The 144,179-nt window shown below is 40.5% G+C and overlaps 2 protein-coding genes across 6 annotated transcripts in view; one reads left to right on the top strand and one right to left on the bottom strand.

The window, feature by feature from the left end:
* NT5E (5'-nucleotidase ecto) overlaps nt 1-51,190 on the top strand; it is a 71,511-nt gene extending 20,321 nt beyond the window's left edge. Inside the window, exons 2-9 of the mRNA XM_005899087.3 lie at nt 16,524-16,746; nt 21,993-22,181; nt 40,490-40,687; nt 41,406-41,560; nt 44,213-44,318; nt 45,373-45,522; nt 47,105-47,305; nt 50,738-51,190. Coding sequence (XP_005899149.3) covers nt 16,524-16,746; nt 21,993-22,181; nt 40,490-40,687; nt 41,406-41,560; nt 44,213-44,318; nt 45,373-45,522; nt 47,105-47,305; nt 50,738-50,901 — 1,386 coding nt within the window. The 3' untranslated portion in view covers nt 50,902-51,190. The remainder of the gene's footprint in view (nt 1-16,523; nt 16,747-21,992; nt 22,182-40,489; nt 40,688-41,405; nt 41,561-44,212; nt 44,319-45,372; nt 45,523-47,104; nt 47,306-50,737) is intronic.
* An 8,013-nt stretch (nt 51,191-59,203) lies between these two features.
* On the bottom strand, nt 59,204-143,676 carry SNX14 (sorting nexin 14). Of its 5 annotated transcripts, none has more exons than XM_070376630.1 (29): nt 143,381-143,676; nt 125,186-125,306; nt 123,705-123,781; nt 123,547-123,625; nt 119,516-119,559; nt 116,788-116,875; nt 112,593-112,677; nt 108,390-108,546; nt 106,730-106,805; nt 105,951-105,995; nt 105,768-105,848; nt 105,557-105,671; nt 100,174-100,329; nt 99,684-99,808; nt 99,139-99,197; nt 96,433-96,459; nt 94,457-94,589; nt 92,197-92,398; nt 88,472-88,555; nt 86,830-86,930; nt 85,006-85,117; nt 69,880-69,920; nt 69,634-69,753; nt 66,627-66,750; nt 66,196-66,360; nt 65,374-65,469; nt 62,877-62,968; nt 60,563-60,619; nt 59,204-59,641 (listed from the first exon to the last, which is right to left on the bottom strand). In XM_070376630.1, exons 1-29 carry the CDS (start codon nt 143,518-143,520, stop codon nt 59,603-59,605), a joined length of 2,841 nt encoding a protein of 946 aa, XP_070232731.1. In that variant the 5' UTR covers nt 143,521-143,676; the 3' UTR covers nt 59,204-59,602. The 5 variants fall into 5 exon arrangements, with proteins under 5 accessions (XP_070232731.1, XP_070232732.1, XP_070232734.1 ...); XM_070376631.1 differs by having other exon boundaries at nt 108,390-108,543; XM_070376633.1 differs by lacking the exon at nt 88,472-88,555.
* Between the last annotated feature and the right edge of the window lie 503 nt (nt 143,677-144,179).

Below are 144,179 nucleotides of genomic sequence, written 5' to 3'. Positions count from 1 at the left end.
TTGAATGAGGAGTAGCTCCTCTTGGCCCTCCTGCGCCCATGCAACCACCACTCCTTGGACATGGGGTTGCTCCAAAATAAATGGAAATCTGTAAATGCAATGTCTGGTGGATGCGGTGGAGGAATCAGAACTTTGCAGCCAAGCTGTAACAGTTTTTGTCTGTCACCAAAGAAACATGCAGTCTTGCATTATCCTGATGGAAGATTATCCGTTTTCTGTTGACTAATTCTGGATGCTTTTCATTGAGTGCTACCTTCAGTTGGTCTAACTGGGAGCAGTACTAGTTGGAATTAATCATCTGATTTTCTGGAAGGTTTTCTCCTAATAGAAGACTCTTCCAATCCCACCATATACACAATATCACCTCCTTTAAAAGAAGATTGATTGACCTTTGGTGTGGTTGGTGGCAGTTCATTTCAATTGCCCCACAATCTCTTCCATTCCACGTTATTGTGCAGTAACCACTTTTCGTTGCACATCACAATTTGTTCTTAAAATGGAACATCTTGCTTTTCAGTAGAGAATGGCATGTGGAAATATGATCAAGGAAATTTTTTCACTTATGTGGAACGCAAACATCAAAGCAATTAACATAAGCAAGCTGGTACAAATGATTTTCAATGATTGATTTGGATATTTTTAATATGTCAGCTATCTCCCGCGTGGTATAATGGTGATTGTTCTCAGTGTCTCAATTTACTTGCTATCAGCTTCAACTGGTCTATCTGACTGTGGAACATCTTCCAGTGAGACATCTCCAGCTCAGAACTTCACAAATCACTTTTGACACGTTCAATCAGTCACAGTATCTTCTCCATACACTAAATACATCTTTTTTTTGCATTTCAATTGCACTTTCACCTTTTGTGAAATAACAAAGCATAATATGCCAAAGATGTTATCCTCAAAATTAAAATGGCTACACAAAAATTCACCAATTTAGATAAGTTTTTTTAAAAATGCACACTGATATGACAGCTGTCACAATACAAACAAAATTGTTTTGAATAAAGCTAAAAACATCTAAGCACTGCTTGAGCCATCTTGTGGGGGAATCGAATAAGCCTTTTGACCAGCCCAGTAGTGAATCCTTCCTGGAACCCAATTAGTTGAGCAGGTATTTCTAAAGGTAGTGTTGCTGTGGGTATTTTGCATGGGCAGAGAATTAATATAAAATGCTGTCTGTTCAGTACTTGTTTGTTCATTCATTCAACAGACACTGAGTTGTGAGTGAACTGGGTTGAGCTCAGGAATCTTTTCTGCCATTCAGTCAGATGCCACATTCATCTGCCAGGGACTAAGACTGGGGATGTGAAGCACAACCCAACACCAGAAGCAGCCACGACACCTACCTTGTAATCTTCTCTGCTTATGGTTGTTGCTGAGTCTCCCTGAGTGATTGGCAACTATGCCCTGTTGAGTGACAGACCAGAGTTTCCTCTAATCCTTAAACTATAGGGTGTCCTGCAGCCTTCTTCATGGGATGAGCTAGAGTCTAAGTGACTAACTGAATTCACGTGTTGCAAATTTCTGACATATGGCTCTTTGATGTTGTTACAATCGATTTCTGCGGATTAAAACTGAAATTCTTTTCTTCTGCATCATGCATCCTGTGCTGCTCTTAATTCGTCTTTCCGTTGTTTTTCTTCTACCTGGATTTAAGCCTCTTTTCTTATTTGGAACATTTCTGACTGCCTCAGCTTTCATGTCTCCATCCCCACATTTGTTACTACAGCTGATGTCATTGGCCTGTGAGCTTCCCTGACTAGTGCCTCGAAGGTGAAGCTCACGCTTGGAGCCCCGTCCATTTTTAACTGTCAGGGTGAGCCTGCATCTCTGTCAGGCTCTCTCAAACACATTTCTGCCTGTGGTTCCCACTTGCTTTATGAATGCATGGATGGATGTGTTTATTTCATGCTCTCTCCCTGACTGCCCAACCCTTCCTGAGGGCAAAGACCGGGCTGTGTTACTCAGCACTGTGGAAACCTAGAAGAAACCAGTGGGTTGTTTAATGATACTCATCCCTCTCCAGATGCTTGTTATTTATTTTTTTTAACATACTCTTTTCCAGTATGGTTTATCATAGGATCTTTTAAAAAAAAAAAAACTATTTGCAGAAGTCAGAGACCTTACTGTATTTTTTATGATTTTATTTATTTATTTTTGGCTATTCTGTGTCTTCGTTGCTGTTCAGACTTTTCTCTAGTTGCAGCAATTGCGGACTACTCTCTAGCTGTGGGGTGCAGGTTTCTCATTGTGGTAGCTTCTCTTGTTGCAGAGTATGGGCTTTAGGGTGCACGGACTTCAGTAGTTGTGGCTCCCTGGCTCTAGAACACAGGCTCAGTAGTTGTGGCCCACAGGCTTAGTCACTGCACGGCATGTGGGATCTTCCCAGAGCAGGAATGGAACCTGTGTCTCCTGCATTGGCAGGCAGATTCCTTACCACTGAGCCTCCAGGGAAGGCCCTGCCATAGGATCTTGAACATAGTTCTCTGTGCCATACAGGAGGACCTTGCTGTTTATCCATCCCAAATACAATAATTTGGTTTTTTATTAGTTTTATTGAAATATAGCTGATTTGGGGCTTTCCTGGTGACTCAGATGGTAAAAATCTGCCTGCAATGCAGGAGATCTGAATTCAATCCCTGGATTGGAAAGATCCCCTGTAGGAGGGCATGACAACCCATTCCAGTATTCTTGCCTGGAGAATCCCCATGGACAGAGGAGCCTGGCGGGCTATAGTCCATGGGGTTGCAAAGAGTCAAACACCACTGAGCAAATAAGCACACGGCTGATTTACAATGTTTTTAATTACTGCTGTACAGCAAAATGATTCAGTTATACATATATATATATATATACATGTGTATATATACACATTACTTTTTTTAATATCCTTTCCATTATGGTTTACAGGTGCTTGTATTAGCAGCAGTTTGGCAGGATAGTGAAAGTCCCAAATGCCAAAGCCTTGCTTTGTTCCAGTCCTAGCTATGCCTCTTGCTAGTTGTGGAAGCCCCATGCCTCAGGTTTCCCATCTCTGTAAAGGACAAGTAATTAGTACTTATCTCACAGCATTGTAAGAATTGAATAAGTTAATGTATGAACAGGGCTTAGCCATGTAGCATGAAAGTATTGACTATTAATATTTCTTATTGTCATGTATTTTTTTTTCTCTTTCTTGAAATTCCCTTGTGTCAAATTCACTGGTAATTTTCACAGTCCTTCATGGACCAAGCAGGGGCTGTGAAATGCCCCCTTGGTAATTCAGATACCGTATAGGTGGTTGGTCTCCTTGACAGATTCCCGATAGAAAGAGATTTTTAAAAATTCCTTTTTCTTATTAACTGCCTTCATGAAATCTATATAACGTTCATATGTACACACACAAGACACTGAACAGTTAAAAAAACTTAAAAAAAATCTATTCACAAGCAAGTGTCAGTGAGATATTAATAGAAACATAAATGAAGACACAGGAAATGAAAAAGAGAGCCAAACTGAGCTGTGAATTGTGTCAGCTAAGCTTCCAAGCTTATTGTCTGGTTCACCTTCTTCCAAGCAATTTGGTTTCTCTTGTTTTACAACTTCCCTGGTGGCTCACATGGTAAAGAATCTGCCTGCAATGCAGGAGACCCAGATTCAATTTCTGGGTCGGGAAGATCCTCTGGAGAAGGGAATGGCAACCCACTCTAGTATTCTTGCCTGGAGAATCCCGTAGACAGAGGAGCCTGGTGGGCTACAGTCTGTGGGGTCACAAAAAGTTAGTCATGACTGAGCGACTAACACTACTGCTGCTGCTTAACTACTCTTTATCATGTGTGTTTTTATATGCTGTTCTTGAACAGCTTCAGTGGCTCACCTACCAAATCAGAGATGAAAATGGAACCTATTTGAAAGGAGCAGGTGGGTGGGTGGTTTTATTATTCCTTCAGTAAACACCTGCTGAGCCGCTGGTGCCAGGCTCTCATCTGGCATTACCAAGGACCGTGGGACAATTGACACCGCTCCTGCCTCCGGGAGAAAGACATGAACAGACAGCGGCAGCAGGATGTGGTGGATGTGACAGGAGGGCCGTCTGTGGTGGCGGCGCCACTGAAGCTTTCTCACACACACTTGAGCTGCGTCTGAGGTAGTTCTTACACGCAGGTGGCTTTGTCTTCCTGGAACCGAAGGTGCCTGGTCAGGCAGAAAAAAAAAAAAATGAGGCAAACTCAGGGAGATCATAGAAGGGCTGGTTTAGCATCTGAGCAGGAAGGATTTCAGTGGGAAGCAGGGAGCCTTGTAGAGACACCCAGCAGGGCTGGAAGTGTTTGGGGACGTGCATTCTGGTGGCCCCCCAGCAGTGGGCAGGAGGTCTGAAGCCAGAGACTGGCTCAGAGGTTCTCGAAATGTCTAGGTGAGAAACGATGAGACAGAGTGGGGCAGTGGGAGTGCCTGGAGGAGGGGAGCCCTGGAGGGGATGGTGAAGGAGCAGAAACAAAGGGGTTTTCTGGCTGGGTCGCCAGGAGGGGAGGCCTGAGTGGGAGCGGAGACCTGTGGGGGAGGGGAGGCCTGAGGGAGAGGGGAGGTCTGCCCCGTGCTGCACTGGGGATTGCTCTTTCCTAGCACCCGGAACCACATGCATCCTCACAGTAACCTTCATGGGTTATTGAGGGCACGTGTTCTGCTGGCTGATTGGTGGGGACTGCCTGGCCAACAGACTATGCAGAGCAGGGATCCATGGGTAGGGTACAGAGCGGGCAGTGAGCACCAGGTTTCTCCCAGGCAATTCCATGCAACACCTCCTGCAACAGGAGCCCAACTCTCTGCCCCACCGCCGACCCAGTTTCAGTGTCTGTAATCCCCTCATCTGGGTTCAAGCTGGGCTGGCCTGAAATTGGGGTGGGGGATGTCATTTCAAACTTGGGAGAAAAATCTACGTTTTCTGGTACACTTGAAATAAAAATACTGCTGCGGGTTGACGCAAACCAACCAAGGATGTAGCATCAGACACTAGTCAGAGCTGGGCCACTGTGACTGCCGCCGCACAGCTTGCTTTATTCAGGGAGGCCTGGCATGTTCTTGGCCTGAGAGACTCTCTCTCTTTGGGTTTTGCTGCTCGCTTGCCTTTTGTGGCTCTGTGTTCTGTGAAAATTATCACTATGTGGCTGCTGTGTCCACTCATCAGAGGGTTTCAGAACAGAACTCTTTATCAGTCTGGTGCCAGAGCCCAGAGGCACTGTATCTGAACCTTTTTCCCACTGCAGCCCACACAGACAGGCCAACACCAGTACAGGTTACAGAGAAGAAGCTGCTGGGAACACCACCCAGGGACTGAGAACCAGTAACCCCAGCCTTGGGCATTCAGTCTCAGTCTCTTTTTTTCCTCTTCCTCACCAATCATTTATTAAGTTGTTTTTTCATCCAGTAGATATTTACCGAGCATTTCCCCTGTGGTAGCTACATTTATTTTTTATTTATTTATTTGGCTGTGCCAGGTGTATTTGTCAGATGGGATCGAGTTCCCTGACCAAGGATCAAACCTGGGCCCCCTGCATTGGGAGCATGGATTCTTAACCACTGGACTACTAGACAAGTCCATTTTAAATAGATTATGGGACTTGATTAATGCATATTCCTTTTTTTTTTCAAATTTACTTTATTGATTTACAATGTTGAATTAATTTCTACTGTACAGCAAAGTGATTCATTCAAAGTGTACATTCTTTTTCCTATTCTTTTCCATAATGGTTTGCCACAGGATATAGAATATAGGTCCCTGTGCTATACAGTAGGAACTTGTTGTTTATCCATTCTGTATATAATAATTTGCATCTGCTAACCCAAACTCCCAATCCATCCTTCCCCCACCCTCCTTCCACCTTGGTAAACACAACTCTCTTTGTCCATGAGTCTGTTTCATAGTTAAGTTCATCCGTGTCATATTTTAGAGTACACCTCTAAGTGATACCGTACAATATTTGCCTTTCTCTGTCTGACTTACTTCCCTTAGTATGATAATCCCTAGGTCCATCCACTTTGATGCAGATGCCATCATTTCATTCTCTTTATGGCTGAGTAATGTTCCATTGTATATATGTACTGCATCTCCTTTATCCACCAATTAATGCAGACTTCAATAACAGACAGAAACGGCTCTGATCAATCACTTGTAACTGGAGAATTCAGAAAATGGGAGATTTCTCCATAAAGACTAAATATTCTGGCATAATAAGCATTAGTCATTCAGTTTTGTCCATCTCTCTGTGACCCCATGGACCAGGCTCCTCTGTCCATGGGATTCTCCAAGCAAGAACACTGGAGTGGGTTGCCATTTCCTGCTCCAATTCTGGCATAATGGGAGACCTTTATAGAAGGCCAGCCAGTGGCCACTGACCTCTGTGTCCCCTCCTGGGGACCATGAAGAAGGAGCAGAAGGCTCAGGTTTTGGCCCTCTTCCCTGTGTCAGCCCCAGTGCCACCCACTCCAACGCCAAGGGCTTTGTTTCTCTCACTCTCACCCTGAGGATGTTCTTATTTGCCCTTGTTCATTCATTTACTCAGCACCACTGAGAGCATGTGTTTATGGATGAAGGGAGTAAATGAAGAAATAGCAGCTTCTCTTAGGAAAAGCTTTGAGAAAGAAAAAAACTGGACGTGGGCATGAGGCCTCACAGGACAAGGTGGTCAGGCGCGCCTTGTCAGGTGACAGCTGGATTCAGATGCAGGTTCCATCTGCACTCTTTGTGGAACAAACATGGTAAAAGAGAGAAACATCAGGAAGGGTGTGAAATCATTTGCTCTAGCACATGTTCTTCTCTGAAGTTTTATTTTACTGTTGTTGGAAGTCAATAGATTTCACGCTTATCATTATTATCTTCATGCAGGCATGGAGAACAATTTCATCTCAAGTATCAGTCTCTAGTTAATTGACAGTAACTCCCTGCAGGGCCAGGAAAAGAAGAGTTTTGAGATTCATTTCAAACTCGGTGGGGAAGACTGACTCCATCAGTTATTCAGCATCCGCCCCAGATAGAGGAAGGGATGGGGGACTGTGGCAATATGACATCATGTATTTGTTTTCATTGGGTGGATACTAGGTACTTTCCATTGACTTCAGTATCTACAAGATGGTAATTGACTGTTTCTTGACTTCCTACTTTTGCATTCCAATCCCCTATAATGAAAAGGACATCTTTTTTGGGTGTTAGTTCTAAAAATCTTGTAGGTTTTCATAGAACCATTCAACTTCAGCTTCTTCAGCATTACTGGTCGGGGCATAGACTTGGATTACCGTAATATTGAATGGTTTGCCTTGGAAATGAACAGAGATCATTCTGTTGTTTTTAAGAGTGCATCCAAGTACTGCAATTTGGACTCTTTTGTTGTTTATGATGGCTACTCCATTTCTTCTAAGGGATTCTTGCCCACAGTAGTAGATATAATGGTCATCTGAGTTAAATTCACCCATTCCAGTCTGTTTTAGTTTGCTGATTCCCAGAATGTTGACGTTCACTCTTGCCATCTGCTGTTTGACCACTTCCAATTTGCCTTGATTCATGGACCTTACATTCCAGGTTCCTATGCAATATTGCTCTTTACAGCATGAGACCTTGCTTCTATCACCAGTCACACCCACAACTGGGTGTTGTTTTTACTTTGGCTCCATCTCTTCATTCTTTCTGGAATTATTTCTCCACTGGTCTCCAGTAGCATACTGGTCACCTACCGACCTGGGGAGTTCATCTTTCAGTGTCCTATCTTTTTGCCTTTTCATACTGTTCACAGGGTTCTCAAGGAAAGAATACTGAAGTGGTTTTCCATTCCCTTCTCCAGTGGACCACATTCTGTCAGACCTCTCCACCATGACCCATCCGTCTTGGGTAGCCCTACATGGCATGGCTTAGTTTCATTGAGTTAGACAAGGCTATGGTCTGTTTGATCAGATTGGCCTGTTGTCTGTGATTGTGGTTTCAGTCTGTCTGCCCTCTGATGCCCTCTCTCAGTGCCTACCATCTTACTTGGGTTTCTCTTACCTTGGACGTGGGGTATCTCTTCATGGCCCCCAGAAGTCAAAAAACACCTGGAGTAACAGGCAAATTTGGTCCTGGACTACAGAATGAAGCAGGGCAAAGGTTAATAGAGTTTTACCAAGAGAACACACTGGTCATAGTAAACACCCTCTTCCAACAACACAAGAGAAAGCTCTACACATGGATGTCACCAAATAGCCAACATCAAAATCAGACTGTCTATATTCTTTGCAGCCAAATATGGAGAAGCTCTATACAGTCAGCAAAAACAAGACCAGGAGCTGACTGTGGCTCAGATCATGAACTCCTTATTGCCAAATTCAGACTTAAATTGAAGAACATAGGGAAAACCACTAGACCATTCACGTATGACTTAAATCAAATCCCTTATGATTATATGATGGAAGTGAGAAATAGATTTAAGGGACTAGATCTGATAGACAGAGTGCCTGAAGAACTATGGACGGAGGTTCGTGACATTGTACAGGAGACAGGGATCAAGACCATCCACAAGAAAAAGAAATGCAAAAAGGCAAAATGGCTGTCTGAGGAGGCCTTACAAATAGCTATGAAAAGATGAGATGCCAAAAGCAAAGGAGTAAAGGAAAGATATACCTATCTGAATGCAGAGTTCCAAAGAATAACAAGGAGAGATAAGAAAGCCTTCCTCAGTGATCAATGCAAAGAAATAGAGGAAAACAATAGAATAGAAAGACTAGAGATCTCTTCAAGAAAATTAGAGATACCAAGGGAACATCTCATACAAAGATGGGCTCAATAAAGGACAGAAATGGTATGGACCTAACAGAAGCAGAAGATATTAAGAAGAGGTGTCAAGAATACATAGAACTGTACAAAAAAGATCTTCACGACCAAGATAGTGACAATGGTGTGATCAGTCACCTAGAGCCAGACATCCTGGAATGTGAAGTCAAGTGGGCCTTAGAAAGCATCACTATGAACAAAGCTAGTAGAGGGGATGGAATTCCAGTTGAGTTATTTCAAATCCTAAAGGATGATGCTGTGAAAGTGCTGCACTCAATATGCCAGCAAATTTGGAAAACTCAGCAGTGGCCACAGGACTGGAAAACGTCAGTTTTCATTTCAATCCTAAAGAAAGGCAATGCCAAAGAATGCTCAAACTACCACACAATTGCACTCATCTCACATGCTAGTAAAGTAATGCTCAAAATGCTCCAAGCCAGGCTTCAGCAATACGTGAACTGTGAACTTCCAGATGTTCAAGCTGGATTTAGAAAATGCAGAGGAACCAAAGATCAAACAGCCAACATCTGCTGGATCATCAAAAAAGCAAGAGAGTTCCAGAAAAACATCTATTTCTGCTTTATTGACTCTGCCCAAGCCTTTGACTGTGTGGATCACAATAAACTGTGGAAAATTCTGAAAGAGATGGGAATACCAGACCACCTGACCTGCCTCTTGAGAAATCTGTATGCAGGTCAGGAAGCAACAGTTAGAACTGAACATGGAACAACAGATTGGTTCCAAATAGGAAAAGGAGTACGTCAAGGCTGTATATTGTCACCCTGCTTATTTAACTTCTATGCAGAGTACATCATAAGAAATGCTGGGCTGGAAGAAGCACAAGCTGGAATCAAGATTGCCGGGAGAAATATCAATAACCTCAGATATGCAGATGACACCACCCTCAGGGCAGAAAGTGAAGAACTAAAGAGCCTCTTGATGAGAAAGAGGAGAGTGAAAAAGTTGGCTTAAAGCTCCGGTCCCATCACTTCATGGCAAATAGATGAGGAGACAGTGGAAACAGTGGCTGACTTTATTTTCCTGGGCTCCAAAATCACTGCAGATGGTGACTGCAGCCATGAAATTAAAAGACACTTACTCCTTGGAAGGAAAGTTATGTACAAACTAAACAGCATATTGAAAAGCAGAGACGTTACTTTGCCAACAAAGGTCTATCTAGTCAAGGGTATGGTTTTTCCAGTAGTCATGTATGGATATGAGAGTTGGACTATAAAGAAAGCTGAGCGCCGAAGAATTGATGCTTTTGAACTGTAGTGTTGGAGAAGACTCTTGAGAGTCCCTTGGACTGCAAGGAGATCCAACCAGTCCATCCTTAAGGAGATCAGTCCTGAGTGTTCATTGGAAGGACTGATGTTGAAGCTGAAACTCCAATACTTTGGCCACCTGATGTGAAGAGCTGACTCATTTGAAAAGACCCTGATGCTGGGAAAGATTGAGGGCAGGAGGAGAAGGGGACGACAGAGGATGAGATGGTTGGATGGCATCACTGACTCAATGGACATGAGTTTGGGTAAACTCCGGGAGTTGGTGATGGACACGGAGGCCTGGCTTGCTGCGGTCCATGGGTCGCAAAGAATAGGACATGACTGAGCGACTGAACTGAACTGAATTGACTGTTAAATTCTCATTAGCATTCAGTTTAATGATAATAAATGAATAAATAGGCATGTGGTCACCGTATAAGCCCCTTAAAATGGGTATATGTCAGGAATTGCTTATCCCCAAAAGGAAGTTAGACTTTGTCCTGCATTCAGAATTAATGAGAGTTATAAACCAATGATGGTAACACAAGCTTTCCCTCACTCCTCACTTCAGAATGTTTTTAATCAAAACAAGAAACTCCAGATGAATTCATTCTTCTTTTGCTGATTCAACCAGATGAATTCATTCTTCCATTGCTGATTCATACGACCTGAAAAGCCTTTTGGGCCCTGTCTTTGCAGAGTTTCTGCAAAGCCTTTCACAAACTATACACAGCAAATATACATGCTAAGTCGCTTCAGTCATGTCTGACTCTGTGCTACCCTATGGACTGTATCCTGCCAGGCTCCTCTGTCCATGGGATTCTCCGTGGACAAGCAATACTGGAGTGGGTTCCCATGCCCTCCTCCAGGGAGTCTTCCTGACCCAGGGATTGAACCTGCATTTCTTATGTCTCCTGCTTTGGCAGGGAGGTTCTTTACCACTAGTACCACCTGGCATGCAAATGTAAATATTCACAAATGCCTGCAGTTGGGGTTAAAAACATCTGACTGTGTTCTGCAGAATTTATTTAACAACAACAGGATTTTGAGTCAGAGAAGAAGCATATCTCCTTTGTCCTTACATTTCAGTTTGCTTTTAGCTTTAAAAGGCAAGCAAGGGAAATCCCTGGCGGTTCAGGATTAGGACTCTGCACTTTCACCACCAGGGCCTGGGTTCAGCCACTAGTTAGGGAACTAAGATCCCACAAGTCTCACAGCACAGCCAAAAATTTTTTTAATTTTATAAATAAAAAAGAAGAAGAAGAATAAAAGGCTGGCAATATTCCAGGTATTTGGATGATTGAAAATACTGGGCTGAGCCAGGTAGAGAACATGAAAAGTCTCTTTCTTATATGATCATCAAGTTTTGTTTTGCTTTTAACAGTGAGAACCCCGGGGTTCTCCTACACCAAGGAAGTGATGAGGATAATAAGCTGGGGTTAGACCAGACGCTCTCATTGTGTTCCTATGATCCCAGTGTTGGAGATACTGAAAAAGGTCTTTTGTGAGGTTCGACTCTCTTAAATTACAGAAAAGTGCATTTGGTGAAATTTAGTGTTTGTATTAAAAGTATTCAAGGTGATGACAGTGCTAGAACTAGTGGCTGAATAGGGCTCTCAAATTAACAAATGAATGAAAATGAGTTTCGTTTCTAGTACTGGAAATGAAATGTTTGGAAAGCAGAAAAGTGAGAAAAAATGTGAGAATGTCCTTTAGGGCCAGGAAAATCACTTGCTTATGTGAGGATTAGAGTGATAAGTGGCACAGAAGAGGTTAGCTCATATCAGGGTATGGTACAACATAAGTTGGTACACGTTAGTTGGGCAAAGCAGCAAAAAATCAACAAGCATACATATGAGAAGGTGGACAGGGTCTTCAGAGAGGACCCGAGAAGACGTAATAATACTGCAATGTGAATTTCTAAATTCTTATACTGGGGCTTCCCTAATGGCTCAGTGGTAAAGAATCTGCCCGCCAACACAGGAGACATGTGTTCAATCTCTGGATTGGAAGATCCCCTGGAGAGGGAAATGGCAGCTCATTCCAGTATTCTTGCCTGGGAAATGCCATGGATAGAGGAGCCTGAAGGGCTACAGTCCATGGGGTTGCAAAAGAGTCAAACAGGACTTAGAGATTCAACAGCAACAACATGGTTGCCCTACAAAGTTTCTGTGAGATATAAAGGAACAAGGAAAGACTATAGGCTCTGTTACATTGTATCTTTATTGCTCTAAGTTCTACTCCTAGGCAGACTCTTCCTGAAGTATTTTCACATTATTAATAAAAGCAATAGGAACGAATGAAGAAGCAGTGTGTTTCACAAGTTTCCTGTGTGCCGGCAGGGTGTGGGAGCAGGTGTCCTCAGGTGAACTGCACGATCCTTCCCCTGCAGAGTGGACAAATGGTGGAGCTCTGATAGGTGCAGGAGAACAGGAGGGAGCAGGCAAAGTCAAGGTCAGAAGGTGGAAGCGCCGAGTTTCTAGAGATACGCATTTACAAAGGGATTGTTCTGCTTTGGTATTTGTAGGACGAATTAGCTGTGTGTAGGAGAAAGAAATTGATGGAGGATTTTTCTGTTCATTTATTTATTCATTTGATGCTGCATCCTTGCTCTCTTCCCAAAACTGTGCTGCATGGTAAGGGACTCAGTGGGCAGGTGCAGGGTCTGCCAGGGCTGCCATGAGGGGACCATCAAGCACAGGAAGGACTGCTAACTCAGGGAGGACCTTGAGTGTTTGGGGTCTTTCTTCCAGAAGGTCCATTGGCCTTCAGGAGCTAGAGTAATTAGTTGAATAAGGCAGTAAAGGCCTGGCATGGGAAAGGAATGTTTTATCTTCCTATCTATGTATATATCTTTTTATTATTATTTTTGGCTGTGGTGGGTCTTCATTGCTGTGCGTGGGCTTTCCCTGGTTGCAGTGAGCAGGGGCAACTCATCTTTGTGTGAGGGCTTCTCACTGCGGGCTTCTCCTGTTGAGCACCAGCTCTAGAGCACTGGCTCAGTAGTTGTGACTCATAGGCTTTGTTGCTGCATGGCATGGGGATCTTCCAGGACCAGGGATTGAACCAGTGTCCCTTGTGTCGCAAGGCAGATTCTTAACCACTGGACCACCAAAGGAACCCCTTCTATGTATATATCAATCAATCAGCAATTATGTATCATATGCACATGCATGCATGCTCAGTTGCTTCAGTTGGGTCAGACTCTTTGCAACCCCATGCACTCTAGCCTGTCAGGCTTCTCTGTCCATGGGTTTCTCCAAACAAGAATACTGGAGTGGGTTGCCATGCCCTCATCCAGGGGATCTTCCCAACCCAGGGTTGGAACCCATGTCTCCTGTGTCTCCTGCATTGCAGGTCGATTCCTTACCACTACGCCACCAGGGAAGTCCATGTATCATATACAGAGGGATAAAGATAAGTGAAAACACAGAAAACTGTGAGTAGTCAGGAATTTATTTTGAGTCCTTACTCTCTTATGCAAAGCCAATTATAGCCAAGCATAGAGGTTAAGAAAGTTGAAGTCAAACAGAAGTGGCTCTGGTCCCAGCTCCACTCCTTACTAATTTTGTGACCTTGAACCATTCATTTAATGTCTCTAGATCTCAGTTTTTCCCCTCTGTAACACAAGCATAGTAATAATACCAACGTCACAGGACAAAACCAGGTTTGCTACACAAAATCACCTTACCTGATGCTGGTGTGTGGCATGTACTTAGTAAATACTGACTCGCTGTCATTACAGCTTTTGTTTTATTCATTCATTCCTCTTCCGGAGGAAGCCTCAGTTTAGAAATGTGTTCAGGTCACTGCTCATGAATGATGGAGCCTCCAGGCCTGTCTGGAGGTGGGTGTCTGAAGGAAGCTGCAAGAGAAGGCAAGACCAGACCTCAAAGGGCTCAGGACATTGAACTTTATCACAGAGGAAGTTCAGATGGAGCCTCTCAGGACCTTTAAGGTCAGGACCAACAAGTTCAGATTTGCATTTTAGAAAGATGATTCTGGCAGCAAGGTGCAGGTTTAGAGACAGCAGTGGTGGCATCTGAAGGCCCGGCTGGGGGACAGGGTTGGAAGTGAGGGTACCAGGACCACATGCAGGTGGGAGCAATGGGGTAGGCTGAACTGGAGCTTTTAAATAAAGCGAGAGATGCTGGTGGGAGGTAAGGAGAGGGAGTGAGCGAGTGGGAGGGATTCGGGTGCTCCAGGGTTTCTGGCTGCAACTGACTGGGGAAAGGGCAGTACCTTGGACCAAGATGGGGATCCCAGAGGCAGGAGCTTGAGCGCAATAAGCTTGGGGTGCCTGTGAGACTCAGGGCAATGTCCACATGGCAGCCAGACATAGAGATGCAGAGTCAAGTTGGGGTTGTAGATGTTCAGTTGGGTGTTGAAAGTGTGGGTGGCAGCGACAGCGTTCAGGCAACTCTTGCACACCTCCAAGCACACTCTCTCCCTGCCAGGCAGAGAGGTGGAAAGGCAGCCAAGGTCACCACTTTCAGGGCTTTACACTCAAGTCCAAGGAGGAGACACCAAGCAAGACAAATAAAGGAAAACTGTAAGTCCAGCTGTTGCTGAGTACTAGCAGTATAATGGTAAAGTGCAAGGCAGCTGACGCATTGACAATCTTTCATGAACAGCTATGGAAACATTCATTAAAAAAAACCTGTACAGTTAAGCCAGATTATTATGAGTTATTGTAACCTCATAAGGCAGACTTATTTCACCATAGGAAGAAACCATGATGTTCTAAGAATACAAGAGAAAAAGACAATTACCCAAGACTGGGAGGACCTTTAAGTAGGTCAGCCTTTAAGAGGGAAGCACTTAGGTAAGAGGAAGAAGTCAAAATGAGCAGATATTCAGAGATGGGATAAAAGGCAAGTTCAGAAATTCTGAGTTTAATCAGGAAGACAGGTACATGGAAACATGAAGACACTGTGCTGCTTTCTTCGTGGAAACACGTGCAGATGAGGACGTGATGCACACGGCCCTTTGAGTGTGGGTCCTGGCGAGGGTCACCTGCCAGGCAGATGAGGAGCTCCAGCACTGAGCGGGGTGAAGGCTGGAGGTGAAGGTCCCAGTGACTCAGGGGCACTCCTTGTGGGGAGGACCCCACGGATGTGCAGAACAAGCTGCTACACGGTGGAATGGGTAGGAAGGAGGAGGATGGGGACAGTCAGAGAACAGGGGGATGGGGGTGTTCATGTAGATGGAGGGGTCACCAGTCAGCACTTCTAAGCCTGTTCCCAGATGACCCTCAAAGTGAAGCAAAATCAAGTGTGCTGTATAGAAAGTTTGAACTCACTGAGTTAAGTACTAAGATAGCAAATCAGCCTTGGCAGCCAGAGCCCGTGGGTGGGTGGCTGCAGTGGGTAAGTTTTTTCCAGGAGACGGATAGAGAAGGAGTGGAAGGCTTTGGGGGAGGTGGCCAGCCGGTCCTCTTTTGTTAGCATCACCCTGGGGAAAGATACCAGACGTCAGGGTGATAGCTCTGGCTCAGCACCTACTCCCCAAGCAGTGAGGAAAGGGAGCTAGGGAATAAGTTGGGAGTAGGGTGTCTTGTGTTAAAGCATGCCAGGTCCTCCCAGAGCCCTGGCTCGGAGCCCATCCAGAGCCCCAAAGGCCTGTGGTGGTTTCATCCTACTCATCCTTGGATGTGAAGCTGCTGAGAGTGAAACCTAGGGTGACCCAGAACTGACAGGAAGCAGAAACCAATGCTCTGCTATCAAAGTGCAATATCCTGCTTGCCTTTGGGAATCCTCCCCTTCCCAGAAGAACAGAGGACCACGGAGTACTAGGGAAGAAACAGCTATGGGAACGTAAGGGTGTCATGACCCAGGGGATGGGAGCTGTGTCAGGGAGGGGATGCCTCAAGTGTCTGTTCATCACACGACTCCAGCCCCTTTTGCTAAAGTCCTGTTGATTTTAACAGTTGTCCCCAGCATATGGGAATGGAATGATTGGTTTGGTGAATTGAGATATGGGCTTATGAGAGAAGGGGCTGGACAGAGCCTGGTAAATGCAGACTCTCAACCTGCCCCAGACCTGGAGGTGGAGGACACTGACCTGTCTGCGAGTGCCTTCCACACACATTGACGTCACCTCAGCAGGTGATACAGGGCCTGGGGTTTGGAAATCTGCCTGGTGATCTGACTGCCCCTGGGCCTGACCCCAGGGCTCCGGAGTAAAATCTCTGAGCCTGAGGAGGACATCAGTCATACAGTCAGCTTCCTAGAGCTTCTCCAGTTTTCAGAACTCTGTGCTAAGGTCTTTTTTGTTGTTGTTGTTTTTTCGGCTGTGCCATATGCTTTGTGGGATCTTAGTTCCCTGACCAGGAATTGAACCCATGTCATCCACAGTGAAAGCATGGAGTCCTAACCAGTGAACCAGTAGGGAATTCCCCAAGGTAATATTCTCTGAAGTATGTTTTTACTGGCAATTTCAGAGTACCTAATTCTTTTTCTCTTTTCCCTTTCCACCAGGCACTGGGAAATCATGAATTTGATAATGGTGTGGAAGGCCTGATTGATCCACTACTCAAAGAGGTCAATTTTCCAATTCTGAGCGCAAACATTAAAGCCAAGGGGCCTCTAGCGTCTAAAATTTCAGGACTTTATTCACCATATAAAATTCTTACTGTTGGTGATGAAGTTGTGGGGATTGTTGGATACACTTCAAAGGAAACCCCTTTCCTCTCAAATCCAGGTATTTTCTTCTTTTACAGCACTCATTGCTTGAAAATAGGTGGCACTAAATCAGTGTGGCATTATTTTTCTGGATGGTTGGTCAAAGTAGGAACAGTGTGTGGTGTTGGCCACTTGTGGATGTCATTGAAATATCAATTTAGTGGTTTCCAGTTGCCCTAAGTAACTTCTTAAAGACCCTTGCTCTCCTGCTCAGTGAAATGTTGACATCAACAGTAACATTGCTTAATTCAGCATATTCAGAATTTGGATGAGAGGGCCATTTATATCCTGTGCTGATGTCAGAAGGAGTCATTTATTGGGAAATGAGAGTCACGTAACTCACCCCTTTTTTCTGTGGAACCAGGGAGCCCAGAGCCAGGGTTTTACCTCAATTTCCTTTTTTCTAGTATGATTATTCTATGAATAGTTAGCTCCCTTTTTAATTATCTCTTGTTTTAATGGCTTTGTTGTATCTGGCTTTCTGGGAAATATATATATATATTTTTTTTTTTTTTGAATGGTCTTTTGTGTGTGTGTGTGTGTGTATCATACAACAGATAAATATGTATATCTGCTATAGCCATATATACACACACATATATCTGTATAACCCTAAGACCATTCAGAAAACCATTTTTGAGTCACTTTTACAGGAATGGTTTGGCAGTGAAAACAAAAAAACATTTTTCCTAAATTGCAAGTGAGTCACTCAGTCATGTCAGACTCTTTGCAGACCCATGGACTATATATAGTCCACCAGCCTCCTCTGTCTGTGGGATTCTCCAGGCAAGAATACTGGAGTGGGTTGTCATTTCCTTCTCCAGGGGATCTTCCCCACCCAGGGATCAAACCCACATCTCTTTGCGCCTCCTGCATTGGCAGGCAAATTCTTTACCAGTGTGTCACCTGGGAAGATTTTTCTAAATTATCCAAGGCAATTTTCTTTCCATATTTGAAGAAAAAAAGGAAACAAGGGTTTTTGGCAAGAACAAACTGATAAAGGAAATTTTAGAAAATGACAGAAATGTCATGTGTTTCCTGTTGCTGTTAAAGTAGTTGCAGGCCATCGGAAACAACACAAAAGTCAGTGCACTTGACCCTGAGTGGTGTGAGCTCAGAAGCAGGGCTGGGCTGCTCTCCACTGCTGGGGACCTGGGGTTCGTCAGGCACCCCAGGCGCCAGGTGACATCTCTCCCCCAAGCCTTTGCACGTGGTCCATGGCTGTGGCTGAAATCATTGTGAAAATGCCACAGCAGGCACCCGTGGACCTCATGAATTACTGGCTTTTGAAGAGCTATGTGAGTGGTCTTCTGACTAAAAAGGATGTGGCCCCACTGGAGGTACCCAGAGTACAGTCTCGGGCTTCTCTCCACCATCAGCATGGCTCTGGCCCTTCCGTCCCGCTGCTTACAGCAAGGTGATCAGCCCTTCCCAGGTTCAGGGCACCTTCTGTCTGGGCCCCCGGGGGCTTTCCTGCCCAGAGGCGAGGGTGGTGATTACAGAGTGAACCAATCACTGACGTGGGTTGGGCTGGGGTCCTGAGGCCCAGTTGCCGCAGGTCGCCCTCTGGTGAGACGCTCCTGCTGTGAGTCCCTAGCACCCCCCGAAAATGCCTCCCCTGATCACATTTGTCCTCACTCTGGGCTTCCTTGGGAGCAGCCCGAGGACAGAGCTAGCCTGCTCTCAGTGAACATCTGGAACCTAATAGAGGGGCCAGCTCAGGATCTCTGACTAAAGATGTGGACATGTTGAATAACAGAATAGTTATGTGTCTCCATGATGTCTGTTCCTTCCAGGGGGATTTGAGTTCATTAAAGGTAGAATCTAATTAATGTCATAAACAAAGTTGGGGAGGGAGGGAAGAGGGTCTGGTGAGTGAAGGGCAGGATGGCCAGCTCGGGGGTCAGGTAGACACGATGAAGACCCTCCTTGGCCCCCTCTAAGGTGTGTGAAGAATCCTGGGGCAAAGGGCATTCCAGAAGCGAGGTCAGAGTCATCTTCTGAGACCCATGCTGCCAAGGGCAGGGACCTGCCTGGTGCCAGCACGAGGGGCTTCCCAGTGAAAGCTGTGAAATGAACACACAAGAGCAGGCAGGTGTGGGGCCACAATCCCAAAGTAGTAGGTGTTTAGTTTCCTGGAACATGGATTCTAAGAGAAAGCTGGAAAGTGGGGTGAGGACTGGATTGTTGGGCTGAGGAGTTCAGCATGATTTGGAGAAAAACGTTAGTCCCTTCTTTCATAGTCAGCAATAAGGAGACTTCCCTAATGGTCCAGTGGTTCACTTTCCCATGCAGAAGGTATGGGTTTCATCCCTGGTTGAGGAACTAACATCACATGTGCCTCATGGCCAAAAAAACAAAATGTAAAACAGACACCCCTGGTGGTTCAGACAGTAAAGAACCACCTGCAACGTGGGAGACCTGGGTTCAGTTCCTGCGTTGGGAAGATCCCTTGAGAAGGAAATGGCAACCCAGTCCAGTATTCTTGCCTGGAGAATCCCATGGACATAGGAGCCTGGTGGGCTACAGTCCACGGGGTCACAAAGAGTTGGACACAACTGGGCGATTAAGCACATAGCACAAAACAGATGCAATATTGTAACAAATTCAATAAAGACTTTAAAAATCGTTCTTAAAAATAGTCACCAATAAAAAGATAGAAGAGGGGGATGGTGGAGAGACGGGGCGGGGACCAGCCTTGCTGGGACTCAGACGGCACCTTACCAGATTACGAAAGACGTGAGAGCTGAAAGGACCACACTCTTTCCAGCATCTCCCAGGAGAAAGGGGCTGCATCATGTAGGGACCAGTGCAGGAGCTGGGCAGGGGTGCAGCAGTGTCTCGGGGGACGCTTGCTTCTCCCAAGACCACAGGCTCAGCAGCCTGGCTCCTTCTGTCAATCTCTGGCCCCAAATATCCAGCCTCAATCCTTCAGTCCTGGTGGCCTGGGTGCCCACAGGCATAATTTGTATTTCTAGCACATTTCATTTATTTTATTTAGATAATGAAATTTCTCTCACTCCCTGGTGGCTCAGATGGTAAAGAATCCACCTACAATGCAGGAGATGCAGGTTGAGTCCCTGGGTTGGGAAGATCCCTGGAGGAGGGCTTGGCAACCCACTCTAGTATTCTTGCCTGGAGAATCCCATGGACAGAAGAGCCTGATGGGCTACAGTCCATGGGGTTGCAAAGAGTCGGACATGGCTGAGCAACTAACACTTGCACTTTTCCCTTCATATTATCCTGAAATAAATCCCATGCCTTCTGTATGTGGGATGACCAATCATGTGAGGTTTCTGATGTGTTAGGAGAATACATTCCTTTGTCCTCAGAGGCCTTTCTCTCAACTTTTTGTTCTTTCCTGCCCACCACACTGAAGCAGAGGATGAAGCATAAGTCTCAGCAAACATCCATTCAATTACTCATTCATTCATTCCCTCTGGGGGCCTACCTCTGAGATACTGACCCCAAAAAGCCCTGCCCACTGGATCTTCCCATTTAGTGGGAAAAGAAATAGATGAGGAAAATGTTTGGTACACCAGAAGGTGGTGAATGCCACAGAGAGAAATTAAGCAGAAGTGTGGAATGGGGAGGGTGCACTTCATTGTTTTAAGGGGAGATCAGTGAGAGGATCAGTGTTGACACAGCACTGAGGGTGACCTGGGAGCCTTGAGCTTCTTGGGGTGGCTGGCAAGAATAATCAGATGATTCTTAATGGCCTCATTGCAGACAGTGATGGCCAAGCTGTTATAACTCTTGATCTTTAAATGTTGCCCTGTGAGCTACTGGCAGCACTGCAGATCCCATCCACATCTGTGAACCACTTGTTTTCAGGCTGTCGGTCTGGGGTACCCCCAGCTTTACCATCAGCCTTGCTGCTTATTTTCCATGCTCTTTGGCACAAATCATCTTAACTGACTCGAGGGACTCCAGAGTTCCCTCCTGGAACACACCGAGACCCTCAAACACCACAGCATCAGAAGTGATATGTTTAACCATCTCATAGCTCCATAGATGAATACTTTTCAAACTGTACATAACAGACTCCTGGGTTTTGAAAAGTTGTTAGAAACTGATTCATCTTTTGGCATTTTTGTTTTAGGTTGGTTCCAGATCCTCTGGAAGGTCCGGAGTCACAGCTGGTTGGCTGTGACTTCAGGGCAGTGTATCTGTATTTGTAGTCCTGTCTGTGCCAGTCAGAGCTGTAAGCCCTCCAGCCATGCAGTGATTTGACTGCAGGACAGGGACAAAGGGAGAGCCTGGTGGGCTTACCACACCGGGTAGTGCGAGCCTGCAGCACACAGCGCCCAGCTGTGCGGTCACACTCACACTCGCCAGGCAAGCTTCAGCTCCCACTGTGTAGGGGGTGAGCCTCCTGGGAGGGATGCAAGGCTCCCAGGGCCAGCAGTCCTCGGCAGATTAGAACGCAATCTAATCAGTGCTCAGCGATGCTCTAACACTGACCTTATCCAGTGGACGAGACAGCGTTGTCAATGGCGTCAATTCAAGGACTAGTCACTGACAAGAGTTTTGAGTTTGAAGACTGATTGTGCTGAACCTGCAAACAAAGCCATACAGTAGCTAATCTTTTTTTTTAAGTTTTATTGAGATATGATTGACATCCAGCACTAAGGTATATAGCATAATGACTTGGCATGTATACAGTCCAACATGTTTATGTGCTCAGGCATGCTTTGTGTTGACCTAATGGAAGTCTGAATAAAAATACAAATAGATTAAAGAAATAGATCACAAATCTGAACCCTGCTTACAGTTTAAGATTGAACTCGAGCAACATAGTATCATCCGCAGCCTTAAGCCAACAGGCAACCTTGTGTGTGTGTGTGTCTTAGACTCTCAGTCCTGTCTGATTCTTCGTGACCCCATAGACTGTAGCCTGCCAGGCTCCTCTGTCCCTGGAATTTTCCAGGCAAGAATACTGGAGTGGGTTGCCATTTCCTTCTCCAAGGGATCTTCCCAACTCAGGGACTGAACCCAGATCTCTTGCATTGCAGGCAGATTCTTTATCATCTGAGTCACCAGGGAAGCCCCATTGCAACTTAAGGGAATGTAACTGAGAATATTGATGTGAATTTTTATTGGCTTTGTAGAGATATTACACTGAACTTATACATAAGTTTTGGTCTTAAAAATTTAAGAACTTTAGATAGTAAGGTGTTTTTACTTGATATGCTTATATAATAAGCAATATGATTTTAAAAAAAGCAATTGTTGAGTAAATGTCCATTTTCTTTTCTTCCTTAGGAACGAATTTAGTATTCGAAGATGAAATCACTGCATTGCAACCAGAAGTAGATAAGTTAAAAACTCTAAATGTGAACAAAATTATTGCACTGGGACACTCTGGTTTTGAAGTGGATAAACTCATTGCTCAGAAAGTGAAGGGTGTGGATGTGGTGGTGGGAGGACATTCCAACACGTTTCTCTACACAGGTAATGGTCCCGGGAGGGTTAGATAATATATGTTGATATAAAGTATAATATGTATTAATATGTGTAATAATGTATATAAGTGATACACACCGAGTGATAATGTGTAAATCTTACTCAAAGAGACTTTTAAAAAAATTTTGTATTGAAATACAGTTGATTTACCACATTGGGTGGGAATGACTGCAGGCAGGTTGCAGACAAAGTATGAGTGTGATGAAGACGGTGCGGATGCTGACAGAGATGCCAGCTTTCTTAGCACAGGTGACTTTGCCATCAAGCATCTGAGAGCCACTTAAGTAATTCAAGATGGGGGAGTTGGCTAGACTGAGGATGCCAACACCAAGAAACCCCACTGGAGCAGGTCATCGGGCAACACTGGGTGGAGGTTAAGACTCTGGTGTGGACGGTCTAGACTACTAACAAGGGCTGGGCGCCTGTCGGCCTGGCCTCCCTCATTGCTAGGATGAGGGTCAGTTATAAGCATTGCTGTGGCTTCATGTGCGTGTGAGTGGACGGTGGTGAATTGCCTCAGAACAGGGCCTGGAGCTCTAGGCTCTCACTTCGGCCATGTCCCAGCTCTGGAATAAGACACCCTCCTGGTCTTTCCTTAGCTTCCCTCTGAGGCAGCATCAGCGCCTGAGGACACACAGGAAGAACTCGGCGCATCCCACCCCTGCATCTGGTAGAGCAGTGGCTTCAAAGGCGTTTGACTGTGATCCATAGTAAGAAGGGTGTTGTTCACGAGGACCCAGTGCGTGCTCACACACACACACACACACACACACACACACTGAATGAAATATTTCCCAAGGCACTCGGGGTGCACCCTGATATTTTCTGTTCTGTTTCACTTTTTTGAATTCATTGGCTGTGCTGGGTCTTCACTGCTGCGAGAGGGTGTTCTCTAGCTGCGGCAGCGAGCAGGGGCTGCTGTCTACTTGCAGTGCTCAGGCTTCTCACTGTGGTGGCTTCTCTTGGGAAGCGCAGGCTCTAGAGTGTGTGGGTTCTTAGTTTCGACATGAGCATTTAGTTGCTCTGCGGCATGTGGGATCTTCCTGGACCAGGGGTTGAACGCCTGTCCCCTGCATTGGCAGGCAAGTTCTTAACCACTGGAACTCCAGGGAAAAAGTCTACTTTTTCACTTTTTAAGTGCCAATTACCACCCACTTAATTAATTTCTTCATATTATAGCTAGGCTATATTTTGAATGCTGAGTTTTCAATGAGCTATGGCCAAAATGGGCAAGAAGAATTAAAGGAATCCGATGCCGCCTCTCAGATGTTGAAGGCATTGCCACACTCCCTCTGACTTGCCTTAGACCCTCTGAAGGCCCAGCCACCATCCGCAGCCTTGGTACACGGCCATCAGTCAGTGAGCCCGGCTGGGCCTGAAAAGGCTGAATGGCTGTGCCCCGCCTCCCATTAAATTCTGCAGCCTCTTGTTCTGTTCCTGTCACTTTGGTTCCAGCCAATGAGATCCTGCAAAAGAGAATGTGTCTTCTGCTACGGAGATGATAAATGATGAATGACTGGTTGAAAGAAAGATTTGCGGATAAAAATTATACTATTTATCCACAAACTTTGAAGTAGATAATTACAGTCTCGAGAAAAAACTACCTGTAGAGTTAGTATTTTATCTCATATTTCATGATTGCTTACCAAGATTAAATTATTCTCATGAAAATGTTCGGTTTGGACACTCATCATTGTGAGGAATGAACTTAACAATTAAAGGGAATTCTAGGACACAATAGGAAATGAGATATGTTTGCTTCTTTAAATATATTTTCCCAACCTTAAAAAGCAAACAGAAAACAAAACAACAACAAAACACAGCCCTTCACTACATTGCCTTGAGAATTAACATAAAGTTGGGAATTCCCTAGCGACCCAGTGGTTAGAACTCTGCACTTTTACTACTAAGGGCCCAGGTTCAATTCTGGTCCAGGAACTCAGATCCAGCAAGCCAAGAAAAAGACAAAAGAATTAGCATAAAGTTAGATATGCTTGATTAATCAAATTAGGGTTAAAATAATGCATGATTTCCTGGAGAAGGAAATGACAACCCACTCCAGGATTCTTGCCTGGAGAATCCCATGGCCAGAGGAGCCTGGCGGGCTACAGTCCATGGGGTCACAAGGAGTCGGACACGACTGAGCAACTAAACAACAACAACAGCAGTGCATCGTTTGTGATCTTGTCTCCTGAGAACCATTTCAGCAACACAAGACCCAACACACACACTCACCTAAAACAGTTTCACAAAGCGTCTAGATTGTACCTGATATTTTATGTTCTGTTTAAATGCTGTAACCACTTACTAAAGAGGTTTGTCTTGTCCATATTTTTAAAGACTCAGTTTTAAATGAGGCAGGCCAAAATGGCCCAAACAGTGCATGAACAGTTTCCCTCAGAATACTGAACACGACTGCAGGTGCTTTGGACGACAGCCGCCACGCACGTGCAGGCCAGGCCACCCTGGTATTGCCTCACCATTCTTATGTCAGGATGAAGATGAGAGAACTTTCCTGACCAGCTTTGCAAAATGTCAGGGCTACAAGGACGAGGGCTAGAATGCAGACGTCTTCTCTAAAGGAATTAAACCCTAGAGTTATGAGCTGGTCTGTGCATTTGCCTTGGGAGAAGAAAAGAAGTAAAGTGCGTTCAGACTGAAAGATGTGGCAGGTGTGACAGAGGACTCCTCCGTGTGTGACCCTTGAAAGCAGACAGGCTCCTAAGATGCTGTCACTCTGTTTGCCTCCCACTATTTTAACTAGTTTGGATCATGCAAGTCTATCTGGTTAGCTGTGGCTGTGGTGAGTGTAGGCATGCGTTTCTCCCTCTGCGGAGTTAAAGTTTTAGGTCTACAATCCCTTCTGTTCAGAGTTTCTTGATCCTATCAACTTGGACTCTCACCGCTTTTTCAGCAACTTCACTTCTGGAGTCGCAGCCTGAGACTTAGTCATCATCCTGAATTGCTCATCCCCACAACCCCACTCCCTCCTCCCCGTAAGGCGCTCTCACCTTATTCTTCAGCAAGCTGCCTGCAGCCTCACTGAAACCTCAGTCTGGTGAACCCTCCACCCCTCCCAGCCCAGCAGGTGCCACTTCTCTTCCTTAGCCTTGGAACACCCATTGCAGCCTCACCACCAGGTCTCTAGTTGATTCAAGGAACACAGGTGCCAGGACTGTTGAGTGAATGCCAACAGATGTGGCTCCTTTAAAAGTAACATTTCTTCAGAATTCCCTTGCAATCCAGTGGTTAGGACTCTGCAGGGGACCCAGGTTCAATCCCTGGTTGGGGAAATAAGATTCTACATGCCACGTGGCACAGCCCCCACCCTGCCCCCCCCACACACACACAAAATTTTTTAAGCAAGATTTCTTTATTTGGAGTTTTTTTTTTTTTTCATTAAGTACCTAATTGTGTTGCTTCTGGATTTCATCACACATTTCTTAAATATGAAATCCGAGCCTTGTCATTGACTTAAGAGAACATAAGTGATTTTAAAGCACACAGTATTTTATTCTTAAAATAAATGAAGTTCACAGTTTTAAGTATAAACAGAACCATGAAGGCTAGTGTTTGTTCTTCCCACTGCAGCCAGCAGCCAGCTATGCACTGTGCAGGGGTGGACCCATCCCTGCTTCATTAGAATAAGTGAAAGAGGGCAAGAGATTTGGTTGTGCTTTGCAGTCATTGTTCATCTTACCATTGATTTTCACTCTTGTAGTTTAGATAATCTTGCCTTTTAGAACAAAAAAGGAGTCTTGACTCATTGGAAAAGACTCTGATGCTGGGAGGGATTGGGGGCAGGAGGAGAAGGGGACGACAGAGGATGAGATGGTTGGATGGCATCACTGACTCGATGGACATTGAGTCTGAGTGAACTCCGGGAGTTGGTGATGGACAGGGAGGCCTGGTGTGCTTCGATTCATGGGGTCACAGAGTGTCGGACACAACTGAGTGACTGAACTGAACTGAACACCTACAGGATAGGGAAACACTCTCCAACAAAGAACCACTTCCTCTGGGCATCCATAGGACTGAGGATGTGTGGGTTTGAGTGAACTGGGAGAACCAGCCACAGGGCAGAGGTGTGGCTGGTAGCTTCAGAGATGATGGCCACCAGGCACAGGGACTCACTCTTTCTGAGAGTCATTACTCAGGACCCCTCAGTCAACTTCCAATTTCAGCACCAACATCCTTCACGAAGCGAAACCAGAGCCTTCTGGCTAATGATTTCTGCAGCCACGTAACACTGATCGGTTTTAGAAGCATCTCATGGAAGTGCTTTCCAAGGAGAAGAGGGACGAGCCAAGCCCCAAAAGTGAAAAGAACAGCTATTAAATTAATATAGAAGAGGATCATGTCATTTGGCAGGCTGAGTTGTAGGAAAGCTGATGGCCAACTACATATTGTGAAATCGAAAGCCTACTCCTATCACAGAGTCAAATCTCATCAAATCTCTCCCTGGAGGAGAGAAGAATCTTTTACATTCCTGCTGTTCTGTTATTTCCCCTTGATGGTCTTGGAGACGGATTTCAATTCTCTGATTTCTCTGGCAAGCGTCATGGGATTGTGGAGAAGGCTTTTGCGCTCTGATGGATCCAGTCTCCCTCCTGGGGTTGGTCACTGCTGGCTGGCCAACTTTGCATGCATGCGTGTTTGACTCCTTGCGACCCTATGAACCATAGCCTGCTAGGCTCTTCTGTCCATGGGATTCTCAGGCAAGAATACTGGAGTGGGTTGCCATGCCCTCCTCCAGGGGATCTTCCCAACCCAGGGATCAAACCCACATCTCTTAAGTCTCCTGCATTGGCAGGCAGGTTCTTTACCACTGGCTCCTCCTGGAAAGTCCTGTCCAACCTTGGACATGTCTTAACCACTCTAGGCTTCAGTTTTTTATTTTTAAAAATGGTTGCAATGATTTGACTACCTCAGAGAATGTTGTAGGGATTAAATAAGATTATATAGTAACAGAACTGGACCCCAGAACATAGTGGGTCCAAGAAAAAAATGTCAATTCTCTAATATTCTGTAACACAGGAAAATGTATGCAATTTCATTTTAAATGAAAAAGAGGAAGATACAAGAAATTTTTTATAACTATACAGAATTTTCTTACCCAGACTGTAGTAATTTGACATTTGTGTACGTGTGCCAAGTTGCTTCAGTCCTGTCCAACTCTTTTGCGACCCCATGGACTGTATTCCTCTAGGCTTCTCTGTCCATGGGATCTTCCAGGCAATAATACTGGAGTGGGTTGCCATGCCCTCCTCCAGGGGATCTTCCTGGCCCAAGGATTGAACCGGCATCTCTTATGTCTCCTGCATTGGCAGGCAGGTTCTTTACCACTGGCACCACCTGGGAAGCCCCTTGACACTTGTAACTCCAAACAAATTTATAAGGTCACTCCTCCCTTTAGTAAATGGAAAGACTCTTTATCCTACAAAACTTAGGGAACACTGGAGCTCTTCTTACCCTCTTCCCCAAAATCTGACCATTCCTTGGGGAGCCTGTATTTTTCCTGATCCCCTTGGTCCTAATTCTTTCTTGTGTCTCCTCTGTTCTTACCTCTTTCAAACCATTCTTCTTATGTATGAAGCACAGACCCAAATATGGAAAAGTGACCTTTCTTCTTGATCCCTGCGAATTCCATCCACACAGGGCAGCTTCCTTTCAAGTCTGCCAGGCCCTGCAGGGGACCCACCACTGTGCAGCCTCACCTTCCAAGGCTCCAGCACCTCAGGGCATGCCTCACTGGCTGACTTTGTTCCCCAGCCCACCCTCCTCCCCATTCTCATCGACCTCCCATTCCACGTTCTCCTGTTGTTCCTCCTGTCCCCACACCCTTTATCCAAGGCTACTTCCTGAAACTCAAATGTCTCCCACTATTTTTATGCAAAAAAATAAGCTCTTTGCATACACCCCTGCCCTGCCGCATCCCCATCTTTGTCAGGGACCCTCCTTGCAGGCAGGTCTGCCTCACCTCCCCATGGGAAGAAGGAGAGGGACAGGGACCCAAGTCATCATTAGGGGAGCCTGTTGGACCCTCATTCTCTCACAGGCGTTCATTAGACAGAAAATGGTTTCTCCCTAGAATGGATTCTGCCACCCATTTCCCTCTCTTAGCAATCCATAGACGTATATTTTTTTAATTGAAGGATAGTGGATTTGCAATGTTGTATTAATTTCTGCTGTACAGCAAAGTGATTCAGTTATACATACATATACATTCTTTTTCATATTCTCTTCTGTTGTGATTGATCACAGGACGGTGACTGTAGCTCCCTGTGGGCTACAGTACCACCTTGTCGTTCATCCATCCTGTATGAGAGTTTGCATCTGCTAATCCCACACTCTCAATCCATCCCTCCCCACCCCCACCCCACTGGCAACCACAAGTGTATTCTCTCCATACATACATTTTTTTTAATTCACAGAAATTATATTGGTTATTGCCAAGGGGTGGCAGTGGGACTGCAAATAATGTTTTTTTTTTTTTCTCCATTTGCCAAATATTGTCATGCTAATTTCACATTGATCTAAAAAAATTTTTTTAACCTCTCTAAGCTTTTAGGGGAACCTGTTGGACCCTCATCCTCTCACGGGCATTCACTAGACGGAAAATGGTTTTTCCCTAGAATGGATTCTGCCACCCATTTCCCAAGTCAACAGACTTCCCTGGTGGCTCAGACAGTAAAGCGTCTGCCTACAATGCGGGAGACTGGGGTTCAATCCCTGGGCCAGGAAGATCTCCTGAAGAAGGAAATAGCACCGTACTCCAGTATTCTTGCCTGGAAAATCCCATGGATGGAGAAGCCTGGTAGACTACAGTCCATGGGGTCACAAAGAGTCGGACACAACTGGGTGACCTCACTTTCACTTTCTTTCAAGCTTTGTAAATGGAACCATTAATCCTAAGGTTTGTTAAAAGAAAATTTTCTACAATGTACTGATCAGTAGGCTTTTATTCAGCAATTCATGGATGGAGCAGCATCCCATCTGGCAGAGAGAAAAGTCACTTGGAAGGACTGTAGGAGGCCAGAGAGTCTTAAAGACCAAAGGAGGAGTAACAAGGAGGTTGTTGTTGTTGTTTTCGGTCACCTAGTCATGTCTGACCCTTTCGACCCCATGAACTGCAGCACACCATGCCTTCCTGTCCCTCACCATCTCCCCAAAGTGTGCCCAAGTTTATGTCCATTGTGTCAGTGATGCCATCCAGGCATCTCATCCTCTGATTCCCTCTTCTCCATCTGCCCTCAATTCTTCCCAGCATCAGGGACTTTTCCAATGGGTCAGCTGTTCACATCAGATGACCAAAATACTGAAGTTTCAGCTTCAGCATCAGTCCTTCCAATGAGTATTCAGGGTTGACTTCCCTTAAGACTGACTGGTTTGATCTCCTTGCTGTCCAAGGGACTATCAAGAGTCTTCTCCAACACCACAGCTCCAAGACATCGATTCTTCGGCACTCCGCCTTCTTTAAGGTCCAGGTCTCACAACTGTACGTGACCACTGGGAAGAACACAGCCTTGACTATACAGACCTTTGTTGGCAAAGTAATGTCTCTGCTTTTCAACACACTGTCTAGATTTGTCATAGCTTTCCTGCCAAGAAGCAAATGTCCTCTGATTTCATGGCTGCAGTCACCATTCTCAGTGATTTTGGCCCTGGGCCTTGCTGACATTAGCTTCCCTTCTGTGGAGCCTGTGTGTGGGGCCTGTGGGCACAGACTGGGGGGTCTGGGTCTGCCTGTTCTGGGAGAGTCTCGCAGAAGACAGGTGGTTCTGGTTTACTCACGGAAAGCTTAGCATGAGTGACTCCATCTTGGAACTGATCTGGTTATTTTACAACTTGAGCTCTTATAAATATAGCTGTTAAATTTTTTTTAAGGCGCTGTATAGACTCAATTTGAGAACCTGACCTAAATACACAAATGGCCAAATGTATCTTCTTACCTTGAAACAATAAGAAACTGGGAGTATGATGCTTTGTCCCAAGCATCTGGGCTATGACTCTCTCAGATTTCTTGTCCTCAGTCTATAAATTTCTCTCAGGCCTAGAAACTCTTAGGATTGTCGGTTTTGCCAGCTCATGTGTAAGGACATTTCCAAATGCTCTGTCATACCGTGAAAGCAGAACTTTGGCTTCCTCACTAGAAGTCCTCTGGGTTCTAAAATAAGCCCACTTTTTAAACTAATTTGTATTGGAGTATAATTGCTTTACAGTGTTGTATTAGTTTCTGCTGTACAGCAAAGTGAATCAGCCACACGAATACATCTATCCCCTCCCTTTTGGATTTCCTTCCCATCCGGGTCAACACAGGGCATTAACTAGAGTTTCCTCTGCTGTATAGTAGGTTCTCATTAGTTATCTATTTTACACATAGTATCAGTAGTGGAGTAAGTTCATATGAATTGTGCATCCCATGCTCCACTGCTCACCTGTGTGGCTGAAGCTCATGCTTTGTGGAAATCAACTGCTCAGACCCTCACTGAATAGAAATACTTAGCATTTCCCAGGGTACACAACCACTCTGGAACACCCTCTCCAACTAAATGCTAGTTTTCTCTAAAAAAAAAAAAAAGAGAGAGAGAGAGAGCCTGTTATAATGCAAATCATTCTCTCTTTGTCTGTCCCATTTCTTTGGACTCTGCATTTTTTGTCTTTTTTTTTTTATTTTTTTTAAGTGGTGGAAAATTGTTTTACAATCATATATTGGTTTCTGCCATACAACAACACAAATCAGTCATAATTTTATATATCCCTTCCCTCTTGAGCTTCCCACCCCTCTGCATCATCACAGAATGGCCAGGCTGGGCTCCGTGTGTTATTTAGCAACTTCCCACTAACTATTTTATACATGATATGTATATATGTCAATGCTACTTTCTCGATCCGTCCCACCCTTACCTTCCTCCATTGTGTCTACAAGTTTGTTCTCTACTAAGTTCATCAGTTGGAGAAGGCTATGGCACCCCACTCCAGTACTCTTGCCTGGAAAATCCCATGGGTGGAGGAGCCTGGTAGGCTGCAGTCCATGGGGTCACGAAGAGTCAGACACGACTGAGTGACTTCACTTTCACTTTTCACTTTCATGCGTTGGAGAAGGAAATGGCAACCCACTCCAGTATTCTTGCCTAGAAAATCCCAGGGATAGGGGAGCCTGATGGGCTACCGTCTATGGGGTCGCACAGAGTTGGACATGACTGAAGCGACTTAGCAGCAGCAGCAGCAGGTTCATCAGTATCATTTTTCTAGATTCCATCCCAGTTGCCAGTTCAGTCACTCAGTTGTGTCTGACTCTTTGTGACCCCATGGACTGCAGCACGCCAGGCTTCCCTGTCCATCACCAACTCCTGGACCCTCCTCAAACTCATGTCCATCAAGTCAGTGATGCCATCCAACCATCTCATCCTCTGTCGTCCCCTTCTCCTCCTGCCCCCAATCCCTCCCAGCATCAGGGTCTTTTCCAATGAGTCAGTTCTTCACATCAGATGGTCAGAGTATTGGAGTTTCAGCTTCAGCAACAAATGAATATTCAGGACTGATTTCCTTTAGGATGGACTGATTGGATCTCCTTGCAGCCCAAGTGACTCTCAAGAGCCTTCTCCAACACCACAGTTCAAAAGCATCAGTTCTTCGGTGTTCAGCTTTCATAATGGTCCAACTCTCACATCTATACATGACTCCTGGAAAAACCATAGCTTTGACTAGATGGACCTTTTTTGGCAAAGTAATGTCTCTGTTTTTTAATATTCTGTCTTGGTTGGTCATAGCTTTTCTTCCAAGGAGCAAGTGTCTTTTAATTTCATGGATGCAGTCACCATCTGCAGTGATTTTGGAGCCCCCAAAAATAAAGTCTGTCACTGTTTCCACTGTTTCTTCATCTATTTGCCATGAAGTGATGGGACTGAATGCCATGATCTTAGTTTTCTGAATGTTGAGTTTTAAGCCAACACTGGAGAATTTTGAACGTTGGAGAATTGAGCATTTTGAGCTTGGAGAATTTTGAGCGTTATTTTGCTAGCATGTGAGATGAGTGTAATTGTGTGGTACTAACAGTCTTTGGCATTGCCTTTCTTTGGGATTGGAATGAAAACTGACCTTTTCCAGTCTTGTGGCCACAGCTGTTTTCCAAATTTTCCATCATAGTGAGTGCAGCACTTTCACAGCATCATCTTTTAGGATTTGAAATAGCTCAACTGGAATTCCCTCACCTCCACTAGCTTTGTTCATAGTGATGCTTCCTAAGGCCCACTTGACTTCACATTCCAGGATGTCTGGCTCTAGGTGAGTGATCACACCATCATGGTTATCTGGGTCATAAGATCTTTTTTGTATAGTTCTTCTGTATACTTCTGTGGAAACTTCTGGATTCCATATATATGTGTTAATATATGGTGCTTGTTTTTTTGACTTACTTTACTCTGTATAAGAGACTCTAGGTTCATCCACCTCACTACAACTGACTCAAATTCATTCATTTTTATAGCTGAGTAATATTCCATTGTATGAATGTACCACAACTTCTCTATCCATTCATCTGTCGATGGACATCTTGGTTGCTTCCATGTCCTGGCTACTGTATATAGTGTTGCAATGAACATTGGGGTACATGTGTCGTTTAGAATTGTGGTTTTCTCAGGGCATATGCCCAGTGGTGGGATTGCTGGGTCTGAACTCTGTTTTAACAGGCCACAGTGATAGAACCAGAGGACAGCTGTGTTGTTAGGATTTTGTTTTTAATTTTTATATAAAACACTGTTCTATATTGTAAAAAAAAAAAAAAGAAGAAGAATTCTGATATCTGAAACCTATTTGCAAAGCAGAAATAGAAACATAGACATTAAGAACAAACACATGGACCCCAAGGAGGGAAAAGGGGGTTGGGATAAACTGGGAGATTGGGATTGACATACACACACTGTTATGTATAAAATAGATAACTAATGAGAACCTACTTGTCACAGAGAACGCTACTCAGTGCTCTGTGGTGACTTAAATGAAAAGGAAATCCAAAAAAAGAGGGGGTGTATGTATACATATGGCTGATTCCCTTTGCTGTACAGCAGAAATTAACACAACATTGCAAAGCAACTATGAAAGTGAAAGTCACTCAGTGGTCTCCGACTCTTTGCAACCCCGTGAACTGTACAGTCCATGGAGTTCTCCAGACCAGAATACTGGATGGAGTGGATAGCCTTTCCCTTCTCCAGGGGATCTTCCCAACCCAGGGATCAAACTGGGGTCTCCTGCATTGCAGGCGGATCCTTTACCAACTGAGCTATCAGGGAAGCAACTATACTCCAATAAAATTTTTTTAAAAAAAGAATGCTGGTATCTGGAAGGATACTCGGCCATGACTTAATCTGCTGTGAAGAGAAGAGGGTGGCGGACCGTAGGAGTGTCACTCCGTCCCCTGCTCTGTCACACTGGGTGGCCTTTGCCTCACAAGGTGAAGCAAAGCCCTCAGGCCTGGCCCCACAGGGCAGTGGAGTCCAGCATGCCAGGACTTGTTGGAGCTTGGAGATGTTTATTGAGTAAGTGAGTGAGTGTATGAGCCCGTTCCCACCCTGCCAAGTTCCTGTAATTGCCCTAGCCAGTTGCGACTGGGTAGAGGCACACAGCCTGGGTTGGATTCCAGGGGGTTTGTGCACACTCGGGTACCACTCAGAGATGCATCATCTCTTTAGACCTCAATGAATATCTAAGAGCAAGAATGTGGGCAGTAAATCGAAGCACGTACAACACAGAGGGACACGGTCCAGATATGGAGACTGTTGGCGGCCCCTTGAGTCCCGGAGGAGATGTGACAGCCAGTGTGTCAGGGTTGGGTACAGAGGTGGCCGAGGAGCTGGTGACTCACCTCTGTGGTTGCAGAATGCTTCTTGACAGCGGCTGGCCTGAGTGTCCGCTCACAGAGTGCTTCTTGGCCCACCTACTTCATGGCTTGCAATGCCAGGAGATCTCCAGCATGCAGAAGATACTCATAGCTTAAAAAAAATTAAACCCTCTTGGTTTCAACCACTGAGCAAATCTCTTATTTTACAAATACAGGAAATACATTTAGGTTCCAGGAACTAAGAGTCTCTCCCAAGGTCACCAGATTGAAAGGGAGCTACACCCAAACCCGTTCTCTCAACAGGCAGCTCATTCTGCTTTACAAGCCCCACCCAGCTTGTTGAAGAAATTAGATAGAGGGAAGTTGGGAACTGGGGCTTGACTCCCCTTGACATATGGATTCCTCCACAGGAAGGGCATACACATCTTGTCTGATCTGAAAAAGAGCTGGCTAAACTACTCAAGCATAATCATTCAACATTTATCAACCACCTGCTATGTGCTGGGCCAGCCCCTGGGCCCTTATGGAACTCACTATCTTAAAAGGGATACTGATGCTGATCAGATTTTTTTTTTTAAGTATGCAACAAAATCAATCATATATACTTACAAAGCATGCTGTGAAGAAAGAAGTCCACAATGCTGGGAGGGCAGGTGTAGGAGGCCCTGACCACGTCTGGGGAATTGTCAGAGAGTGTTCTGAGGAACTGACATTTAGACTAAGATCAGAAAAATGTCCAGGAAGTAACTTGGTAACAAATTATCACTAACCTTTATTGAACATTTACCTGAATCAGGCTTCATATGCTTCATTAACTTCTTAAATCCTCCCAGGAACCCTCCAAGTCAGGTATTGTTACGTTCTCCATTTTACGGATGAATAAACTCAAGCAAAAAAATGGAAATAATTCACCCATGGGCCTCTGGTTCTGAGTCTTACTCTATGTTTGTGACTGTGCAGGTGGGTGTGGTGTGAGAAATGAAGACACTAAGATTGCTGAAGTGCAGAGCAGAAGGTCCGCATGAAGCTGATCTATAGCGGCCTCAGCCTGCAGGAGTTTTGGTTTCTGGCCAGAGATCCAGTCAGGTTGCAGCTATGAGAGCACCAAATCCTAGCCACTAGACTAGTGGTCAGTGACAAGAACCTGGCCCTTCAGCTTTGCAGAAAATTCCCACAAAGAGGGAAAGTAGTGAAACAAAGAAAGCACTTATGAAAAGGAAAAAAGAGTACTGTACGTGTGGATAGATACATGGATAGACTCAGAGAGAGTCACTCCCTCGTGGTAGCTTGAATTACTTATACGGGGCATTTCTTCTGGGTTTCCGTTGATTTGCCTGCATATTTGGTGTATCTCAGGATCCTCCCATATGTGTACATGCATCTCTTAGCCAAGATGGATGCTACCAAAGAAGCCTATGGGTAGTTAGTATCACTTAGCATCACTCCCCTTTTGACCTCCAAGGAGTCTTCCTATACATATGTAGTCAGGGAGGTCTTCTGATTTCAAGAATGAGAAATAATGTGATCTTTTTTTCTTCTATTTGGGCAGGGCTTAGCCTCTTCTTTTGATTGTCCTGCTATTTTCATCCTGGAGTATCTGCCCTGGGGGTGATGGGGGTGGTGGGCATCTACCTCCTGCCTCAAAGCAGGGCCATATCATGTACGTCTGATAGGTTATGATGTTCATGACAAAAATTACAGTGTTGCTACAATTTGGGTAGCATTGTGGTCTGCTCGCCCCACTATGCAGAAAAGCCTATCTACTAACATCAGGTTGCAGTGAGAGAAAGTACAGCATTTATTTGCCAAGTGCCAAGCGAGGAGGATGGGTAACTTGTGCTCAAAAGACCCAAACTCTCCAATGGCTTTCAGGGGACAATTTTTAAAGGCAGTTTTGCAGGTAAGAGTTACAACTGGTGGACCTTCTTCTGATTGGTGGTAGTGAGGTAACAGTGTGATATTTCAGGAATCTTAATCATCAGTCTTCTGGTTCTAATTGGTCTGGGATCTGCATGCTTGTGGTCAGCATAGAGTCACCACTCTCCACCTGGATGAGGGTAGGGGAACAACTCAAAGCTATATGTCAGATTGTTACGTATATCCCTTGTGGAGAAACTAGGATTCCGTTTTTCTTCCCCTGCCACTAAATTATTATTTTTAAGCTATCGTTGGTTTTCTTGCTTGACTATTTTCCCTTTGTTTCTTCAGTTTCTAACTTCCCTAATTAGTAACTGCTTGAGTCTTTGGAACCCAGGGAAAGTCTAGGAGACTAAAGCCTTTTTCTACAAACAAGCAATAGGGAACATGGAGGGACTTTTTTTTTTTTTTTACCTGGGAAGGCTTTGCAGGGTCCTGATCAGTTTTGCTGTTCTCCCTAAGGCCAGTGATAGATGGCATCATCCACTCAATGGACATGAATCTGAGCAAACTCCAGGAGATAGTGAAGGACAGGGAAGCCTGGTGTGCTGCAGTCCATGGGATGGCAAAGAGTCGGACATGACTTAGCCACTGAACAACAACAACTAAGGGGATAGGAAATATTTTAAACCACGGAGTGCACAATCATATTTGTGTTTAGAAAGATCATTCAGGCTGTTGTGGGGAAACTGGATCAGAAAGAGGAAAAGAAGAGATAGATATATAGACATCAGTTAGGAGGCTGTGCAGTGGCCCAGGGACAAGATAATGGTGACCAAAGTGTGACTCTTCTGAGATGTTGAGGAGTAAACAGATGAAAAAGCAAGCACTTCCTAGTCATTTAAAAGAGAGACTCAAGTCCCTTAGAGGCATTGATGTGAAATATGCAAATTACCAAGTACTTTAATCCAGTCCTTTTGTAGGAATATTGGAAGTTCTTGGGGCTTCCCTGATAGCTCAGTTGAGTTGGTAAAGAATCCACCTGCAATGCAGGAGACCCCAGTTCAATTCTTGGATCGAGAAGATCCACTGGAGAAGGGATAGGTGGTATTCTTGGGCTTCCTGTGTGGCTCAGCTGGTAAAGGATCTGCCTGCAATGTGGGAGACCTGGGTTCAATCCCTGGGTTGGGAAGATTCCCTGGAGAAGGGAAAGATTATCCACTCTAGTATTTTGGCCTGGAGACTTCTATGGACTGTATAGTCCATGGGGCCACAAAGAGTCGAACATGACTGAGCGACTTTCACTTTCACTTTGGAAATTCTTAGACCAGTCCCATTATACATTAAAATCATCACATGGACCGCCTCAAACATTCTACAGTTCATTCAGCCAGGACTTCCCTGGAGGTCCAGTGATAAGACTTCACTTTCTAATATAGGGAGTGCAGGTTCGATCCCTGGTCAGGGAGCTAAGAGTCCACATGCCTAATGGCCAAAAAACCAAAACATAAAACAGAAGCAGTATCATAACAAATTCAATAAATATTTTAAAAATAAGCAATTCATTCAGCCAAGTGAAAACTATGTTGAAGGTCTGCTCCCTGGCATCTCTGTGACCACATGATCCATCCACTGGGCCACCAGACAGGCACTTGTCAAGGCCAGCACTGGGAACCCCCACGTCCTGAGGGGCTGCTCCCTCGCTGTGCTGGGCAATGCCCGGTGACCAGGAGAAAATGTCAGCCCACACCTCCTTCCTCCTCAGGCTTGCTCCCAAGATTATTTGTTTGCCAAATGGCTGAAATAGAGTTCTGGTAAATCATTTCTCCCCACCAAGAAAACAAGCTTGGATCTAAAGACGTGTGGTTCCATGTGTGGAGAGAATATTTGGCGCCTGAGCATCTTTGGCTGAATAGAGGGCTGTGGGAACTGTGAACGGTTTCCCTGGATTACATTTCTCTGCCAGCGGTTTTCTGGGGTTGATGAGTGGAGGGGAAGCAGAGTTGTGGAGAAGGCTGCCCTGAGCCAAACTAGACTGGTTGTTGCCTCAGCTGCATGGGAAGCGTCCTCCTTGTTCCTAATTAGGTCCATCTGAGATGAAGATGACACACCATTTGTTCTAACAAAAGGCACATCAAGGCCTTTCAAGAACTGGAAAAGGTCCCTGTCCTGCAGGAGCTGGGGGTTGGTGGCTCCTATTTCTAAAGAGCAAGCTGATCTGATAAGACATCTGACCGAATAGTTAGATTCCAAATTTTTACATTCTGTTTAAATTCAGATATATATATGGAAGGCAGAAAAATAGAGACCAAAACAGTCAGGCTTGCCCTTCTTGGGTTTCCAGGAATCTGCTAGATTCCTTTCTGAAACAGACTTAGGGCCTTTGCCTACTGGATGGGGTGTTCTGCGCCACCTCGTGGACATAATGGAAACTGCACCTTGCCAAGGTTCTCTGAGCTCAAAGGAGGAACCTTCTCCAGCTGAGGGGGTGGGGGAGGGCTGCTATACCCCCTTCCTCTGAAGTAAAAAGCAGGCTCCAAGCTTGTCCAAAAAAGGACCACCACAGAACCGATTGAGGATGGTGTGAGCATTAACCTTCCTTGCTATTCTGCAATGCCTCCAACCATCTACAACAGTCCTAGCCACCATCTGTCCTGATCCGTGCAAATGGAGATGGGACATGGCCTGCTCTGGATCTCTAGTCAGGTGCTTTTGTGAAAATAAAGTTCCAAGGCTTTTTTCTTTTTCCATGGGAAGCAAGAAAATGGGAAGTTAATACGGGCAACAGCTTGTTCCTGCTTTTGGAATGTTGGTATTTGCAGCATGTCTGCTCTGTGATTACTGAGGACAAGAGCAAAAGCAGGACTGGGTTTTTCATAAAACATTCACCCCAGCTTGTCTTCAGTGAAGAGGGAAGCCCAGACACAGCTTGGAGCACAAGGGCACAGCCCCAGGCTTGCACTTGCTTTGGACAGTGGCCTTTGGAAACTAACTCTTACAGGCTTCTGAAAACAGCACATCATCGGCCGTGTTGGGAGGTAGAGAGAACAGAAGCTCCAGTGCCTCACAATCCTGTTTGCAACCCCCTCCTTCACAGACCAGCTGCATAACCTTGGGCACAAGGCCTATGACGCCCGGTACACAGGGTGTACAGTCTGTACAGTGGGGGCAATAATAGGAGCTGCCTTGTGGGGTGCCTGGAGGGGTAAACTAGATCTGGTCCAGGACTGGCTCCTGGCTGACTCTCCTAACTGGTCCAGTGAGCAGCCAACACGAGCTGAAGTTGCCCAGGCCCTCTGTGAACATCTAATAGGAAGCGCTGGTGGTGGGTGTGTGGAGGGAGGTGATAGAAACAGTGGCAGGTCAAGGGTGTCTGTTTCGTTGTCTCTGACTCAGGACAGCCCAAATGAGGTCCTGGTCCCTGTGGAGGTGAGATAGGAAGTGCAGGGTGCCCACAGGAGGTTGCAGCTATAGAATTGGAACATGTCAGGTGAGGTGATCAGAGACCAGGGCTCAGGGTCCCACTGCCCCGGCTCCCACCCTCCCACAGGCCCGTGTCTAGAAGGCAATGCTGGGGTGGGTCTCAGCGTCTGGCTGATAAGCGGCACTCAGGTTCTCCCAGGGCTCCCCTTGGAGAAAATTCAGCAGAACTTAGCTGGTCTGTGGTCTGGCTGGGGCGGGTGGTGTGTGCACTGGTCAGCTCCTGGCATGAGTGTGGCCATTCCACAGGGCACCAAGGGGACACAGAACTCAGCAACAAAACCTAGGGATGGCCCTTTGTCATTTCTCTTTTTGTTTAATTAAAGTACATTTGATTTACCATGTTAATTTCTTGTCATCTCCATTAAAGAGTCTAAGTTCCCAATGTACATCTAGAGTTTCCAAGAGGTTGCCATCCTCTCATAAGGGAAAGAAATACACATGTAACGAGTTTCTACTGTGTCCTAGACATTACACAAGGGAGATTAGATGTTTCATCCTCACAACAGCCCCAGGAATTATTTTGCCCATTGTACAGGTGGGAAAGGGCTTCCCTGATGGGTCAGTGGATAGAGACTGCCTGCAATGTAGGAGACACAGGAGTTGTAGGTTTGATCTGGAGTGAGGCTACTCACTCCAGTATTCTTGCCTAGAGAATTCCATGGACAGAGGAGCCTGGTGGGCTACAGTCCATAGGGTTGCAAAGAGTCAGACAAGACTGAGCAACTGAACAACCGACAGGTGGGAAAACTGAAGCTCAGGGAAGTGAAGTGACTTGGCTACGCCACCTGGTTGGTGAGAGTGGAGCCGGGTCAGGATGGAGACAGGAGAGTTTAGCAGTGTCGTATCTTTGTGTGCCCCCAGCACCAGGCACGGTGCCCTGGACTTAGGAAGAGCTTAGCAAATGTCTGCTGGGTTGAGAATGGGAGGATTCATGTGCCAAAAGGGCATTTGGAAACCGGGGCAGATGCCCAAGCCGGGCTCTGAAAGACCAGCTGCGTAGAGCAGCAGCTGGGGAATCATTGGTTCAGAATTTGCAGTCACCTGGCCGGTGGCCTGCAGGCCCACAGCCAGCTGTGAACAAGGCCTGACTTGATCAGCTCTGGATCTTTCATTGCAGGCAATCCACCTTCCAAAGAGGTGCCAGCAGGGCAGTACCCATTCATAGTCACTTCTGATGATGGACGGAAGGTTCCTGTGGTCCAGGCCTATGCTTTTGGCAAATACCTAGGCTATTTGAAGGTTGAGTTTGATGAAAAAGGAAATGTTGTCACTTCACATGGAAATCCCATTCTTCTCAACAGCAGCATCCCAGAAGGTATGTGAAATTCAGGGCAGTGATCCACCAATTGCAAAATTAGATGGCTGGATTGTGTTTTATTTGCTTTGTTAACGTTTCAGGACAATGTTTCTGAAGAACTGAGTTTCTTCCTTGAGTTTACCCTACTGTCTTCTTGGATAAGGAGATTTAAAACACACCCAAATTTCAGAAGCCAGGGCTTCTCTAAGCCCTCTCAGCACCAGACACTGTGTCACTGCTTGCTGTGCTTTTACAGCTCTACCCTGGCACAGGAGAACCGCTCTCAGCTCACGTCCCAGAGGAGAGCTGGGGGAGACCTGGGTTCAGATAGGGAAAGACTGGTGATCAGGGGCCCTGGAGAGTCAGAGCTTCTGACAGCCAGAGGGAGGGGCCAGGACCCCATAGCAGGCCCTCTCATCCCTTTACCTGCCCAAGTATAAGCCTAATCATTGCCCACATCTGCACCACAGATGCTATCCCCAATGGGCCAGCAGGTAGTCAGATGTGATGAGTTGATTTTGGTTCACTTGGCATTTTAAGATCCAAGCAGGGCCTTATTTCCAGGAAATAGAACAGATGTGCCTAAGGAAATTTCCTGGTCAAAAACCAAAATGTACACAAATATGGTGAAGAACTGTAGACTCACGCCAGGTTAGCTGAATGATGTCTTTCTCTCACGTTTAAGCCAGTGTGAGATCTGCTTTAACTGCAGGCTGATTTGTTTGTTTTCTTCTAGATCCAAACATAAAAGCAGACATTAACAAATGGCGGGTAAAATTAGATAACTATTCAACCCAGGAATTGGGGAAAACAATTGTCTATCTGGATGGCACTGCTCAGTCCTGCCGCTTTCGAGAATGCAACATGGGCAATCTGATTTGTGATGCTATGGTGAGTGGTTCCCGGGAGAGCAGGGCCCACGCCTAGGGAGGGTGGAGGAGAGATGGAAGAAGGAAGGGAGGATGTGAGGACGGACCGCCTGATACAGAATGAAGACGTTTAAAGATTAATGCCCAAATAGGTAACCAATGAGGACCTGCTGCATAGCACAGGGAACTCTACTCAGTGCTCTGTGGTGACCTACATGGGAAGGAAATCCAAAAAGGGGAGGATATACATGTAACATACAGCTGATTCACTCTGCTATACAGCAGAAACTAACAAAACATTATAAGCAACTGTACTCCAATACAAATGTTTTTTAAAAATTAATGCCCAGATATAAGCTTGGTGTGGATTCGCACCGAGTACCCTGGGAAGGTGCCTGAACCATACCAGTGGACCACCCCTGTTTTGTAGAAAGTTTTCACTTTTATCTCAAGTTCAAGAGGTTTGTTAACAAAACAAGCCACTCGTTATATACAAATAAATAATACAAATATTTATCAGAGAATTATCTAGCTTACTTTCAATATACTAACACTAAAAGAAAAGAGAAATAGGAACAGCAGAGGATACATCACCAAATTGGGCTTTGACTAACAGACAGTGCTGGGAAGTCCCGTGACATAGCACAACAGTGCTGGGAAGTCCCACGACACAGCACATCTGGAGTTCCAACTGGGAAAAGGTTCAAGGCAGCATGTCTGCTCTGTGGATGAGACTTCAAAGGTTGCAGTCTGGGGTTCCCGCTCACAATTCCCAGGCCGCAAACCATCATCATCAGTCTGCAAGCAAAACTGCAGCTCTGGTATTGTGTTAATCTTTGTCATGTAGATTACGTAGGTCTTGGAAAAGACCCTGATTCTGGGAAAAGATTGAAGGCAGGAGGAGAAGGGAGCTGCAGATGATGAGATGGTTGGATGACATCATCGACTCAGTGGACATGAGTTTGAGCAAACTCCAAGAGATAGCAAAGGAAGGGGAAGCCAGGCATGCTGCAGTCCATGGGGTTGCAAAGAGTCAGACACGACTGAGCATCGGAACAACAACCTTTTTTACAATGCTGTTTGCTTTGTTCTGCAAATCTTGGAATGTTGTTGGTCCTGGTTGGCCAGATGGCTCAGCAAATTCAAAGATCCTCCCTCTATCTATCTATGGTGGCTCTCAGCCAACCCTCACAGCAGGCATGGCTGACACTCACAGCAGCAGTCAGGGCTATGTGCAGGCAGGTTAGAAGCAAGGTCAGAGGTCTGCTCTGCTTTGTCTCTGAAGCCTAAACAAGACTATTTAACCTCTTTATTGCTGGACAAGAATGAAGCCTTTATTTCGAGGTGCTCATCTTAAGTGTCTGAATTTTGGATATGGCTTTCCTTTTGTAAGATGACCTGACTCCACAAACTCTGCTTCTCTGAAGATGTGGACATAGTAAATAAAACACTTTTGCTTGGGCCTAACAAAGCCAGACTGCATTTCCCTGATCTGTCTCCTCTTGGCCCTGAGAACCTGGCCTTGTGGGAACAGCCTTCACAAGCAGAGAACGATGACATGTAGTTATCATGAGAATAGTAAGTCCCATGGTGAGTGAGATCTCACACCCAAAGCACCCCTCTGTTCACCTATCTGTGGGCAGCCCCCCAGGGGCCATGCCGAACTGAGGTCTCAGGGTCAAACTCACCACGCCCAGGGGAACCCAGGGGACCTTTGTGCTCAGCTCTGTGCCTGGTATCTAGGATGAAGCCACACTCAGTAGAAGTCTGCCAAGTACTGATCCATGTTATTGTATGGCAGAAACCAACACAATATTGTAAAGCAATTATCCTTCAATTAAAAATAATTTTAAAAAAAAGCCTGCCAAGTAAATGACAACACTCACACTTCCCAAGGCAGGACCAGCACTGGCTCCTAAGCACCATGCAATCCATGAGACAAGTAGCTGTAGAGAAGCCAGAGTGTGACTGTGTGGAGGCAGGTGTGCAAGGAAACACCCCAGGCTCTAGCAGTGCTCACCGCACAAGGAGTCCCTCCTCCCCCCATGTCAGGAACACTGCCTCGGTGCTGTCCTCCTGGCCGCAACCCCATGTCTCCCTCACCTCCTCCACCATCCTATTTTTTCAAATGAGAATGTATTCATTTTATTTCTTGTCACTAAACACATATTATGTAAAAGAAAAGACTGGAACTCCATCTTAGGGGCTGTCTCTCTCTGTGTCTCCAAAATTGCCAGCTTAGGAACTGTCTGGGGACCTAGACCAGACTGCCAGGATTCTTGGTGGCCCAAGGTCTAGAGCTGAAAGGGTTCTGGACTCTGCCCTCAGGAGCAAGTGTGAGCCTGTCCTGGGGGAGCAGCCCCACGAGCCACTCTGCACAGGGGCCCCCGGCCTTTGCTGGGGGTTGGGGGGGGTGGGCTTTGCTCAGGGCCCCTGCTCTGGGGATGCAGGGTCTTAGGAGAGGGTTTCAGAGCTGCTGGCTGCTCAGAGTCTGACCTGGGACTGGTCACAGTATCTTATTGTTGCTTCTCAGATCATAAAGCTAGTTTTGACAAGTTATACTTGAGAGAGCTCCGGGCACACAGGGGCAGAAGAAAAGCAGCTTCATTTCTGGGAACGAACCCTCAGAAAGAAGGCCCAGAATAATGAGTGTAAATTCCTGCTGCTGTTGCAGATTAACAACAACCTGAGACACCCGGATGAGATGTCCTGGAACCATGTGTCCATGTGCATTTTAAATGGAGGTGGCATCCGGTCGCCCATTGACGAGAGGAACAATGGTATGCTCCTGGGCCCTGGCCTCAGCTCTCTGTCTGACCAGCTCCCTAAACCTGGCCACGGGCAGCCTTAGCTCCTCTGTGCTGCCTGCCACAACCCACAGTGCCAGGCCCCTCAGCTTGGGTTAGCTGCCACTCAAGTCAGTGCCCCACCCAAAGGACACACACGTGCTTGTATTCTCAGATACACGTGCACACAGAGGGAGCAGTTAGCCTTAGTGGAACCAAGCTTTACCTAAACTTCTGACTTAGGACTTGCCTGGTGGTCCAGTGGTTAAGACTCCGCAACTCCAACGCAGGGGGCACGGGTTTGATCCCTGATCGGGGAACTATGATCCCACATGCTTCGCAGTGCAGCCAAAAATTAAAAAAAAAAAAAAAAATCGAACTTCTGACTCACATGAATCATTGACTGATTTATGCAAAATGGTGACAGCTTCCACCTGGATATCTGGAAAGAGGAGGACAAAACTGCCAATTTCAAGCCCTGGACAAAACAGCTGGACAACTTCCTTTAGTGCATTTACAGATATCCTGGATTATAGCACATGGTAAAACCAGCCAACCAGACAGATATTCGAGACACTCCTGTCATCTTCCCTGCGTATGTGCATGCTAAGTTGCTTCAGTCGAGTCCAACTCTGTGCAACCCTATGGACTTGTAGCCCACCAGGCTCCTCTGTCCATGGGATTCTCCAGGCAAGAATACTGGAGTGGGGTTGTCATGGCCTCATCCAGGGGATCTTCACGACCCAGTGATTAAATCCAGGCCTCTCATGTCTCCTGCATTGGCAGGCAGATTCTTTACCACTGACCCACCAGAGATGCCCTAATCATCTTCCTTGATATACTGTCAAAACAGTCTCAGTGGAGGAGGGCACGGCCAGGGGCCTCCTGATCTCTGTCTTCCCAAGCATCAGGAACACTCAGACGCAGCTGTGCTGTCCTCATAGTCTCCTCGTGGCCCCGTCTCCCTTACCTCCTCTGCGGGTCCTGAAGGACACTGGGCTTGTTCGCAAGCCATTTTCCCTCTGGCCTCATCTGTGACTACCCTCAGGCACGATTACCTGGGAGAACCTGGCTGCTGTGTTGCCCTTTGGAGGCACCTTTGACCTGGTCCAGTTAAAAGGCTCCACCCTGAAGAAGGCCTTCGAGCACAGCGTGTACCGCTATGGCCAGGCCACAGGCGAGTTTCTGCAGGTGGGAGGTAAGTCACCTTCCAAGGTGAGGGGAGGCTTCCTGCTGGTTGGCTTAGCTCCCCACCTCACCAGGACCTCCTGGCCAGGCTTGCTTGGGCTTCACACACCCAACACCAATGCACAGTCTTTCAGTGGCTGTAGACTCCCAGACCACTAAGAATAGGTCGGGGTCAAAGCCCCAAGGCCCTGAAAATGAGCAATATTTTCCAAGTCTGATTTGGACATCAGACGACCTTCTCTGCAGGAGCTAGCCCTCTGGGTCTAAGCAGGTCAGCTGCCTTGAGGTCTGCTGCTGCTGCTAAGTCACTTCAGTCATGTCCGACTCTGTGTGACCCCATAGACAGCAGCCCACCAGGCTCCCGCATCCCTGGGATTCTCCAGGCAAGAACACTGGAGTGGGTTGCCATTTCTTTCTCCAATGCATGAAAGTGAAAAGTGAAAGTGAAGTTGCTCAGTCGTGTCCGACCCTCAGCGACCCCATGGGCTGCAGCCTACCAGGCTCCTCCGTCCATGGGATTTTCCAGGCAGGAGTACTGGAGTGGGGTGCCATTGCCTTCTCCAGCCTTGAGGTCTAGTTTCTATTAAAACCTTAGTTGTTTAAACATTCAGTATTCTTTGTAAAACAACAACAACAAAAACAAACCAAACCTTTTTCTACTGCCTGGTAATTGCCTGGAAGCATGCAGAGGTTCAAGGGAATGCAATGTCCAATCACCATTAATAAAGATGATTTCTGCAAGGGGCAGCCAGGACAAGACATTGGAACCTGGTTCTAGTTCCACTGGGACCTGGGGCAAGTCTTCATTCAGCCTCTCAGAGAACAGTGAGAAAATGTGCCTGCTTATCTTATGGACTGCCATGAAAGTGGAAGGAAAATAAATGCTTCCCAAATTGTTAAGGACTTCTAAAGTACTTTTGTCAACAGTCCAATGAGTTAAACTTAAAATTAATATGAATAATCTTAATTGACTGTGACACCATAGTCTGACCTCACTGTTTGTACTTTAGATGGTAGACCCCATTTGAGGGGTCTGATTGCTTTTCAAGTCTTCCCCCTTCTGGAAAGTCCCAGAGCACCCCACTGCTGGGACTAAGGGGCTGCAGAGGGTGGTGGAGTCCCACCCACTGCCCGTAGGGTTGCCCAGACATTCTCCATTTTCCAGGAAAGAGCAGAGGGAACAGAGAGAGGCACTGTGCTGGGTAGTTGTATGTTTCGCAGAAGTCACCCAGGCCAAATTATTAACTATTTGTTGGTCAGCTCTCATCTGTTCCTCATTTTCCAAAGCTACTGAACCAAGTTGCTGGACCGATTAATTCATGATATGAATTTTAAAAAGGTGTGGTTTTCTCCCTGCAGAGTCCCCGATTACCCACCCAGGCATTCTCAGGCCTCCCAGAAAGACTCAAGGATAAACTTAACCAGATACAGTAGCTGCAACGTCACTTCAGCTCTCTTGCTGAAGTTTCGCTCAAACTAAATGAAAACTAAGCCGCAGCCCCATGACTCCAGATTTGGGCCAAAATCTTTCTTAGAAAACAAAAATTTTCCTTTGGATCCAGTGAAAACCTACAGCCTCCTTTCTTTTCTAGGAATTCACGTGGTGTATGATATTTCCCGAAACCCTGGGGACAGGGTGGTCAAGTTAGAGGTTCTTTGCACCCAGTGTCGTGTGCCCAGTTATGAGCCTCTTAGAATGGATAAGGTGTACAAGGTGATCCTCCCAAGCTTCCTTGTCAGTGGTGGAGACGGATTCCGGATGATAAAAGATGAAAAGATAAAACATGACTCTGGTAAGCTCAAGTGTCTCTTCCTCTCCCTAACCCAAAGGAACAGAACAGATCCCAGGAGGGGAGCAGCACACGATGACACCAGGAGGGCAAAGCCAGAAACCAGATCTGCCCCTACACTGTCAGCTCCCTCCCACTTTGTTAGGAAACAGCCTAGGGTAGTAGAGTCTTGCCCCTCCCCAGCACTCAACCCATCCATCCATGCCCAGGGAAAACGTTATTTTTACATAAAAAGTGTTTTAAAACTTTTAAAGTGCAGCTAAGCAGCTATTTAAATTGTGAAATATAAACGTTGCATTTTTAGGTTGGATGTGGGAAACCATGTTAAATCATCTCAACTTTTTTTTACATTTATTTGGGGGCATGCTGGGTCTTGGTTAGTTTGCTCGGGCTTTTTTTTGTTTGTTTTTAGTTGCAGCTAGCAGGGGGCTACTCTTGGTTGCGGTGCTCATGCTTCTCACTGTGGTGGCTTTTCTTGTTGCAGAGCACAGGCTCTGAAACAGGCTCAGTAGTTGTGGCACAAGGGCTTAGATGCTCCACTGTATGTGGAATCTTCCCAGATCAGGGATTGAACCCATGTCTCCTGCACTGGCAGGCACATTCTTATCCACTGCACCACCAGGGAAGTCCCCGAATCACTTCAACTTTCTTGAAGAAGCTTTTGGTGTGAAAAGGTCAGGTAGGCATGAATGGGATATGCCGCCTGCTCCATTCAGCACAATGTGTTGGTGGAGGACATCATAGGAACCCCCAAGATGACCCCAGGTGAGTGAGGGTCATTATACCCCAGCCTCATTTTCAAAAATTCAATTGAGAACCACTTCCTGTGCATGGAGTGCACTGCCAGTACATGACCCCTTCCTGTTCTCCAGGGCTAAACCTCATGTGTTTACAAGACACATGCACAGCTTCTCTGCGTCCGTCTCTACGGCCTTATCATGAGGGTTCTGCCACGGTAGCTGCATATCCCAAGGAGGGTGGAGGGCAGAGCCAGGGCCAAGGAGGCAGCCCTTCCTGGGAGGAAAGGCGCCAGCTACTCCCAACCATTCCATGATAGGAAATGGAAAGGCAGGCTTAGAAGGTGTCCTCTTGAGTCCTGCATGAAACAAAGTTAATGGCTGTGTATCACTCAAGCCCAGACTAGTGAGTGCTAGAGACAAAGATCTCGCATGGAAGGCTGGGAAAGCTTTGGCTGTAAGTGTTCTCAGCCCTCATCATACATTAGAATCACTTGGGGAGTATTTTAAATTAAATACCAACTTGGTCCCAACTTAAGAGAGTGTGATTTACTTGGTTGGGGCAAAAGGCTTTGCAGTGATTCTGATGTATACCCAGGGGTGAGAACCACTGCAGAGAAGGGTTCTTTTTAAGTACTATAGTAATACATTTTTTAATTGAGGTATAATTGAAATATAACATTAGTTTCAGGTATAAAACATGATTCCATATTTGTATGTATTGCAAAATGATCACCACGTTAAGTCCAATTAATGTCACCTTACATAATTACAAAATTTCTTGTAATGAGGACTTCTAAGATCTATTCTTGTATCAACATTCAAATATGCAATAGCATTAATAACTATATCCACTATGCTATACATTACAGCCTCAGGACTTATTTATTTTATAACTGGAAGTTTGTATTAACTTTTGACTCCCTTCACCCATTTGCATCCTCACCCAGTCCCAACTCCCTCCACCTCTAGGAACCATCAGTCTGTTCTCTGTAACTAAGCTTGCTTGCTTTGTTGTTGAATTTATGGTATTTGTCTTTGTCTGAATTATTTCACTTAGCATAATGTCCTCAAGGGCCATCCATGTAGTTGCAAATGGAAAAAGGTCATTTTTTTTTAATAGCTGAAGAGTATTCCATTGTATATATATACACACATCTTTGTTCATCCATCCGTTAATGGACATTTGTTTCCTTATGCTTCCCTGGTGGCTTAGATGGTAAAGAATCTGCCTGCAATGCTGGAGATTTGGGTCCCGTCCCGGGGTTGGGAAGATCCCCTGGAGGAGGAAAAGACAACCCACTCCACTATTCTTGCCTGGGGAATTCCATGGACAGAAGGGCCTGGCAGGCTACAGTCCATGGGGTCACAAAGAATTGGACACAACTGAGTGACTAACATACTTCCTTATCTTGGCTATTGTAAATAATGCTGTAATGAGCACAGAAGTGCACATATCTTTTCAAATTAGTATTTTCATTTTCTTAGGTAAATACTCAGGAGTGGAACTGTTGGATTATTTGGAAGTTCTATTTTCAATTTCTTGAGGAGCCTCCTACTATTTTTCATAGCAGCTGCACCAATTTACATTTTTGCACACAATGCACAAGAGTTCCTTTTCTCCACATCCTCATTGACATTTTTTGTCGTTTTGATCATAGTTGTTCTAACAGGTGTGAGGTGGTAACTCATTGTGGTTTTGATTTGTATTTCTCTGATAATTCATGATATTGAGCATCTTTTCATATGCTTTTTGGTCATCTGCATTTCTTCTTTGGTAAAATGTCTGTCAGATCCTCTGCCCATCTTTTAATCAGATTTTTTTTGGGGTAGGCTATTGAGTTGTGTGCATTCTTTATATATTTTGGATATTAACCTCTTATCAGATACATGATTTGAAGTGGTACTTTTAAAATAAAAGTCTGTCAGGTCACTGTGGGTTTGCTGTAGTTACAGGCAATTAGTATTTGTCAGTTGTCTTCTCTTTTGGAAATGAAGCCTCCATTATTTCACTATCAATTATGTGAAAATGATTCTTGAGCAGGCAAGCCAAAAAAATCCCCCCAAAACAAAAAAGCCACATTTATTTCTCAACTAATTATCTTAACCCACTTCCTTAGTGCCCCAACTCTGGAGTGGTTCAGAGGCAATAATGACAACAGCCTTTTCCTTTTCAAATGTTTACATATTTATTTGGCTGCTTCAGGTTTCAGTTGTGGCAGGCCAACTCTCTACCTGTAGCACACAGGCTCCAGAACCTGAAGGCTCAGTAGTGGTGGTGTGTGGGCTACTAGTTGCTTTGAAGCATGTGGGATATTAGTTCCCCGACCAGGGATCAAACCTATGTCTCCTGCAGTGGAAGGCAGATTCTTAACCACTTGAGTGTCAGGGAAGTCCTTAGGTAGGAAGTCCCTTCTTATCAAGTCATCTCAGAGTTGAGAGGACTCTATTCCCCTGAATTATCCAATAGTAGACAATGGGCACATTTCTCGTCTGAAACATGAAAAGCAATCAGATTCTTTGCACTTACGATCACCACTGTCCTTGTCCTTTGTGATACTTTAGCCTCGCTTATGAAAGGAGTACCTTCCTTCTTATAATCACAAAGGACTTTAAAGAAATACACTGGCTTTCCCCTTATTATTATTAATGAATCACTATTTTTTCTGTAGTTAAAATAATGCATGTATTTTTCTAGGTGACCAAGATATCAACGTGGTTTCTGGATACATCTCAAAAATGAAAGTGCTTTATCCAGCAGTTGAAGGTCGGATCCAGTTTTCTGCAGGAAGTCATTGCTGTGGAAGTTTTTCTTTAATATTTCTTTCAGTTTTGGCAGTGATCATTATTTTATACCAATAGCCAAAAATTCTCCTTGCCATTAAATGGAACTGTATTTTTTTTTCTCACGTGAGATTCAAGTCGGTTTTTTAGGAACTGGTTTTACGATGGCGCAGACCGTCTTTGCAGTCTCCTAGAAGCTGAGCTTAGAGGGTTGTTAAGTAAAGACACTGGCATCATCACTCAGGATCAGCAACTTAGTGAACACACAGGAAAAGAAATGAAAGTGGGACCTCTGACGAGAAGGCCAGCCATCTTTAGTTTACATATGCAAATTTTAATAAAACTTTATTAACACCTTTAAACCATACACATCATTTTTCTCCTTTATATCCATTCTAATCCACCAAACAACTTATGTTTACATAACTTTATCATTTACAAGAGAATTCTGAGCACATTTTCTTATTTGATGTCCATAACTTTTGTGCGTGGGAAGACAGGTGTTGTTTTCTTCCCGTATGAAAGATGAGGAAACTAAAGCTCAGAGCCAACTTAAGGCCATTTGGTAAAAGTGACGATCCCAGACCTGCATCTAGGCCCTCTAACCTCAGTCCCACACTCTTTCATCCAGTTACTGTTCAGGATGATATTTACTGGAGCCCCAAACTCATGGAGGACAAGTCTCTGCTTTACTTCTGGTCTCTCTGTTTTTCCTCTCTAGTGTGTGTGACAAGGAGTTAATGGACTAAACACACAGTGGTGCTCTCTTCCTCACCACCATGCACCTTTGAGGAGTTGGGACACAAAGGGCAGCGGATAATGGGAAAGGCCAGGAGCTGCAAAAGGCCACGTGGGGCTAGTGAGAAGGGGAAGCAAAGACTGGGATGCCCAGGAACAACTTCCATTAGAGAAGAGAAACAGCTAAAGCCCATTTACTCTAGCTACATAGAAATTTGCTAGGTAGTAGCAGCAGAGTGCCTAACACATGGCATTTTATGACATTCCATCAGTTCTCCATTTCTTTCCTCCTTCTTCCTAATGGGAAGGTGTCACAAGAAGAGAACCTTCTTAGAGAAGGTGTAATTCTAAACCTGCACCTGTGTCTCCCTAGCAAGATGTACTTATTCTAGGCACACACCCAAGACAACAACTTACAACCCAAGACACACTTCACCCCTTCCTCACTTATGGAAAATCCAGAGGAAAGACAAGGTTGATTTTTCAAGTGGTCTACCTAAGTTTAAAGTCAGCTCTGCCTCCATATATGAACAGTCACTCTCAGTCATTCTCAAACACGCACATAAGGACTCCTGCCTGAGAGTGGGAGCACCCTCTGAGTGGGTGCTCAGGAAATACCCAGACTAATGCCACACATGATTTATGTACAAATACTTGCTGAAAGGGGTAGTGGGGACCATGTGAGCCTGCTCATCATTGTATACATGATTCAACGAGAAATGGCAGGCCTCACCTTAAAAAAGAGTGAGCAGACAACAGCTAAAGGACTGAAGAGTGAGGATGTTCGCTTTTAATGTTTACAAATATTAGGTACTCTTGATACAAATGTACTTTTAAATGTCATAACCTCTTTATAAAGATTGACGCAATAAAGTAATGCCCCAGGTTCTATGCTTATAGAGATTGACAATAAATGAATGCCAATAAGATTTTAAGAGGAAAATGTCAACAGGACTGCATTTGGGCTACATTTTTTATGCCTGGCCAGTAAAACAGGGTAAACCCTATTGAAACACAAATTTTTAAAGAACATTTTTGTAAGTTTTCTAAATCTGTGTGCCTGTATTGTTCAGTGGTTTAAGAAATGACCTAAAAATACTTTTCAATTCTAGGTTCCAAACAATAAAACTGAAGATACACTCTTTGTCTTTGGTAGTTATTTCTTCTCTCAAGCAAATACTTACAACCCAAGACAATATGACTGAAGGAAAACTGTTTTGACAGCTCATCACTGGTATCACTGCCCATGATTATAAGGCCCCTGCCATCTGACAGCCCTCCCTATATCCCACCCCCCCTAAAAATAAGAAAAATACATTCAATTTTTAGGTACAGAAGAACAGTAGATAAAGGGTACTTAAGACTAATGCGACTTCCCTGGTGGGCCAGTGGTCAGGACTCCATGCTTTCACTGCGGTGGGTACAGGTTCCCCCTGGTCAGGGAACTAAGACCCTACATGCCACACGGCACGGCCAAAAATAAAAAAATAAACAAACTTAGGCTTTTGTGTACAGAATCTGTTTTGATGCCAATAACGGTTTCTTAGAAATAAAGATGTTCAAGTTACACAGTGTTGGGGATTTTAATTAATTTATCTGAACTGTCCATGAATCTAAGAATCTTCCTCATTTAATACTGATGATACAGCAGACCAGCTATTACACCTTGAGCAGACACGTTAAATCCATTTGGTGGCAGAGCTGCGCTGAGCAGTTTACAACAGAGTAAGTTCCCTCAGGGGGGCTTCCCTGGTGGCTCAGTGGTTAAGAGTTCACCTGCCAATTCAGGGAATATGGATTTGATCCCTGGGTCCAGGAAGATTCCACATGCCGCAGAGCAACTAAGCCTGTGCACCATAACTACTGAGCCTGAGTACTGAGATTACTGAAGCCCACGCACTCTGGAGTCCATGCTCCACGACGAGAGAAGCCACCGCAATGGGAAGCCTGTGTACTACGACTAGAGAGTGGCCCCGGCTTGCCGCAACTAGAGAAAGCCTGCACACAGCAACGAAGACCCGGCACAGCCAAAAACAATTAATTTGTAAAAATAACTTGGCAGGTCCCTTCCTATTTGTGAGAGTTGCCAGGACTTGCTTACCTATCCAGGTTGCTGCATTTGCTCTAGTGTAAGTGAGTGAAATCACTCAGCTGTGTCCAACCCTTTGTGACCCCACGGACTGTAGCCCGCCAGGCTCCTCTGTCCATGGAATTTTCCATGCCAGAATACTGGAGTGGGTAGCAGTAGCTGTTCCCTTCTCCAGGATGTCTTCCCAACCCAGGGATAGAATCCAGGTCTCCCACACTGCAGGCAGATTCTTTACCGTCTAAGCCACCAGAGAAGCCCAAGAATACCAGAGTGGGTAGCTTATCGATTCTCTAGGGGACCTTCCCGACCCAGGAATCAAACTGGGGTCTCTGGCACTGCAGGCGAATTCTTTACCAGCTGAACTACCAGGGAAGCCCTTCTAGGCTGCTCCACAATTTCTTCAGGTAACCTCAGCACCACCTCTCCTTGCTGCACCAGTTTTCTCCACCTTGAATTATCCCAAAATATGGATATAGTACTGCCTTCACTCCCAACAGCAGCTAGCATAATGCTGAAGTGTTAAAGCTTTAGTCATTAGGCATAAATGGAGGGAGTTACAATGCAAAAGGAAACTTACAACTCAATGTGAGACAGCAATGCTCCTAAAAAGCATCAACCAGGGCTTCCCTGGTGGCTCAGTGGTGAAGAATCCTCCCGTCAATGCAAGAGATACAGGTTTGATCCCTGCTCTGGGATGATCCTGAATACTGTGGAGCAACTAAGTCCATTGCTTGGAACCTGGGAGCCGCAACTACTGAGCCAGCACTGCTGCTGCTGCTGCTGCTGCTGCTAAGTCGCTTCAGTCGTGTCTGACTCTGTGCGACCCCATAGACGGCAGCCCACCAGGCTCCCCCATCCCTGGGATTCTCCAGGCAAGAACACTGGAGTGGATTGCCATTTCCTTCTCCAATGCATGAAAGTGAAAAGTGAAAGTGAAGTCGCTCAGTCGTGTCCGACCCTCAGTGACCCCATGGACTGCAGCCTACCAGGCTCCTCCATCCATGGGATTTTCCAGGCAAGAGTACTGGAGTGGGGTGCCATTGCCTTCTGCGAGCCAGCACAGTCATCAGTAAATAAATAAAAACTTAAACAAACAAACAAACACATCAACCAAACCCACCCTTGGGGTCCTTTCCAGCTCTCTTAGTATCAAGCACTGGAGAGCCCCAGGAGGACAGTCCTTGGACTGCTTCTCTTCTCTTTACACTTAATCTCTGTGCTCTCATTCAGTTTTACATCGTAATGCTGGTGACTCTCAAATTTATACCCCTGTCTAGATCTCTCCCACGGACTCCAGATTCACAAATACAATGGCCTACTTGGCATCTCTAGTTGAGATGATTAATAGGCAATCCAAACTTCACATGCCCAAAAGTGGATTCTTGATTCCCCCTGAAAACTGGTGCCAGGCACAATTCCCTTAAGCTCAATTTAGTGGACCCTTCATCATTCCTATTGCTCAAACTGAACCTTGGAATATCCTTGGCTGCTCTGTTTTTCTCTCAAACTCACAACCTGTCCAGCAATAAATTCTGTTTCCTAACTAAAAGAACTAAAAAGAGCCTTCAGCTTCTCAAAAACTTCACAAGTACTGCCCTGATTCAAATCACTGCCATGTCACCTGAATTACTTTACCAGCCTCCTAAATGAGCCATTTATCTCTGTTTTAAATTTATTTTTTATTTTTTTTTAATTTTTATTTATTCATTTATTGGCTACACAGGGTTCTTGTTGCTACGTGAGGGCTTTCTCTATTTGCAGGAGTGGGGGCTACTCTTTGCTGCGGTGTGTGGACTTCTCATCGTGGTGGCTTTTCTTGTTGAGGAGCACAGGCTCTAGATGGGCTCAGTGCTTGTGGCACACAGGCTTAGCTGCCCAGAGGCACGTGGAACCTTCCCGGACCAGGGATTGAACCTGTCTCCCCTGCAATGGCAGGCAGATTCTTAACCATTAGGGAAATCCTCTGTCTCTACTTTTACTCCACTTTAGTCTCTTCTCAACACTCTCAACACAGTAACCAAAGTGATTCTATCACAATATTAGAAAGATGACATTGCTCATGTGCTCAAAATCTTTCTATCACAGACCAATTATCATAATGGCTTCCAAGGACCACTGCGATCTTGTTTCCCATCACTTCTCTGACATTATCTACCTTCACGAACCATGATTGGGCCATTTCTTTCAAAAGGACACACTTCCACTCAAACCTTCGCACTTGCTATTTCTCTACTTGGAATATGGGCTCCCAATATCTGCATGGCTTAATCTCTCACCTTCAGGTCTCTTTCTTCAATGTCAGTGATCGCATTAAACTGCAACCCTCACCATTCTATTTTCTTTTTCAGTTTAATTTTTTTTCTGAGCACTTGTTACTTTCTAACATACTATACACTATTTTCTTATTTACATTCTTTATACTGTCTCTGTTACCTGGGCTACATATAAGCTTATAAATGCACAAATATATCCTTGGCATCTGAAACTGCCTGGCACATAGTGCTCAATACACACATGTATAATAAACTGAATAAACCATGAATAATTCCTTCTCTGCTACCTCTCTCTTACCCTCTGGACTCAGTCCAAAAGCCACACAGTCCTTCTTCTCCAGTATCAGCTCCTCCAGAAGATAATTTCTCTATCTAACCACCCTTTTCATCATGCAGAGCAGTTTGCCTCTTTCTTACTATAACCTCTCTGCAACCAAAAGGCCAACTAAGTCTTCCCTGAAAAGGATAGCTGCTTTTTTCTAAAAAGTAAATTTTCTAGCCTCCTTCCCTGCTCCCTGGATTTCCCAGGTAGCGCTAGTGGTCAAGAACCCACCTGCCAATGCAGGAGACGTAAGAGACACAGGTTCGACCCCATGGACGGGGGAGCCTGGCGGCATGGGGCGGCAAAGAGTTGGACGTGACTGAAGTGACTTAGCACACACACATGCACCCCCTGCTCCTTAATTTGAAGGTGATTACAATTTTTCTAATAGCATCCCTTTTCCCTCTCCACTTTTGCTCTTCTACATAAGGGATCAGCAAACTATAGCCTAAAGGCCAAATCCTGCTTGCCACTGCTTCACATAAATAAGGTTTTAATGGAATACAGCCACATCCAATACCTGGAATAATACTTCAGTGTAACTTGATAGAAAAAAATTAACATCAATTAATTAAAAAAATAGTGAAATAAAAAACCATTTGCAATGGACTTCAAAATCTTCCAGAGTCCTAGGCCTCAGGTTAAGGATCTCTCCTCATGTAACTAGCAACACTGAAGACACTAACGTATACATAAAAGAGAACAGTCTTTGAAATGGAAGTGGAGTGGACTAGCAAGGTCCATGTGTTTGCTCATTCAGTCGGTAATTTTTATTCTAATATTGACTATATCTGAAGTTACAACTTACGTATATATCATTACAAAGAACAATAGCAAATTAGACTTCTGTTTATATTTTTATTGTAAACTCTAACTGTTTTTAGTAAGTCAATAAATAATTTTAAAAACATTTATCTATTTGGCTGTGTTGGGTCTCAGTCGCAGCACGTGGGATCCTCGTTGCAGTACTTGACTAATTGTGGCCCATGGGCTCATTAGCTGTGGTGCAGGGCATGGGGGGAGTATTTAGTTTTCCCGGGGCATGTGGGAATTTAGTTCCCCCAGCATGGATCAAACTCGAGTCCCCTGCATTGGAAGGCAGATTCTTAAGCAGTGGACCACCAGGGAAGTCCCAATAAATGATAATTTAAGTGTTTCAACCATTTCTCAGAATCTTCTGATATCTATAGCTTAATGATTGTAACACAGACATAATGTCCTTTATAAATTTCAGTGTCTTCTCATCTATTTAATTTACCTACACAACCAGAGTTATTTCTCTAAACACATTTCAAAATGTAAAACTCATGCAGTATAAGACATACATAAAGATGGATAGAAAGGAAAGTGCAAAGTAAAATATCTGAAATGCACCAGGGGACCATTAAAGGAATCTCAAGTAATCACTTTTGGAAATAAAGGCTCCTTTCATGGGGCAACACTGTCAAGAGTACAAGACTAAAGACAGATCTGCTTGAATTCCAACTTCAACTTCAAATTCCAACTCTCTCTAGCTTCAATATAAATAACAAGAGAAGAATAATACCATCTCACAGTTACTGGATGGTGAAATGTGATATAAAATGCCTGGCCAATGGGGAATGCATCCAGTTCCTTTCTCTTTTATTATGCAGATGACTTTGTATTTATAGATTTTTGTACATTACATTTTCTTTAAATAGAGCTCACCCACTGCTATGGATTTAAATGTGTCCTTCTAAAATTCCCATGTTAAAACCCTAAACCCCAATATGATTATATGTGGAGATGATGCCTTTAGGAGGTAATTAAGGTTAAATGAGGTCATGGGCTTAACCTAAGAGCATTCGGGGACTTATAAGAAGAAAAGAAGAAGAGAGTGAAAGATCTCTTTCTTTCTTCCACACGGCCACACACAGAGGTCATGTGAGTACACAGGGAAAAAAGGCAGTCATCTACAGACCAAAGGAAGAGGTCCCAGAATGAAATGTACTTTTTGGGCACCTTGATCTTGGACTTATCAGCCTCCAGAACTGTGAGAAATAAAATTCTGTTAAGTCACCCCATTTATGGTATTTTATCAGAGTAAGCCTAGGTTGTTTGATACACTCGTAAGAATTTTTTCTCATCTAAATAAACAAAATATCACAATTTATAAGAAAGCAGGTAAGAATGGCATAAAAGGGCTGTAAATATTTTATTTTTCCAGCCAAAATGCTATGGATTTAAATGTGAAGAGTTAGCTTGATTAATTTCCCACCTGTCCCTGAGAAGTAAGTAAAATGTTGAAGGCTTGGTTAAAAGCACTTGATGCACAGAAACTCATACACAGTTTACAATTTTTAAGCAATTAAAAAGATAATAGAAATACTGGCAAAACCTTTTAAAAATTTTATAGTATCTATAGACCATTTTTCAAAACTGGGAAAAAAATAACTGAACAGTATCATTCAACTGGTTTCACTTTCCAAATTATATTTAGAGTCCCCACATTATCAGCACTTGATACATGGTTGAAACTCAATAAATATACTCTGAATGTACACTACAGCCAATAACCAAAGTGCCTGATCTCGAAAGACAAATATGATTCAGGGAGAAAATCACAGCATGAAGAGAAATTATAAGCAGAACTCTAAATGTTGAACCTTTAAAAATAACTATTTAACTTTCCCCAAAGAATACAGTTAATTCATACCTTTCCTTTGGAGAGACAACATAAACTAAAAATCCACTTGACTAAACTGTTTATATAAGCTTTTGGATTATAGTTACAGATGTTCAGTGAAATGCAGTTGCAACCACACAATCACAAATGTCTGTAAGTACTCAGTTTTCACACGCAAAAGGACTACATATAAGCTGTCAATCATCTAGGAAGAGTTAGAAGTCCCTTATTTGTTATGAAAAACTCATAAAGTATGTCTTCTTTACAGACACACAGTTAACTACACAGAAAAATGAAAAGGGGGAATGGAATAAATCTGCTAAAATTTATTAACTCCAAATAAGACAGCAAATCAGATCTCTACACTAAAAATAATCATTTTCAAAGTGATACAATACTTTCAAAGTTATCAGCCCAACTGATTTGCCCCAAGAAGATTATGAATCATCTCTTTAAAAAACAGCAATAACAAGTGACATAGATCTAAGAAAATTTGGAGAAGAAATGTAAAATGAAAGGCTATGAGACCCAATCAGTTTTCACCATTATTAAATTTGTTAGTCTTTATTAAAACAACAAAATCAAAACTTCAGACGCTGAATTACATGATATATACAAGAATATACAAAAGTAAAAGAAAAAACAGTACATATATACTACACTAGCCCAGCAAACATTTCAACTGGTTATTCTATCCCAAATCCAAATGTTTATATCCAGGACGTCACAGATGTAACTTCCTTTTGTACCTAAAGTAAAAATAAATCTATTTAATAGAAGAGAAAAAACAAACAAGAATTCATTTGTGAATTGCCTAACAGTTCCAATGTATTAAAATTCTAACCTAAAACATATATATATGTGTGTGTGTGTTAAAACCCACAAGAAATTAGCTGGCATATGACACAGATAATATTTACATTTTAGAAAGGAGAAAAAAGCACGTGATAGACCTCATAAAGTCTCAAACAGAGAGCTGGAATTTCCAGGTACTGATTCCTATGTAACTTGAACACAAAATGTCTGTTAATTGCCACCCTGTTTTAATACACACTGAATACTGCTATAACTTGAAAACTTGTATTCAATAGGTAAATAGTCCAAATCTAGTTCCCTCTATAAAACTAACATCTCACTGCTGTATCACAACCCTGAATTAGTTATTTCATCTGACCAAAGGGATTAGTCAAAAAAAAAATAAAAAAGGTAAAAAAGCAATGCTCAAAACTGAAAATCTATAGGATTCAAGGTAATAATAGTATCACCATCCTCCAACTCCCATTCATTTTGTGTTCTTGGCTTCACATAAGGGCCAACTGCTTTAAAAATGCTCACACAGCATTCAGTGTGCACATGACAGCCTGCAGAGCTTGGCCCATCCTAGAGACAGCATGTGCACTCACACCTGCCTCTGGTGAGGCTCTACAGGGTGTAACACCCCATCTGACTGGAATCAGGAAGAGGGGGAGCCAAGGCAGGGGCTATTCAGTTCGTGCATCCCCAAATCCATTCTATGTTTAAGCGTGTTGAATGAAGAAAATACAAAGAGCTATTTGTTAAGGTTGTTCATTTTCAAAATGATCACAAGGATTTCCTTAATTATTATGTTCCTAAAAAAATGTCAGTACACCATTAAAAACATAAATAAAGTGCTGCTGCTTTTCAGTTACCTTATTGAGCTCTGGAAACAGTTCTTGTATCACAATGTCCAATAAAACGTAAGTCAGCTAAAATGCAAAAAAAAAGATTTTAAGGAATTAGACCAAAAAAGAAAAAAAAACACAAAAGCAGTTTCAACAAGATCCATAATGTTCTATTTTTAGGATGAGTTTTAGATAGATATGTTTTCACATGTTTACATTTTATTACTATGCCTCGTAATTGATTTTATGTTAAATATTTTGTATATAACAACAATTTTAAAGAAACAAGCGTGATACAAAATTTTAACTGTGTTAAGCTCTCAACAGAATATGTGAGACTAAAGGCAAAGGAGAAAAGGAAAGATATACCCATTTGAATGCAGAGTTCCAAAGAACAGCAAGGAGAGATAAGAAAGCCTTCCTCGGTGATCAATGCAAAGAAATAGAGGAAAACAACAGAATGGGAAAGACTAGAGATCTCTTCAAAAAAATTAGAGATACCAAGGGAACATTTCATGCAAAGATGGGCTCAATAAAGGACAGAAATGGTAGGGATCTAACAGAAGCAGAAGATATTAAGAAGATGTGGCAAGAATACACAGAAGAACTACAAAAATGATCTTCATGATCCAGGTAATCACGATGGTGTAATCACTCACCTAGAGCCAGACATTCTGGAATGTGAAGTCAAGTGGGCCTTAGGAAGCATAACTACGAACAAAGCTAGTGGAGGGGATGGAAGCTAGTGGAGCTATTTCAAATCCTAAAAGATGATGCTGTGAAAGTGCTGCACTCAGTATGCCAGCAAATGTGGAAAACTCAGCAGTGGCCACAGGACTGGAAAAGGTCAGTTTTCATTCCAATCCCAAAGAAAGTCAATGCCAAAGAATGCTCAAATTACTGCACAATTGCACTCATCTCACACACTAGCAAAGTAATGCTCAAAATTCTCCAAGCCAGGCTTCAACAGTACGTGAACCATGAACTTCCAGATGTTCAAGCTGGATTTAGAAAAGGCAGAGGAACCAGAGATCAAATTGCCAACATCCGTTGGATCACTGAAAAAGCAAGAGAGTTCCAGAAAAACATCTATTTCTGCTTTATTGACTATGCTAAAGCCTATGACTGTGTGGATCACAACAAAGTGTGGAAAATTCTTAAAGAGATGGGAATACCTGACCACCTGACCCACCTCTTAAGAAACCTGTATGCAGGTAAAGAATCAACAGTTAGAACTGGACATGAAACAACAGACTGGTTCCAAATAGGGAAAGGATTATGTCAAGGCTATACAGTGTCACTCTGCTTATTTAACTTCTATGCAGAGTACATCATGTGAAATGCTGGGCTGGAATCAAGATTGCCGGGAGAAATATCAATAACCTCAGATATGCACATGACACCACCCTTATGGCAGAAAGTGAAGAGGAACTAAAGAGCCCCGTGATGAAAGTAAAAGAGGAGAGTGAAAAAGTTAGCTTAAAACTCAACATTCAGAAAACTAAGATCATGGCATCCAGTCCCATCACTTCATAGCAAATAGATGGGGAGACAGTGGAAACAGTGACAGACTTTACTTTTGGGGGCTCCAAAATCACTGCAGATGGTGACTGCAGCCATGAAATTAAAAGATGCTTGCTCCTTGGAAGGAAAGTTATGACCAACCTAAACAGCATATTAAAAAGCAGAGACATTACTTTGCCAACAAAGGTCCGTCTTGTCAAGGCTATGGTTTTTCCAATGGTCATGTATGGATGTGAGAGTTGGACTATAAAGAAAGCTAAGTGCCAAAGAATTGATGCTTTTGAACTGTGGTGTTGGAGAAGACTCTTGAGAGTCCCTTGGACTGCAAGGAGATCCAACTAGTCCACGCTAAAGGAAATTAGTCCTAAATATTCATTGGAAGGACTGATGCTGAAGCTGAAACTCCAATACTTTGGCCACCTGATGCGAAGAACTGACTCACTGGAAAAGACCCTGATGCTGGGAAAGATTGAAGGTGGGAGAAGGAGGGGATAGCGGAGGATGAGATGGTTGGATGGCATCACCGTCTAAATGGACATGAGTTTTAGTAGACTCCGGTAATTGGTGACGGACAGGGAGGCCTGGTGTGCTGCAGTCCATGGGGTCACAAGGAGTTGGACACAACTGAATGACTGAACTGAACTGATAAGCAGTAAAATATTAATTGCAGTTAAAGACACTTTTATTCCATCCGCATGTTTGAATTACATTGCCTTCATTTAGCAAAGTATCACTTCACAGTTAATATACCAGACACGCTACAGTGTCATTCACTAAACCAAGCTGACACGAGTCAGTCTGCTTTAATGAATTTTACCTGCTTGTTGAGAACTGGCTGCTGTAAACCATCAAAAAGAAGTCTGATGCTTTCATACTTGGCTTCTTCACCAATACACTTGACTATCAAATCTAAACAAGAAAGCCACATGTGAAACAATTTTATATTATAAAGTGACTCATCATTTACTGGATCATAAGGCAAAATCTCTACCCTTTCCCCCAGGTATTATGTAAAAACTTGTAAGTCAGCATTTCCTAAATCAGTGCTTCAGTCAGAAGCTCTTGGAAAAAAGGGCTCTGTGGTCAAGTTGAGAAATGCAGTATCATGAGTCCTGAATTTAAAGATTCACAACACACAAATGTTAGGAATGTTACCGTAAAGAAATCTGCTTATACTATTAGGAATGTTACCGTAAAGAAATCTGCTTATACTATTAAAGGATAAAAGACAGTTGGGAAACAATACATATTTTATTATCCCATTCAAGTAAAATAAAATAAAACACTAGGTACATATACTTGTGCATATATATACAGAGATACAAAGAAACTGTCTGTCAGGATTAACACCAGTTGGAGCATACTGCTACTTCTGCACAGGGGGGACAGGATCACTTCTACTTTTCACTCTTCATGTTTTCATGTTTGAATATGTTAATGTTTTTTAAAATTTAACTAATTTAATTTTATGGTGAACAGAGACTCTCTTCAGTGAATATGACCAATTTCTTTCTGTACTTTTTGCAAAATTACTAGTAACTATCTTACAGAACAATCTTTTGCGAAACTGTTTAAACACAAGTTTGCTCCCAAAAGTTCTAATTCATGTTTGACTACACAGCTGTCACATACCACTCCTGGTACCACAGTCAGTCCTTATTAAAATCTGTGCTGAATGGTTTCCTCCAAGCAGGAAAAGAAACTTATTCTTAAGTAAACAAGGTGCTCAAATATTTGTCCTTTCCCCTCCAATCATAATGAAACACTTAATGTTGTTCAAGGAAAATCTTCATTTTATGTTTGCTTTTACAGGGTAAATCTAACCCTGAGAGGCAAAATTCAATTTATAGGAAGTTCAGTAGATCCTTGATATTTTTCAAGAGAGATGGGCCATAATGCATCTTTGTGAATCCCCTAATTCACCAATACTACACAGAATTTCCCAATTAATATGCATGAAGCATCATGGACAAAAACAGACGATCCTTTCAGATTCTTCAAGAATCACTAAGGAGGAAATGAGTAGAGGAGAGCAGAAAGGCATGCTATGCTTCCTCACTAGCTAAATCACCCCTTTCCAAACGGAAGTCTTGAAGCAGATGTGACTCAAATTCATGGCTGGGCAAAATTACAATTATTATATTCACTGGCTTTCCATGTTTATAAATATTAAAACTAAGACAGTTAAGACCATGAATGCTATATTACAATATAGAAGGTCACTATATTACATTACAAAAGAAGGAAGAAATGACTTCATTATATACCTACAGAAGATTCATTCAAAAATAGCTGTGATTCACGTTTACATTCAGACTGGGGACAGAAATTGTCTTCAAAATTAAACAGGACCATTCCGAGACTCATTTTTCAATGATGAGAATTCTCTAAGACATCTTCAATTTTTACTCTATATTTCCTTGCTGGGCATTACCCACTCACACCTGACTCCCAGATCTCATCTTACGTCATCGCTTCTCCAATTCTAAAACCTGGATATTTAATTGATTACGAGACAATGCCTCCTGAATAATGTATAGTTAGGCTTGTCACATTCAAACCTAAATTAAGTATCATCTGCTTTGACCCCTTGATGTTTTTTCCTTATATTCGCATCTCAGTAAGAGGTTACTAACCATTCACTCAAGCCTACCTCCTTTATGAGAGGGATTCACCCTCCTCCTTTGAGATACTGCATAACCTAAATAAGCCTCTATTATCACAGGTACATCTTGTCTGTGTGTCTATCTTTCCTGCCAGATTGAGCTGCTGCTGCTGCTGCTACGCCGCTTCAGTCATATCCAACTCTGTGCGACCTCACAGACGGCAGCCCACCAGGCTCCGCCGTCCCTGGGATTCTCCAGGCAAGAACACTGGGGTGGGTTGCCACTGAGCTACCCAAGTACAATTTTTATATCTCCTGCACTGTGCTAAGTGCCTGGCACATGGAAGGTGTTCATTAAGCTCTGGATGAATAAATGAATTCTGACCTCTAACTCACACACACTAATGTAGCTCTCCTCGTGGTGAAGTGAACAGCAGGACTCCAGCTGTTCCACAGACATACCACTACCATGAGTTTGATTCTAAGTTACTGTAAGAATCCAACTATTGTGTGAGTAGAAACAGCCTTATCTAAAAGTTCTTAGTGCTAACATAAAAACCAAATTCCATTTAATGAATGAGTTAATTTTAACTGGTTCTTATAACTACTTCTAAAATAAAAACTCACAGTAAAAACTGCCTCAATAATTACTATACATTGTGACCACCAGAGTACTAATCTATATTAAACTACTTTTTAAATATTATACCTGGAATGTAGTTCATCATTCCTTCAAAAGTCTGCTTTGCTCGTTTTTGCTTATCTTGAAGAGAGCGAGGTTCAGTGTTTTCACAAAATACAGCATCTAAAAAGAGACAAAAAAATATTTGCTGGGTTCAAGAGAGAGGGGACATGTGTATACATATAGCTGATTCATGTTGATATATGGCAGAAACCAACACAACATTGTAAAGCAATTATCCTCCAATTAAAAATAAAAAATTAGGGCTTCCCTGGTAGCTCAGTAGTAAAGAAGCCACCTGCCAATGTAGGGGACAGTTCAGTCCCTGGTTTGGGAAGATCCCATATGCTAAGGGACAACTAAACCTGAGAGTCACAACTACTGAGCCTGTGCTCTAGAGCCTGTGCTCCGCAACGAGAGAAACCACTGCAATGAGAAGCTAGCTCACCACCGCTAGGAAGTAGCCCACACTCGCTGCAACTAGAGAGAGCCCGAGTGCAGCAACGAAGACCCAGAGCAGCCCTAAGTGCTCAGTTGTGTTCGACTCTTTGCGACCCCATGGATTGTGTAGTTGACCCCACTGGAGTGGGTAGCCGTTTCCACTTATTAAGCAGCCATAAATAAATGAATAAAATAAATCTTAAAAAAAGAATCTATAAAAAATTAAAAATTTTTTAAAAAAAGAAACATTTGCAGGAATTTTCACCTATTATATACAAAGTATTTCCTCATGGTAGCAATACTAATAAAAGCAAAGAAAGGCCAGGCTTCTCACTCTTTGAGATCTAATTAAACTTAAATAAAAATTGAGTATTCAAACATGAAACAAACACATGAGGAAATACAAACCTCTGAGAAGTGTTATAAGTGAAACCAGACGGTGCTCCTGAAAGAGCTGCTCTAGTTTACAATGAAGATAGTAATCAGTATACATTTCCAGGGTGTTTTTGAAGAGGATTCGAGTTCCCATTAAGAGATGATGAAGCCAGTCAGGAACTTGGAAAACCACCTGTCCTGAGAAGGATCACACAGAACATTTCATTAAGGTAAATAGATACCTGAACATTTTCCAATACAAAAAATATAAATGGTCAATACTTTATTTTTAAACACTAATAACTTTAATATGTTCAAGACTAATTATAGTCTATATATTGAATTCTTAATTTAAAAAGTGCCTTCAATTAAAAAAATATATAATGGAGCAATACACAAGAGCATTAATTCGCATCACAGAAGAAATATAACACGGGTTTTAACAGTAACCACAGATATCTTACCTACATACATCAGGTAATCATAGACTCCTTCTACAGTCATCATTTCCATAAAATAATTCTGATTTTGCCTTCTTTCTGTATTCTCAGCACGGTTTGCATTATTCTTATACAGATCATTAAAAAGCTAAAGTAAAAGTTGAAATAATAAAAAAAGTTTATTACACAGGCTAATAATAATTACTAAGGATAAAGTAATTACAGAGCAAGGCATTTAAACTTTGTCCAATCAAAGCAGAATATTAAAGGAAAGAAACCATAATACCGGAGTGGTTAGATTTGCCCCCTAAATGCCACATTTATACCCAAAATTCAATTAAAAAATACAATATTTTGGGGGGCCAAAATATTAAATAAAAATCTACCTTCATTTTAGATGCAACAGATAATTCATCATCCATACAAAGAATCCCTTCAATTTTTTATATCAAAAGAAGTAAATGAACATAAAAAGATGCATAAAACCATTAGCACCAGGACTTCCCTGGTGGTCCAGTGGTTAAGAATCTGCCTGTCAATCCCTGGGTTGGGTTGGATCCCTCATCTGGAAAGATTCCACATGCTACCAGGTAATTAAGCCCGTGCACCACAACTACTGAGTCCAGGCTCTAGAGCCCATGAGCTGCACTACTGAGCATGCGTGCCACAATGACGTGCAGTGCTCTAGACGCTGGGGCGCGCTAGAGCCCACGTTCTGCAACGAGAGAGAAGGCACAGCAACGAGAAGCCCAAGCACCACATCTAGAGAGAGCAGCCTCCACTCTCCACAGCTAGAGAAAGCCCACGCAGCAATGAAGGCCCAGTACAACCGAAAATAAATAAATAAAATAAAAAAAAAAACACAAAAAACCATTAGGAATAGCTGATTTTAATCCCAACGTGATTTAAAGGTTATAAATCACTGTTTAATTAAGGGATGCTTACAGATGAACGTTAAGATTTAAGCTAAGTTTATTTGGACAAAATAATCAAAGACCTAATGTATATGAAAAAAATATGAAGAATTACTCATAGCAAAATAATAAAATGCAACTAAATCTTAGCCCTACCTACTCTACCAAAAGTATGCCAAAAGATCTATCATTAATAATAATCAAAGAGCAGATACTAAGGAACTAAAAAAAACTGTCAGAAAAGGTAAACAAAATGATAAAATGGACAGTTTTTGGTATGATGGGTCAAAAAAGCAAAAAGGAAAGGGAAGGAAAAGAAGACAATGCCAGGAATAAAAGGGGACACAACCACAGATGTCAGAGGAAAATGAAAAGAGGATATTATTGACAACATAAGGCCAAAATTTTTCAAACATAGCTAAGATGGAGAATTTATTAACAAGTACAACCTATCAAAATCTGACTCATGAAATAATACATCTGAAGAATATTATAATCATTAAGGAAATTATATTGGTTAAAAAAAAAAAAACTTCCACAAACAAAACTTGAGGCCTTGGCACCCCACTCCAGTACTCTTGCCTGGAGAGTCCCATGGATGGGAAGGCTGCAGTCCATGGGGTCACATAGAGTCGGACATGACTGAGCGACTTCACTTTCACTTTTCACTTTTCATGCATTGGAGAAGGAAATGGCAACCCACTTCAGTGTTCTTGCCTGGAGAATTCCAGGGACGGCGGAGCCTGGTGGGCTGCCGTCTATGGGGTCACACAGAGTCGGAAACGACTGAAGCACCTCAGCAGCAGCAGCAGCAGCAGCAGATGACTATTAACAAGTTATCACTATTTAAATAACTAACACTCTACCAGCAAATAAAGAAAAATTAACATAACTTTAATACCAAAACCTGATGAGGATACAATAAGAAAGAAAAACTATAGGCTAAGTGTACCCACAAACATGGAGGTAACTTTCCTAAACTTCATAAAGGATATCTACGAAAAGAACTACACTGTATTATTTAATGGTGAAACACTGCAATCACTCCCTTCCTTTGTATAGCAGGTCCTAGTCATGAATGAACATAACTGCCATCATTTGAATACATAAATCTAAAAGAATTAACAGATATATCTCTAAAATTAACACAAGTCTAGCAAGACTTGTGAACTGAAAATCAATACACAACAATCAACTGTACTCCTGTTTATTAGCAATAAACATTTAAAGTGAAAAAAATTAAAGATACCCTTTACAGTAATAAACCAAAGAAGTTCTCTTGAGGAAGAGGGTGCTATTCTTTGAGCTCACAGAATCCCCCATACTGGGTACTACTCTGGCACTAAACTGAGCTTCTTGCAGACAGGAAATTTATCTGTTTTTCCTTTTTTCTTTGGCCATGCCACACAACTGTGGGATCCTAGTTCCCCCGCATTAAAACCATGGCTGTCTAATTAGACAGCAAGTGGAAATTTGCTGTCTGATGCAGGGAGCTCAAATCAGGTGCTTTGTGATAACCTAGAGAGGTGAGATGGGAAGGAAGGTGGAAGGGAGGTTCAGGATGAGGGGGAACATATGTATACCTATGGCTGATTCATGTTGATATTTGGTAGAAACCAACACAATCCTCCAATTAAAAACTGAAAAAACAAACCAAAAAAAAAACACGGTCTTAAGCACTGGACTGCCAGGGAAGTCCTCAGAATTTATTTTTATATTCCCAGTGCCTAGCACCCAATAGCAGGCACATAATAATGTGCATGTTTAATGAAAGGATGAAATATTTTATGTCATTAAAATTATATAATACCATAAATACATTACAGAAATTAATTCCCTAATTCCTGGAAGTTGGTGATTTACAACCTAAGAAAACCACTTTAAAATTTCCCCAAAAGAGAAACGGTAGGAGCTGACAAATACAGATTCTTAAGAAACATTTACCCATTAAAGCAAAGAACCAAGCAATTACCTACAATACCCTCCTTATCCTTTACAATTGATTTCCATACAAAGGCATACAGTCCCCTCCACTTCACTAACAAAGAATTCTCTATGGAAAAGTTGTAAGTAGGACAATTTCAAACTTAATGGCTCTCTGCGACTATGCATAGTACCTTCTTATTATTCTCTGAGGTAGGGCTGAGAATGGTCAGTTCTGGTTTACTCGGTTTAGGCTTTGGAGATTCACAAGAATTAATGAAATTCATGATGAAAGGTTCCAAATGTTGACCTTTCTGTGGAAACCATGGTATAAAAATAAAAAAATCAAGATTATGATTTTCAGTATCACATAGCCAATTAAAATTTACTAATATTTAAATATGCTTATAACTATCATTTTATAGAATGCCCATATTTACCTCTTTCATTAGTTTTCCAGGAACAGATTTTATAATTTTCCCTGCAATTAAAAATATTAATTTTAAGAAGGTAAAATATATCTCATAACTGCTTATATGAATACTTCACTAGGTAATTTTAAATACCAAAAGCCAAGTAAAAAACACTTCACAAAAATTTATAATAAACACAGTATTCTTAATTGTTTTCAGATACAGCACTTGGGATACTTCAAAATAATTCAGTGGGGTGGGAGGCAGGGGAAGGTGAGATGGTAACAGACAGCAAGGCCAGGGATCTCCAAACACAGGAAACAGGCTGCAAGTGTTTGACATTTTTTATCTCTCTAAAGCAGCAGGAGGAAACAAACAAATCTTAGATTTTTTTTCCCCCTTCTCTATACACATTTAAAAAGAGGTTTCTTTCAAAATTCTGTGCTGCCATGATGATACATGGTTCCACCTAAACTTAACTCTTCTCAAACTTTGAGCTAACCAATGTGGTTTTTCTTAAGGAAATGTTTGTCTTAAGCTATGTTAATGAACTATGTATTTACCCTAGACTCTGTCTTCAAGTGGGTTCCCCTAAGACTCAGAACCCACTTGACAAACCAGTATGCTTTACTCATGCAAATGTTCTCTTAAGCTATGTTAATGAGACCGTACTGGCTTGGAACCGGGCCTTTCTTCAAGACTCATGTCAATCATTTTACAGCTCAGGACAACTCACCTTGTGCCAGTGTTATCTCAAAATGCATGTTGTGGGTAAGGGGTCTGGTGCCATTCTCTGAGTTTTGAGACATTTCCTTTCTCTAATTAGCAAATTGCTAGTAGCTTATATCATCTGGCTAAAGACTAGCAGGGGGCACTCCTTCTGTCCCCCTCTGATGTCTATGTCAGAATCTTTATCTCTTTTATACTTAATTACACGAAAGCTCTCATCACTGGCCCCAAATTGAATTCCTCTCTTCCGGAGGCCAAGAATCCCAGTGTCTTTCATGGCTCAGTGATAACCTTTCATCTTGAGGGCTCGTCCAGGATTCTTCAAGACAAGGTAAGGACGCTTGGAGCTCTGGTTCTTTGTTCCCCTAGCAAACTCGTTTTCTGCTGAACTTTACTGACTCTATGGTGTGCTTGTGTGAATGAATGACATGCCCTGCATGAAGCAAATGAGGAGCCCTGTTTCGAGGTTCTGTTTCTGCTGTTTCGAGGTGCCTCGTAATGACTGAAGGCAGCCCCAAGAAGGGGAGCCTTGTCGGGGGTTTATACTGACCTGCCAATGCCAAGAGACATCCAACCTCCCTGCAAGGGGAGCAGCCAGAGATGGACGAAGGATGTGGACCGAACTCTCTTTTCTCAAACTTTCCAGTCTCTTTGACTATTTCATAACTTCTTGGGAATTAGAACTGCTCACTCACCTAGAGCCAGACATCCTGGAATGGGAAGTCAAGTGGGCCCAAGAAAGCATCACTACGAACAAAGCTAGTGGAGGTGATGAAATTCCAGTTGAGCTATTTCAAATCCTAAAAGATGATGCTGTGAAAGTGCTGCACTCAATATGCCAGCAAATTTGGAAAACTCAGCAATGGCCACAGGAGTAGAAAAGGTCAGTTTTCTTTCCAATCCCAAAGAAAGGCAATGCCAAAGAATGCTCAAACTACCGCGCAACTGCACTCCCACGCTAGTAAAGTAATGCTCAAAATTCTCCAAGCCAGGCTTCAGCAGTATGTGAACCGTGAACTTCCAGATGTTCAAGCTGGATTTAGAAAAGGCAGAGGAACCAGAGATCAAATTGCCAACATCCGGTGGATCATCGAAAAAGCAAAAGAGTTCCAGATAAAACATCTATTTCTGCTTTATTGACTATGCCAAAGCCTTTGACTGTGTGGATCACAATAAACTGTGGAAAATTCTGAAAGAGATGGGAATACCAGACCACCTGACCTGCCTCTTGAGAAACCTATATGCAGGTCAGGAAGCAACAGTTAGAAGTGGACATGGAACAACAGACTGGTTCCAAACAGGAAAAGGAGTACGTCAAGGCTGTATATTGTCACCCTGCTTATTTAACTTATATGCAGAGTACATCATGAGAAATGCTGGGCTGGAAGAAGCACAAGCTGGAATCAAGATTGCCGGGAGAAATATCAATAACCTCAGATATGCAGATGACACCACCCTTATGGCAGAAAGTGAAGAGGAACTAAAGAGCCTCTTGATGAGAAAGAGGAGAGTGAAAAAGTTGGCTTAAAGCTCAACGTTCAGAAAACTAAGATCATGGCATCTGGTCCGATCACTTCATGGGAAATAGATGGGGAAACAGTGGAAACAGTGTCAGACTTTATTTTTCGGGGCTCCACAATCACTGCAGATGGTGACTGCAGCCATGAAATTAAAAGACGCTTACTCCTTGGAGAAGGAAATGGCAACCGACTCCAGTATTCTTGCCCAGAGAAACCCATGGACGGAGGAGCCTGGTGGGCTATAGTCCATGGGGTCGCAAAGACTCGGACACGACTGAGTGACTTCACTTACTCCTTCGAAGGAAAGTTATGACCAACTTAGACAGCATATTGAAAAGCAGAGACATCACTTTGCCAACAAAGGTCCATCTAGTCAAGGCTATGGTTTTTCCTGTGGTCACGTATGGATGTGAGAGTTGGACTGTGAAGAAAGCTGAGTGCTGAAGAATTAATGCTTTCGAACTGTGGTGTTGGAGAAGACTCTTGAGAGTCCCTTGCACTGCAAGGCGATCCAACCAGTCCATTCTAAAGGAGATCAGTCCTGGGTGTTCTTTGGAAGGAATGATGCTAAAGCTGAAACTCCAGTACTTTGGCCACCTCATGCAAAGAGCTGACTCACTGAAAAAGACCCTGATGCTGGGAGGGATTGGGGGCAGGAGAAGGGGACGACAGAAGATAAGATGGCTGGATGGCATCACTGAGTCAATGGACTTGAGTTTGAGTGAACTCCGGGAGCTGGTGATGGACAGGGAGGCCTGGCGTGCTTCGATTCATGGAGTTGCAAAGAGTCGGACACGACTGAGTGACTAAACTGAACTGAACTGAACCTAATCTAACAGATCACAGACTTTCAAGGGACTTGTGATCTATGTGTACGGTTACTTAGGTCCCAAACTTAGATTGGTAGTCAGGGAGCACCTAGTGTCACTAGGAGTTGAAAGTTTGGAAGCTAGATGGAGCTCTCGTTTCAAGAGCATCTCTCAGGTTAAAGGTTACTGAGACAGGAACCACAGTGGGCTTCTTCCTTTGGTAACGCTAGCTCTTAGTGGACCAGAGAAGGCTCTCCAGTGGCTTTTGTCCCAACTCCTTAGATACTGTTTCTGTGGAATCTGTGGGAATGAACTGAAAGGACTGGCTCTAATAACTCGAGGACAAAAATCACTTTTTCCTCACTGGCCAGACCTTCACCATCTCTTTTGCTATCGCTTATACTTGGTGCAGTGACGGTAGGAAGGAACACCTAGGTTTTATGTTTGTACTGGTCTTACTGTGGTCAGGAATATACTCAGGATCGTGCACAGGCACTCAAGAGACAAATGTTTTCCTCAGTGGTCTTAACTTGGGAGGCTTTCAGAAGGTTACTCTGATTGCACCCCAGGTGGCATCAGAGGCAAGCAACGTTTTAATGGTGAGGAACTGGACACTAGTCTGGGATGCCATCAGGTCTACTCTGGTGCACCTCCACCCTGCCTCAGTGGGAGAACCGGGAAGGACAACTACGGCACCCGCGTTAGTAAGGGACAGACTAAATATGACCAGGGAAGGAAAGCTTCAGTGTAAAGTCTGTCTACACCCCCATCTAGAGCAGGGAGGGATGCCTCCAGTAGAAAGATGGCACCAGTCACTTTTTTCCTCTCTTACAGATGGGAGCTAACAATTCCAGCCTCACTTCTTTGAAGTGTGCCCTGAAAAACTGGGATAGATTTGATCCCGAGAGCTTAAAGAAGACATGCCTGATCTTCCAATGTGAAACTGCATGGCCACAGTATCTACTGGAGGATGGTGAATGGTGGTAGGTTGGAGGGTCTCTTAATTATGATACTGTTTTACAATTAGACTGGTTCTGAAGGAGGAAACAGACAGAACAGGCTCCACCTCAAAAGCAGGACTCCACCTTGGGCCGGACTGTGGATTTTGAGCTATATGCCCAGTATCTATGGAAACAACATACCAACTGGAAAACCAGACCCCGCCCCCGAGATGGAAGAGCCCCAGGGCTCATACCTAGACTCTCCACCGCCTAAAAGAATATCCTAATTATATGTGTAACCAAATAGAATCATAAATTCTATTATGCTTACTGGGGTATGACCACAGGCCTACTGATAATTGTCCACTGTTAACTACCTAGGCTTAAGGCATACGAATCATGGGTTTAAGGCATATGAATCACGGGTTAAATTTGACTGGATCTTTCTTTTCCTTTGTTCAGACTAGTTTCAGAGAATTTGGAGAGGTGGGTTTGAGCACATACACTTAGGATATATAAGGTTTTCATAAAAACTGGTTGGGGTCCTTGGCTAAGTGGAGACTCTGCCTTGGATAATAACACTCCACTTCACTATCTGCATTGTCCTTCTGAGTGAGTTTGTTTCCCGGAACGTGTGGCTACAACAGTTCTGTAGAAAACAAGGGAAATGGGTAGAAGTAGCACATGTGTTACCGTTTTTCTCTCTGCAAGACATGCCAGACTTATGTCCTAAGGGTATAAATTTGGATATGAAACCTTCACCTCCCTCCTGTCCTCCTACTTTGCCCCCGTTCCTGGGGCGCCAAACTGACCAAATTGAAAGTCAGGGAACCCCTGCCCAGAAGGGTTGCCTTGGTCTTGGCAGAAGCTGAAACTGAAATTCAAGTTGCCTCGGTCTCAGTAAAAACCCAAACTGAGATTCAAACTGCCCAAGTAGAGATCCAAACAACCCAAGTCTCAGTACAAACTTAGACTACTCTGGTTTCAACAGAAACTCAGACAATCGAAGTAAGAGAAGCGCAGACAGCAAAAACTAAGGGTGAAATACAGGATGAGATGGAGGACACGAAAAAAAGAGATTAAAAAAAAAAACAAACCAGGTTCCTCCAATCTATCCCTGGGATCATTTGCACAGAGAGGCCGAGGAACAGCCACATAAGCTGTTGCCTCTTCATGAAGCACCCACGAGGTGCTTCATGATAATAATCAGGCTATAAGAGTTAATAAGCCCTTATCAAGAAATACAAAGAATCACGGAGGATCTGGGAGATTATTTAGAGGACCCAGAAATTTATATTAGAGCTTTTAAGGCTGTTACTCTGCTTTATGACCTTACTTGGAAGGACGTGATGTATATTCTGGGACAAACACTAACTCCCAACTCAAAACTTTGAGTTTTGGGGAAAGCGGTTGTCTATGGAGATGAATGGCTTTATAATGAATCAGTAGGGAAGAGGGAGCATGAGATAACCGAGCTCCCCACTAGGAATCAGGCGGTCCTAACTATAGAACCAGGTTAGGACTATAACATGGCTAAAGGAAGATGGGATCAGAGTTATTTGTCAGATGTATTCTTGAAGGACTCAGGCAAGCATGTGCTAAGACTTTAAACTATCCCAAACTGGCAAACACAGAACAGGAAGAGAAGGAAGCTCCTGGTAAATTCCTAGATAGATTAAGGGAAGCCCTTCACAGATTCACTGAGATTGATCCCAAAAGTGAAGAAGGAAGAATCTATTTTAAAAGATAGATTTCTCACTCAGTTGGCTCCAGACACCCACTGTAAGCTATTAAATTAGGCGTATAGACCAAATCAGTCTTTAGATAATCTGTTGCAACTGCCTCAGACAGTCTATTATGGCAAGGAATATGAGGAAAACAAAGGCAGAGAAAGACAAAGGAACTGGTGGAAGCCCTTTTAATGGCTGTCCGAACCCTAACCTTATTCTTAAACAGCCTGAGAAAAATGCCCAGAGGGGCCCAGGTGAAAAGGGATAGGCTTGCTATTACTGTGGAAAGGAGGGGCAACTCAAGCAGGATTGCCCTCAGGCATCTAAGCTTCCCCTGGCTCCATGTCTGGTCTACAAGGGACCACAATGGAGAAGAGACTGCCCTTAGAAGCACAGGTTTCAGGGGTCGGACTCTCAAGACAATCAGGACTGAAGGTGCCCGGGGGTCCCCACACAAGCTCCTGCCCTAATTGTACCTGAGGAACTCTGGATATTAATAACTGTGGGGGGCGGGGGGGGGGGGCGGCAATCTGTCAATTTCCTTTTGGACACTGGGGCAACTTACTGAAGCCCTGGCCCACTTTCTCCCCAGTCTGCTTCCATAACAGGACTGTCTGGATGAGCCTAATGTTATTATCTCAGTCGGCCTCTAAGCTGCAACTGGAACTCTGTGCTATTTTCACATGAGTTTCTGGCTGTGCCACAGTCTCCCTCACCCCTTTCGGGGAGTGATATACTGAGCAAGGTCCATGCCTCTGTTTTCATGAATATGCAGCCCTCCCTTTCTCTCCCATTAATTAAACAAAATGTAAATCCTAGAGTATGGGCTGATGGAAAATCTGTGGGTTGAGCACAAATCGCTATTCCAGCAGTTGTCAAGCTCAAAGACCCGCATTTATTTCCACATAAAAAGCAGTATCCACTGAAACCTGAGGTTAAGGAAGGGTTAAAACCCATCAATGAGAATTTAAAGGAGCAGGGGCTATCAATTCCCTGTAACAGTCCATGAAACACTCCTACTTTGGGTATAAAGAAATTAAATGATAAATGAGACTAGTTCAAGATTTACAAATAATACGTGAGGCTGTAGTTCCTTTACACCCCATGGTGCCTAATCCTTATATTCTATTGTCTGAAATTCCTGAACAAGCCAAATATTTTTCAGTCACTGATTTGAAGTTTGCTTTCTGAGTTAAACCTATATTAAATCATCCTCTACCTATGTCCCAGATATTCACGACCCAGATAATCATGATGATGTAATCACTTACCTAGAGCCAGACATTCTGGAATGTGAAGGCAAGTGGGCCTTAGAAAGCATCACTGCGAACAAAGCTAGTGGAGGTGATGGAATTCCAGTTGAGCTATTTCAAATCCTAAAAGATGATGCAGTGAAAGTGCTGCACTCAATATGCCAGCAAATTTGGAAAACTCAGCAGTGGCCACAGGACTGGAAAAGGTCAGTTCTCATTCCAATCCCAAAGAAAGGCAATGCCAAAGAATGCTCAAACTACTGCACAACTGCACTCATCTCACACACTAGTAAAGTAATGCTCAAAATTCTCCAAGCCAGGCTTCAGCAATACATGAACCGTGAACTTCTAGATGTTCTAGCTGGTTTTAGAAAAGGCAGAGGAACCAGAGATCAAATTGCCAACATCCGCTGGATCATCGAAAAAGCAAGAGAATTCCAGAAAAACACCTACTTCTGCTTTATTGACTATGCCAAAGCCTGTGACTGTGTGGATCACCACAAGCTATGGAAAATTCTGAAAGAGATGGGAATACCAGACCACCTGATCTGCCTCTTGAGAAATCTGTATGCAGGTCAGGAAGCAACTGTTAGAAGTGGACATGGAACAACAGACTGGTTCCAAATAGGAAAAGGAGTACATCAAGGCTGTATATTGTCACCCTGCTTATTTAACTTCTAGGCAGAGTACATCATGAGAAACGCTTGGCTGGATGAAACACAAGCTGGAATCAAGACTGCTGAGAGAAGTATCAATAACCTCAGATATGCAGATGACACCACCCTTATGGCAGAAAGTGAAGAAGAACTAAAGAGTCTCTTGATGAAAGTGAAAGAAGAGAGGGAGAAAGTTGGCTTAAAGCTCAACATTCAGAAAAGTAAGATCATGGCATCTGGTCCCATCACTTCATGGCAAATAGATGGGGGGACAGTGGAAACAATGGCTGACTTTATTTTTCTGGGCTCCAAAATCACTGCAGATGGTGACTGCAGCCATGAAATTAAAAGACGCTTGCTCCTTGGAAGGAAAGTTATGACCAACCTAAACAGCATATTAAAAACCAGAGACGTTACTTTGCCAACAAATGTCCGTCTAGTCAAGGCTATGGTTTTTCCAGTATTCATGTATGGATGTGAGAGTTGGACTGTGAAGAAAGCTGAGCGTCGAAGAATTGATGCTTTTGAACTGTGGTGTTGGAGAAGACTCTTGAGAGTCCCTTGGACTGCAAGGAGATCCAATCAGTCCATTCTAAAGGAGATCAGTCCTGGGTGTTCACTGGAAGGACTGATGTTGAAGCTGAAACTCCAGTACTTTGGCCACCTGATGCAAAGAGCTGACTCACTGGAAAAGACCCTGATGCTAGGAAAGATTGAGGGCAGGAGGAGAAGGGGACAACAGAAGATGAGATGATTCGATGGCATCACCAACTCGATGGACATGGGTTTGGGTAGACTCTGAGAGTTGGTGATGGACAGGGAAGCCTGGCGTTCTGCAGTTCACGGGATCACAATGAGTCAGACATGGCTGAGCGACTGAACTGAACTGAACTACCTATGACTTTAAGACTACTGAGAGGATTTTTAGGAATGACAGGCTACTGCTGCATTTGGATTCTGTGTCATAGGGAATTTGCCCGGCCTTTATATAAACTTATAATTGAAACTCAGCAGGCTCAAACCGACAAACTGGTTTGGTCTCCAGATACTCAAAGGCTTTTACGGCTCTTCAGACTTCTCTCCTGCAAGCTCCTGCTTTGAGCTTGCCCACAGGGTTAGAATTTAATTTGTTTGTCCCTGAAAGAAAAAGTATGGCCTTGGGAGTTTTGATCCAACGCCAAAGGCCTCATCAGCAGCCTATAGGAGTGTATTCTTAAACTCTAAGGTTAATACTTGGATGACAGACAGTAGGCTTTCTTAAATATCAGTCGTTGTTAGAAGGACCAATAACTAAGCTTAAAGTTTGTGGAAATTTAAGTCTTTCCACTTTCCTTCCTAAAAAGGAAAATGAAACACCTGATCACGATTTTTCCCAATTTCTAACTTAAAACAATGTAGCTCTGGAAGATCTGATGGATACCTCATTAGACAATCCTGACATGGAAATATTTAGATGGCAGCTCTTTTATTTGGGATGGGAAGCGTAAAGCAGGTTACGCCATGGTGACGATTGAAGAGGTTTTAGAAGCGAAATCTCTCCCCCAGGGAATGAGTGCTCAGCTAGCGGAGCTTGTGGCTCTGACCCAAGTTCTAGAGTTAAGCAAAGGGCAGCGAGTAAATATCTACACTAATTCTGCTGCTGCCGCTGCTAAGTCACTTCAGTCGTGTCCGACTCTGTGCAACCCCAGAGACGGCAGCCCACCAGGCTCCCCCATCCCTGGGATTTTCCAGGTAAGAACACTGGAGTGGGTTGCCATTTCCTCCTCCAATGCATGAAAGTGAAAAGTGAAAGTGAAGTCGCTCAGTCGAGTCCAAGTCCCAGACACCCCTTGGACTGCAGCCCACCAGGCTCCTCCGTCCACGGGACTTTCCAGGCAAGAGTACTGGAGTGGGGTGCCACTGCCTTCTAAGTATGCTTATTTGACTTTACATGCTTATGCTGCAATATGGAAAGAAAGACAATTTAAAATGGCAACAGGAGGACCTATTAAGCATTTCAGGGAGATTGAGAGACTTTTTACTGCTATATACTGTCCAAAAGAAGTAGCCTTTATGCATGGCAAAGGGCACAGCAGGGAAGGGAGTAAAGCAGCCTAGGGTAATCAGCTGACTGTCAAGCCAAAAAGGCAGAGCTTAATGAAACTCTTCACTGCAGACGCCTTTGATCTGGACAGGTCCTGTGGGACAGGAAAAACCACAAGATACTGAGGAAGAGTTAGGAAAATGTGAGAAAAGCGGAGCTAAGATTACTGATAAAGGATGATTACAGTCTGAGGATGGACGATTAATAATTCCTGAAAATGCTCAATGGAAAAGTCTTCCTAAAGCCTTGGAATTAACTAATTATGTAACTCGGCTCTCAGCTTTTCAACAGACATTAATGGAACTCCGGAAAGTGACTCCTGACCCAGCCTCTGAGTCAAGTACGCCTCTATCTGAGCCAGGAACTGAAGTCCTGATAAAAGTCCTGACTGGCCCTGTGATCTGGGGGCCAATCCCTTAAGCCCCTCTGGGAAGGCCCTTACCAGGTTATTCTTTGTTCTCCCACAGCTGTCAAAGTGCCAGGAATTGATTCATGGGTATATTGCACTCAAGTTAAGAGGTGGCACCCTGACCAGAACTAAGTGATGTCATTTTATGTTTTTATTTTCTATGCTCTGACTTTGTACTTTTCAGATGGGCCAGATAATCTATGTGAGCTTGCTTCTGCTGACTCCAAAAATCCTGAGTCTGCCATCTGATCCTCAAGACAATGCCTTCCTGTCCTGAGCTCACTCCTATGCTTCATTCCACAATCAGTCTAACTGCTGGGTCTGTGGAGTGCTCCCCTCTTCATCAGTGGAAGGCTTCCCGTGGTGGCATCTCCACTTCAAGGAAAGGACTTTCTCCAAGTCTGCGCATACCTTCAACAACAACAATCATATGTGATGCCTCTTCTTAATCTGATGACATCTAACAATCCTAAAATGGACTGGTGCAACACTTTGTACTTTAACTATGGACATAATGTGACTTTTAATTTTGATTATATACTGTCTTGGTTTAATGACTATTTTGCTACACAAGAAGGTAAATGGGTCTAGATCCGTGGCTTTTTACCTGATGTTTATCAAATATGGGATGAGGTTATATGGCCAACTCTTGAAAAGGGACGTCTAATATCTAGCACTCCCATATGCTGGGAACCAACAGAGTAATCCCCAGAAGTTAGCCAACAATTTAATTATAATCATTGAAAACAATTGGGATTTTTGCCTCAGGAAATATGCAATGTAATCATTCCCATGTTTTCCAAGCCCAGTTCAGGTCCTCCCTTTGCCTGGCCAGGCACTGATTGGGACTGGATATCTCAGTCACGCTGCCTTGCTCCAAACGGGACCTACTGGATATATGGCCCTTACCTATGGGCGTGGCTTCCCCCTGGCTGGATAGGGAGATGCACCCTAGGTCTAGCTTTTACTCACAGCTTCCTATTTTCAGAGCTTCCAAAGAAACCTGCCAATTTGCCACACCTTAGAACTCGCTGGGCAAGGTCTGCTTTCCCTGTATGATTATTTGGCTGCAGTATTTGTTCCCTCTCTGGGAACTACAGATGTTATGCTATGAGTGGATGCCCTGACTAACTTTACTCAACAGGCTTTACAAGATTCTCAAAAAGCTATTTCAGCTCTTAATGCCGAACAAATACAAATTAGAAAGGTGGTTTAACAAAACAGATTGGCCTTAGATACTGTAACAGCTGCACAAGGAGGAGCTTGTGCCATTATTCATAGCCAGTGCTGTGCATATATACCTGATATAAGCATTAACGTTACTCGCTTTACTAAACACATGAACAAGACGATTCAGGCTATGGATACTCCTGAAACCTCAATTGCCTCACTTTGGGAGATTTTAACTAGTTCCCCATGGTGGAAAACTATCCTAATTGCAATAATTCTGATAGTTCTGTTTTTTTTCTGTTTGCTCCCTGCATCTATAACTGCGTAGCTGGATTTGTTTCTAGTCGCATGAAGGCTCTTAAGTTACAAATGGTTGCTCAAACTCCTGCCACTGCGGCAGCTTCCTCCAACATGGGGCCCCTGGATCAGAGACCCTCAATATGAGGGTTAGGAGAGTATGTTGCCTCACTAATTTAGGGATGACGCCCCTTATCAGGTAGGAAGCAGTTACAGAACAAGAACAACGCCCCTTTCCCTAGGCAACACAATTCTCCTAAAACAAAAGGGGGGAATGACAGGGTAACAGGCAGGAAGGCCAGGAGTCTCCAACCAGAGGTAATAGGCTGAAGGATCAGACATTTTTTATCTCTCTCTAAAGCAGCAGGAGAAAACAAACAAGTGTTAGATTTTTTTCCCCTTCTCTATACACATTTAAAAAGAGGTTTCTTTTAAAATTCTGTGCTGCCATGGAACAATACCTGGCTTCCACCTGAAACTTAACTCTTCTCAAACTTTGAGCTAACCAATGTGGTTTTTCTTAAGGAAATGTTTGTCTTAAGCTATGTTAATAAACTATGTATTTACCCTAGACTCTGTCTTCAAGTGGGTTCCCCTAAGACTCAGAACCCACTTGACAAACCAGTATGCTTTACTCATGCAAATGTTCTCTTAAGCTATGTTAATGAGACCGTACTGGCTTGGAACCGGGCCTTTCTTCAAGACTCATGTCAATCATTTTACAGCTCAGGACAACTCACCTTGTGCCAGTGTTATCTCAAAACGCATGTTGTGGGTAAGGGGTCTGGTGCCATTCTCTGAGTTTTGAGACATTTCCTTTCTCTAATTAGCAAATTGCTAGTAGCTTATATCATCTGGCTAAAGACTAGCAGGGGGCACTCCTTCTGTCCCCCTCTGATGTCTATGTCAGAATCTTTATCTCTTTTATACTTTAATAATACTTTATTTCACAAAAGCTCTGAGCGATCAAGCCTCATCACTGGCCCCAGACTGAATTCTTCTACTTTGGAGGCCAAGAATTGAGGCATCTTTCATGGCTCAGCGACAATCTTTCAAAGGACTGGAACAAGCCAAGTGTAGTAACTTCTAACAGGGTGAAGAGTTCATTATACAAATTTCTCTACTTTTGTGTATATATGTAATTGTCCACAAGAAATATTTTCAAAAGATATTAAGCAATGGTGAGTATATAAAGATATCTAATTTTTGCAAAGACATTAAGCAATGGTAAATATATAAATGTATCTAATTTTTGCATTTAGTCAAAAGGAAAAAAATTTATAAACACTGCTACGACATTTAAATTGGCTATTTGAATAGTCTGTGTTCTTGCTTTTAGATTAATATATATATTCTAATCCAGTTTGCCAGAATATTGTTTTGATCTTATCTCCAGGTTCCTTTTTTATAAAATATCAAACGTGATTTTTCTCAAGCATTTACAAATGACTGTCAAAATCCATCAAAACTGATTAATATAACTTAAATTTCTTTCAGTACAGTTTGGGAAAAAAGTAGACTCTAATGACAATAACAAAAGGCATACTAATGAAAACTAAAACAGAGACTGTTTTATAATATGAAAACCTCCAACCCCCTTGCCAGGGTATTTCTCCTTTGGTACCCCCAGAAATTACTCCCTCGCCTCAGAATTTCCAAAGTTCTTTAAATTATGGTGTTTCATACTGTGCTTCTCTCTTATACATGCTCTTCCTGAGCCAAAATTTTTACTCAATCTGATTTCAAACAACATCCAAATCTCTATTCATGCTTTCTGCTGCCTCTACTACTTTATAAAACTTCAACTGGATTCTATAAACTCAGTAAGTTTAGAACTGTCCTGTGCTGTGCTTAGTCGCTCAGTTGTGTCCGACTCTGCGACCCCATGGACTGTAGCCTGCCAGGCTACTCTGTCCATGGGGATTCTCCAAGCAAGAACACTAGAGTAGGTTGCTATGCCCTCCTCCAGGGGATCTTCCCAACCCAGGAATAGAACCCAGGTCTCCCCAACTGCTGATGGATTCCTTACTGTCCAAGCCACCAGGGAAGCCCAAGTTTAGAACTACTCTAAATTTATTCCATACCTCAGCAATAAACAGCATTTATTCAGTTATATAAACAGAAATCTGGCTCATATTTGATCATTTCTTCTCCTTCGTTCAAACTGAGTCAGTAAACAGGTCTACCCAATTATATCTCTTAAACATTATATATGGCTTCCCTGGTGGCTCACTGGTAAAGAATCCACCTACCACTGCAGGAGAGGCGGGTTCAATTTCTGGGTTGGGAAGGTCCCCTGAAGAAGGAAATGGCAACCCACTCCAGTATTCTTGCCTGGAGAATTTCATGGACAGAGAAGCCTAGTGGACTACAGTCCATGGGGCAGCAAAAGAGTCGGACACAACATAGGGATTAAACAACAACAACCATCATATATAACCAAATACAAAATATTCTTGCATCTTCCCTCAGTAAGACACACACTAAATATTCTGCCTGAATTATATGTACTAATTTGGAGAGATCTAGATGAAAGCCAATTTATTCATTAGGTTATATATTTATACGTGTGTGTATATATAGAAACACACGCACAAACTCTCTTAAAATGGGGCTTCCCCAATGGCTCAGTAGGTAAAGAATCTGCCTCCAATGCAGGAGACACAGGAAATGTGGATTTGATCCCTCCATCAGGAAGATCCCCTGGAGGAGAAAACGGCAATCCACTGTAGTATTCTTGCCTGAAAAATCCCATGACCAGAGGAGCCTAGCGGGCTATAGTCCAAAGAGCTGCAAGGAGAGTCGGACATGACTAAATGACAAAGCACAGCACATACTTAAAAATGACACTATACAGAATATATTTAGAAATAGTGCTTTTCTTCCATTATGATCTTTAACACTTTTATCCAAACTTTTCCAGCTTATTTTATTGCTTAGTCTGGATTAAACTTTATAAAGGAATCATGCTGTACACATTGTTTTGTGTCTTTGCTTTTACCCACACCATTCCAAGCAGCTACAATGTTATAGGTATTCATTGCTCTAAGTATCCATTTTGTGAAGCTACTATAATATATCTGTCTACTCTACTGCTGATAAACATTTGTATTATTTCCAGTTTTGGCCAACCCAATACCATAAACAATGCTGCTAAGAACATTCTTAAATATAAATACAAGATTCTCTCGAATATGTATCTCAGAGAGGAACTGCTATAAGATCATTTGATCTTATACCAAACTGGTTTTCCAAGTGGTTTTCCTTTTTCTTTTAACTGACTTTATGATATTTACAATTATTTTTCACTGATTTATAATATTATATTACTTTCAAATGTACAACACAATCATTTAGTGTTTTTATAGACTATACTCCATTTAAAAATGTTACAAGTGGTTTTCCAATTTATATTCCCATTAACAGTATATAAGAAGTCCTTCAGAGCTTGATACATGGCTGCACTATATAAATTACTTTTCTAAATTAACCTGAAAATGCTGCTTCTTATCTTTTCAGTTTATCTTGTTCTATATGATTCTCTAAATTGACTTACCAAGATTTACGTCTGGTAGTATCTTATCAAGAAACTGTGTTTCCCCACCATTGGGAGAAAGAAAATCTGCCAGAAGTTGACTGTTACTCAATTCTGGATGTTGCAGAAGTTTCTTGATGAACAAAAACAGAAAAAAAGGGGGGGTGGGGAGGGAAACAGTTTCAAAAATCTAGAAGAGTCACGAAAACTACATTAAAATGATTTTTTTAACTAAGAACAATTTTAAATCTTCAAAAGCTGTTTTATATTCAGAATAATAAGATACATTTATGGAAAGATTATCACATAGCAGGTAAGACCCTTACAGTCAAACATGAAAGGGTTTGAATTCTGCTCTTCCTTCTGCTCAGTAGGTGTCCCTGGAGAAGCTCCTATATTGCCCAAGAGTCAGTTTCCTCATGTGTAGAATGAAGATAACACTACCTACTTCTAGCACTGTTAGATAAAGCATTTTAGCTCAGTACCTGACACACAGGAAGGAAGATTAAACATTAGCTAATATTATTTCTCAGTTTCTCAACTATGACAAGTACTACAATATCATACATCTTTCTTGATAATTAAAGAAAGCTGGTATAAAGGGTTTTGCAAAGAACTAAATGTGGAAATATGACATAACTTGGACTCTGTTGTCTGATCTTCTTGCAACACTATTTTCTTACAAGATAAAATTGATGTTTTAAAGCCAAATTTAACCCAGTCTTACCTAATATTCAGTTCTGTAACTAAGAAACAGTTACAAAACTCTGAGCAGAAATCTATATAAATGAAATACCAGTACTACAACATTTAACTCCACATTACTGGAAAGTATTTCTTCTAGAAAGAGGTTCTCTTTTTCTTAGAAAGAATTAGTCGGTTCAAACAACAGGCTAATGATATCAACAAAGAAACAGGTTAACACTAGCACATGCTGTGTTCACATATCCTTACTGTAGTCAATGTACATTTCATATTTTAATTTTCCTACCACCAAAAAATTAAATAAAAAATACTTTCTGGATTGAAGTATTCATTGGTTCAAATACAGAAATTAAAATGTAAATACTCCTTTACAAAAAGTACTTATTATGGTTACTAAAAGGCATCCAAATTTAACTTAATTAACAATTAAAATTACAAAATTGCATGTCCAAATAAAGGACATTTTTTTTTAATAAAACAAAATCATCCATTCTTTGGTCTTAATTACTTGATTAAAGAAAAATGGTCTTTAATTTTAGCCAAGTCTCAAGTAAGTAACTTTAAAGCAGACGGTACCAATACTGGAATATCAATTACATTGTTTATACAACACAATGTACACACTGAAAAAAACGGAATTCAATTCCAAGTGGTGAATGGTAGAGAGTCAGAAGATTCCAAGTAACTAAAAAACACCTATGATTGCAACAACAAAAAAGTTGAGAAATAAAAATAGGAGGGGAAAATTCCAGAGTTCAGAAAGTGCTAAGGACAAAAATCAAACAAAAACTAAGAAAAAAATAACAAAAACAACCCCGTATTCTTAGAATGCATTTAATCTTTTACATCAAACTTTTCTTTCTTCCTCTCTCTCACTCTCTTTCTCTCTCTCACTCTTTGACTTCCCACACCTAAAGTTTTAAAATAAGCCCAATACAAGACTTATTTCCTCTAAGAAAATAACTGGTATTTCACTGGTTATCCATCTTTTTTAAAAAAGCACACTCTTAACAGTAATTCATTTCTACATGGGAAAAAATTTTTTTAATAAAAGAATTCTAGAAATCCACACTGACAGGTGTTTGTGAGGCAAAGCAAAAACTAAACTAGAGGATGTTTTAAATTAAGTTGGTGCCATACCTGCAGATATTCCTGAAATTCTTCTCTTTTAGACTTTAAGAACTCATAATTTTTAGGGCCAATGATCCTCTTAGAAGGAAGCTGGGCATCAGGAAATGTGCCTGAAATTAATACATATGAAAGTTATTACTATACCCTGCTATTATTTTAAAAACCCTATTTATAGTTTACCATGGCAAGTTCAGATTCACAGTCCCACCTTGTAGAGATGTGGCATTATCCCTTAAATAATTTTGAAAAAGTCAGAGACCTGATTTCAAAAGTCAGAAGACAAGACCAAAGAACTTGAGTTTATTAATATCCACAATATCACCACCTGTTGTTGACACAGATTTACTTAGCTATCTACACTAGCAAAAAAGCTTTCAAAAATTATCATGAGATTATTTTTAAATTGATGGGATTTTATTACACAAAATCCTACTAAAATAAATATCCACTATCTTATGGGGGGAAATGCAGCATTTTGCCAATGCTATATAAACTTAAAAAACAACATTTAAAAACCATGGACATGTTTTCTCAGATAGGGTCAACTTTGGAAATTTTAGTACCAAAAAGGAAAAACAATCAACTTTGGTTGATCTAGGATTTTAAATTATGGAGATAAACAATCTTTTCTCAACTCTAAATCTAAAGGAAAAGTCTCAGAGAAAGACCAAGACAAGGATGGCATTGTACCAGACTGACAAAGGCAAAGAGAAAACCATTTAAGGACAAGTACGAACTCAAAATCTAAGGAAAGGGTATGCAGCGGGACCCTTTATTTTTTATCTTTCTATAATCTCCTTATTGTGCGTTTTAGTCTTGTAGCAAGGTACAGTTTTCAGAACCAACCTGAATTTGGATCAGGGTACACTCCACAGAACTTTTTTAAAATAAAAAGATTCCAAAGACACAATTCAAACACACCAATTTACATATAAAACAACTGGAAACACTTCATGACTATAAACCTAATATTAACTCCAATAAATGGAGAGAGAAGAGAGACTGAGAGATTTCCCTGAGAGGCTAAGACTCCATGATCCTAATGCAAGAGGCCCAGTTTCAATCCCTGGTCAAGGAACTATATCCCACATGCCACGACTAAGACTAGGACCAGTCAAAGAAAATTGTAAATATTAAAAAACAACAACAACCACAACACAGAGACAAACTGAGAAGAGGAAGAACTCGAAAGAAAGAGTGTTCTACTTTTCTGATTGAGCTCTATGTTTTTAAAACATATAACTACAAGGTTTTGGTTTGGTTTTCTTCCCATATTTAAATCTAAGATTGAAACCAAAATACTTGCTATGCTGCATAGCAAACACATTTTCCACAGAGGAATACAGCAAAAGAACAGATGGCAGCTCTAAAATGCCTGCTGTAAATTCTCTACCACTGTCTTAAATTTTAGCATCATTCTTACTTGAAAAGCAATAAATTTTCATTGTAAAAACTTGAAAAAGATAAATAAGCAGAAATAGGATAAAAACAGTACACTCCTATTATCACTAGGAGCGTACCCAAGTGTCACTGTTACATTTCCTTATTACAGTTCAATTAAAATTAGAAAGTAACTTTAGAAAGCTGGTTCAATGGCTTTCAGGAAAGCTAATGCTGAAATGTAATGCTTTATACAAAAAGGACAACATACCATGAAATTCTGTTAGTTTTGATTCAAGTACATAGAATTCAAGATATCTTCTATAGACAGACCAATGTTCAGGCTCATGCCCAACTGTAAAATGAATGAATACACACTGAGAAATAAGTAATTTTACAAACTACTATTAAAAGAATGTACTATTTATAACAGTAAGTATACAAAGCTAGAAACTACCCCAGTCTTAATAATTTATTATTTCTTGGGAATTCCCTGGGGGTCCAGTGGTTAGGACTCCATGCTTCATCTGCAGAGAGCATGGGTTCAATCCCTGGTCCATGAACTAAGATCCTGCACGCCATGCCAGACCAAACAGATAATAATAATAATTTACTGTTTCTTGGCTTCACATTATTAATATATTTTACCCTATATTTTAATTTTAAGAAACTTAGAAGAGCTTGATAAATTTCAGCTATTTATGAGATTATCACAATAATATATACATTTTTTCCTACAATGGTATCAGAGAATTTATAAACTTCAAAAAAGCTTAATTTTTAAATGTCACAAAAATTATGCATTTAATAAAAATTTATAATCATTTTTGGAGCTCTCAAACACCGACTGTCAAGAACTAACACAGTACAGAACAGCACTATCCAATAGAACTTTCTGCATTTCTGAAAACATTCTATATTATCTGTACTAACATTATAGCTATTAGTCACACATTGCTATTGACCACTTGAAATGTGGCTAGTGTAAAAGAAACTGAATTTTTAATATTAATTTAATTCAACTGCCACATGTGACTCGTGACTCAAAAATTGGAAGCACAAAATAATGGTTTAAAGAATGAGTCAGGTCACACTGCCTATTTTTGTCCCAATTCCCCCACTTACTGACTATGTAAATTTGAACACTTAACCTCACTGTTCTTCCCTGGTGGCTCAGTTGGTAAAGAATCCAGCTACAGTGTAAGACACCAGGTTCGATCCCAGATCCAGGAAGATCCCTAGAGAAGGAAATGACAACCCCCTCCTGTATTCTTGCCTGGAAAATACCATGGACAGAGGAGCCTGGCGGGCTACAGTCCATGGGGTTGCAAAAGAGTCAGACACGACTTAGCGACTAAACAACACTGTGCTTTAGTTTGCTTATAATAAAAAGAATTGTACCTATTACATTAAAGAATCCACCTACAAAGCTTTTTGTAAGGTGCACAGCACAGAGCACCCCAAAAAATGTTAATGGCAATTATGAGCAACTCATGTCATTCAAGCATAAATCTGGAAATGCAATGTATTAACTAAACCCACAATAACTCAAAACTAACACCTATATTCAGAAAAACCAACCTGATACAGTTACAACCTATTAAGCAAATACTGTTCTTCTTCTTGAATATGCATCTTAGAAGATCTATATTGTATTCAGTTTTGGTTTTTAAAATCCTGAAATTGGTATTCTGCTATACATCCTGCTCACAGCATTCTCCTTGGGCTTCCCTGGTGGCTCAGACAGTAAAGAAACTGTCTGCAATGCAGGAGACCTGGGTTTGATCCCTAGGTAGGGAAGATCCCCTGGTGAAGGAAAAGGCTATCCACTCCAGTATTCTTGCCTGGAGAATTCCATGGACAGAGAAGCCTGGCAGGCTACAGTCCACGGGCTGCAAAGAGTTGCACACAAACGACCAACTGTCACTTTTACTTTTCACTTATACATATAAAATCAATGCAGCATTTAAACGATACACCTTTTTTATCCTTCATAGGGCATGGCTTCCCAAGAGCACATTACATTTTCAGTAACAGTCTGCAGCACAGCTGACAAAAATTATCTTAGAATACAAGTTTTAAGATAACTTCATTTCAATTTTATGTTGAATTAAGCCAAATTTTAAAAAATAAAGCAAAAAAAAAAAGGCAGTTGTGCAAAAGGCAAAAACAAAAGTAAATTCCCAAAATATTTTAAAGTATATCACATATAAAACTTTCAAAAGGAGAAAATACTACATGCTTACATAAATTTATTTATATTGGAGGGGAGGTCCAAGATGGCAGTACAGGAAGATGCTAGATTCAGTACCTCCAACAGATGACATACCAAGTCTACAGCTACATATGGATCATTTCCCTCTGAAAAAGATCTTAAAACTAGAAGAACTGCTTCTCCACCACAAAGGATAAAAGCGCTATACTGAGACAAGTAAGAAGGGCAGACACACAATCTTAGCAAAAAACCGTATCCTTAACTTTTTAAAAAATAAATAAGGGGAATTATTAGCACTGACCTATCTTCATACTATCTAAGTAACTGGAAATAGTAATCACTTCTCCACTCCTCTCTCAAACCCATTTCCTAACAGTACCATGAAATTTTTTCCTTCTTTCCTCACAGACTGTTCCCTCTTCCTGAGATCAACTTTATAGCTTTCTGCTCTCATTCCCAAAATGTGCTCACTTTTGATGTGTTTTTACTTATACAGACTGTCTCCTCTCTGGGATAAGCCCAGGGTGGTGACTATACAGCTATGGAGGCTGTTTATCCCTGTCTCTGCTGCAAACCACGGCTAAAATCAACAAAAGAAAAAAGACAGCAAAACATAAAGAACACTTATAAGCTGTGTTTGATCATATTTTTATCAATTACTATACGCCACAACAATGGAGGAGAAATGCTGTCTTAATCAAATTGGTTTAATGACTGTGTGGATCACAATAAACTGTGGAAAATTCTGAAAGAGATGGGAACACCAGACCACCTGATCTGCCTCTTGAGAAATTTGTATGCAGGTCAGGAAGCAACAGTTAGAACTGGACATAGGAGTACGTCAAGGCTGTATATTGTCACCCTGCTTACTTAACTTCTATGCAGAGTACATCATGAGAAACGCTGGACTGGAAGAAACACAAGCTGGAATCAAGATTGCTGGGAGAAATATCAATAACCTCAGATATGCAGATGACACCACCCTTATGGCAGAAAGTGAAGAGGAACTCAAAAGCCTCTTGATGAAAGTGAAAGTGGAGAGTGAAAAAGTTGGCTTAAAGCTCAACATTCAGAAAACGAAGATCATGGTACACGGTCCCATCACTTCATGGGAAATAGATGGGGAAACAGTGGAAACAGTGTCAGACTTTATTTTTCTGGGCTCCAAAATCAGTGCAGATGGTGACTGCAGCCATGAAAGTAAAAGACGCTTACTCCATGGAAGGAAAGTTATGACCAACCTAGATAACATATTCAAAAGCAGAGACATTACTTTGCCAACAAAGGTTTGTCTAGTCAAGGCTATGGTTTTTCCTGTGGTCATGTATGGATGTGGGAGTTGGACTGTGAAGAAGGCTGAGCACCGAAGAATTGATGCTTTTGAACTATGGTGTTGGAGAAGAATCTTGAGAGTCCCTTGGGCTGCAAGGAGATCCAACCAGTCCATTCTGAAGGAGATCAGCCCTGGGATTTCTTTGGAAGGAATGATGCTAAAGCTGAAACTCCAGTACTTTGGCCACCTCATGAGAAGAGCTGACTCATTGGAAAAGACCCTGATGCTGGGAGGGATTGGGGGCAGGAGGAGAAGGGGACGACAGAGGATGAGATGGCTGGATGGCATCACTGACTCAATGGACATGAGTCTGGGTGAACTCCGGGAGTTGGTGATGGACAGGGAGGCCTGGCGTGCTGCGATTCATGGGGTCGCAAAGAGTTGGACACGACTGAGCGATTGATCTGATCTGACCTGATAGTGCTTTATGCATTAATAATAATAATACCTGCTCTTCTATCATTTCTTTCAACATCAATACAAAACACTGGTATTCTCTCCTTTTTCTCCCTTCTTTCAGAGGAAGTATCTTCAAAAAAGTCTACATATGGAATGCTAATTTTCCATGCAGCAAGGTTTCGAGGAGTGTTAGGTGTGTTCACAGCTTCCACTGGAGAATCATCTTCCATTACAACGATACCTTCTTCAATCTGAAAGAAAAAGAATCAGAAAAAAATTTAGTATTTCCAGGACCTTTACACCTACAGCATATGAGATACACTATAAAGCAATGTGCCACTATAAAGCCTATAATTTGTAATACTTTTAAAATTAAGTGATATCAAATTTTCTACTGAAAATGTAAAGATAAGAAACTAAAACTAGCAAGTTACTAGAATCGATTTCATATTTTGATACATCAGCCGTATATGAAAATTCAATAGAAAACACATACATCAGCAATTATAGGAAAAGATATTAAAACTACACAAATATAGGTAAATATTTAATTTGGTAGTGAGTAGTAGAAAATTATTGTACGGATATCTTTCATTTAGAGATGCATAATTTTGTGATAATAGCCACTGACGGAAATTGCACAGACAAACTGGAAATATATTGTACCTGGATATACCAGGTACAAATCTTTTGTAAAGCATTTTGGCAATACGTATTTATAAAAAGCCATACAACAGTTTCGATCAAGTAATCCCATTTCTGGGAACTTAGAAAGTATTTATTTAGAAATATGGAAATATTTAAATATTAGAAAGTATGAAAGTATTTATTCTAAATAATTTTTTAAACTGTGAAAAAGGCACAAGTAAAAAATATATTCACTGCAGCATTAAATAATATAATATTGGAAAAAGGTCTGAAGGCAATCTATTTCTATAGAATTGTTTTCTGCATCTCCTGGCTTCAAAATTTTAATCATATAAATGTTTAAAATAAATTCTTTAAAATATTTTTGAAGAAATATTATTTTTAAAAGAAAGCAGTGTTACACATGTTCTAGAAATATACATGCAGAAAGAAATGGAAAAAATGTACTTCATTAAATTCGAAGAGAACCTCTGAATTGACACATAATAATATCTGGTCACCTAGACATCTGTGATTCATGTTAAAGGGGGCAAATTTTACAGACAAAACACAATCATCTTGAACACACTTTTTAAAGGAAATGAATCTTGTAGCACTTAAGAGAATACTGAATAGTCTAGTCAGAGTGAACCAGCAGTGAGAGGTATTTCTTTCCAGAATTCTAGCTCCCTACCTTCACCCTGGGTTGTATTCTCTTCCCACACCTCTCTTCTAAGTAAATTCTTTTCCTCCCCGACAAAGTCCCCTGGCAATGATCCCCTTTTCTGTTTTGTCCTAAAATGCTTTTCTATCGTCCCTAAGAAGACTGTTAGTGATCTTAGGAAGACTTCTTAATGCTCTGTTAAAATCAAAAGTGTTCTAGGCCTAAAAAATGGAACTACAAAAATAGTAAGTGTTGGTTTTTGCCTTTTTGGGACAAGGCTACAAGGCTACCTCCTTATAAACTATGGTGTCGGAAGAAAAAAAATCATGATTTCAAATCCAATGTGGTATATATTTTAACACATAATCTAATAGGAACAACAAAGGAGGGAGTGTTCAGTTCTGCTTGAGGACCCAGGTAAGGTTTATGGGAAGCAGCTGGATTCTGAAAGATGCATATGAATTTTCCAGGTAAATAAAGGGGAGGGGGGAGGCATCTCAAGCAAGGCATCACATGGTGGGTGTAATGTGCTTAAAAATCAGCTGGAATCTTGTTAAAATGTAAATTATGACTCAGTAGGTCTAGGATGAAGCCTGAGATTCTGTCTGCACTGATAATAAGCTCTTAGGTAATACTGATCATGTTGATCCACAGATCACAGTTTGAGTATCAAGGGGTTAAACAGGACATATTAACATAATTCCAAATGCCTGGCTAATATGGTTAGGAAGAGATAAGATCAGGATGTGAAGTAAAAGCGTAATCAAAATATGATAAATTGTTTGACTATTAGAAGCATTATCACCGAAACAGAAACCATTCTGGCCTTAGTAAGCAGTAACTTAATGCTGAGAAATTTTTAAATTAGATTAGTACCATGGATGGAAAACACAAATGAAGTCAGAAGTAAGAAGTAAGATTAAAAAAGAGGGAAAATAACAAGTAAGCACATCCAACTTTTTATGCTATTTTTAAGTCTGAAGTTACACATACATCAAATTGAAAAATTCTTACTTACAAAGTCGTCTTCACCTTCAGCTAAACCATAGTTTGGCAACATAGCTCCCTCCATTGTGGTGCTCTTGAAGACTCCTTTAATTTTGCTGCCTATTCGGCTGATTCCAAATGATTCTCCTCTCTTCTGTGTGCTCCTAAATATTAAAACAAAAATATATCAAGAATATAGCAAGTTATTACATTATCACAACAGTCTAGTTTACTGTAAACAATAATAAAAATAGTTGCAAAAATGGTAAACTGAAGGTATGGCTAAACATAACATTTTGGAGTTCTCAGTCATAGATTAAGTCTCAATATCTTCATAATCAAAAGTGACAGTATATTTAAAGTTTAAATTTGAGGGGATGAACAAATGAGACAATATTTATTAACAAACATTTGAAATTTACCTACTCTTTTACCTTAGAATAGTAACGGAACTACCAAGTATAAAAGATGAGAGCCCTCTAGTGGTACATATTTCTAACTGCCATTCAGCTTTTGAAATAACAGGTTAAAAAATACGGTAAGGCCAATGTTCAAAATAGACTATACCATTCAAACTGTACCCACCCAGGTGGTGCAGTGGTAAAATAATCCACCTGCTAATGTACTTCTGAAATAATTCAGCGTAACAGAAAAACAAAAAGACTAGGAAACTTCTCAGTACTTCGTTTTTAGATAGAACAAAAAAATTCTGAAAATGGCTGAAAATTTTTAAGCAAACTTCAACTTTATAATCACATAAATGATACTCAAAAGAAGAATGAAGTATAAAATGTACCTTACATTATTTCAAAGTAATAACAAGACAAGAAATAAAATGCCAAGGTAAAAGCTAGCAATGAACATAAAAGATAAAAGCAAATGTAGCCTAAGAAGCCTGCTCTGTCTTACATATTAAATAATGGTTTTGCAATTTTTTACAAAAGTGAATTTCTAAAAGCAGAAATAGCTGAAAAGCAACAACAAAAATATGCCAAAAATCAGCAAAAATTTCCTCCATTACAGCCTACCGCTCCTGTTTCAACAAATAAAAACATAACTTTTATCCAATTTAAAAGTCATGCTCACTATGTAATACTGCCCTTATAAGAGACCTCCAAATAAAAAATGACTATTTTAAAATTCAAGAAAGTTGGTTTGGAACGGCTTAACTTAATGAATAGCTACTATTCATATAAGAAAATGTACTTATAAAAATAATGCAACAATTACAGAAATACAAGTAAACTGATCAAGTTTCAAGGCACTAGGTATATGAGTGATATGTACATTTTATACACGTTCAAGGAGTGAAGAAGTGAATCAAACTTATTTTAAAACTGGAAAAACTCTAATAATAAGCAGTAGTAGTTGTAAAAAAGGATACTTAAGCTAGAACATTATTTTAAACAAACATATAGTGTTTTTTAAAAATTCAAAATTGTAAACACAACCTTCTCTGAAAGAAATGTCAAAAACAAATATGAAAATATTGATAAAATATTAAAATCTCCAGAATCTAGATAGATTTTGCTGGTCTTCAGAACCTAAATGGATTATAAAACAATTTTGACTTTTTGAACTGTATTTTTTAAATATCTCACTTGTGATGAAGCCCAGAAATACTGAAAAAACACTATTAATTGCTTTAAAAAAAAAAGTACTTTAAACACATGTAAGTCTAAATGTAATTTAGCAAGATCAATACCATTAAAAAAATGAGGTAATAGCTTTAAAAGCTGAATACTGGCTTTTTCATTTTATTTTTATACTGACATTTTTATTTTATAATGATATATATCATGTTATTTCCAAAATGAGACATCTAGAATCAAAGTAGAGGTTAATTTTAAGAGATATCCCAAACAGCTGATACAAAGGCAGTAGTTGCATAATGTTTCTTTTTTTATTTTTATTTTTTTAATTTTACTTAGGTTGTTTTGGGTGTATGTTTTGGAATTAAACAGATAATTTATACAGAAAAGAATCACATGCTGTCTCAAGACTTACCGAAAATCATCCAAACTTAGGCTACCTCTGCAGTAACAGATATGTGACATTATATAAGGAAAAGAGAAAGAAAAACCCCAGACATTAAACAAGTTTCACTTTAGAACAATAAAACAAAATTTAAAAGCTTTAAAAATTACACTGATGGATAACATTCATCTTGACAAAGAAAAGGAATTCTTAGGAATAACATGATAAAGGAAAGAGAAATAAAACACAATGGCTCTTTTGGGGAAGTGGAATCTGAATTCTAGATCATTAAAAAAATTCTTAAAAACTCAGTATGTCACGAAATAATTCTGTATTTTTTGCCCTCATTTAGGCAAACTATTTGTTTATACAGTGGAAAATATTCAGAGACTAAGCCACCAAAAACTTCACAGAAAAAACAAACATGTATTTTCTAACATGGACTTCATGTCTATGGATGCAAGCTCAACACATTGTTAGTTTGAATATTTTTTAAAATGTCTTAAGCTAAGAAGCAAAGTTAACAAAAGATCCATCCTTAAATATTTTTTTAAGTTATGCTTTAAGTATAGAATGAAACAGATTAACATTAACATACATTAAAATTTTGCTTTTAAAATGCAAATATAATAATAATGTGAAAATGCCTAAACATTTGGGAAAATTTAACAAGATACACACCAATGCCTTTGTTAATCTCACAGTTAATATATATTAGTGGTTGGTCACCTGCTTTTAATGTAGGCATAAAATGTATGAATAAATATTTTACATATTTTCAGTCATCTAACAGCTAATTAGCAATGATACTGTAAATTTTCAGTGAAGGACTGTTAAGAAAGTCTTTTAGTTATTCTACACAGGTAAATGAATCATTGACCATCACTGGAGCAGAGTCCTGACAAGACAGATAATGTCAGCATCAGGTCAATATAAAGAAAAATATACTTTCTAAGGCTATAACCATTACCCAGAATGAAAAAAAAAACACATTTTCTTCCTATTAAGTTTATATGCTAAGACAGCAAAATTAGAGCCTCAATATGTTGAAGACAACTAGGTGTTCTCAAAGTGGCAAAGGAAGCTTTCCATCTCTGAGGTTATGACCCTGACTTACATTTAGCTACTCAGCAAGCTTAGAAGATCAAAGAACCACTTCCTCTTAAGGAATCCAATAGAGGAGTTTCACTATCAATGTCAGACTCCAAACATCCTAAGTCCATAAAAATAAATAAATAAAATGTTAAAGAGTCGCTCAGTCATGTCCAACTCTTTGTGACCCCACAGACTGTAGCCCACCAGGCTTCTCTGTCCATGGAACTTCCATGGCAAGAATATTGGAGTTGATTGTCATTTCCTTCTCCAGGGGATCTTCCCCACCCAGGGAAGGACCCACGTCTCCTGCATTGGCAGGTGGCTTCTCTATCACTGAGCCACGTGGGAAGCCCTGTGTGGATTGGGTAAAGAATGCTATTTTAAATAGTATGCATGGAATTTTTGTTATATAAATTAACTATTGCACAGTTGCAATATATAAATTCTTAGGGAAAAGTAAAGGAGTAACATTTTAACAAAGAATCATAAAGGTTACGTCCCACATTTCAGAAAGCTATGTCCCACCTTTCAGGTGGTAGCTAGAGGTAAAGAATTCACCTGCCTATGCAGGAGACACAAGAGACAAAGGTTCCATCCCTGGGTTGCGAAGATCACCTGGAGAAGGAAACAGCAACCCACTCCAGTATTCTGGCCTGGGAAATCCCATGGACAGAGGATCTTGGTGGGCTACAGTCCATGGGGTCGCAGAGAGTTGGACACGATTGAGCACTGGGGCACCTTTCAGAAAAATTATTACATATACACTACATATATACTGGCACATTATGTAAAAATTAATACTTAACATTCAAAAAAATTTAAATCTATATATTTCTACAACCCTTAGTTTTGTCAAAATATGTAACACAGTCTCCCCACGGCTCAGGTTTTCACATTTTTCCTTATACTATTATTGCTAAGTCACTTCAGTCATGTCTGACTCTGAAGGAGACTGGTGGGCTACAGTCTATGGGGCTGCAAAGAGTTTGACATGAGAGCATACACACACACAAACTGGAAGATGTTGAGAGCAACGTGAATATCAATTCTATAGATTTATATATTTGATATCTGTGTCAATTTTGTATATATACAATGTAAGGAACAACTCAAGACATTAATTATCCAATTTATAAATGGATAAAGCACCTCTCTTACACTGCCTTTATTAGGTCATTTAACTGCACATTTATGTTTCTAGAAAGCCAAGAATGGAAAGAGAGAAAAACCCTTCCACTTTTGTAACCAGTGGGTACTCTAATAAACATCACTCTCTGGGGAAAAAACAAACTACTCTCTAAAATGGAGTTATCTGTGGATTTCAATTATGCATGCAGTCCACAGTTTCCAATAAAGCAGGTAATCCAGCACTAATATGTGTTAGTTATAATATTAACAAAGCAATGGTATGTTATCTTGTTAAATTTTTCTAAAAGAATGTCTGGCATTTTTACATTACTATATGTAATATGGCTCTACAATTCCTTAGTAAAATATCTGGTTTACTTATACAGCAAAGAAACCACACAGTCAAAGAAAAACAGCTAATAAAGGTGATGATGCTATCACAGAATGATTAGCATCAAAAAGAACCAAAAAAAAAAAAAAGCAACCACCATATATACGATTGAATATACTTACCTGTTGAATTTTGAATTGCGGGTTGGTGATTCTGCACCTCTTAAAAGTTGTCTAAAATACTTAAAAAATAATTATGATTTATTAAACCTGTACTTGATATTGAAATATGCTATTTTACCTTACTACTTTCGAGTTCAAAGAAAACATTACTTAAATCAAGTGAATATAATCACAGTCAAATAGAGTAAGGATTAAGATATTGCAAATGGAGGTATTCAAACCATCTGATTTCCACAAGTAGGTAAATAATATACATACAAGAATGGGGTTTCCCCATCACCACTACAAAGCCACTCAGATATATGGAAAATCAAATACCAATTAGGTAGCAATCTACTAGTCACATACACAAACATGGTTTTGATATTAAGAAATAATTTTATTATCAGTTTCTAATCTCCATTATGTAGTGCAAAACAGCATCCATTTTCTTAATTAACTGCATTTTATTTTTGTTTATTATTTGAATTACTCATGTAATGATATCAAAGCAACTAATAAGTTTTAAAGAAAAATCTTCACACAACATTAATATTCTGACTTACCTCATCACTGTGGCAAAACATAGGAGTAAACACATTTTCCAAGAGAGAAAGTACGTGTTCATACGCTTCAAAAAGACATCTCATAGTTTGAAGTTTCACAACATCTATATATGGGCCTTCAGCAACTGTCAAAAAAGTTATATTGCAAAAATTATTTATGAAAAGCATAAATACACTATATATTAGTTTAAAATTCATTACAGTGAAAGAGCAAACAAACAACATGAAAACTGTTTTGCAGAAATCCACTGTAAGGTGCAGATCACACCAGAATGAAGAATTAGAACAACCTAGCCAGTTCTGGCAAGTATTAGGTATGTGAATTGTGAATAAGTTTCTTCATCACAGCTTTCATCTTGTTAGTAAAATGGGATAATGCCTGCCTGTGTATCTCACACAGCTGTTGCAGTAAGCAGGGAATACATCAGAAAACTCTGAAAAGAGTAAAAGAACTACAGAACTACAGAATTCGTCCTCATCTTTTACTTACTTTTTTGAATCTCTTCTACAATGAAGGGATCAAATCGAATTTTGTCAACACTTTCATCTAAACAGTATGTTTTATAAATCTTTTGCAACTCTTCATGAAGAGACAGCATTTCATCATTTGATAACTCTGGTCGTAAAATTCTGTCATTGAATTCCTCTAGCAAATTCAGAAAGGAAAAAAAAAAAGATTTGCATAGAATAAAACTATTCAGTGAAAACTTTATGTTCTCAGTCAAATTGTAATTAATATCAAAAGTGGCAATTATGAGTAATTTATTCATCATTTTAAGTTCTTAAAAAATATTTAATTGGGAGCAATAAAACAACTACTAAGATGAAAGAGAAGTTAAACAATCAAATATAATATATACCAACATAAAATGTGTAAATATTTGCCTAGCAACATAAACCTTCTAAAACTTAGAATAATAAACATGTTTGTAAAATTCTCTTTAAGGAACATATTGGATTAATTTTTTATACCAAGGGTCTTTAATATTCTGAAACCAGATTCACTAAATAATAGTGAAAACTAAGGCTCTTTTTAGTCCCAGTCAATGTTTTTAAACAATGTTTCTTTCCATCATGGAAGCTGTAGACTAGTGACAAAGCTCAGTCTGAACAAATCAATTTTTTCTAAAGAGACAGAGGACAGCATTAAAAAACCCAAAATACTGACTGCCTTTTTTATTACAAGAGGTAATATGGAGCTTACCCCTTAATTCTTAATTATCCAAAATGAAACACAAAAAGAAAAGGAGCTTTTCTTTAAAAAAGAGTAAGAAAAAACTAGAACAGAACATATGAGATCTTTGGAATGATAGCAAATTCATAAAATTGGAGTCTCAAAAAGAAAGGAGAGAAAAAAATCAGGCACTGTATTTGAAGAGGTAACAGCCAAGCATCTTCTAAAATAATGAAAAACACCAACCTACATATCTAAGATTCCTAGGAAAATCCAAGTAGAATAAACTTTTTAAAAACTGCACATTACAGTTAAATTGCTGAAACCCCAAACACAAAAAGAAAACTGCAAAATCAGGGAGAAAAGGGATATATGTAGGGAAACAAACAGAAGAATGGAAGCTAATTTCTCCTTAGAAACAATGGCGCTGTTCAAAAGACAGTGAAAAAAATGACATAAAATGCTGAAAGAAAAAAACCATAACCCGAAATTTTTTATTTGGTGAAAATATCTTTTTTAAATGAATACAAAATAACACCTTTTCAGACAGACAAAAGCTAAGAGAATTTACCTCCAGCAGAATGGTGCTATAAGAAATGTAATAAAAAACATTTATTTCAGCAGAAGGAAAATGATACAGAAACTGGCTCTGCAGAAAAAGAATAAAAACCACCAAAAAAGTAAATATGCCAGTCAGTAACTATCAGGGCCAAAATATGTGTGCATGTGTGTGTGTGTGTTAAGACTGTTGCTTAAGGAAGGAAAAGCAATGTACTGTGGAGTTTCATAGCCTACACAGAATTAAACTATACAGTAACAGTCACATCAGACAGGAAGGGAACAAACTGAGGTATACTGAGGTTCTTACACTGTTCCTGAAATAGTAAAATATATGTTTAAATGAAAACTGTGATCAATGAAGGATGTACAGGGTAATCATTATGAACTGAGCAACCACTAAAAAAAAACAAGAAAATGTCAATAGAGGAGATAAAATACTGAAAAATGCTCAAGTAATTCAAAGAAAGGCTGGAAAACATTAAAAAAAAAAATACATGGAACAAATACAAAACACCAAGACCAAAGACCTAACAATAAATATGCAATAATTATATTAAGTGCAAAAGTACTATACACCTCAATTAGAAAATCAAGATTATCAAACTCGCTTTTTTTAAAGCAATATTCAGCTATATGGTATTTATAATAAATGTTAAATTCTTTAATTATATAGAAAAAGGTAATACAATGCAAACCCAAGCGTAAAGATAGTATAACTATATATTAATATCAAACAAAGTAGACTTCAAGACAGAAAATTACCAGAGATAAAGAAGAGCATTTTATAGTGATAAAAGGATAGATTCATTAACAATCTTAACTGTCTCTGCACCTAATAATGAAGCTTGAAATACATTAAAAAAAAAAAAAAAAAACTAAAGGGAGAAATAGCAAATCCATTAAGAAATCTGAAAGAATATATAATATGTGAACACAAGCCATCAATTTAATCTAGATGATATTTACAGAACACCACCCAACACAGTAAAATAGATGTTCTTCTCACATGCACATAGAATATTCATACAGATCATATGGATGGGCCATAAGACAAGTTTCAATCAATTTCAAAGGACTGAAATCATACAGAATATTTTGTCTGATCAGGAGAGTGTTAAATCAGAAATCAATCACAATAAGATATCTCAAAAATCGCCAAATTTTGGAAATTTAGCAATACATTTCAAAATAACCCAAGGGTCAAAGGATAAACCACAGGAAAATTTTTAAATATTTCAAACTAAATGACTATAAAAAGCACAGAGTACCAAAAATCTTAGAATTCAGTTATAGCAACTCATAGAGAGAAATTTATAGTTTTAAGTGCTTATATTAAGAAAGAAGAAATGTGTACAAATTAATCATCAGTGCTTTCATCTTAAGAAACCATAAGTACAAACTAAACGAAAGGTAAGAAGAAAGGAAATAGTAAATATGAAAGCTAAAACTTAGCAAATCAAAAATATTTCAAAATTTTATAAACCACTAGAAAGTACAAATTACCAATAAAGAGGGGATATCACTACAGCTTCATAATAAAAGAAAATTAGGAATAACCTGGTGATTAAATAGGTTGCTGAGATGTACTAAAAGCATTTTAAAAATCCACTGTTCACTCATGATAAAAATTTTCAGCAAACAATAAACAGAAGGAAATATTCTCTATCTAGTAAAGGAGATCTACCAAAAAAAACCCAGGCTAATATTATACATAATGGTATAACACTGAATGATTCCCTCCTAAAGCAAGGATGTAAGCTCTCACCACTTAGATTTAGCAACACACTGAAGGTCCTGGCCATTACAATAGGGGCAAGAAAAAGAAATAAGATGTAAATATCACAAAGGAAAAAATAAAACTGTGTATTCACAGATGACATGATTGTGTATGCAGAAAATCCTAAGGAAATCTACAAAAAAGCTACTAGAACTAGTAAGTAAACTTAGTAATGTCACAGGATACAAAATCAGTATGCAATAAATCAATTCTATTTCTGTATATAAGCTAAAAACAATTTAACAAGTTATTTTAAATACCACATTCAAATAAATCCAAAAATAAAGACCCACAGTGATAACTATGAAACATTTTATGGAGAGATTTAAGAATGAAATGAATGAAAAAATACGCCCTATTCATGCACTGGAAACCTAAGTACTGTTGAGATGTCATTACTCCCCAAGTTGAGCTACAGATTCAATACCACCCCAATTAAAACATTGAAGCAGGTTGTGCGTGTGGATGAAGGGGTAGGATTGTCAGTCTGATTGTAAATTTTATATAGAAATGCAAAGAACTTAAAATAGCTAAGTACAGTCTTTAAAAAGAACTAAGTGGGAAGCCCTAAACCACTTGATTGCAAAACTTACTTGGTCAAAGTAATAAAGACTGTGGTATCGGCCAAAAAAGTAGACATATGGATCAACGGAAAAGAATATAACCGAGAAACAGACCCACATATTGTCAAAAGGTTTGTCAAGGATGCACAAGTAATTCAAGATGGGAATAAAATGTCTCTTCAAAAAATGGATACTGGAAAAACTGTATATCCATACAGGGGAAAAATGAACCTCCACCCCTACCTAATACCAACCTAAAAATTATTTCAAGATAGATCACAAACCTGTATATAAAATATAATAACTATAACACACCTAGAGAAAAACAGGCAAATATCACCTTGACTTAAGATAGGTGAAGGCTTAAAAAAGTCTTTCGGAAGTCTCAGAAAGCACTAAGCATAAAATTAAAAATTGATACACTGAATTTCATCAAAATTTAAAAGTTCTGCTCATCAAGACACTATTCCGAAAATAAAAAGACATGCCATTGTCTGAAAGAAAATCTTTGTAATACTTGTATCTGACAAAAAGACATATCTAGAATATTTAAAAAACTACTGAAATTCCTGACAAAAGGAAAAACAATTCAGTAAAAAACAGCCAAAAGATAGCAATTCCACAAAGATATTCAAATAGTCAATAAGCACATGATAAAGTGTTCAGTTCTGTTAATCATTAGAGAAGCACAAATTAAAAGCACAACAAAATTCTACCATATACCAATAAAATGGCTAAAACTAAAAAGATAAACACCACCAAATTTTTATAAAGTTGAGGTACAACCAGAACTCTCTTTCACTGCTGGTGGAGTAAAATAGTACATACAACCCTCTGGAAAACAATTTGGCAGCTTTTTATAAAATTAAACAAATATCTACCTTGTAACACAGCAATTCTACTTCTAGTTATTAAATATATGCTCAAGAGAAAGCCCTGTACAAGAATGTGCACAGCAGCTTTATTCATAATAGCCCAAGAGTGGAAGCAGTCTAGATACCCATTTACGAGGAGAATGAATAGTGTGGTACCCTCATACAAAAGAACACTACTTTGCAATAAAAAAGAACAAACTACTCATCTACACAATAACATGAATCAATCTTAAAAAGCATCATCCTGAATCAATGAAGTCAGGCCCCAAAAGTACATACTATGAGCTTCCATCTATATAAGGAAACTGTACAGGAAAAACTAATCTGTGGTGAAAGAAACGAGATCAGTGACTGCTTTGGCAGGAGTGGGAGCAGGAAAGGATCAGTTGGGAAGGGCTCTCAGGGAACCTTCTAGGGTGATGGAAATGTTCCTGATCTCAGTAAAGGTGTACGTTATATGGACTGCAGATTTGTTAGAGCAATTGTATATTTAAATTCTATTTGTTTCACTGTGTAAATTACACCTCAATTTTTTTTTCATTATATATTAAAAAAAATTAGGTGCATTAGAAAAACTAATCTTTTCAGAGTCCATACAGTGCCTCAAAATCCAATAGCACAAGATGTTATAGAACTTCTAGTCAAAATAGAACATTTTTATATTTGATTACTTAATCAAAATAATTCTTAACAAAAACTGTGACAAAATGCTCATGACCAGGTCTTTAACACAATTTCATTACTCTAAATTTTTAGTAGTTTTTTTTTTCTGCTAAGAGGATTTGGTTGAAGTCCATTATAGATTATGTTCCAATGTGGAAAGGAGTAGACACTGGCAACTACAACATCAGAGCTGATCGAAATAGTCAAATATATGACAAAGTTTAACAATGACTTTAGTAAAGTACACAGGTAAGCCTCACCCACAGTCAGACAAATCTGCAACACGTGCACTGCTCCTTCTTGTTTCAGAAAGTTCATAAACCGAAACAAGAGATCTTGCTGCTCTCTGATTTGCTTCAATTCTAACTTCAGCACCTTGATACAACATGAGGAAGAGTAAGTTAGAGCTATATAAATACGTGATAAAACTGTTTATATCAAAAGTAATAAGTTATTTCTGAAAATACTTACAGATGGTTTTTTATTTCTAGGTTCTGCAAATTTTTGCAAGAATGGAACTAAAGGGGAAGGCGGTTCAGTCGCTTTTTCAGGCTTTGAAGAGAAAATTAATTCAGTCAAGTGTCATTTGATTGTACAGGTATGTATCAAACTTCAATGCAATCTGAAATATTTTCTAACGTGTTTAATACTCACTGGATTGTCATCTATGAAGATGATAAGCAAATGATTCACAGTATCCTAATGGAAAATAATAAACATAGATCAAAATAATTTCATTAGTGTATTCTGCCCTGAATTCTGAAAGCTTCTATCAGATTATGAAAGTTTCTGGAAAAATGACAAAACAGAGCAGTGGCAAAAAGCATCTGTACTTTTGTAACATAGAAGAACTTTTAAAAAAATCTACAATACAGGGTTCTCAACTTTTGTGTAAATGGAAAAAGAAAAGTTACTCTGACTTTGGCATTCAAAATGCTTATAAATTATCCCTATTTCTTCAAAATTTTACTGGATCAAAAGTAAAAGCAACTCACCTATCCATCAATATATGAATGAACAAAATGTGACATATATCTATAATGAAATACTACTCAGCCTTGAAAAGAAAGGGAATTCTGATATATGCTACAACATGAATGAACCTTGATGATATTATACTATGTAAAATAAGCCAGATGCTGCATCATTCCACTAATCTAAGGTAACCAGAGTAGTCAAGTTCATAGAGACAGAAAACAGAGTCAGGAAGTAGAGGTGCCAGGCATTAGGAGGAATGGAGAATTACTGTTTATATGGGTACAGAGTTTCAATTTTATAAGATAAAAAGAGTTCTGGAGACAAGCATTGGTGATGGTTGCTCAACAATGTGAATGTACTTAATACCACTGAACTGTACATGTAATTTAAGATGGTAAATTTTACTTTATATGCATCTTATCACAATTAAAGAAAAAAATTTTTTTACATCTTACTGGATCAGCTAGGAAATCCAAAGAAGGGAGGAACACCGAACCAGAGAGAATCTCTCTTAAAAGTAAGGTCAGCGATCTGGAAAAAAGAACAATATTGTACATATTTAGTGATTTACATCAGCTCTCACGTGGGAATCCTGTTAATATGACTATGATTCAGGAGGTCTGGGGTCTGCCCTGAGAGTCTGCCATCTCTAACAAGCCACCAACTAATGCTCACACTACTAGTTCAGAGACCACACCTGGATTTCTTAATTGGTTAAAAGGAATACTATTAAGAGGGAAAAAGCATTTCCTTGGCAGGAGGAACTTGAGTAAGCATTAGAAAAATTCTACCTCAGAATATTACAATGTTACATATAAAAAATTAATAAAACTAATTTTAATAGTATAATTACTGTGTGATTATAATATTTAAATTAATAAAACCATTTTTAAACTATTTTATTTAAAATACTTTAAATTTAAAATAAAGTAATATTTAAAGTGTACCACTAAGAATAAGCCATGGTTGGATGTACTGTACAGCACAGAGAAATATAGCTATTATTTTATAATAACTCTAAATAGAGTACTTTCCTGGTGGCTCAGACAGTAAAGCGTCTGCCTCCAATGTGGGAGACCAAGGTTCAATCCCTGAGTTGGGAAGATCTCCTGGAGAAGGCAATGGCAACCCACTGCAGTATTCTTGCCTGGAAAATCCCATGGATGCAGGAAGCTGGTAGGCTACAGTCCATGGGGTCGCAAGGAGTTGGACACGACTGAGCGACTTCACTTTCACTTTCTTTCACTAAACAGAGTGTAGTATATGAAAATACTGAAGCAGTATGTTACCTGAAAATAGTACTATGCTGCTGCTGCTGCTGCTAAGTCACTTCAGTCGTATCCGACTCTTTGCGACCCAATGGACGGCAGCCTACCAGGCTCCCCCGTCCCTCGGATTCTCCAGGCAAGAACACTGAAGTGGGTTGCCATTTCCTTCTCCAATGCATGAAAGTGGAAAGTGAAAATGAAGTCACTCAGTTGTGTCCGACTCTTAGCGACCCCATGGACTGCAGCCTACCAGGCTCCTCTGTCCATGGGATTTTCCAGGCAAGAGTACTGGAGTGGGGTGCCATTGCCTTCTCCGGAAAATAGTACTACGACCTAACTATAATTCAATTAAGTAAATAAATAAAATAAGCCATGGTCCTTATCTCTAAGGATCATAAAGATAAGAGCAACAAAGGAACTTTATGGAATAATCTAAACATGCTCTTGCAGGAACAAGGGAGACTGGATGGACTAAATGACCTTTAACTATACTTTTCAAACTTAGCTGTATAATTTGTCCAAAGTGTTTCTGCATGTCTTTTCAAAGAAACACCAAGAATGCAACACAGTATAATGATATCAAGTAAGAAACTTAATTTTTATGTGTATCTTTGATTTCCCAAGATCAGTTTCTAGGAAAAAACTGTTAGCAATACAACATATCATGAACATTCAGTGCCTAAAACGGCATTTTAAGACCTGATAAATTATATTTCTTAAATGGAAAATTTTTCATATCATAGGATAACCTCAAGTTTTAGTGTATTCCTATTATGATCAAAAACAGCAATATACACATGGCATTGTATGTAAATACTGCTATGACATTTTCCAGTCTTATTTATACCTGCAGTCTGTTGCTTTAGGAGGTAAAATATAAGGAAAAAGTAGTTCAGTAAGTTTCCTTAAATAATGTAATTCATCTCTTCGACTCCTCAAAGCCACATGAAGCTCTGGACCATATTCTTCTAAAGCAGCTTGCTGTAAAAACTCTGTATTTTCTACTATAAATACAAATAAGAAATAAACATTGGAAGAAGTTAACAGCATTAAATAACTTCAGCCATTTCCACTAACAAACAGAAAATAATTTAACACAGCCATTCCTTTTTTAACCTTTCTTTCTTTCCAGTATGTATTCTACTGGTAAACTTTTCCAAAAAAAAAGAGTGTAAAGAAGGTAATTTTCCTCTTTGCTGGAAGTTTTTAATTTATTCAAAATGAATTGATAAAAAAGCCCTTTCACCCTTGGTGAACAAAATTTTAAACCCAGGTCATTACAAATTATATTAAAAGCAAAATTTTTAAATGAAAAAACTAAATGAAACATCTTCCAGCACACACAAAGCTTTTGTTAACAAACACTACATCTTATTCATCCTCTGCAAGTATTAAAAAATCCTTCTTAAAGGTCTCTATTATTTCTTCTTTCACATCAAAATCAATCAGGTAACCCTTCAAACTAATTATAGTACAGAAACAGGCTTCCTTGGTTAAGTTCTGCATCTTCTGCCCATAGTATAGGACAGAAAAGGTATACAGCTGTATACAGTGGAAGTCCATGAAGTTAGATTACCTACTATGTTAACTGATGATAAAAGTTACACGAACAAAAGGTTTTCTTAAAGGCCAAGCACTAAACTAATACTTCAAAACTTAAGAATAATAGTATTGCCAATCCTTTTCTACAGACGTCAAAAGAGCAGGAGAAAAAGAAGTCATGTTTTCCCCTATCTGCACTCCGGGCCAAGTTTTAAAATCATGAAGTCTGTGAAGGGAATCTTAACTCTAATTCAATGGCATTTATTTTATACTATTTACTTCTATTTTTATTGAGAGAATGCAAGCACATTCACCAAAAAAAAAAAGCCAATATATACATTCCAAAGGTGTGAGAACTAAGAATGTAAATGAATGTTATCCGCACCAGAGGTACAAAAGCAGGACTGACAAAGATGGATGTGGTTTTCATACAAACCATGTTCAAGCATTTTATTTGACAATTATACAGTTGTTTACCAAGCATTCTGCCCCAAGCATTCAGGGTACAGGTCTTTTAAAAATTTATATCATAAACAGGAATTTAAAATAAGAAGACTAAGCTATGCTAAACTCCAGTTCTACTTATTAACTGATGATCTTAAATAATATAATCCCTTTGAACCTCAGTTTCCCCCTCAGTAAACAGTTATTAAATAGATGACATTGAAAAGATTCCATGTAAAATGCACCAGTAATTATAATATTTGATGTGATTAAGCATTTATATATAATATATAAATTGAATCACTAGACTGGACTCTACTCAGATGTGAGATTTTTGTAGTCTTAGCTAATGAAAGAATTTAAAAACCAGGCAGAAGATAAAAACATATGGAGGAAGAGAACCTTAATACAAGTACAAGCAAAATACAGATGTTGAAAAACAGGGTATGAATTAAACCCCACTAATCACCAGTATACCTCCTACCTAATCAATGGACAGTTTTCAGACCATGAAAGGAAATTTTCAGAATCCATGACAAAAAGATTTCTTTAGGATCAAAGACTGATATAATAAAGCCCTTCAACTACTACTGAATTTAAATTAAACCAAGGCTTCTAATGTATATATTTTCAATGTGTCTAAGGATGACAGAAGTAATTACATAGAAAACCTCTTTGTAATTCCTACTCTCAAGAAGCAGATAAGGAGAGAACACCAAGAGAGTAAAAATGTATATGGATAAAGGAGGTTAACCTTTAAGTACTTCCTGAGTATACAAAATTGTGTAGCCAAAAATATTTAGAAAACAAATGCATGCATGAAAGAGAAGAAAAATCAAAACCCTGAAAATCTTCTTACAAGTCTAATTCACCGTTATAACATTTAGAACACCAGAACCTTTGGACAAACTGGAATCCTCCTAATACTTAGGTCTTTTAATTTTATGGACTTCATTAATTACTAATACAATGTCATTAATGAATCCAATCTAGCATTTTATGTTGATTTTGTAATTGAGGACCATTTTTTATATGAATAGTGGTAGCAAACTAGCAACCCTTCTCTTGCAAAGACTCAAGGATAAATTTCAGCACTCTCAGAAACAAAACAACTTGGAGATTTTATTAAACTGATTGATTCAACTAAAAGTAAAAAGATGAGTCAATTTATTCATATCCTGAGTTCAAAGTGTTTGTCTTTATAACAATATTAAGACCATATTAAAAATAATTTTCCCACACAAAAACTTGCAAACAAGTGACCAAGATGTCCTTGAAAAAGTGAATGGATAACTGTAGTACATCTAGACAACAGAATGTAATTGAGCACTAAAAAGAAATCAGTTATCCAGCCACAGAAGACATGGAGAACCCTTAAATGCATAATTCTAAATGAAAGAAAGCAGTCTGGAAAGGCTACAGTATGATTCCATTTATGGAATTTATGACATTATGACATTTGGAAAAACTGTAGAAAGAGTAAAAAGATCAGTGGTAGTCAGGAGTTCCTGAAGGAAAGAGAGAGGGATAAACAGGTGAAACACAGGGGCTATGGGGGCAGTGAAACACTCAGTATGATACTGTGATGATAAATACATGGCATTAAGCATTTGTCAAAATCCACAGAATGTACAAGAAGAGTAAAACCCTAATGAAAACTATGGACTTGATTAATAATGTATCAATACTGGCATATCAACTGTAACAAATGTACCAACCAAGGCAAGGCGTTAACAATTGGGAAGGGGGGAAATATACGGGAATCTCCAAAATATCTGCTCAATTTTTCTATAAACTTAAAACTACTCTAAAAACTAAAATTTACTAATTAAAAAAACACATTTTCCATATTTTTTTCTGACAGTAAAGTAGCCTTAATGGAATGGCTACAATTTTCTGGTATGATTTTGCCAGTGACAGGACAACAATTTTAAAAGTTAATTTTTTTTTGTTTAACATTTAAATTACACATATTTAAACTTTTCTACTTTTAAACTACATTGAAGCTAAAACTTCTTAATTGTTATATAAGACAAAAACACAAGAGTTTAAACATGCAATCTGAACTGGTTCTTGTACCTGAGGAATGATTTATACCAAATGACAAATAAACTAATAATTTAACTTCCACTCTACCTAGAACACAATTTCCTCAAATATATTGTGATCATATGAATTGATGTTATGAGAAGGGAAAATTGGTTCCACGCTCAAATGAGTCTAGGATGTTCCAGGTTATACAAAGTTAAAGCTATATCTTTGCTGCAAGACTACTGAGAGGTTTTGGACTGCTAATACTTACTGGTAATTTCCAGAAGAGGAATACCACACATGGTAATTACCAGTCTCACAAAGAACTAAATATAGAGCATATAAGTAATTTTGCTTAAAAAGTATATTTCAGCTTGATCTAAGAGTAAGAAAAGCCCCAAAGGAAGATTTCATTTGTTCAATCAGCAAACATTTGATGAATATATATTACTTATACATCATGACAGTATAAAGCCCAGGACGTATGTGAGAAACTGAAAAGAGGTCATCCTGGCTAAAGTATAATACATATTGAAGGACAAGATCAAACAACTTAACTACATAGGAAAGGATTTAAATATAAGACAGTTTTGACTCTACAAGCAGTCACTACTTTTTTTTTAAAGTAGGGAGGTAACAGGATTGTGGTATTGTGAAATTAACATAGTAACAGTGTACAGGATAAGCTAGGTCAAATTGAAATCATTAAGGAAAAAGGAGAGAAGACATGTGAGAGATACCACAGAGGAAGTAACGAGGGCAAAGGATCCATTCAAAAAAAAAAAAAAAAAAAGGATAAGGTTCATCAATAATATATCTAACAATTAATGATTGTACTTTAATTTTCATAGATTCTTGAGTTCACACAATCACTTGTATTATTAATAAATTACTGAAAAGGATTTCAGTTGAAACAAAACTCTCACAGCATTTATGAATATATCACTTAATTTATCAGTATTCAGATATTTAGGATGAAAGTTGCCATATAAAAACAAAATCACTCAAATTTCGGAGCAGGAAATTGTATTACCTTTCTGACTGGCTTTAACAATCACTTCTATATGCTTCATTGCTGCTTTTAATAGTTTCTTGGTGATAATAGATGGAATATCCACCTAGAAAAATTCAACATTAAAATAAAAACTTTTAAAATAATTTATCTCTAAGTTATAATGGCAGGAACACTGTATTTAAGACATTGGAACATAAGATCTTAAAAATTAGCTGTATTGAATGAAGTAAGTCAGAAAGAGAAAAACAAATATCATGTATTAACACATATATATGGAATTAGAAAGAGTACTGCTGAACCTATTTGCAGGGCAGCAATGGAGACACAGACATGGAGAAAGACTTATGGTCTGGGGAAGAAAGGAGAGGGTGGGGCAGATGGACAGAGTAACATGGAAACATATACACTGCTGCTGCTGCTGCTAAGTCACTTCAGTCATGTCTGACTGTGCGACCCTATGGACAGCAGCCCACCAGGCTCCTATGTCCACAGGATTCTCTAGACAAGAACACTGGAGTGGGTTGCCATTTCCTTCTCCAAACATATCCACTTCCATATGTGAATTAGACAGCCAATGGGAATTTGCTATATGACTCAGGGAACTCAAACTGGGGCTCTGCAACAACCTAGAAGGGTGGGATATGGATGGGATATCAAGAGGAAGGGGACACACGTATACCTAGGGCTGATTCATGTTGATGTTTGGCAGAAATCAACACAATAGTGTAAAGCAATTATCCTTCAATTAAAAATTTAAAAAAAATTAGTTGTATTAGGAATCTTTCAAAAATATAATTTAAAAGCACTATACAGTCTTAGACCATATTGATTATAACTTCAGACAGTTTTACTACCACGATAATGAAAACATACCTTATACACTAAATTTTTCTCATGAAATTAGTGTCTTTATTCTTGACTTATTTCTTTAATGTATTTGTTCTAAATGTATTCAAGAAAAAAAACGTCAAGCAGCTTATCATTCCTTTGAGGTTATAAATTTGTGTTAACTAAGGCTGCTTGAAAATAAACTTTTCATTCAGATTATAAGACAAATCCTGGTTTCAAGATATATGGCAGCATTCTATTTTGGAATAATACTAAGTTTCATTTTTCCCCACAGACAATTTTCAACTTAAAGATTGGAAACTGTAGTGACTAGGGTAGGTTAGTAAGAGAGAATTAGAAGCATACATGAATACACATGAAAGAGACAGAAAATAAAATAACTTAAGAAAAAAAAAAGCCTTGTGAATTCAGTAAATCACCAAAAAGCATGTTTATTAGACTTCAACAGGGTTATCAGCCATTACAAAGCTCAACACATTACATTCTCCCTTTATCAAAGGCATGAGAAAATTGTATCCCAACAGTGTTATTTTGTGTTAACTTTCCAATCCTTTTTAAATTCCTCATTAAGGAAGAGGGAAAACATTACAGCCTGATAAATTTATTAAGTGTAATGACTCATAAGCCCCCAATATTAGTGATTTACTAGTAAAACCCAGAGCAGTTTACAGGTATCTTTCAGCTATGAATATCAAACATGTTCAAAAAGGGGCTATGTTTCTGCTAGCAATATTCCTTTTTGTAAAATAACATTACTCTTCATTTACTCCTGCCCTCTTGGTACTTAGTGATTATAAATTAGTTCCATTATTTGTCAAATAAACAAGATGTCTTTGTTTTCAAATATTTTGTAAAATCTCATCTTCTGAGAACACACATGAAAATTTTCACTTGCAAGTTCTATTTTAGAGACTTCAGGTCAAAGTCAAAACGAATAAAACAATGAGTTTATCACTAAACTTCGATTTAAAAAAAAACACTGTGGACCTTAAATGATTTTCATTATCCCCAAACCCCCAAGTTACATTATTCAGGCAATGTTACCAAGGATAGAACACTGTACTAGGAATAACATGACCCAGGCCTAATCCTCTGCCCATCAATTACCTCTGACACTCTGACAAAGAATATTACTAACTTTCTACAAAATGAGTATGATAAAGACCCACTTATCTTCCAGGACAGTATGCAGATAAAATGAAAAGAAAAAATATATAGCATAAAAACCCAGAAAGTGGAAAAAATATTTGGAAATCATATATCTGATGAAGGAAATATATCCAGAATAGATAATAAACTCTTACATCTCAGTAATTAAAAGACAAATAACTCAGTTTAAAACATGGACAAAAAATCTGAATACACATTTCTTTCCCAAAAAAAAGATATACAAATGGCCAATAAGCATCTAAGAAGATGCTCAACATCATCAGCCATGAAGTGAAGTGAAAGTCGCTCAGTCATGTCTGACTCAATGCGACCCCATGGACTAGACAGTCCATGGAATTCTCCAGGCCAGAATACTGGAGTGGGTAACCTTTCCCTTCTCCAGGGGATCTTCCAAACCCAGGGATCGAATCCAGGTCTCCCACATTGCAGGCAGAGTTTTTGCCAGCTGAGCCACAAAGGAAGCCCAAGAATACTGGAGTGGGTAGCCTATCTCTTCTCCAAGGGATTTTCCCAACCCAGGAATTGAACGGGAGTCTCCTGCATTGCAGGTGGATTCTTTACCAATTGAGCTATCATGGAAGCCCCATCAGCCACAGGGAAAAGCAAATCAATGCCACAGTGAGATACGACTTCACGTCCATTAGTATGGTTAGAATCAAAAAGTGAAATAATAATTAGTTATGGCAAGGATGTGGAGAAATCAAGACACTCATACACTGCTAGTAGCAATGGAAAATGGTGCACTTAGGAAAACAGTCTTTTGACAGTTCCTCAAAAAAATGGTTTAAACATAAACCATTTGACCCAGTAATTACATTTGAAGGTAAAATCAAGAGAAACGAAAATAAATATTCCATACACATTCTCTCCACAAAAAACTTGTACACAAACCCTATGGTGGCATTATTCACAATAGCCAAAAGGTGGAAACATTCCAAATGTCCACTGACTGACAGATGGACAAACAAAATGTGGTGTATCCATACAATGGAATACTATTCAGACATAAAAAAGAATAAGTACTGATACAGGTACAACAGGACAACATGAATAGACCTCAAAAATATTATGCAAAGTGAAAACAAACAATCACAAACATTATGCTAAATGAAAACAAGTAATCATAAAAACTATAGAAAGGATTTCATAGTTAACATGTACTATATTCAACCAACCAACAATCTTGTCATTGGACATCGGTTTTCCTTTTCAGTCTTCCTTATTATAAGGTATACTACAATGAATCTTTGAATATACATGTTTCCACTCTATTTCTTTAAAATATACTAAAAAAATGGAATTATATTTGAGAGTACAGACATTTTTATGTCTTTCAATAAAGATTACCAAACCCCCTTCCAGGGTAAGAGTTATATCAATTTGAACGTGTACTTGCTTTGCCTGTTTCTCTACAATCACCACTGCTAAACACTATCACTTTTTTCTTTCCCAACCTGAGAGACAAAAGAATGGTATCTCATCAAAAAGACAACATATTTTCAAATATTAATTAGCACTTTTATATTTTTCTTTTGTGAAGTACTTATTCATAATTTTTTTGCATATGTTTGCTATAGTGGTTGATTTTATTGCTCATTTCTCAAATAGGTATAGCAACATTTAACAAGAATTTGCCTTTATTACTGGCAGAGATAGAGATCACTAATTTATTATCATTATGTTCAATATATAGAACTGACAAAGCAGTAGACAAGTATTTGTGTCTATAGCCAACAAAGTTAAGTGTATATATATATGTGTGTGTGTGTGTGTGTGTGTATATATATATGTACACACACAAAACCTTAAAATATGGCTTGAAATTTTTTTAAAACATCATAATCATTACCATGTATTCAGTAAATTCATCTAACAAGAACATGACTTTTTTTCTACAGTTGTCTTTTTATCTATAATTTCTAAAAACCAAGACATCCAAACATTAAAGAAAGCAAAATTGATCAATTAATCAATAGCAATCCATTTATCTCTTAATCTAAAAAAATTAAAGGTGAAGAACAAAACAAATACATATAGTATGCATGCTAAGTTGCTTCAGTCATGTACAATTCTTTGCCACCCCATGGTTCTTCTGTGCATGGGATTCTCCAGGTAAGAGTACTGGAGTGGGTTGCCATTTCCTTCTCCAACATATAGGATAGAAATTCCCAAATTTCTCATTATAAATACACACCTTGTGAATCCTTCGAATTAAGACAGATGCAAAAAACCGTAATATAATTCTCAGTTCATCAACAAAGGACTCATCATCTGTTACATCCCTTTAATTAAAAAGAAAACAAGCATTTAGAAGTTCAAAGAAATACACAACTTCCCTTTCTAGAAACCAAGAGAAGTCTAGAACTGACTCTTTTTCCATTTACTTATGCTATTTTTTAACAAACAATGCATTATATTATGGAACAAAAGAACAAAGAAGAAAATTAAAATCTCCCGTAATTCTAGTACCGACATAATTGTCGTTAACTAAATTATTGTATAGATTTTCCTGTAGACATTCATGTGTACATAGTCACATGTTTAAGATTTTTAAGATCATTTTCTAAACATCATCAAAGAAATATTTAAAAAACCATAATTTTGAAAAGAAACACAATTACATACAAAAGTTCAATTAAATATTTATAGATTAATAGTATAAACTAATTCTAAAAGTAAGAAAAAAAAGTGTGTGTTTTCTTTGAAAAAGAAAATAAATTGAAACTCAAAATGTTTTTAAACAGAAATTTTGACAACCTTTTCCTGAGTTTTCCTATAGCTTTGAGGTCCCTAGAAGAATTAGGATACTTTCCTAATCAAAGGCAAGAAAGAAAAGTATGTATAATCATAATTTTCTGAACTAGAAGATGATGCTGTTAGTCCCTTGGTAGCATAAAGAAGATAATTTTGTATCAATCATGGTTCCCACTATTAACTCCAAGGAAGGGAATATCATAGCATCAATAGCTATATAGGATACACACTAAAAAATACAGCCAGATTTTATGTCTGAGAAGTTATAATTTGGGGGCAGGGTGGGGATGGGGTGGCAGTGGGGGAGTTTCACAACAGGATTATTTTATAAAAGGCCTCACAATCAATTTACTTAAATGACAAATGCCCTATGTTTAAGACAGATGCCAGTGTAAAAATTGTATATAAGCTATACAGGCAAAAATAACATATTAAATGAGTATTAAATTTGTTTTAATCCACTATCAGATCAGATCAGATCAGTCGCTCAGTCGTGTCCGACTCTTTGCGACCCCATGAATCGCAGCACGCCAGGCCTCCCTGTCCATCACCAACTCCCGGTGTTCACTTAGACTCACGTCCATCGAGTCAGTGATGCCAAGCAGCCATCTCATCCTCTGTCGTCCCCTTCTCCTCTTGCCCCCAATCCCTCCCAGCATCAGAATCTTTTCCAATGAGTAAACTCTTCGCATGAGGTGGCCAAAGTACTGGAGTTTCAGCTTTGGCATCATTTCTTCCAAAGAAATCCCAGGGCTGATCTCCTTCAGAATGGACTGATTGGATCTCCTTGCAGCCCAAGGGACTCTCAAGAGTCTTCTCCAACACCACAGTTCAAAAGCATAAATTCTTCAGCGCTCAGCCTTCTTCACAGTCCAACTCTCACATCCCTACATGACCACTGGAAAAACCATAGCCTTGACTAGATGGACCTTTGTTGGCAAAGTAATGTCTCTGCTTTTGAATATGCTATCTAGGTTGGTCATAACTTTCCTTTCAAGGAGTAAGAGTCTTTTAATTTCATGGTTGCAGTCACCATCTGCAGTGATTTTGGAACCCCAAAAAATAAAGTCTGACCCTGTTTCCACTGTTTCCCCATATATTTCCCATGAAGTGATGGGACCAGATGCCATGATCTTCGTTTTCTGAATGTTGAGCTTTAAGCCAACTTTTTCACTCTCCACTTTCACTTTTATCAAGAGGCTTTTGAGTTCCTCTTCACTTTCTGCCATAGCATTTCCACCCCCCCCTGCCCTCCCCACCTCCCCCAGCCACATTACTCAGCTTGTGGAATCAGTTCCCGACCAGGGACTGAACCCAGGCCCATGGCAGTTAAAGCATTGAGTCCTAGCCACTGGAAACCGAGCCGCCTATTGCATTTTTAAATTAGGAAATTCAAAATATACTGAACATTAGGGGAGATATAATTAAATATTATAAGTCATATAGGTGTTAAGTGTTCAAATATATAACTAAGTACACGATGCTTCTGTAAGGGAGTATGTGTTTTATTAAATGATTTCTGATTGTCAAATCAGACTTTTTTTTCCCCACAGATCTAGAGCATTTTCCATATTCCATTGAGCATAGGGGATTTTACACAGGCATCAGATACCAAAAACAAAGCTACTTTGGAACAAAACATTAATTTTCCAGGAAGTCTACTGAAATTAACTTTCAGTTTAATGAAATACCTGAATAAAAATTTTTTCTCTAAACGTACAATTAGTTCAAGTGTAAAAGGTGCATACAAAATAGTAAATCACTACAATTAGGGGTCATAAGAAACTGTACAAGTTACTGTTCTTTCAAAAAGTAGCCTAGGGTTTTTTCCTCTTTCCTATCACTAAATTGTTAATTGATTACCTACAATCAGTGGTTCTTAAGTGACCACTGTGCCTCCCAGGTAACTCTGGCAATCTCTGAAGACATATTTGGTGATCACAACCAAGGAAAACAAGGAGTGCCACCAGCATTCACTGGGAAAAAGTCAGGGGTACGTTAAACACCCTATAATGCACAGTATAGGTCCCCATAACAAAGAATTATGTGGCCAAAAATGTCAATAGTGCCAACACTGAGAAATTACCACCTATACTAAAAATGTATCATTAGCATACTTAATGGAATTCACTATACTACAGAAAAAAGGTCTTATAGAAAGAACTTACCTGTACCAGGGGTAGACAAAGTTTTCCAACACTAATTCAAGAACCTGAATAAAAATTATTTTTTAAGAAAAATCAAGTTAATTAATTCTGGGAAAATAAACTCTAATACTAAGAAATATATAACAAAAACTAAGCTTAGTATCCCAAATATTGACACCCAGTGTCATACTTCTGCATGACAAAATGTCTATGCCGACTTCATATGGCTTTGATGATGAAAAGGGACATATGGGAAAACACTCTGAAAACAGTAAAACTTCATTAAAAAGAAAAATTACTATCACAATGACACACACACTTTAAAATATGTCCATAATTAAAAAAAAAAATTTTAATCTAAATTGTTCCTGACTCTGAAGATTCACTGAACCAAAAAAATTCTATGCAAAGAAAGAAAATAACAGGCTGGTCTTTTGCATTCCTAATGCCCTCTGTAAGTCAGTAATCCCAGGATAAAATGAAAAAACAAATATATAAGACTTAGGGGACTTCCCTGGTTCTGGTGGTCCAGTGGTTAAGATTCCGTACACCCAATGCAGGGGCACAAGTTCGATCTCTGGTCGGGGAACTAAAGAGTCAGTGATTAACTTTCAAGGGAGGATAGAGACTAGGAGGGAGTATGAGCAGGACTTCTGGGTCTAATGATGTTTTTGTTTCTTGATCTGAGTGCCGGTATATGAATATGCTCAGCTTTGTGAAAACTTTAAGTTATATCTAAAAAAGTTACAAAACAAAAGAAATCCTTGGTGTTAAACCTTCCATTTCTTGAGGCTGGGTGGAACAGTATAATTTTTAAAAGGACTTGCAGCAGTGGGCATTAATTTTAAAAAGCACTAGGGAGGTAATGAAACAACATATCTAATCTGACTATATATCTTCTCTGGCCCAGTAATGCAAACTGTGGACTCTCTACATACTCAGGCAACAAGATTTGGATTTTTTATTACAAAAACTAATCATCAGTGATATCAGCTGGAAAAATAAGATACACAGAGACAGGATTAGGACACAGGAGGAGACTGGAAAGCTTACCATTAAACATTTCATCTTACATGATTCCCCAAATCCAACCGGAAGTCCTACTGATTTTACATCTAGGTAGCTCTTTTCTACCTCTTCTCACCCCTATATATAGCCTCTAAATCAGTCTCCCTCCTTCCAAGTTAGCTCCCTTCCATTCTCCATAAAATTGCCAAAGTGATCTAAAATATGCATTTGACCACATCACTCACCTGCATGAAACCGTCAATATAACAAACCACAAATCAAAGTAAGAAAGGTGGAGCTGCACTGATTCTGAAAAGGCAAGAGAAAGCTACATGCCAGCAGCTATGACCTTCTACTTCCTTTTCACCTCCCACTACATCCTGTAGAGAATTGATGCTTTTGAACTGTGGTGTTGGAGAAGACTCTTGAGAATCCCTTGGACTGCAAGGAGATTCAACTAGTCCATCCTAAAGGAAATCAGTCCTGAACATTCATTGGAAGGACTCATGCTGAAGCTGAAACTCAATTACTTTGGCCACCTGATGTGAAGAACTGACTCAATGGAAAAGACCCTGATGCTGGGAAAGACTGAAGGCAGGAAGAGAAGGGGACAACAGAAGACAAGATGGTTGGATGGCATCACCAACTCGACGGACATGGGTTTGAGCAAGCTCTGAGAGTTGGTGATGGACAGGGAAGTCTGGCATGCTGCAGTCCATGGCGTCACAAAGCCATGGGGTCACAAAGAGTCAGACAAGACTAAGCAACTGAACTGAACCGAACTGAACATTCTGTGAGTCACATCTGGAAACTACAGTTACACAATTTGAAAATCACCGACATCTATGATCAATTAAACATCTTCAGCATTGCCTTTTAAGTCTTTTGATGATCTGATTTCCAAAGGGCCATATAAAAATTGGTTATGAACTAAAGCAGTCCTGCATTTTAGATTGAGTTCTGCTACCAGCCAGCTATGATACTTGAGAAAATTATTAAAATGCTCTAAACCCTAGGTTTGGTAAAACCATCAAAAATAGCACCTACTTCATAGGTTACATGAATACAAGTACAGTGATTAGCACAATATCTACTATATAGTAAGTATCGAAAGTGTTAATTGCTCAGTCGTGTCAGACTCTGCGACTCCATGGACTGTAGCCTGCCAGGGTCCCCTGTCCATGGAATTCTTCAGGCAAGAATACTGGAGTAGGTTGCCATTTTCTGCTCCAGGGGATCTTCCCTACCCAGGGATCGAACCTGGGTCTCCTGCACTGCAGGCAGATTCTTTACCATCTGAACCACCAGGGGAAGCTATATAGTAAGTGACTGATAAACACTAGCTACTAGAGTATGGTCTCTTCGTTGCCCACATTCTCCTTCATATTTCACCCTCCAGCTTACGGAACTGTCCACCCAGTTTCAAAGCCTCTCTTTCCTTCCAAAAACTCTTTTAACACCCTGGAACACCCTTTCCCTTTCACTATCAGGCTTGCAAACATGTAGTCATACTTTCTGACTGCCCCTCTCTACAGTTCTGCACTTCTTCCTCTGTACTAGTGACATACCTTGTATGTTTCTTCCAGAACTGACTGCATTACATTCCACTGTGCATGTCTGTTTATATGCCTACCTCCCCTCCTAGACCAAAGCTCCCAGAAGAAAAGAAGCATATTTTATTTCTTTTTATTCCTGGGATGTAGTCTAATTCCTGTCTATAGCAAGACCTCAGAAAATGGTTTTTAAATATTAGAGCTAATATTTACTCAACACCAATAAGTGCCAGGCACTAGGTCAAAAAATTACGTAAGAAATAAAGTGTCAAAGTTTTTACAAAGAAATAAAGTGTCAAACGACTACAATCACTATTCCCCTAGAAGTCTTGTCTTCAAAAGACCTCAAATCAGCACTCTCAAATAGAAATATGTCAGCCACATATATAATTTCAAATTTTCTATTAACTACATTTAAAGAAAAATAAAAATAGGTGAAGTTAATTTTATGATCTATCTTATTTAACCCAATATACCCAAAATATTACCATTTTAACATATAATCAATGTAAAATATATAATAGGATATTTTACATTTCTTTTTCCTTAAGAAGTTCTCAAAACCCAGTACATATTTTACATATACAGCACATCTCAATTAGGACTAATATATTTCAAGTATTTATTAACAGCCACATGTAGCTAGTTGCTACCATATTGGAAAGCACAGTCTTCAATCCAGGAATCTGGAGGATGAAAAAGAGCTTAGAGAAGAAATGGAAAAAGGAAAATGCCAATAATTTAGCATTTATGCAGCATACTTTGGAGAAGGAAATGGCAACCCACTCCAGTATTCTTGCCTGGAGAATCCTATAGACAGAGGAGCCTGTCAGGCTACAGTCCATGGGGTCGCAAGAGTCGCCAGGGAAGGATTCAAAGTGGAGAAAGTGACAATTACGCAGGATTCAGATGTTTAATGCTACTCTTCAACTAATCGGCATTTAGTTTAATTCAGTAAGTATCTATCAGATACCAGCAATACATCTGGCCCCTGCACTTGGTGTTGGGGACAAATGAGATCCATTCCCTGCCTTCAAGAACTTGACAGCTTTCTCAGATGGATGGAGAAAACAAGTCTCTCAAAGAAATAACTAAAACATGGTATGTTACCAAAAAGATACATATAAAATGTGACTGCCACAAAGACAAGAGATCATACTTCCTATTCCTATATTATGCAGAAACAGTGAAATGTATCCTGTTCTCTGTTCTATTCTGGTTATTTCTACTGCCATATTATAAAAAATGACTATTTCTTAAAGAGATAAACAGTAACTAGGTAAAACCATTTTCTTTGGCTAAAATGTCCATTTTTATTAGATATGGAATCAAAAAACACTTATGGCCTACAATTCAAGTTGTGTAACAATCAACTATCTAACCAAGACTCAATTAGGTGGCATTTATTAAAATGCTCCATGATTCCCTTTCCCGTAAGTATTTAACATTTTTTGCTTGGGTATACACAGCAATATTAATTAAATCAGTTACCTCTGAAAGAGACGCATCAACCTTAGAAGAAATTTTCAGGTCTAGCCATGGCTGGTAGTTCTCAAGTAGCAAGGAAGGCCTAAAGAAAATCATACAGTTAAATTGCTTGAAACCCAAAACTTAATGGAAAGGATCAACAAATTAAGTGTTTAACTTACCTATGTCGCTTACATTTCACCTTACCACAAACAGCACAGCTACGACCTTGAGGAAACAATTCCTGAAGTCCTAATTGCTAAAAAAGGGAAGTGGGGAGATTTGTCTTTACATTACACATCATATTTACTAAAGAGAATCAACTTTTCAAAAATTTGTTAATCAGTGTATGAATTCAAAGGACATGATTTTTTTTTATTACTGTCTGCTTTAACACTGAAACTATTCTTTACAATAAATAATTCTTGCTATACCAAACTGCCAATAGGAGAAAAATACCAAATGAAATGCTTTTTAAGCCGAATTCCCAAGCTTAAAATTAAAGTCAACTGCTATGCTCACTTATTAAAAAAAAAATTCAATCTATATTTGAAAATGATACTCTGCTGCAAAAGTATAAGAAAAAACTATTTTCTATTTCTCCAAACCTTTAATCAATGAAGGAGAACATATGCTATAACTAGTAAGTTTCCTGACCAAATACGGGGCACCACTTACAGCTGTGTTTCCTCTGAGCAGAAATATCAATCAACCTGAGATGAGGGACTGCAGCTACTTGAAGACTTCAAGATATCCCACTCAACCCTGATCTACACTCTTGGGACTTTACCTACCAGAGACAGACTCAATACAGTACCACCTTCATCAAAGTTCAGATATACAAAACAAACTATTTTGGTTAAGCAAACTGCCTGATTATTTGTTTCTATGAAGCAAACAGACATCCGTGGAACAACGAGTTCCCGAGTTGCATTTGTGCCTCAGAATCACCTGGAAAGCTTTCAACAAGTACTAATTACAAGGTCCTAGCCCAGAACTCGGAGAAGGCAATGGCACCCCACTCCAGTACTCTTGCCTGGAAAATCCCATGGATGGAGGAGCCTGGTAGGCTGCAGTCCACGGGGTCACTAAGAGTCGGGCACGACTGAGCGATTTCACTTTCACTTTTCACTTTCACACATTGGAGAAGAAAATGGCAACCCACTCCAGTATTCTTGCCTGGAGAATCCCAGAGACGGGGGAGCCTGGTGGGCTGCCGTCTATGGGGTCGCACAGAGTCGGACACGACTGAAGCAACTTAGCAGCAGCCCAGAACTATTCAATCAAATTCCGGGGGTAGAGCCCAGGAACCTGTATTTTTTTTAAAGATTCCTTAAGTGATTCTACTGTATAAGCAACTTTGGGAACCTCTTATTTACTGTCCTCAAAGTTAATGTGAAGTTAGAGGACACTAAAATTATGGACCCAATTTTCTGAGAATTTTTAATTTTCTCTTTCTAACTCCTCCTGGGAGAACTGTACACTTTAAAAATATATACATATGCAAATTTCACTTTGAAAATGTTCTGATGTCTTTCATTATTAAATTATAGCAGACAGATATTTTAGAAATCACTGCTTTAACATGCTTTCAAGAAGAATATCGAACAGCATAGAATCATATATACTGACTCTCTTAAAAATAAGAACACATAAATTTTACCTTAGGTTTGTATTTTATCATGAAGAATATATTTGGTAACAGAGAATCAGGTCCCAATGAGCAGTAAAATGTGACAACTCCAGCAACAAACGACCAGAAGATCATTAAAACATGAAGATACCTTAGAAATAAATAAAGACAATTATTAGAACCAAAAACGCATATAAAACTAATTTGTGCTTCCTTGATTTAATGAGTATTTAATTAAGCATCTACAGTATCAGGCTGATGCAATTCCTCAAGTCATGTTTTCTGTAATATACTTATTAACTATAAGAATATTAGAATGTTTGCTATCAAAGGTATATTTCATTTAAAGTATAAAGACGTATAAATCCACAATATTTCATAACTTGGCACCTAGGCTGTCATGTTTAACTAGCCAATACTACATTTTTCCAGAATATCTTCTAATGATAGTGTAGTATTCATACCCCACCAAAATTCTGATTATTTTGCATTAAATCAAAACAAAAATTGTACTGAGTACCCATTTAGTCCTACACAGTACTAGGTTCTGGGGATATAGTAAGGAACAGCACTGTGTCTATTTGCATAGGAAACACTATCCCTTAGGTGTAGCAGGTAAGGAAATGAATACAACACAGTGTGATGATGTGTTCTATACTATGACAGAGAAAGTACGCATGATATGAGAGCACCCAAGGCAGAATACCCAAATTTAAAAAGAAAAGCTTTTTGCAGAGAAAGCTGTGTCTCTGGGAAAACTTAAAGAATGAGTAGGAGAAAAGCGACACAAGGGGACAGGGTAGAGGAATGAGGGGAATTCAAACTTGAGAGAACAACGTGAGCTAAGTAAGATCTGTGCACGGCTCCAAGGAAGACGTGGCCTTGAGATGAGCCTAAAAAAACAAGCCATAGCCATACGACCTAGTGTCATGTAATAAGTCACGTTACGGTGTCGCAATACAGTCTGTCCTCACATTGCACAGTTTTCAGTTACCATAATTTTGCCAAGCACCAGCCCCTCAACAACGCAGCCCCTCAACAACTCTAACCGTGAGTAAGGACACAAAGTTAAAACTTTGGTGCTAGTTCTTCAGTTCACAAATCACTACATAGTAAGAGAATGAAGCCAAACCAGAGAGAAGGGGGACAATCAGGGAGATGCAAAAAGTATTTCAAAGTTTCTGAGGCCTGGCTACTCGCCAGTTCTTTCTGCACTTACATAAGCATCCAGTGATTCCCCTCTCTGCCAAACCTAGAGTGATATGAGTTTCTTTCATCTACCATCCAGAGTCCTGGGTAATACCCAGGAGACAATGAACAACTTAAGAAGATTTTAAGAATTTTTAAGAGTTTTAAGAAGGAAAGCACTATCATCAGACTGTATAATCAGAAAACTACTCTGGCAGCAATATGGAGCATGGTCTAAACTGGAAACAAGCAAGCTAATTAGAAAGCTGCTGAAGCAGTTAATCTAGGAGAATTTATGGATGGCCTGTAGAGACTTAGAGATAAAAAGAAGCTGACTGTTTTGAGACACCCAGGAAGAATTAAGAGGACTAAGTAGGGGAATTCCCTGGTGGTCCAGTGGTTCTCCACACTTTCACTACAGGGAGCAGGAGTTTGATTCCTGGTTGGGGAACTAAGATCCTGCAAGCCAAATGGCTCGACCAAAAGACACCTCATTTTTTTTGTTTGTTTTTGGCCTCTCTGCACAGCTTAAGGGATTTTAGTTCTCCAACCAGGGAGAATCAGGGATCAAATCCAGGGCCTCCACAATGAGAGCTCAGAATCCTAGTCACTGGACCACCAGGGAATTCCCTCAAAAAAACAAAGTAAAAAAGAGGACTAAGTAGTTGATTAGATATAAGGAGAAGAGAGAAATAAAAAATCAGTTCCTTTTGGACATGTTGACTTTCAGGTTTCTCAAGACGCACCAAGTAGAAATGAGTTGGACACGACTGAGTGAGTTTCACTTTCACTTTCAAGATGTACCAAGCAGAAATATTCCATAACCAGCCAGGTTTTGGGTAGTTTAAATCTCTGCAGAGAATATGGGCCAAGGATAAAGGTTTGGGAATTACCAGCATAAAGATCACTGAAGTCATGGGAATGAACGTCATGACCAGAGACAAGCTGCAAACTGAAAAATGAAGAATACGTGACATATTTAAGAAATAAGCAGAAGCAGAGAAATCTATAAAGGAATCTAGGAATTAGGAGAGTTGAGAAGAAAAACAGGGGTCAAATCATAAAGGCTGTCAAGATTTAAAAAAAAGAAGAAATGAAGAAAATATTTCAACAAGAATGAAGTAGTTAAACATAATCAAATATTGGTAAAATAAAGTAAAAGAGACTGAGAAGTGTCCATTGGTTTCAGCAACAAGAGAGATACTGATGAACTAGGCAAATCAATTTTAGTAGGATGTAATGGATTGAAGACTGGTGGGGAAGTGGAATCAAGAAATGTGGATAATTCTCTTTTCAAAGGAAAGAAGAACAATAAATAAATAAAAGAGCTAAGGTGTCAGCTGGAGAAAGACAATTAGGAAAGGTGTTTAGTAAAATCGGATCACATTTCAACATTAATAGGAGAGAAAGAGAAAAAAGAAAATGAGGTAGGAGAGAAAAGATAACACAGAATTATTTTCCCCTAGAGAATATATGGGGTCACACAGAGTCGGACACGATTGAAGTGACTTAGCAGCAGCAGCAGAGAATATAGGAGTAGTTGGGATTCAGAGCCAAAAAAATAATTATAAAAGAAAGTGATATCTCCTCTTCAATACTAGAGAAAAAGAAAGGGTTGATGAGAATGGAGTTAAATCTACAGATTAGATAAAAAGAATTCAAAGCCATTATGATGGCCTTTAAGTGAAACAGGTGCTGCTTGAGAGGAAAAGGCAAAGGTGGCATGATTGGGAGTTCTAGAAGACTGGGGAAGTTCTGAAGCAGCAGCTGGAGAGAAGTAAAGAGAAAGGTATCCTCAGGAACTGCTGGGCAGTACTAAGGCTGAAGAGTTAAGTTTACAGGTGTGTGATTTTCTCTAGCAGCATTCAGTAACTGGGATATAAACACTTAATAAAACAAACCAGCATCACTGATCCAAGGTTTGGATTTTGTTCAGTGAGTGACATGCAAGCAAAGAGAGTCAAGGATGCTGGCAGTAGACTCACTAAAGTGATGGGCCTGGAATCTAAGCTAGACTGACTCTAAACCACAGATGAAAGTAAGTGATAACAGAAGAGGGACAATGGATAGGAGGAAAGCAGAGAAAAGCAGGTACCGTGTGACTGACGGAATAAGAGACGTAGCCACAGGTCAGCAAGTGGGAGGCTTAATTTTTAAGATTTCACAGGAAGAACAGTCTCTGGTGATAACACAGGCCACCAAAAGGTGATCCAAGTGGGAGACTATAGAAGAGTGACCTCAAGATAAACTACAGTATTTGATGGGTTACTTGCACAAACACTAAAGTTACCCAGAATCACAAGATTTAAAATGGAAAAAGTCTATAAACTAGAAGCTTATAGTGCAAGAGACTAATATCAATAAGAAAAGACAGATGGCAGAAGTTCCAAAGGAGTGAGAGATTTCTACTTCCTCAACAGAATAACTGGTCTTCCCACCATAAACAACTAGAAAACTGGACAAATCATACACAGCAACTGTTTCTAGGCATTGGATAACAAGCACGACAGAAACAGAATCTTGAAGAGAAGGGAAGTGGATGAACCTAGAGCCTGTTATACAGAGTGAAGTTAGAAAGAGAAAGACAAGTATTGTATATCAACACATGTATATGGAATCCAGAAATATGGTACTAATGAAGCTATTTGCAAGGCAGGAACAGAGACGCAGACACAGAGGACAGACTTGTGGACACGGCGGGAGGAGAGGGTGGGGCGAACTGAGAAAGCAACGCTGAAACATGTCCATTGCGATATGTAAAACAGACAGCTAGTTGAAAGCTGCGGTGTAACACAGGGAGCTCAAACACAGTACTCTGCAACAACCTAGATAGAGGGGTAGGTAGGAGGGAGGTTCAAGAGGGAAGGGACATATGTATACTTGTGGCTGCCTCTGTTATTGTATGGCAGAAACCAACACAACATTGTAAAGCAATTATCCTCCAATTAAAATTTTTAGAACTAAAGAGAAGGGAAGCACACAAGTGAGTGCCACATCCAGCCCAGTTCTTTGACTGGGGACAACTGCCCCAGGTGCAACATGAAATAGAACGGGCTACAGAAGATATTGTGAAGATTGGGGATTTCAGAATCGAAGAATAAAGCACCAAGTAGTAAGAAAAGGTGAAGATGATGATTACAGGTGCTCACATATTACAGACAGTGAACAGTAAGTGCAAATGCTGTGAGACAAAGGCTGCACCACTCAACTACAGGAAACTGGTCTCTACGCCCCCGGGGCAATTCTGCACTTGACAAACATCCACCACAAACCTATCACTAAAAGTTCTCACATAAGCATGGTTACTGTTAACCCAAAGACCTGCTACGGATTAACCTGCCTGCAGAAGGAAACACAAACCCTCTAAACCTCTGTGGTCCCTGTCAACCTGGCCCCAACTCACTTTTCTGCTCTTATGCTTCCCACTCCTTTATACAAAGTTTTATACAAAGCTTCACTCCAACCAATAAATAGCACACTTGACATCAAGCTTTTAAAAAACCTTAAGTCTAGAAACTAACTCAATGGGTTACAGAGGTATTCACAGAGGAAATTATGAAATCCGTGTCCACAGACACTTACTGAAAATCATTCTGAACCAGAAAGATATGACTCCGAAGTCACAATTTTTAGAATCCTTCAACACTTACATAGTACATATTTCATAAACAACATACATTATATAGCATAATACATCATGTTATAATAACATAAATAGTATGAGGTCTGACATAGTACTCCATAATCAGATATTAGTATTTCCACAGAAAAATGTATAAACCATAAATAAATAAGTCATAAATAAATACTATAAACAAGTCTCAAGTCTGTTCAGGTCAGGATTTGTTATCAAATGTAACTGGTGTATCAAATCTAGAGGACAAGTTATTTCTTTTTGATTTCTGAATTATGGATTAGGAACTGCAGACCTGCACTTAGACTGAGTGACAATAAACACCGCATGCAGTATGCACATCACGGTAAGGCAAGCAGTAACTGAAAGGCGTTATTTAAGACGGAAATCTTTAGTGTTAAATACATTAATCCTGCTGTTCGAAACCAAGGGTGATCTCACCCACTGCCAGGGGAATTTGGCAATATATGGAGGCATTTTTCACTGTCACAACTGTGGGAAGATAAAAGAGAGGTATTTTTTATGGTATGGTATTTACATCAAGTGACTTGAGGCCAAGGCTCTGCTAAATATCTTACAACGTACAGAACAGCCCCCCACAACAAAGAATCACCTGACCCAAATTATCTATAGTGTTGAGGTTATCCTGCATTAATCAGAGACAAATACTGAAAACCAACAAGCTAAGCATTCAGAAGGTTGGGGGAGGAAATACAAATCCAAACACGTAAAAAGGAAGGACACGCTAAAGAACAGAAATCAGTCAAGTAGACGACAATGACAAAAGACATAAACTGGTTCTTCAGAAAAATTAATAAAATAATTAAAACCTCTGGCTGGATACTACTTGAGGTTACTAGGGCACCAGTAATTACTTTAAAAAATGATAATTAAGAGAAAAAGGTATAAGCATTTATTCTACTTTTCCAGCTTGAGCTATACTTCATTGTAACTAAACAGACCTTAACAGAGGATAAATTAAAGCAACTCTACAAACACACACACATACACACACACACACACGAGAATTTAAATTAAAAAATACAGAAGGAATGAAACAATAACAAATCACCATGTTGCATCCTATGATTCAGATCAGATCAGATCAGTTGCTCAGTCGTGGCCGACTCTTTGCAACCCCACGAATCGCAGCACGCCAGGCCTCCCTGTTCATCACCAACTCCCGGAGTTCACTGAGACTCACGTCCATCGAGTCAGTGATGCCATCCAGCCATCTCATCCTCTGTCGTCCCCTTCTCCTCTTGCCCTCAATCCCTCCCAGCATCAGAGTCTTTTCTAATGAGTAAACTCTTCGCATGAGGTGGCCAAAGTACTGGAGTTTCAGCTTTAGCATCATTCCTTCCAAAGAAATCCCAGGGCTGATCTTCAGAATGGACTGGTGGGATCTCCTTGCAGTCCAAGGGACTCTCAAGAGTCTTCTCCAACACCACAGTTCAAAAGCATCAATTCTTCGGTGCTCAGCCTTCTTCACAGTCCAACTCTCACATCCATACATGACCACTGGAAAAACCATAGCCTTGACTAGACGGACCTTTGTTGGCAAAGTAATGTCTCTGCTTTTGAATATGCTATCTAGGTTGGTCATAACTTTCCTTCCAACGAGTAAGCGTCTTTTAATTTCATGGCTGCAGTCACCATCTGTAGTGATTTTGGAGCCCAGAAAAATAAAGTCTGACACTGTTTCCACTGTTTCCCCATCTATTTCCCATGAAGTGATGGGACCAGATGCCATGATCGTCGTTTTCTGAATGTTGAGCTTTAAGCCAACTTTTTCACTCTCCTCTTTCACTTTCATCAAGAGGCTTTTGAGTTCCTCTTCACTTTTGCCATAAGGGTGGTGTCATCTGCATATCTGAGGTTATTGATATTTCTCCCGGCAATCTTGATTCCAGCTTGTGTTTCTTCCAGTCCAGTGTTTCTCATGATGTACTCTGCATATAAGTTAAATAAACAGGGTGACAATATACAGCCTTGACGAACTCCTTTTCCTATTTGGAACCAGTCTGTTGTTCCATGTCCAGTTCTAACTGTTGCTTCCTGACCTGCATACAAATTTCTCAAGAGGCAGATCAGGTGGTCTGGTATTCCCATCTCTTTCAGAATTTTCCACAGTTTATTGTGATCCACACAGTTAAAGGGAGTAAATAAATGGTGAAACCAAAGAGAAAATGTGTTTGGCAGCTGTCACCACCTGAATCTACAAAAAGTGAGGCAACTCGACCTAATGTGGAGTTACCTTTTGATGTGATGTATTAGAATGTACACATCATCACTGAAGTACACGTGGACCCCCCTAAAAAAAAAACATGTAAATCTAACAGTCTATAACTCTAACTCCCTGTCTACAAGAAATACAGAGGTGCAGATGACTATCAGCAAAATCCAAAGTGTGAACAAATAACCCAGTTTCTTCAACAAGTCAATGGCAAAGGGAAAAAAAAAGAGCGGGTGAGGAGGAATGTTCTAGATTAGGGTTGACAAAGGCTTATGGTATAGTCCTCAAAGCTAAGATTTTTACATTTAAAAAAGAATATGGGACAGAGAGACCTGATATAGCCCGAAAAGTCTAAAATATTTACTGACACTTACAGCAAGTTTGGCAACTCTTGTTCTAGATTATACTTACAAAAGCTTCAAAGATGCAGCGACTACATAAAATGAATAGACCCAGTTGTGATTCTGATTAGAACAAATGCATTATAAATGTTTATATAATCAAAAAATTTGAGTATGAGCTGACTATTACAAGACATTTAAAAATTACTGTTAATTTTGTAAGGTTATGGTTTTGTGTAGAATAATTATTTTAAAAGGAGGAAGGTCAGATTTTTTAAAATACTAATGGCTGTTGAAGCTGAGTGATGAGTGCTTAGGGGTTCTTTGTACTCTCTTTTTTCTATGTATGCTTGGAAATTCTCAAAAGCAAAAATTAGAAAAGACAAAGTTTTAGCAAAACAGATCGGGGAGAAAAGAAAAAGAGAGGATACAAATATAAAACTGTTGACTTTTTAAAAATGCACAACATGAGAGTTGTAAATTTTATTTGGGGCAAAATGAGGACTGCAGCGTGGGAGACAGCACTCTGAAACAGCTCTAAGAAACTACTCCAAAGAAGGAAGAGGGAAGCTCAGTATATGTGAGATTTTGGTGAAGGGGGAATACATGCAATGAAGCACATATTCTTCCAAAAGGTTTCTGCTAGTCTCATGAACCTTTCCCGAGTCACGAGGAACAGTCATCACCATGAAGGATTCCAGTGTTTTTCTAGATATCAGGAGATACAAGAATCAGGCTAATAAAATCGGCTCCTGAAAATACCTATCTGAAGATCCCTGCTGCCAGTCCCACCACACCACCCCCAGCAAGAGTGCCTCATTTCTGCTCTCCACCCTCAGCTTCTTTCAGGGGGTGTTGAACGTCAGCAGCTGAAGCAGTGCATGATTTAATCCTTGTAGAGACAGATGGCAAGTGCCCATAGCAAGAGCCAACTTGTAGTTGACACAACACAGAATGAAAAAAAGAAGCAATCACAGCTATAACTGAAATGAAGAGTGAGACTATAAACAATTACTGCTGCTGCTGCTGCTAAGTCCCTTCAGTCGTGTCCGACTCTGTGCGACCCCATAGACAGCAGCCCACCAGGCTCCGCCGTCCATGAGATTCTCCAGGCAAGAACACTGGAGTGGGTTGCCATTTCCTTCTCCAATGCATGAAAGTGAAAAGTGAAAGGGAAGTTGCTCAGTCGTGCACGACTCTTAGTGACCCCATGGACTGTAGCCAGCCAGGTTCCTCCATCCATGTCCTCCATCCATGGGATTTTCCAGGCAAGAGTACTGGAATGGGGTGCCATTGCCTTCTCCACTATAAACAACTATATAGTCATAAGGGAAGGGAAAGGGAAGTCGCCCAGTCGTGTCCGACTCTTTGTGACCCCATGGACTGTAGCCTGCCAGGCTCCTCCATCCATAGGATTTTCCAGGCAAGACTACTGGAGTGGGTTGCCATTTCCTTCTCCATATAGTCATAAACTGGATAAATAATATGACAAATTTTTAGAAAAAAAAATGCTAAGAATTAGGATGTTAAGAACTAGATAACCTGAATAGACCAACTATTTATTAGAGAAATTAAAATATAATCAGAGACCTGGCTTTAAAAAAAAAGGCCCCTGGCCCAAATGATTTCACCAAACTTTCATGAAATAGATAATCCTTACTTTATACAGACTGCTTTCAGGGAGGAAAAAAATGAGGAAAAGCTGCCAATTTAAAAGGACTAATATAATTTTAATCCCCCAACCTGATAAAGATAATAGAAGGAAATCCTTAGGTCTATTTTATTCATGAATATAGAAATGAAATACTCAGTAAAATACTAGTTAATTAAAACTAGCGGTATATCATAAAATAAAGAATAACACACTATAAGAAAGGCATATTTTTCTAAATAGTTCAGTATCTTTTAATCATCATGAACTAAAGGAGAAAAAAAATCATAACAATGATGACTTTTAACCTAATTACTAGTTTACAGGGAACCTAGAGGGACATTCAAAAACACTGCAGGGAAGCAATCAGCAGAAGCCAAATTGTGGAAAACTCTATGGAACAAATGGCCAGTTTCCCCAACAAATAAATTACAAGGTTAAAAAAAGGGAAGAAATTTTCAGATTAAAAGATCATACTTGGGTATTATTTGAATAAGTCTAAAAGGCTGTTTATAAATAAGATTCATTATGGTTGGCGTAATGGATAGACAGGCTCATGACAAAGCATATAAAAATACAGTAAAATTTTAATGATGATTGATCATTTACTATAAATTTCAACACTGCTGTATATTTAAAACTTTTCATCATAAAATATTGGAAGATAAAGTTCTAACAGATTCAGGGAAATCTGAACAATGAATAGATATTTTAAGGATGCTAACAGTTTTTTTATTGTGAAATGGTATTGTGGGGGCTTCCCTGGTGGTCCAGTGGTTAAGACCTTGCCTTCCAGCACAGTGGGTATAGGATCAATCCCTGGTCAGGGAACTGAGATCCCACATGCCTCCTGGCCAAAAAGGCAAAACATCAAACAGAGCAATAATGTAACAAATTAAATAAAGACTTAAAAAATGGTCCACATCCAAAAAAAAAAAAAACTTAAAAAAAAGAATGAAGTGGTATCCTGGTTATGTAGAAAAACAAAAGCTCTTGGGAGGTCACTGGTGGCCTACTGGTTAGGATTCTGGGGCACTGCGGGGGTCCGGGTTCAAACCCTGGCCTGAAAACTAAGATCCTGCAAGCTGCATGGCACAGCCAAGGAAAAAAAAAAAGCTCTTATCAGTTAAAGACACCTACTGAAATGTTTGATACCCACTGACTGAGTTACTAACACACACATTAAATAAGAAGCTTTGGGGGCTTCCCTGGTGGCTCAGACAGTAAAGAATCTGCCTGCAATGCAGGAGACCTGGGTTTGATCCCTGGTCAGGAAGATCCTCTGGAGGAGAAAATGGCAACCCACTCAAATGTGCTTGACTGGAGAATTCCATGGACAGAAGAGCCTGGCGGGTTACAGTCCAATTCAGTTCAGTCGCTCAGTCATGTCCAACTCTTTGCAACCCCACATGAATCGCAGCACGCCAGGCCTCCCTGTCTATCACCAACTCCCAGAGTTCACTCAAACTCACGTTCATTGAGTCAGTGATGCCATCCAGCCATCTCATCCTCTGTCGTCCCCTTCTCCTCCTGCCCCCAATCCCTCCCAGCATCAGAGTCTTTTCCAATGAGTCAACTCTTCACATGAGGTGGCCAAAGTATTGGAATTTCAGCTTTAGCATCATTCTTTCCAAAGACCACTCACGGCTCATCTCCTTTAGAACGGACTGGTTGGATCTTGCAGTCCAAGAAACTCTCAGGAGTCTTCTCCAACACCACAGTTCAAAAGCATCAATTCTTCAGTGCTCAGCTTTCTTCACAGTCCAACTCTCACATCCATACATGATCACTGGAAAAACCATAGCCTTGACTAGACGGACCTTTGTTGGCAAAGTAATGTCTCTGCTTTTAAATATTCTATCTAGGTTGGTCATAACTTTCCTTCCAACGAGTAAGCGTCTTTTAATTTCATGGCTGCAATCACCATCTGCAGTGATTTTGGAGCCCAAAAAAATAAAGTCTGACACTGTTTCCACTGTTTCCCCATCTATTTGCCAAGTGATGGGACCAGATGCCATAATCTTCGTTTTCTGAATGTTGAGCTTTAAGCCAACTTTTTCACTCTCCTCTTTCACTTTCATCAAGAGGCTCTTTAGTTCCTCTTCACTTTCTGCCATAAGGGTGGTGTCATCTGCATATCTGAGGTTATTGATATTTCTCCTGGCAATCTTGATTTCAGCTTGTGCTTCTTCCAGCCCAACGTTTCTCATGACGTACTCTGCATAGAAGTTAAATAAGCAGGGTGACAATATATGGCCTTGACATACTCTTTTTCCTATTTGGAACCAGTCTGTTGTTTCATGTCCAGTTCTAACTGTTGCTTCCTGACCTGCATACAAATTTCTCAAGAGGCAGGTCAGGTGGTCTGGTATTCCCATCTCTTTCAGAATTTTCCACAGTTTATCGTGATCCACACAGTCAAAGGCTTTGGCATAGTCAATAAAGCAGAAATAGATGTTTCCCTGGAACTCTCTTGCTTGTTCGATGATCCATTGGGTCGCAAAGAGTCGGACACACTGAGGACTAACACTCACACTGAAATGTTTGGGCTTCCCAGGTGGTTCAGTGGGTAAAGAACCTGCCTGCAACGCAGGAGATACAGGAGTCGCAGGCCTGATCCTGGGGTCTGGAAGAATCCCTGGAGAAGGGCATGGCAACCCAATTCAGTATTCTCGCCTGAAGAATCCTATGGACAAAAAGGAGCCTGGAGGTCTCTAGTCTGTAGGGTAGCAGAGAGTTGGACATGACTGAAACGACTGAGTACGTACGCACTGAAATGTTTAATGTTTATAGACAAAACATCTCACATGGCGTTTCCTTCAAAATAATTAGGGACAGGAGTGATACTTGGCTTTGAACTGATCATTTTTGAAGCCAGGAGATAGGTATTTACAGGTTCCATTGTACTACTCTATTTTTATTTTGTATGTGATTCAAGTTTTCTATAATAAAAAACTTTATAATAAAGTTTTTAAATGAAAAAAAGAAAAAAATCTATTAAAAGCCCATAAAAGCAGATCTGAATGAATGTGGAAAGATATGTTCATGGATGAAACCATTAAATATAGTTAAGTAACATCAATTCTACACAGATTAATTTACAAATTAAATAAAACTGTGCAAATTCTTTGCACTCCTCACATCAAAAGCAGGAATCTAATTTCCTTCCCCTTGAATAGAGGCTGGCCTTAATAACTCACTCCTAATCAAAAGAATGCAGCAGAAGTGAAGCTACCTAACTGCCTAAATTTCAGGGTTAGGTCATAAAAAAAGTACAGCTTCCAGTGGAATCTCTTCCTCAGGATACTCATCCTTGTCACCCAACACCATTTGGGGGAAAAAGTCACACGTGAAACCATACGTAGATGTTCTGACCAACAGCCCAACTGTATATAAAAAACATACTACAAAACTACAATACTGTCATTTTAAAAACAATTCAGTACTGTTGTAGAAAGAGAAAAATAGACAAAAGAAACAGAACACAGAGTGAAAGACCCATTAAGTTTGGAATAAAAAACATTGTAGTGTCTGGGTTCTAATCCTGGATATGATAAAATGCAAATTACTTAATCTCTCCGATTGTTTGGTCCTCTATAAAACAGGGGTAATAATAATAATACCTAACTCACAGGGTTGTTTTAATAATTAAACGAGTTCACTAAAGTACTTTAGAAGAGTCTGTCTTAATACTGTTAAAGTGTATGTAAGCCAATTGTGGTAACTTAGAAAGTAATAAAAAAATAATAATAAAATATATTAAGAAGTGGCTCCATATATAGAAAAGGCTACAATTTATAAAATAAAATTGTAAATTGCAGGGAAAGTGACTAGAATGTTAACAACAGTGGTCATCTTTGAATGGTAAATTTATGAGTGATTCTGAACACCTTTCAATTTTCTGACTTCTTTACAGTTTAGGGCTTCCCTCATAGCTCAGTTGGTAAAGAATACACCTGCAATGGAGGAGACCCCAGTTTGATTCCTGGGTCAGGAAGATCCCCTGGAGAAAGGATAGGCTATCCAGTCCAGTATTCTTGGGCTTCCCTTGTGGCTCAGCTGGTAAAGAATCCGCCTGCAATGAGGGAGACCTGGGTTGGGAAGATCCCCTGGAGAAGGGAAAGGCTACCCACTCCAGTATTCTGGCCTGGAGAATTCCATGGACTGTATAGTCCATGCGGTTGCAAAGAGTCATACACAACTGAGCGACTTTCACTTACAGTTTATATGAATCAATGTTATTTAGAAAGTTATTAATAAATTTTTCTTAATAATGTCTTTTTAATGTAATTTTTAAAAGCTTGGGCTTCTAAATCAGAATGATCATCATCAGAATCCCATTCTGCTACTTACTATCTATGAGAAAATTACTGAACAACTCTTAGCTTCAGTTTGCTCATTTGTAAAATGGAGCTATAATCAAGACCCTACAAATTGAAACTACAATGACCTCCTACTATACACTAAGTAAAATGGCTAAATTAAACCTATAAACAATATTAGACAAAACTATAAAACATTTTTGGCGATAGTATAAATTGGTATAATAACCTTGGAAAACTGGCAGTATCTACTTAAGTTAAACAAATATATATGCTACAACGAACCATGTTCATTTATGGTCATATACACCCAAGAGAAATAAGTACATATGCCTATTAAAAGAAATATATATTAGAATACTCACAGCAGCATTATTCATAATAGCCAAAAATTATAAACAACGCAAATGCCTTTCAACAGAATGGACAAAGTGTGGTATAGTCTCAGTGGAAAACAACATAATAACAAAAAGAATAACTACCAATATATGCAATAATATACATAAATCTCAAAAGGAGAGTTGAGAAAAAGAAACCAGATAAGAGAAGACCATATGATTCCATTTATATAAAGTTCAAAAAGCAACAAAACTGATACATGACAACTGAGAATGTTACTGACAATGGAGCCTAGTAGGGTGATGTTTTATATCTTGGTAAGTGGTGGTTACACGGGGAGTTATATTTTACAATTCAAAGAACTATACAATTACATATGTGTTATGTACTCTTTTATACGTTGTATCTCAAAAAAAAAAAAAATCACCGAGGCTAGTAACAGTACCTACTTCACAATGTTGTGAGGATAAATAAGACAAAAATAACTGTTTTTGTGCTGAGCACCATTCCAAGCATGTTCCATGTATTAAAACCCAGTTAAGGACTTCCCTGGTGGAACACCACAGTTATGGAAGAAAGCAAAGAACTAAAGAGCCTCTTGATGAAAGTGAAAGAGGAGAGTGAAAAAGTTGGCTTAAAGCTCAACATTCAGAAAATGAAGATCATGGCATCTGGTCCCATCACTTCATGGCAAATAGATGGGGAAACAGTGGGAACAGTGACAGACTTTATTTTGGGGGGCTCCAAAATCACTGCAGATGGTGACTGCAGCCATGAAATTAAAAGATGCTTACTCCTTGGAAAAAAAGTTATGACCAACCAGACCGCATATTAAAAAGCAGAGACATTACTTTGTCGACAAAGGTCCGTCTAGTCAAAGCTATGGTTTTTCCAGTACTCATATATGGATGTGGAGCTGGACTATAAAGAAAGCTGAGCGCTGAAGAATTGATGCTTTTGAACTACAGTGCTGGAGAAGACTCTTGAGAGAGTCCCTTGGCCTGCAAGGAGATCCAACAAGTCCATTCTAAAGGAAATCAATCCTGATTATTCATTGGAAGGACTGATGCTGAGGCTGAAACTCCAATACTCTGGCCACCTGATGGGAAGAACTGACTCATTGGAAAAGACTCTGATGCTGGGAAAGATTGAAGGCAGGAGGAGAAAGGGACAACAGAGGATGAGATGGTTGGATAGCATCACCAACTGGATGGACATGAGTTTGGGTAGGCTCCGTGAGTTGGTGATCGACAGGGAAGCCTGTTGTGCTGCAGTCCATAGGGTCGCAAAGAGTCAGACACAACTGAGAGACTGAACTGAACTGAACTGGTCGTATAGTAGATGGGAATGCACCTACCAATGCAGGGACACAGGTCTAATCCCTGGTCGGGGAGACCCCACATGCCACAGAGCAACTAAACCCACGTGCCACAACTACTGAGTATGTGCTCTAGAGCCTGTGGGCTGCAACTACTGAAGCCGACGTGCCTAGAGCCTGTGCTCTTCCGCAAGAGAAGCCAGCACAATGAGAAGTCCACACACCGCAGCAAGAGAGTAGCCCCTGCTCACCACAACCACAGAAAGCCTGTGTGCAGCAACAAAGACCCAGCAAACAACAAAAACACTTAAATCATCACAGTAATCACAAAATGCAGGCTCCAGTATTATGCACATTACACAGATTAGGGGACTGACTCAAAAATTGGATTACTTATCCAAAGTCATATAACTAGTTAAAGGAGGAATCAGAATAAAATTCTGAACAGTCAAGCTTCAGATTCAAAACTTGTGACCACATGAATAAATTGCCTCAATAATAATGAAAACTCTTAACACAGTAACTAGACCAAAGTACTCACAAAGAGTTACCTATTAATACTATTGATATTACCATTATTATTAGGATTAACTTAAAATATTCCTTATAATATTCAAATATTCAATCCTATGATTAGCAAATCTATATAACTGTATATCCTAATCGTATGCTCTAATATATTAAAACAATACTATAAAGATGATATCATAAATAATTTGAAATACATAAAGTATATTACTCTACTCTTACCACAAATCAGTTACAGTGGTCCAAAGGTTATATCCATTTATCTTTCCACAGATAAAATTCATAATTTTATTCATACCGAAAGAAAATTTTATATGCTAATTAACATCTTGAGAGATTTTTAGAAGTTAAAATTTAAAGACAATAAGAGAAAAGTTAATTTCAAAAAGAGTACTAGTCTAAGTTTAACCACATAATAACCAGGGGAGTTTTTATTTGGTTGGTTTTCTGGGGAGGTGTGGGGTTGTTTGTTGCTTTTGTTTTCTTTTTGGCCATGCCATGAGGCTTGCCGGATCTTTTTTTTTTTTTTTTACTTTTTTTTTTACATTGCAGTATAGTTGATTAACAATATTGTAACAGTGTACAGCAAAGTGATTCAGTTATACATATCCATATAACCATTCTTTTTCAAATTCTTTTCTCATTTAGCAAGCAGAGTTCCCTGTGCTACACAGTAGGTCTTTGTTGGTTATCCATTTTAAGTACAGCAATGGCAACCCACTCCAGTACTCTTGCCTGGAAAATCCCATGGATGGAGGAGCCTGGAGGGCTGCAGTCCATGGGGTCGCTGAGGGTTGGACACGACTGAGCGACTTCACTTTCACTTTTCACTGTCATGCATTGGAGAAGGAAATGGCAACCCACTCCAGTGTTCTTCCCTGGAGAATCCCAGGGATGGGGGAGCCTGGTGGGCTGCCGTCTCTGGGGTCGCACAGAGTCGGAGACGACTGAAATGACTTAAGTACAGCAGTGGATCTTAATTCCCTGACCAGAGCTCAAACCCAGGCCCCCAGCAGTGGAAGTCCAGAGTCTAAACACTGGACCACCAGGGAATTTCCAACCAGGGGAGATTTTAAACTGAGAATTTCTTATAAAGTTATTTCTAAAAATTAACTGGTGAAATGCCTGTATAAAAATCATTTTTTGAAAATATGTACTAAGCGTATCTTCTCATTTTTCTAGTTCCACAGCTACACCCCCCAATGGTGCCTTGTACACAAAAACAATCTCATTCATAAATCCAACCACTCAGAAATAACACTTGTTATTTCCTTCTTTCTTTGCATAATACAAATACAGGGTACAGCGTTCAGATGTTATAAAGACACTGATGCTATCCTATGACTCCTTAATAATATAGATGCTGGATGCTATGATTAAGTTGAAACCCTCAGAAATCTAGTTCAACCTGTTCCTACATAGTTGTCCTACCTGGAACACCTAAACTGACCTGGCTCCCAAATAAGATAAGTAAAGATGCCTGGACAAAACGATCATATAAAGTTGGCACATCTTTCATACTACACCTGCTTATCTGGCTTGAAATACTTTCCAGATGATAAAGTAAATAATTAATAGCTTCCATTCTCTTAAGGATTCCACGTACACGTCCTCCATAGTCTTAAAGTCATTTTACCATCATAAAGTACAGTTTCCAATAACATTAATCGCAGTTTAAACCTAGTATTATATAACTCAGAATCAACTAACTAGAAAGCAAAGCGACAAGGGAAGAAATCCAACTTCAACACAAACCCAGGAAACGGTTATCTTAGAACAAAATCAATTTACCAAGTTTCATGTTTAAGTTTCCCCGATCTTATTAGGCTTGGGGACCAATATCTCCAGATAAAGAGTAACGATGGTTGCACGCTCAGACTATGAGAGAAAACATGCAGGTGTTATCGCTGACAACTGCCTCACATGTCTTTCCACCAAAAGCAAATCTGGAAATAATTCTGAAATAATTTCACCTCTACTACCTATTTCATCGCTACCGCTTCTAGAAACAACAGAATGAAGGACATCAACCAGTTTAGTTCAGAGGCAGAACGTTCCGCTTCCAAAATGTCAACGAAATTAACCAATTTCACCTTTCAGTATTCCCTTTAGAAATATTCTAGGGATGACAGTACTATTTCGCTTTCTGACTTCGGGTCAACAAATCCTTGCGGTGTTGTAACCAACACCACCACTCCTTTGTGGGAGAAAGCCTAGGCTGGGATCGCTTCATATAGGGTGGGCGTGTGCGCGCGGGGCGGGGAGGAGCAAGGCGAGTCGGTCAAAAACAGACAGCGACCGGACCTTGCAACTCTCCTCCGTCAGCTGACCGGACCGCCCTGAAAGATTTTATTCCTCTGAAAAGCATAGACGACGGAAGCCCAGGTTTTAAGAAATGGGTGAAAACAAGGTAAGACTCGGGGCCGGATGGTTGAGAAGCGAGGCCTTAGGACCCGCGGCACCCAAGCCCACCCGCCCGCACTTCCGGGCCCGGCGCCCCGCCCGGCTCCCCCGGCCCGCTCTCCCAGAGGCCCCCGCAGCTCGCCGCACGTCCCGCAGCTGCGCAGCCCGACGGTCTCCGCGCAGCGATGTAACAGCGCCTTAGCCCGTAGCTTCGCGGGGGGTGGGGAGGACGGCAGTGGCGGCCGCCCCTGCGCCGCCGCCTTACCTGTTGAGGAGCAGGGAGGCGGCGCTAAGGCAGAGCAGCAGGAAGCAGAACAGCGGGTACTGGCGACAGATCTCGCGTCCCACGTCCAGCCGCAGACGCTGCTTCAGCTTCTCCCCTATAGTCCGCACCCAGGGCGCCATCTTCGTCGGCGTCGCTGAAGCTGTACTAAAGACTAAGGCCGAGGTCTAGGCAACCCCCATCTACCGCCCGCGTCTCCACCCCTGGGGGCTGGATCGCAGACCCAGACCGCCGGCGACCGGCGGACGGTCAGCCGGCTGCAGCCGCCCAAAACCCCGCCCACGAGCCCCGCCGCGCGTGCGCGGCCACGCCCCCCGTCGGCTTGCGGGGACAGCCGCGAGACGTGTCCGACGTCAGCCGGCGGCGCAAGGCCCATCGCTTACCTCTCCGGTCTGGACCCTCGCACGGGCCTCCAGTGGAGAGCCCCGTTCCCCGGCGGCCGGCCCTTTGCAGAACTCGGGGGGAAGCTGCAGCACCCAGTAACCGCCTGTATTGCGGAGGAGAAACAGGATTTGCCCGAGCACAGGAGAAACTGCAGCCCCCCTGCAGCCACCGGGCCCTGCCTGCGGTACTCCCGGAGCTCGGGGCCGCTGGGAACTGTAGTCTCTGGGACGCGCCCCCCAGCGCTCTGCACGCCTCCTCTCCGTAGTCTCCGCTCTGCGTGGGGACAAGTCCAAGCTTTGCGCGACGCCCCAAGGGGAGGAGGGGGGGACACCTCTCAGCCCTTATTTTGCATGGGCCGCGCGCGGGTGAGTAAAACAACCCTGGAACATCAAACCCA

The sequence above is a fragment of the Bos mutus genome, chromosome 9 (genome assembly GCF_027580195.1).
Source record: "Bos mutus isolate GX-2022 chromosome 9, NWIPB_WYAK_1.1, whole genome shotgun sequence".
NCBI lineage: Eukaryota > Metazoa > Chordata > Mammalia > Artiodactyla > Bovidae > Bos > Bos mutus.
This window is presented reverse-complemented; position numbering and strand designations above follow the sequence as displayed.

Coding starts and splice junctions, on each gene's coding strand:
- SNX14 (XM_070376630.1), bottom strand. CDS start 143,520: ATGGCGCCCTGGGTGCGGACTATAGGGGAGAAGCTGAAGCAGCGTCTG. Junction 123,782..125,185: donor TGATAAAATACAAACCTAAG/GTAAAATTTATG, acceptor TCCCTTTTTTAG/CAATTAGGACTTCAGGAATT. Junction 99,198..99,683: donor TGTTTTGCCACAGTGATGAG/GTAAGTCAGAAT, acceptor TTATTTTTTAAG/TATTTTAGACAACTTTTAAG.